We start from the raw sequence: 144,179 nt of genomic DNA, 5'->3' as shown, positions 1-144,179 counted from the left end.
ACTCCTCCTTGTGGAACGCCTGCATGTATTTGTCTAGTATACCTTTGTTTTCCTATGTACATTTGGATGATTCTATTCGGAAGAAGGGATGTCAGAAACTTCAATACTGGGTATCTCGGTAAAAGCCAGAAAAAGTGTGGTGTCTGGTTTGTGACAGAGTAGTGCTGTGTTCTGTTGTTCTGTCCCTGGCTGTTTATCCGCAGGACCCCTAAGGGAACCCCACGTTGCCCTCCACCACCACTGGGAGGTGAGCCAGGCTGCCCATTATACTCTGGCTGGCCTCCGCCAGGGTTGCCTGAGCTTCCTGACGGAGACAAAAAAAAAATAATAATAATAATAATAAAATTTTTAAAAAATATAATAAAAAAAATAATAATAAAAATAAAAATAAATAAATAAAGTAACAGATTAAAACAGATTAAAAGTAACAGATTAAAACAGATTAAAAGTAACAGATTAAAACAGATTAAAAGTAACAGATTAAACAAAATTAAACTCACAGGTCTATAATTACTTGTGTCAGCCTTTGATCCTCCTTTGTAAATTGGGGTTACATTTGTACATCTCCAGTCCATGGGTACTTCCCCTGAGTCCAAGGAAACTCTCACAATTATGGCTAAGGGTTTGCTTACTTCCTTTGCTGCCTCCTTTAATATAACTGGATAGATCCCATCCACCCCATGTGCCTTTCTTGTATTTATCTTCAACAATTTCTCCTCCACTTTACTCTGAATTATTACAAGATCATCTAGCTCACTGCCAGTGTTTACTTCATCTGTGGCATTCCCCTTCCTGAATAACTCCTCATGTGCGAATGTAGATGCAAAATATTCATTTAGTTTGTTAGCTACCTGAGCAGGATCATCAACAGTTGACCCATCGATATCAAGTGGACCAATCTGATTCCTCCCCTTCCTTCTAGAGTTTACATAAGTAAAGAACTCTTTGATGTTTTTCTTTGCATCCTTTGCCAAAGATTTCTCGTAATCTGCCTTCGTCTGCCTAACCTCCTTTGTAACTTGGTTGCATATCAATTTGTATCTATCATAGGCTTCTGTGTCATGTGTTAATTTGTATGTATCCCATGCATTTTTCTTCTCTGCCATATGTCTCGTTAATTCGTCTGACATCCATTTAGGCCTAAACCTTGAACAATATTTCTTATTTGGTATGTAAAGCCTAGTAGCTTCCAAGATAAGTTCTTGGAATGCTTCCAATTTTGAATTTGCTGTTGGTAACATCATCAGTTGGTCTCGCTGTATAGAATTTAAATACTGTCTCAGACCACCATAGCCACCTTTAAGAAAACAATAACCCTTCCCTTTACCCCTGATGAACTACCATCATGGGTCATCATCATCATCATAAGCCATTTTCAATCCACTGCAGGATGAAGGCCTCTCCAGCACCTTTCCAGTTCCTTCTGTTCCATCAGTGGTAACCCTTCCCTTTACCCCTGATGGTAGTTACCTATTTGAGTAAATCCCACTTCAGCACATTGTGATCACTGCCACCTAGTGGTTCATTTACCTGCAGATTCTTAATGCACGAAGAATCACTACTGATAATCAGATCAAGATTATTACCCTCTCTGGTTGCATCTCGAACATGCTGATGTAGAAAACAATCATCCAATAAATCCACAAAAGCCTTGCTAGTGTGTGAGTGACCAGCCCCCAAATTCCAGTCAATATCTGGGAAATTAAAATCCCCCATAATAAGACTCTCTGATTTACTGGCCCACTCTATTTCCCTGTACAGTTCCTTATTATACTCATCAGAGTCATTAGGCCTATAGCACACTCCTACTCTCAATTTTGATCTCCCAATGCATTTGTCACACCAAACTGACTCGACACTGCACTGTCCAGCGATGTCCACTGGCTTCACTTCCTTGGTTGTTATGTGTTTCTTAACTAATAGCATAACCCCTCCCCCCTTCCTATCCTGTCTATCCTTTCTGTAGACGTTGTACTCCCCAAATTGCAGTTCTGCATCCCTTATATCTGTGTGACACCACGTCTCTGATATCCCAACAATATCTGCCTTTGATGTTTTGAGCAATACCTCAAATACATCAAATTTATTTACCAAACTCCTAGCATTGGTGTACACGCAAGTATACATGCACCTGTTCCTATTCTTAGCTACCGTAACACAACCCATCTGTTTACTTGTACCCCAATGATTCCCAGCAGTCTCTGAAATATCCTGCATCTTATTTTCCAGGCTGCTGCTCACTCCAATAGAAGCAGTGCAAGAATCACTTTCACCTCTGCCAGTGGCTACTGTTAATCTATTAATCTATTAATCCTTGTATCCCCCCAAGCTAGCAGTTATTCTGAATTGGTTTGTATAATTGCGCGCTCTCTCTCTCTCTCTCTCTCTCTCTCTTACAATACAAAGGTTGGCAGGGTTGTTAATGACAGTAATGGCGGTGTGCTACTGCAACAGGATCTAGATAATTTTGGGCAGATGGGCTAAGAAGTGGCAACTGAAGTTTAACCTTGACAAATGCAAAGTACTGCATATGGGTAGAAGTAACCCCAGAGAAACGTACCAACTGTGTGGTACTACACTTAATGTGGTAGAAAATGAAAAAGACCTGGGAGGAATTGTGCAGGCAGATATGAAGTTCTCTGAGCAATGCAGACAGGCTGCCAGGGCAGGTCATGGGATTTTGTCAATGATATACAGGAATTTTGCTAGCAGGGAAAAGGAGGTGCTTGTCCCTCTGTATAAGGCAATGGTCAGGCCACGCCTTGAGTACTGCGTACAGGTCTGGAGGCCTCATTTTAGGAAGGATGTAGATTTACTTGAGCGTGTACAGAGAAGGGGAACAAGATTGGTGAGGGCAATGAAGGGATCCTCTTACCAAGAGAGGCTTAAGTTCTGCAAATTGCAGTGAATGGAGACTAAGCACCTGCGCGGTGATCTGATTGAGGTATATAAGGCCTTGAATGGGTTGAACACGCTGAATTCTGATGGGATCCTTCCACTTGTTCAGATTACGAATCTAAGGGGGCATAAATTCAAATTAAGAAAAGACAGATGTAGAATAGATGTGCGGAAATTTGCCTTTAGCCAGCGGGTGGTTAATTGCTGGAACAAACTTCCATCTGTCGTTGTGGAGTTGATAGGTTAAATAAATTTAAGGAGGAACTGGACAGGCATTTGGAGGGAATGGTGTGATTTTTTTTTTTTTTTTGGCTGATGCTGCATAAGCTCATACACTTGCTTTCTTGCATCAAATGCCACTGCTGCTACTACTACTACTACAAAGCAGTAGTAGTAGTAGTAGCAGCAAATTTCATATATATTACATATATATGAAATAAAGTTAAAGATAATTATGCGCATCATATGGTAAGATAACACAACATATATGGTGCATTAAATGAACTGTCGCGTTATATTAATTGATATTAATATACATCGTTTAGTTAGAACAAGGATGCTTATTAGCACTTTCCACGAATCTCCATTATTATAGCTTCTCTAATGTATAACCATTTAGGGATCTCACTCAATTGCTCATTCGACTTTCTTATACAATTTATTTTATAGCTGCGCTATAAACACAAAACCTTTTCTCTGGCTTAGTTACCATAATACAATTTTAACCATCTTATATGCTAGTTATTCTAATTATCTGTTTTATACGGGCACTAAACGCAAAACCTTTCCTGTCTTAGTCGCCATAATACATTTGGATCACCTTATATGCTAGTATTCACCTTAATCATCTCTTTGATTTAACCCGTCTAATATAGCTACTTTACATCCATTCATTCATATTTAATTTATCTCCGTCTATTTCTCTGTTCATTACTACGTTCTAATAGTTCTACGTTCAACTCATCTACATATATCTTAGGGTATATTAGTCATATGACCTTCCTCTTTAATTTTCTTATTATCTCCCTATAGTCCTTCTAATAATCTATAGTGTGCTTATTCTAACTTGGCACTTACTTCTATATTCTGGCGGGATCTTTTCGTAAGGGCCTTCTACTTCTTCCTCATTCAGGGCTGCTATCCAGAGCTATTTCTTACTGCGTCCATGATTGAGATTGGACATTCTGCAGGTCTAGGTTCAGGAACCCATCAAGTACGATGTTCCATAGTAGGGGGACCCAGGACAGAGCCCTGGGGACATCCTCTGTAGAAGTTACGCACCAAATCTACAGAGGATGTCCCCAGGGCTCTGTCCTTGGTCTCCTACTATGGAACATCGTACTTGATAAGTTCCTGAACGTAGACCTGCAGAATGTCCAATCTCAAGCATATGCAGACGACTTAGTCCTTACCCTTGCCGCTGATACTAGATCCCAACTGGAAGCTGCAGCAAATAGAGCACTTGGAACTTTACAGGACTGAGCCTGGCACAACCACCTGGAAATCTCACCAGTAAAGACAAACTCCATCCTGCTTAAAGGCTCTCTGAACGTAACGAGGCCACCGCAAATCAAAATCCAAGGGAGAACTATCCGTTTAACAACTGAGATGAGATACCTTGGAGTGATCTTGGATAGGAACCTATCTTTCACACCACACCTGAAATGTCTACATACCAAGATTCGAAAATATACTGCGCTAGTGGCAAAAATCGCACGTCGGGACTGGGGATTGAAGCGACGCGCGCTCACCCTCTTTTATAAGGCTATGTTCACCCCCATAATCACTTATGCATCTGGTATCTGGTTTCCAAAGGCCACCACAGCAGTTAACAAGAGGAAGCTTGACTCGATTCAGCGTGTCATCCTGCTCACCATCACCCGGGCCTGCTGCACCTATGCTTTGCAAATGTTGGCCGGCGTGCTACCTCTAGATCTAGAAATCATCAAATGTGGTTTGCTTTATATGCTTTCCAAAGGTAAAGCCATCTCTTGTCTGGATTTTACCACCGACCCCTCAAATAAGATCAAGGCCGAGAAGAAGCGCCTCACTGCATACTTGCAGCAGGTCTGGCAGTCTAGGTCGACACAGTCTACAAAAGGAGAAGTCACAAGAAAATTCATTCCTACAATAGCAAGAGTATACCCAAAATCTCCCACATGATTCTCCCCTGGCCTATACGTCACTTTTTTGTTAACTGGCCATGGATCTATCAGAGGAAAGCTCACTGCACTCGGGATCACCGAAAACCCACAATGCCTCTGTGGTTCCCTCGAAAGTTGGGACCACCTGATGTACGAGTGCGAAATATATGAAGATTTGAGATGCCTTCTCCTGACTAGTATACATTACCTTCCTAAAAACCAAGAACAGCACATCCTCGAAAGAGAAGAAGATTATGTCGCCTTTACGCGCTACGCACAAGATTTATTCGCACGACGGAAGACCCTACCATGGATATAGTCACTATTCCGATGATCGTCAAAACCAAGAGAAGACAACCACCTATATTTTGGAAATCAATGCAGAGGCCTACCAGCAAATGAGACTACACCACCACCAAATCTAAGAAGATCCAGTATAGGACAACCACAGCTACATTCCTATTTATATCCCTACTGACTTAGACACAGATCACCGGATGACATCACCACTGAAATTGACATCACGACGGGACCTGAATGAGAAGAACAAGAAGATTCTGCCAAATGGCGATCACGCTTGTGCTCTCTTGCACGGCAACTTTTCTCCCACTTCCATCCCTTACTTTCGCCTGATGGATGTATTCCATTGTACCTGGGGGATGCCTTCTTCTTCATCCCACATATTTCTACCTGTCCCCCCTTTCCTGACTCTAAAGCCCACCCGCTCTAACTCTTTCTTCTGTTTTTTTTTAAATTTTGTTCATGTCAGACGGCACCTGGGATTTCTCCCATCTCCGCGTGTGTTTCGCTGTATCGAGGACAGTGCACTGTCAAGCCAGAGTGAGTGTGTGGGCCGTGTCTGTGCAGTGTGATTTGTTGTGCCCATTGTTTATCCGGCTTATTGGCCGCTAGGCCCTTAGTGGGGCCCAACGTTGCCCATACCCTGCCACGTGGAGGCTAGCCGGGTGTATCAAGTATCACAACAAATTGCTCTGGCAGGTCCTGCCACCTAGTTTCCTGGGATTTCAGTGGCTAGGACCTATTAAAAAAAAAAAAAATTGCGTTTGACATTAATGCTTAATGGGATTGCTGTTAGGAAATCACTGGTTGGGGTTGAACGCTAAAGAGATGTGTTCAAGGCCAAATAGGTCGGGCAAAATTCTGATGTTATTAAATTTAGACATGTGAGGCTATACGCTAGATAAAAGCTAATAGTGTCAGTTGTCTTAGAGATTTACACGAAACCGGCAGAATTTAGACGTTGATTAGAATTTGGCGGCATCGGTCTATTTAGTGAGAGGGAGGGAGACTGAAGACTGGCGGGAAAACAGATAGAAGAATAGGGACGATAGGTACTACTGTATATGTATAAGGTAAGGTGTAAGGTATATTGATGTCAAGCGGCACCAGGGGTTTCCCCCATCTCCGCGTTGCTTTCATTGTGGGTGTACCAGTTTGCTGGGAATGCCAGAGATTTAAAAGTGTGTGGGTATTGTACACGTGTAATGTCGTGTACCGTTGTTCATCTGGTCATTTGGCCGCTGGGCCCCTGTTGGAGCCCAACGTTGCCCCACCTTCGCCCCGTGGAGGCAGACCAGGAACCCAGTAGACTTAGTTACTCTGGCAGGTTCTGCCGCTTAGTTTCCTGAGATTTCGGCGGCTAGGACCTTAAAAAAAAAAAATCATAATATGTATGTATATGCACATGTATATACTCATTTCACTTGTCTGCATACACCATATGTATATAAGATATAAGGTATAAGGTATGTTCGTGTCAGACGGCGCCTGGGATTTCTCCCATCTCCGCGTATGTTCGCTGTATCGAGGACAGTACACTGTCAAGCCAGAGACTTGAAAGTGTGCGGGTCATGTCTGTGCAGTGTGATCTGTTGTGCCCATTGTTTGTCCGGCTTATTGGCCACCTGGCCCCTGGTGGGCCCCGACGTTGTCCATACCTTTCCACGTGGAGGCTAGCCGGGTGTCCAGCATCATGACGAGTTGCTCCGGCAGGTCCTGCCACCTAGTTTCCTGGGACTTCAGTGGCTAGGACCTAAAAAACAAATAAATTAATAAAAAAAATAATAATAAATAAAATAATAATAATAAAAAAAAAATATATATATATATATATATATATATTTATATATATACGCGTTTGACGTTAATTCTTAAGGAGATTGCTGTTAGCAAATCGCTGGTTGGGGTTGAACGCTAGAAAGATGTGTTAAAAGGCCTAATAGGTCGGGCAGAATTTTTTTATTAAATTTAGACGTGCGGGCTATACGTTAGATGAAAGATAAAAGTGGGAGGAAGGGGAGGCTGAAGACTGGGGGGAAGGCAGAAGCATGGGGACGATAGAGAAGGCGACCCCAGGTGGTCAGTGAGGCAGGCCCATGCCTCACCAGGCGAAGAGATGGGTTGGCAGGGGAGGGAGGAAAGAGAGCATGTCTCCTCTCCCTCCTGCCGGGGATAGGGAATTTAAGATGAATAGGGTAAGGGTACCCCATTCAGCTCGCCATATAGCATTTGGCAGCGGAGCGGCTAGTGGTTCTAGTCAGTTTCCAGGAGCGATCGGACCGAAGCATGATCGGTCATGGGGTGGTTCCCGTCCGTTCTGCAGTCTTTTACCGTCAAAAGGTCCGGGTTTGCTTGTCGGCGTTTGTGGGGTCTTTCTTGTGACATTTCCCATCCATGTGGGGGGTTTGCGTCAATGTTGTTTATAGAGTCATTTCTCATTTATTCAACTTTAGGTCCACTTCAGGGTTTAGTGCCTTGATTATTGGAGGCCACTGGGTTCAGGCGCCTTCCACGGGATGATTTCCTTCGAGGTTTGTTCATTTCCTTATTGTGTCAGTGGTTGATTGCGATTTGCTGCGATAAGAGCTCTCCATCTTGTGAACAGGGCCAGTGCATAGCTGGAGAAAGCCTGATATTCTTCCCTGGTATCCAAGATGTGGTGCTCCTGGCCGTATGGTAGATACTGTATTTTGGTGATGAATGCACTGCGGAGGTCGTCATATAGCTGGCAATCATGCATGAGGTGCTGCCAGCTCTCCAGCCCCCAGCAGGTGCAGGTGGGATCTTCCTGTGTTCCGAGTAGGGATAGCTTTGCATTCAGAGCTCCATGTCCTGTCAATAGGTATGTGACTTGTAGGCCCGGGGAAAACCAGGGTGGGAAGTTCGGAAAAACCCGGCCAATGTTGGGCAGAAACTTTCTGGTGATTTCGCCTTTTTGCGAGGTGGCCCATCTATCCTGCCACATCTGCAGCAGGTGAGCATGCAGCTTTTTCTTTTCCATAGTCTTGCTATTGATGATGTCGGTGGTGAATCCCAAACATGTCTCTGGGATACCCTTGTCCAGGTGGTGCGTGAGGCCCCGTCGAATGATCTCTAAGTCCAGTGGAAGGACACCAGCAAGGACTTGCAGGGCATGCGTGCTCACTGTGCTGCAAGCTCGAGTAATGGCCAGAAGGATTGATCGGTGAATCGAGTCAATGATTCGTTTATTGACAACAGTTGTGGCTTTTTGATACCATGCGCCAGATGCATACGTGACTATTGGGGTGAAGATGGTTTTATAGAAAAGACGTAGCACCCGTCTGTCTAGGCCCCAGTCTCTGCGAGTGACTCTGGCAACCAATGCAGTGTATCGTCTGACTTTTGTACGCAAATATTTCAGGTGGTCCTGAAATATTTGCGTACAAAAGGGGTGGAAAGACAGAAGATAGAATTGGATCTAGAATCATGCCTAGGTACTTCAGCTGCTTTGAGAATTTAATTGTTTTCTGGTCAATCTTGATTTGTGGAGGCCACCTGAGGTTGAGGCACCCCTTGAGCAGAATGGAGTTTGTCTTTGCAGGGGATATTCTAAGTTGATTTTTCTTTGCCCATTCCTGAAGGGTGGACAGAGCCCGGTTTGCCAGTGTCTCCAGTTGTGTCCTTGAGTCCGCTGACACTGTCAGTAAGAGGTCATCAGCAAAGGCCTGCGATTTTACCTCGTCAAGGTCTATAGCTAGGAAGGAGTCCATTACTATGTTCCACAGTAGTGGTCCAAGGACCGAACCCTGTGGACAGCCGCGAAATGTATTCTTGGAGAGGGTCCCATAGGGAGCAACAATCCTGATGGATCTGTTTGTGAGGTAGCTCTTGATGACCCTGTAGAGGTTGCCTGGGATCCCAGCAACCCGAAGCCTTGCCAAGATGCTTGGCCACCAAAGTGCATCGAAGGCCCCAGCAAAGTCCACGGCAATCACAAGGAAATACTTCTTGGTGCATCTTGTTACTTGTTCTTGTAGGTGTATTAAGGCATCCACGGCTGAGCGACCCCGCCTGAAGCCAAACTGGTTGGGTGAGGCCAGGCCAGCCCTGTCATAATATTTCTCTATTCGTCTATAGAGAAGGCGTTCAAGTAGTTTACTTGCAACTGTGAGAAGTGCGATCGGTCTGTACGATTCTGGGAGGTGTGGTGGTTTGGTCGGATTTTTCAGGATTAGTTTGACGTTTGCTTTCTTCCACGAAGTCGGGAAGGTGCCACAGTGAAGACAGAGGTTGAAGAGGTTGAGCAACAGGTTCGGAGAACACTGTACTGTCTTTTTGATGATTTCGGGCTTCAAGAGGTCTGGTCCAGGGCATTTATTTCCCCTAATGAGGGTGGCAGCACTCTTGAGCTTCTCCATGGTGAAGTGAGGATCTGTCGTTGCTGTTTGATAGCTTTCATTTTCTAAGCAGAGTTGTATCTGCTCTGTTGTCTCTGGTTGTACAGCCGGGTGGAAGACTGTGTACAGGATATTGGAAATGGTCTGCTCCCAGGTTGTGGACATGCCTCCTTGGGTCAATGTGGTGGCGGCAATAACTTCCCCTCGGGGGAGTTTATTCATGGTCAGTTTGTAGACGATTCCCCAGGGGTTCTCGTTTCCCATAGTGGAGACCATGCGTTCCCAAGATTGCTGTTTACAGCTTCTGATTTGGGCTGTGTAAGTGTTCCTTGCTTCTTTGTAGCGTTGTCGGAGTACTTCAACCTCTGCCGTCGGCCAGGAGCGCCTTGCCCGCTGAAAGGCCTTTCTTCTGGTTTGTGTTTCTTTCCGGAGTCGTTGCAGTTCTAGGTTCCACCACGGCACAGCCCCAGGGGTTGGATTTTTCTTTTTAATAGCGATGTCGCTTGTGTGCGTTATGATCTCTGTTATCTTGCTTTGGAGGTGATCTGGGTCTTCGAGGCACTCAAGCTCACTCTGTCTCTGTTGTATGCTGGTTTTTAAGGTACTTTGGAAGAGTTCCCAGTTTGCTTTGGATATGGAGTATCTGTGAGTGGTTTGTCTAGCTGCCGGTACTCTAGTCAGTGATCTGTTGAGTTGGAATGTAATGGCTCGATGATCAGATGTTGTCCAGGCCTCTTGGACGAACCAGTCGGTAGTATTATTAGCGATGTTCCTGGAAGCCAAGGAGACATCTATGGTGGCTTCCCACAGTGTATTACTAAATGTGGGCAGATTGTTTGGTTGGTTTAACACTGTCAACGTTGAATTTGCAAGGAACTCTTCCAATATAGTTCCGTTTCTGGTGCCACGTCTATCTGGCGTGTGACTATGCCACATTGGTGACCGGCAGTTCACGTCTGCCCCTACTATAATTTTAGCGTTGGGAAGGGTGTCAGCAGCCAGTTGGAGGTATCTTGTGGCGAAAGTTATGTCTTCGCCCGGTCGACAGTAGAGGGCAATAACATAAAATGCCCCCAGAGCTGTGGTGAGGTGGGCACATGCAGCCCAGGTTGTGCAAAGCTGTGTGATTTTGGTCACCGTAATATCCGGATTTCTGACCGCGACTGCGGCCCAGGGGGTGTCGTCCTCGAATTGTACTATCTTGTAGGTCAAGGGGTATCCCCTGACTATCTTCATGTGTGAGTATGGCTCTTGTATTATCATGACATCTACATTCTCCTCTTCAGCCTTGATACGGATCTGATCCGCTACTGCTCTGGCACTCTGTGCGTTGATCTGCAGAAATTTTACCTCTGTAGTATTGTATCCTCTAAGGCGCTTCCCATAATCCAGCCTGGATTGGAACAAGCTCTTAATTTTCAGGTAGGTGGGGCACTTGTTATCCCTGATTGAGTGGGTGCAGTCCAGCTTCAGACTCTTGCAGTTGGTGCAGATTGAGTCAGTACTCTTGTTTGGGCAATCCTTGTAAGTGTGGCCTTTTGCCGAGCAGTGGCCGCATGTGGGGTCAGTCTGGGTGCAGGCAGGTGTGCGTTGTATGCCCATATTTACAGCACCTGAAGCATTTGGGTACAGCCACATGTTCACGGAAGCAGTGGCTGCCCCAATTTACATATACTCTGTTCTGGGTGTTTAATACTTTCCATGCTGCAGGCACAAGTTCAATTATCCAGTTTCGTTGAGTGCCATTCTTGGACTTGGTTGAATATTTTGGTGTCAGCAGTTCGTCCCTTCTGTGTTCTGGGAGAGCGGACATCAGGTTTCTTTGATAGATTTCCTCTGTTAGTTGATCCGGGGTCAGGTCTTTATCCAGGTCATAAATAACTATTGAGGGCCCTTTTCTTTTAGGGGTAGTCGCTGTGAGTCCCAGCTCAGTGATTTTGGTATTAGTGATAATTTTTTGTGCTTCCTCCCTTGTTTCTGTCTCTATCAGTACTCCGACATTTCTAGTTTTCCTGACCGACTTTATTCTGGTTGTCTTGAATTCTTCTTTTAGGCTGGTCATGATTTGCATCTTTAATTGTTCGCTTGTTTGATTTTCCTCAATGGTTATTGGTCGGAGCACCACCAGGTGTGGTTGTTTTGGAAAGGTCTTTTTTGTTGTATCAGGTACACTGCTTTTTATTGCTGATTCACCGGCTGACGTCCTCAGCGCTTGTGCATAAGATGGGGCACGCTGTTGCATTTTGTTTGCCCCACCATCTAGGTCTGCCTCCAGTTTCACAGCAGTTGTTTCATATTTTAGGTTTGTCTGGTAGAGAATTGTCTCCGACATTGTCCAGAGGGAAACAATCTGTCCCCTAACACCAGTGGTTATCCGGTTGTTAGAGTCTTTCATCAGATCCTCAAGGGCGGTACGCAGGATTTGAGTTTTTTCCAACAATGTGCCCTCTGGCCAGGAGGGGTCCAAGGGTGCAGAGGCCTCTGGTTGTTTTTTCTCCACAGTCAAATATGTATGTATGTATTTTTTTTTGTATTTATTTGTCTTGGGCGGCACCTGGAACGTTAGTTCATCTCCGCCTCGTTCCAGGTGCCGCCCAAGACAAATAAATACAAAAAAAAAAAAAAAAGGAAAAAAGTCAAATATGTATAGTATAGTGTATAGTGTATAGTGTTTTTAGGGTCTAACGGCACCAGGGGTTTCCCCCATCTCCGCGTAATATACATTGTGGTGTGATACAGAACACTGTAGAGGCCAGAGGTTTAAAAGTGTATGGATATTGTAGTGTGTAATGTTTTGTACCGTTGTTCATCTGGTCTTTTAGCCGTTGGGTCTCAAATGAGACCCACCGTTGCCCACACTATACCTCGTGGAGGCAGACCAGGTACACCAGTATTTTAGAAATTTACTATTTACTCTGGCAGGTCCTGCCACCTAATTTCCTGAGATTTCAGTGGCTAGGACCTAAAAAAAAAAAAAAAAAAAAAAAAAAAAAAAGTGGAGGGGGGAGGAGAAACGCTAGAAATTGGGTCAGACCGAAAGAGATATAAGTTATACGGGTTATAGTTCATTTATTATTATTATTATTATTTATTTATTATTTTTTTTTTTTTAAATTTTTGTGTGGGGCTTGTGTAGTTTTGGCAAGGGTCAAACGCTAGTCGCAAGATAGCTAGAGAGGGAAGGGAGACTGAAGACTGGGGGGTGAAAGACAGAAATATGGAGTCAATAGTGAAGATAACCCCAAAAGTCGGTGGGGCAGGCCCATGCCTCACCAGGTGAAGATAGGGGATGGCAGGGGGGAGGGTACAGAGTAACCATCCCCTGCCAAGGAAAGGGAAAGAAAGTGAACCGAGTGAGGGTACCCGGTTCAGATCGCCTAATGATGTTTCGGCAGCAAACTGCATAATGTCTTTGTCAGGTCTTCGTACGCCATTCCTGGGACATGTTGTTCCGTCCGTGTGAGTGGTCAAATCCAGATAATGACTCCAGTTTAAGCCAGTGGTCAGATCCAGGTTAAGTTAATGATTAGTTTTTCAGATTGTAGCTGTTAGGTTTTTGTTTGGTTGACACATCTAAGGATCTTTATTATGGATGATGAGTGGTTAGTTTGTGGGAAAATTCCTGCTAAGGTTGTGGGTATGTTCTTCTTCTAGTAAAAAGATCCTGCGCAAACTGCGTTAAGGCTTTATAGTTGTCCTCGCTCTCCAGGAGATATTGTTCTTGGTTTATTGGTGAGAAACGTATTCTAGTTATTAAGAGGCAGCGGAGGTCTTCATATAGTTGGCAGTGGTGCATGAGGTGCTCCCACGTCTCTGGCTGTCCACAGTGGCAGAGAGGGGTGTCACTCAATCCGAAACTGGAGAGTTTTGCTCTTATTGCGCCATGTCCCGTGAGCAGGTAAGATGTCAGCAGACCCGGTGAAAACCAGTTTGGGCTTTGGGGAAACACTAGTTGATTATCCGGTATGAATCTTCGGGTGACTTCCCCTTTTGTCGAAGTCGTCCAGCGGGTTTGCCAGGCCTGCTGTAGGTGGGTGAGAAGGCGTTTTTTCTCTAGTTTACGATCGTTCGCCGGATCAGTTGTGTAGTCTAGGCAGGTGATTGATTTGCCTTTGGATAGTTGATAAAGCAACCCACAGCGGACGATCTCCAGGTCCAGGGGGAGAGCACCCAAGAGGACCTGGAGGGCGTGGGTGCTTACAGTACAGCAGGCTCTCGAGATTGTTAGTAGGACTGAACGTTGAATGGTCTCTAGCTTCCTTTTGTTAACTGCTGTTACCGCCTTGTGGAACCAGACTCCTGATGCGTATGTTATTGCTGGTAAGAAGACTGCCTTATAGAAGAGGGCTAGGGTCCTCTTCTTAAGTCCCCAGTCGCGACGAGTGACTCTAGCTATTAGTGCGGAGTATTTTTTGATTTTGCTTCTGAGGTAAGTAAGATGGGGTGTGAATGACAGATTTTTATCCAGCAGAATACCAAGATATTTAAGTTCAGTGGAAAGCTTAATTGTTGTTTCCTGAATCTTTATCTGGGGAGGCCTTCTGATATTGAGAGAACCTTTAAGTAGGATGGAGCAGGTTTTTGTTGGGGATATCTTTAAGTGGTTTTGGGTGGCCCAGTCTTGTAGGATATTTATAGCACGGTTTGCAGAGATCTCTAGTTGAGTTCTTGAGTCTGCCGCCAGCATCAGGATCAGGTCATCCGCATAGGCCTGCGATCGCACATTACCAAGGTCGAGGTTTAGAAAGCTGTCGAGCACCACGTTCCAGAGAAGTGGGCCAAGTACTGAGCCTTGTGGGCATCCTCTATAGACTGGTCGTGTGACTGAACAGTACGGAGCACTGACGGTTACTGTTCTGTTTGCAAGATAGGTTTTTATACAATTGTACAAATTAGCTGGTAGTTTTGCTTTCCGGAGTCTGCCAAGGACGCTTGGCCACCAGAGGGAGTCAAACGCCCCGGCAAAATCCACTGAAATGACAAGGAAGTATTTATGGCTGGTAGTGGTAGCTGCTTTGACGATATTCTCTAAGGCGTCCACCGTGGAGTATCCCCTTCTAAAGCCGTATTGGTTGTCAGAGTGAAGGCCAGCCTTGGAGTAATGAATTTCTATTCTGTTGCTTAGAAGATGTTCTAGGAGTCAAATATGTATAATGGAATGTAAATTGTTAATGATTTGATAACATGTGGACATGAGTTTTTGTACAGGGCGGCTCCTAGAACGTCTGTTCAACTGCGCCTCTTATCTCTGTGAAGAACAGTATCACTACAAATGGGACAGATATGCGTGTGACGTAGGTTTGATATGATTTGATAAGAGTGTAGAGCGTGTTTAGTGTCAAACGGCACGAGGGGTTTCCCCCATCTCCGCATGCTATACATTGTGGGTGTGAAACAGAACACTGTCAATGCCAGAGGTTTAAAAGTATATGGATTTTGTATTTGTGTAGTGTCGTGTACCGTTGTTCATCTGGTTCTCGTCATTAGCCGCTGGGCCCCTAATGGAACCCAACGTTGCCCCACTCCGCCCCGTGGAAGCAGACCAGGTACACGAGTATTATTTACTCTGGCAGGTCCTGCCACCTAATTTCCTGAGATTTCAGTGGCAAGGACCTAAAAAAAAAAAAAAAGAAAAAAAATTCGCTATAGATAGGGGTCAGCCAAAACAAAGGGAGTACTAGTTGGGCGATTTGATGTTGTTAAGTTTTTTGGGTGTAGGGCTCAAGCAATTTGGAGTTGATTCGGACGCTAGTTGTAAGTTAGAGAAGGGGAGGGAGACTGAATACTGGGGGGGAAAATATAGAGATGCGGGGTCCATAGAGAAGATTACCCTAAGTCAGTGGAACAGGCCCATGCCCCACCAGAATGAAAAAGAGGGGTGGCGAGGGGGAGAGGACACCAGGGGTAATCTCCCCCTCCCGCCGGGCAGTGGAAACAAAGGACCACGCACGGGAGCCCTAATGGCAGCAGCTGAGCTGTGCTGGTGGGTTCCGTCACTCCTGGGACGGAAGAAGGAAGGAGGTTTTTTTTTTATTTTTTTTTATTTTTCTCCTGAGAGGACTGTCATTTCCAGGAAGTTTCTTACTTTGATCTTCAATGGCTGGTGTTTGGGTGCCGAACCCGTCTAGCAGTGAAGAAAGACTGCGCAAACTCTGTAAAGGCGGCATAGCGCTGCTCGTCCATTATAATCAGGTGCTCACAATTCCGGGGATTTCCTTGCATTTTAGTGTCAAACCTTAGCCGAAACTCGTTATATTGATAGCAATAATACATCACGTGATCCCACGTTTCTTCAGTTCCGCAGTGACACAGTGGATCATATTCTGTGCCTCGGGATGTTAGCTTCGCTTTAAAGGATCCGTGGCCTGTCAATAGAAATGTAGTATGGAGGCCTGGTGAGCACCAGGGAGGAGGCTTTGGACTGATGAGGTTCACAGATGGAATGAACTTTTTGGTTATTAATCCTTTGTTGGTGGGGTCCCATGTCTCTTGCCAGGTCCTGTACATAATTTCAGAGATTCTCTTCTTTTCCTGTTTGCGGTTGTTATCAAGGTTAAGAGTGATGACTGCTGTTTCGGTGGGAATACTCTTCTTCAACCGTTGATACAATCCTCTTCTTATTACCTCTAGGTGTAGTGGTATACATCCAGCTAGTACCTGTAGAGATGGGGCGCTTACTGTATGGCACGCCCTTGTTACAGCAAGAAGAAAAGAACGCTGTATGGAGTCTAGTTTACGGCGATTTCGGTCGAGGGAGGCCCTAGTACACCATACTGAGGCTCCATAGCAAACTATTTGGACAAATATGGCATTATAGATGAGGGCCAGAGCCCGGCGCTTAAGGCCCAAGTCTGCACGGCTTATACGGATGATCATGACCGAGTATTTTTTTTATTTTCTGTGACATATATTTCAAGTGAGGATGGAAATTTAGCTTCATATCTAAGACGATTCCTAAATACTTGATTTCTGGGTATAATCTTATGGAGGTGTTGTCAATTTTGATAACTGGTGGTCTTCGTAGTTGCAGCGTTCCCTTGAGCAATATAGATTTTGTTTTCTCTTCCGAGATCTTTAGTCGGTGAATGGCTGCCCAATTTCTACGGAATTTCAGGGAATCATTGTTAACCCTCAGGCTGATCCCAAAACTTAGAGAACCAGATGCTGCAATTTGTTAGTGAACATCTGGCAGAATAGATGGAATTCTACCGAAAAAGGAACTATCACTAAAAACTTCGTTCCCGACGTAACTGCACTAGTCTCATCAACCACCAGAAAATGGTTTTCACCCTCACTGTTTACCTCCTACATACTAACTGGTGATGGTTCGCTTAACGAAAAACTCTACCAATTCAGACTTTCCAATACAGTCTCCTGTCGATGTGGGCTACCGGAAGATTTTCCTCACGTACTTTTTTTTAATGCTCCATTTACGAGGTTTAAGAGCCAGTCTCCATTTAAGATTGGCTCTTAAGGCAACAGTACCAAACTTGTGTCCCGGAGGTGAGAAGATACTCATTTCTGTCAACAATTTCCAGGCCCTTCAAACCTTCTGCAATGGCTTCTTTTAATCACAGGAAGGCTTTCGACCTCAATGCTAATTCAAGAAATCAAACTGAAAACACATCATAAATCATAATACAACTGTGCGCTGCCTTGTCGTCCTGATGACGTCATATACAAAATTGTTGCGGTTTTCAAGAACGCGCAAAGATTTTAACAGATGATGCACTTTTCTGACTCATCCTTTATCAAGACTCTCTTCAACTAAATCCTTCCTCTGTTCAGTGATACTGTCATCGACCAGAGACTTCTGACACCACTCCAGATTAACAGAATTCAGAATTATATCACAACTTGTTCCTGCTGATCTTGTTTGAATGACATTACTACTTCTGTTTGACAGAACACCTTTTTCTCTTTGTGGACCACTTTGGGCAGCACTGCATAAAGACGTGGGCAAGAAATGGATAACGATTTTATTTATTTTTATTTTGTTTTTATTTATTTATTTATTTTTCTTCTTTTTTTCATTTTTAATTATTTATTTTATTTATTATTTTTTATTTATTTATTTTAGTTTCTTTAGTTTCACAAGTTAAATGTTTAGGAGTTATTTTGGATGATAAATTACTGTTCACGCCACACTTGGATTACCTAAGTTAAAAATTATACTGCTTCTATAGTAAGAATTACGAGGAAAGAATGGGGTTTGGGTAAAAGAGCTTTACATCTGTATTATAAAACTATCTTTATTCCTGTAGTGACTTTTGCTGCCTCTGTTTGGATACAATTAATGTAAAATTCCGGCTGAAGTTAATGTCTATACAACGAATTATGTTATTAATAATTTTAAGAGTGTGCAAGACAGTCTCAACCACCGCTTTACAAGTTACTGCTGGAGTATTACCACTTGATCTGGCTGCTGTTTATAGGGCGTTTCGCTACTTCCTACGTAAGGGTAGGCAAATAACATTCTTGAGGGTTACTAATGAACTCTCCACAGCAATTAGTAAGCAGAAGAAAAATATTATTTCAAAATTGGTTGGAATGTGGCAAGCCCGTTGGGATCGTAGCCCAACGGTAGAACAACTTATTTATTTATACCCAAAGTAGAGTTAAATTAAAATATTAAATTTCGTAAATGGTTTTACCCGAGCATGGAGACCTCCTGTATAATTACTGGGCATGGGTCTCTAAAAAGTAAACTATTCCAGTTAGGTTTAGAAGAGCAGCCTTATTGTATGTGTGGTAGGCTCGAAACATCGGATCATGTTATTTGATTGTTCTCTGTATGAGGAGTACAGAGGCGAGTTGATTAATTGTGTACCAAATCTTGATAGGGACTGTGAACCCATGTGGTTGTCAAATGCAGATATTTTTTTTTTAATAAAAGGAGACGAATACCTGTTATTGCAGATGTTACTTGATATATCTGTACACTTTTTTTTTTTTTTAATTTAATTATGATTTTGCTGGCTATCTGGTCAGAAAGCCAGCAAAATCATAATTAAATAATTAGTCATTCCACTTCTTGGTCCTTACTGGCCAGGAAGCGGGATGTTTGGCATCCCCTGTAAGGAGTATTCTTTTCCGGTGGGTGCTGTTTTTATTTATTTTTTTTTTTTCTCGACATTTATAGTTTTGCATGCTTCCAGGTTAGAAAACAGGAAGCGGGATGATTGATACCCCCAATAAGGAGTATTCTCCGGTGGGTGGGTTTTATTTATTTTTTTGTTTATCATTTTTATATTTATTTTATTTTATTTATTTATTATTTTTTTTTTTTTTGCCGGCTCCTTGGTGTGGGCAACCTAGAAGCGGGATTGCTGGCACCCATCAGTCTTACACAACCACTGGTGGGTGAGGGCGCCTCCCTAGCGAGGTGAGCAGGAGCAGCAGTGCGCAGCACACGCTACTTGATTAGACCGGGGTTCGAGTCCGTGACCACCAAATACGGAGGATGCGGAAAGGTCAGGGAATGACTACCGCATGTCCCCGGCAATATGGTCTTAGTTGCTAAGGCTCCCAACAAAACCAAATAACAACTGGCTGGCTGCTCGTGCCAGGGACAGGTACCAGGTGGTATTTGCCCATGTGGTGGCGGCCACCTAGTGGCAAAGTAGCCTGTATTTATATTACACACACGCATGCCTGCACACACTAACACAGTGGTTTTCGACATTTATTTAATAACGGCACCCCTAAGTAATTCATTTTATTTTGTGGTACCCCTACTCAGTTTCCTGCCTGTTAGATCCGATTCTCTGTGTGTGTATATATATATATATATATATTAAAATATGTTATATGAGAGTTATTACAATAATATAGCTATAAACAAAATTACAATTATTAATACAAATTATATATATAATAATTTTCTTCTTTATATAAAGGCACTAAATAAACATCAATTATAGATCACCACAAAATTAAAAAGATACCGTACGTACACTTTTTTGTAATGAAATAAATATATACATTTAATAAAAAAAAAAAAAAAAAGTTTAAGTAGCTTAAATCCAAATTACGTGGCACACCTGGATTGATGTTGCGGCACCCTAGGCGAAAACCACTGCTCTGACACATCGGGCTGCTTTTACGAGATCATTTGCCCACATTTTAAATAGGTGGAGATGGACGCATGTTTGGGTGCTACCTTGCAACAGGATTATACGTACATGACACGTATGTCTTTGATACATGATGATGTTCATAACGGAATTCAAGGCGATGCTATGCAGATTCGGGTTCGAGTTCCTCAAATATCTTCAGGGAGATCTTCAAGTGCCTTTTCGAACACGAAAAAGAGCCAATCACCGTTCGTGTGTGCATCGTGGCGTACATAAACGGCGCTTTTCCGTATTGGCCATCCAACTTCTGACAGTCCAGTGATCCCATCGCTTTCAAAGTCCTTCGGCTGTGCGTAACGTCACCTTATATGGGTATTCGCTTGTTCTGTTGTTTGCTTGCTAACGTTTAAACACATTTTTTTTATACCGCTTTCTGATTCCTTTGTCAGGGCAGTAACAGATAGATTATTAAATTAAATTAAATTATTAGATTTTCTAGCGCGCCAATCAGTTTTATTGGCGCACTAGAAAATGTGCTAATCGTTTACGTTCATATATGTCACAATTATGCGCACAAATTTTCAGGAAACTTCATCCATTACTTATAGGTTGGAAAATGTCAGTCAGTTTAAAATTTCACGGAAATTAAATAACTTTAAACATGCGTGGCATATTTTTTTAATGTGCGTTAGTTTTGCAGTCGGTGTGCTTTTTGAGGGATGAAATGCCGCATTTCCAGTAAAAAGAAAATACCATATGGCCCTCTCTCGAGCTTAATTTGGGGATGTTAATGAGAACTAATAAAATTTAGCCGCGAGTGGGCGTTGTAAGCCACGTATGTGGATCACTTGGTAGTTGCTAATCGTTTCTCTGTGAGAAAATAGGTCAATAACCAAAATAGTCGCCACGGCACCTCATACATCAGTGCGTGGCTATTCATGACCGCAGTTATATCGAAGCCCGTACTATTATCTACGAGCGCAGTGCGGCTCGTTGCTATTGATTCGAGACGATAACATCTGAACTCTTTCACCACATGTAGAGTTAGGTAAGATTTCGTATCAAGAGTTTGAAGGACGTCTGATAAGAATTCTCTCATTTCCAATGCGCGCGCAGACTATCGATCTACGTTTCCTTGCGAGTTCCAGTCGAGGATTCCTGTATCCGAAGCCCTGTTGACGAGAGAGAGAGAGAGAGAGAGAGAGAGAGAGAGAGAGAGAGAGAGAGAGAGAGAGAGAGAGAGAGAGATTCTGTGGTCTGTTTGCCTATTTATGGGATGAAAAACCACGAAACCAAAAGTTCATAGAGATTTGGTCACACGAGAAATATTCTTCAGCTGCATCCGCAACTGGACTCGAAAGAGTATCAATAAATTGCTATAAAATGTTCAAAATTATTCTGTTTGCCACATTTCCAGTAATTTCGTCGAGTCCGAATATTGTCGAGTGTTCCATCGCTTGCAAACCTTAAGGGCGAAGTGGCGCATGACCTTTGCCACACATTAAATGGACTTGTAAAACTGATATTACATTAATTTCCATTTAAGTTGGTGGAGTGTAACACCATGAATTGGGTGCTGTCAAACTGCGCTGAACTTTCTATTTTGAATATTTGATAAATACGTGTCCGGATGTGTTCACAAGAGTGTGTGTGTGTGTCTGATTTGATGAGGTGCCAAGTTTTGACCCGATCGAAGATTATTATTTCTTCCCGCTGTGTTACTTGTTTTAGGCGAATAACTGCGAGCAATCGTACCTTCGTTCTGTTCGTAGAAAGAAATGCAGCAACTCGTAAGCAATTGTAGTGTGGGTGGGGTTTTCGAAGGTTATCGAGAGGAGGAAATGACCCGAGGTTGGCCACCCGTGAAGACGACAGACTTTGGTATTTCTCTGCTGTCTACGTCCAAATGGTAGACGTCTAGAAATTTCTGAAACGTTGCCAAAGCGCCTTCAGTGCTTTGACTGCAAACACCAACGATTTGCTTCATTGGAGCCACTGAATCCAGAAAATAAAAGAAATAAATGGCAGAAGCGCGAGAAATTGGGACCCAGTCTGTCGCCGAGTGCCGAAGGGGAAGGAATCTGCTCCACACCTACGGATGGGAATGAGAAATCTTTCGCGATGTCAGTATGCGTTTCGGTCTGTGGACTTCCTAACGTCTACAGATATTTCGAAAGATTTCGGGCTCCCACTTATTTTTGTTTTATTGGCGAACCAATTTTTAATAAAGCGTGTGTTGTGGGAAGAATGAAACTTCCTGTTTTATCGTACTGCCATCTAGTGGCAAATTTCTAGTTTATTCTCACTTCACCACACAACGCTCGAAAATATAATTCACTTTTATAGATTCAACAGATCACATTTGGTAGTGTAAAGAGGCGAGCCTTCGATTTTAAATTTTACAGAAAAAAAAAAGATAATCCGGCGTTTAAGTGAGGTCAACACTATAGTTGCAAAAACTGCAGGTACGAGTTTGTTCTCACGGCACAGGTTTCAGGCTTTGTTGAGGAAACATAAATTAGCCACACGTTCTGAGAGAGAGAGAGAGAGAGAGAGAGAGAGAGAGAGAGTTGTGTATGCGTGTGAAAGTGAGAAGTATAAAAGCAAGTTGAATTTTGACTGTTCGTATCATCAACTGAGCTCTTGTCTTTGCGCGAAAATCTTAGAATGGAAAGAACTGCTCCAACATGAGTGATGACATCATCATTCTTCTCTTTCTTGGTGATTCCTTTCTACTTCTCTCTCTCTCTCTCTCTCAGGGTAACTCGGGAATTTATTTTTGGCTGGTGCAGCATAAGTCTCGGGCTTCCTCGCACCATATGGTTAATAATAATAATAATAATAATAATGACGAAGGTTGTTGATAAATATTCAGCATTTCCGGCTTGTGTGTCATAAGCACAGGCACGAGCTCATGTAGTTCCGCAGTTAATTAACTAATTAGACACGTAACCGGCGTAATTAGAGCACTTCTAAAGCCGCAGAGGTCATCGGTGTGACCCGAAACGGTGACTGAATTCTCAAACTCCGCTTCGCCCGAATTTTCTCAATAGTTTCGAAATAAATATACCCGCCTACTAATCGGGCAGTGCGCACCCGCACGCGACGGGAACATTGATCAAAAGCGGAAAAGGTCTCGGACTGCCGCGCACAAATAATTTTGTTTTTCCGCTTTATTACGTTCCACTGCGGGCCTGTGCGTTGTCAAACCTCATCTCTCTTAAAAGGTGAGGTTCTTTTGCGTTCTCCTTTCGGCAGTGGTCTCGCATTTCTCCGCGTGGGTGAAATGGGTTCAACAAATATCGGCCGAAACGTTCCGTTAATGAGTGAACTTTGGAAATGTATCGGATTATCCTTCTGTGGGTTGATTATCCTCTCTGATGTTATCGGGCTAGGAAGAGTGCCGCCAGAGGGACCTTCATTAGCAATCGCGATATTCTCGTTATCAGTTCGTGTCTGCCAAGGGCCGTCGATCATATTCAGTCCAGACACCTCGGTGACCCGGGTGAACATTGGATGTCAGCAAACACGCGCTGTTTTCCCACGAGGACGGTGGCGTTGTTGCTTCTCCCGAGGGGTTCCCAAATTGTACTCGCCTAGATCTCCTTGGAACTTTATTACGGCCTTTCCCAAATCGCCGTTAAGTTTAATTGCGAATATTCGTAGTTAAAAAGCAGCGCCACCTGATGGCTGTAGCTTGTATTTTCCAAGTTATCAATTGATCGCATAACTTATCACGTCTCGTGGAATTAAATTTCTCCGAATAGAACATGCTACTCTACCATCCTTGCTATCATAATATCCAGGCGTATTCATTTGTTACGTGCCTGAACCGCTTACAGGTGTAGTTCGTACGTGTTTTCTAGTATTAATGAAGGAATGAAAAGAAGAAGCATCAGCCTTTTTAAAAAAGTAACAACACGAAAGTGTTTCTAATTGTAACCATGGCCGCCCTCATAGATTTCTTTCACCGACTTCTTCTGAGTTAACTCGATAAACCTTCCCAATAAAGGGATTTATCCAATCTTTTTTTTTTTAAATGTACGTAAACTTTCCTTTCTCATAAAAAGAAAAGGACGGGAGTGTTACTGCTTAGATGCCCTGGTTTAAAAGAAAAAAAACAAAAAAAAAAAAAAATTCAAAATGACTGCATGCAAAATAATCCGGTAAGTCTCCGGTAGGCCTCACTGCTAAAGAGCCATCTAATTGTCCAATCTGCAGTTATTTCGAAAAGATATTTCCCAGTGTTGTTGGCTTGTTCAGATTGAATCAAGATCATTATATTCCTGTAAAGCAGGGTTTGGCAATTTTTCCAATTCATATGATTGACTTTAAAAATAAAACAAGGTCTCGACAGCAACGTATCACTTCTTTAGCATTACCATTAGCATTAGTAGAGGCATATGATGCAAGAAAGCAAGCTTATGCAGCATCAGCCAAAAAAAAAAAAAAAAAAAACCCACTTCCACTTCACCCCTCTGTTCGTTCAAAATACCTGTCCAGCTGAGCCTTAAACTTACTTAGGCTATCAACCTCCACGACAAGGGATGGAAGTCTGTTCCACCAACCAACCACCCGCTGGCTAAAGGCAAATTTCCACACGTCTATCCTACATCTGTCTTTCCTCAATTTGAATTTATGCCCTCTCAGGTGATTATTCTGAGCTAGAGGAAGAATCCCATCAGCATTGAGCATGCTCAAACCATTCAAGGCTTTATACACCTCTATCAGATCACCTCGCTGGTGCCTAGTCTCCAGACACTGTAATTTGCAAAACTTAAGCCTTTCTTCGTAAGAGCACCCCTTTGTTCCATTCACTAATCTTGTTGCCCTTCTCTGTACTCGTTCCAGCAGCTCTACATCCTTCTTGAAATGAGGCCTCCAGACCTGTATACAGTACTCTATGTGCGGTCTGACCATTGCCTTATACAAGGGAATAATTACCTCCTTATCCCTGCTAGAAAAATTCCTATATATCATTGACAATACACCATGAGCTACTCTTGCAGCCCGTCTGCACTGCTCAGAGAACTTCATATCTGGCTGCACAACCACCCCCAGGTCCCTTTCATTCTCTACCACTGTCAGTGTAGTACCACAGAGTTGATACGTTGCTCTGGGGTTGCTGTTTCCCATGTCTAGTACTTTACATTTGTCAACGTTAAACTCCATTTGACGCCTCTCATCCCATCTGCTCAACCTTTCCAGATCCTGTTGCAGCAGCATAGTGTCAGTAGTATCCTTGACAACCCTGCCTACCTTTGTATCGTCTGCAAAATTCGACATTAAGCTTGATATACCATCATCAATATCATTTATGAATACAGAAAACAATAATGGACCCAACACTGAGCCCTGAGGGACTTCACTAATAACATTAGTCCACGACGAGCAGTGTCCATTGATTACCACTCTCTGTCTTCTCCCCCTCAGCCACCCCTTTATCCACAGCAGCAATTTGCCTCCAATGTCACACTGCTCCAATTTGTGCAGCAGTCTTCCATGTGCAACAGTATCAAAAGCCTTTCTAAGATCCAAGTATATAATATCAAAGTTATTCCCTGCATCCAGTTTCTTTGTGACTGCATCATAGTATCCAATCAAATTGGTCAGGCAAGACTTCCCCTTAACAAAACCATGCTGTGTCCGAGCTATAACTGAAGTCTTGTCTAAATGATCCTGCAGTGCTTCTTTAACCAGTGCCTCCATTAATTTTCCTGGAACAGAAGTTAAGCTCACAGGTCTATAATTACTTGTGTCAGCCTTTGATCCTCCTTTGTGAATTGGGGTCACATTTGCACATTTCCAGTCTATGGGTACCTCCCCTGAGTCCAAGGAAGTTCTCATAATTATGGCTAAGGGTTTGCTTACTTCCTTTGCTGCCTCCTTTAATATAACTGGATAGATCCCATCCACCCCGGGTGCCTTTCTTGTGTTTATCTTCAACAGTTTCTCCTCCACTTTACTCCCAGTTATTTCAAGATTCTGTAGCTTACTGCTAGAGTTGAATACATCTCTGGCATTCCCCTCGCTGAATAACTCCTCATGTGAGAATGTCGATGCAATATATTCATTTAGTTTGTTAGCTACCTGAGCAGGATCATCAACACTTGACCCATCAATATCCAGTGGACGAATCTGATTCATCCCCTTCCTTCTAGAGTTTACGTAAGTAAAGAACTCTTTGCTGTTTTTCTTTGCATCCCTTGCCAAGGATTTCTCGTAATCTGCCTTCGCCTGCCTAACCTCCTTTGTAACTTGGTTGCATATCAACTTGTATCTATCATAGGCTTCTGTGTCATGTGTTAATTTGTAAGTATCCCATGCATTTTTCTTCTCTGCCACATGTCTCATTAGTTCATCTGACATCCATTTTGGCCTAAACCTTGAATAATATTTCTTAGTTGGTATGTAAAGCCTAGTAGCTTCCAAGATATGTTCTTTGAATGCTTCCCATTTTGAATTTGCTGTTGGTAACATCATCAGTTGGTCCCACTGTATAGAATTTAAATACTGTCTCAGTCCATTGTAGTCGCCTTTATGGAGGCAATAACCCTTCCCTTTACCCCTAATGGTAGTTACCTCTTTGAGTAAATCCCACTTGAGCACACTGTGATCACTGCCACCTAGTGGTTCCTTTATCTGCAGATGCTTAATGCATGAAGAATCAGTGCTGATAATCAAATCAAGAGTATTACTCCCTCTAGTTGCCTCCCGAACATGCTGATGTAGAAAACAATCATCCAATAAATCCACAAAAGCCCTGCTAGTGTGTGAGTGACCAGCCCCCAAACTCCAGTCAATATCTGGGAAATTAAAATCTTCCATTATAAGACTCTCTGATTTACTGGCCCACTCTATTTCCCTCTTTTTTTTTTTTTTTTTTTACAAGTTTGTTTCTGTCTTAAATAAAATGCGCTGGTTATATAATTATTGTGATTTTTTATTATAAAAACACATTAGGTAGGGTACATGAAAATAAAACTACACGTGGAAAATAATTAATACGATTTATGGAACTGGCGTTCTGCAGAAAATTACGTTTTTATTTCTATGCACCACGATCGACCAAAATATGCTTGCAATCGATAATTTACTGGCCCCTGCCCTTATGGAGAGAGAGTGCCTGTGGTCATCCACACGAAATTAATAATATTAAAGAGCAAAAAAACGTGGAAAGTTTCAAGTGATGCGAAAGAATTCACGACATAAACCTCGCCCATTTATCTTAAACTAGAAGAGAAATTGCGAGGAGCACACAGTCGGTATCTCTCAGGGTAATTCGCTCTAATTGAAGAAAAGGGATCTCGCGAAAAACTAACCAAGGCGTGATAGATATAACCGTTGACATATTCAGTGAAAAATGTCACGGGATATACTGGAGTTAAAAAGACTGTCAGAAGTCCGACGCTTAATTGTACACTAACGTTCGAGGGGCCACAGATGAATTTTAGGGATTTGAAAATCAATAAAAATACAATGGGACTGTTAAAAGGAGATTGAATATGAGCATGATATGCTAATTGTGCACAGGAAAGACAAACAGGACAATTTGTGAGAAAGGGTTTCGCTATTAATTGCGAAGCACATATTTTGAGATCATGTGATACATGAGAATAACAGATGTATTAAATGACTTATGGGTAGTTAGGAGCAGCTTGTTATTTTAAACAAGATAGTTAAGGTACGCAGTGTGTTTTTTTTTTTTTTTTCAAGAGTGTTAGATTTTTATTTTTTTAAAAGAATTGAATTTTTTTGTTTTTCTATAATTAATGGAAGCGAAAAGCAAAGTCTTTTACTTTGCTTTTCATTACAGTGTCTCGAGACTAGGCACTGTAATTTGCAAAACTTAAGCCTTTTTTCCTAAGAGCAACCCTTTGTTCCATTCACTAATCTTGTTGCCCTTCTCTGTACCCGTTCCAGCAGCTCTACATCCTTCTTGAAATGAGGCCTCCACACCTGTATACAGTACTCAAGGTGTGGCCTGACCATTCCCTTATACAAGGGAATAATCACCTCCTTATCCCTGCTAGAAAAATTCCTGTATATCATTGACAAGACACCATGAGCTACTCTTGCAGCCCGTCTGCAATGCTCAGAGAACTTCATATCTGACTGCACAATTACCCCCAGGTCCTTTTCATTCTCTACCACTGTGAGAGTAGTACCGCAGAGTTGATACTTTACTCTGGGGTTACTGTTTCCCATATGTAGTATTTTACATTTGTCAATGTTAAACTTCATTTGCCACCTCTTAGCCATTCTGCTCAACCTTTCCAGATCCTGTTGCAGAAGCATACTGTCAGTAGTGTCCTTGACAACCCTGCCAACCTTTGTATCGTCTGCAAACTTGGACATTAAGCTTGATATACCATCATCAATATCATTTATAAATACAGAAAACGACAATGGACCCAACACTGAACCCTGAGGGTCTCCACTAATAACATTAGTCCACGATGAGCAGTGTCCATTGATTACCACTATCTGTCTTTTCCCACTCAACCATCCATTTATCCATAGCAGCAATTTACCTCCAATGCCACACTGCTCCAATTTGTGCAGCAGTCTTCCATGTGCAACAGTATCAAAAGCCTTTCTAAGATCGAAATATATAATATCAAAGTTATTCCCTGCATCCAGTTCCTTTGTGACTGCATCGTAGTATCCAATCAAATTGGTCAGGCAAGACTTCCCCTTAACAAAACCATGCAGTCCGAGCTATAACTGAAATATTGTCTAGATGATCCTGCAGTGCTTCTTTAACCAGTGCCTCCATTAATTTTCCTGGAACAGAAGTTAAACTCACAGGTCTATAATTACTTGTGTCAGCCTTTGATCCTCCTTTGTGAATTGGGGTCACTTTTGCACATCTCCAGTCTACGGGTACCTCCCCAGAGTCCAAGGAAGCTCTCATAATTATGGCTAAGGGTTTGCTTACTTCCTTTGCTGCCTCCTTTAATATAACAGGATAGATCCCATCCACTCCGGGTGCCTTTCTTGTGTTTATCTTCAACAATTTCTCCTCCACTTTACTCTCAGATATTACAAGATTATTTAGCTTACTGCCAGAGTTGAACACACCTCTGGCATTCCCCTCGCTGAATAACTCCTCATGTGTGAATGTCGATGCAAAATATTCATTTAGTTTGTTGGCTACCTGAGCAGGATCATCAACAGTTGAACCATCAATATCCAGTGGACCAATCTGATTCATCCCTTTCCTTCTAGAGTTTACATAGGTAAAGAACTCTTTTCTGTTTTTCTTTGCATCCTTTTCCAAGGATTTCTCATAATCTGCCTTTGCCTGCCTAATCTCCTTTGTGACTTGGCTAGAGACCAGCTTATATCTATTACAGGCTTCCATGTCACCCATTAATTTATATGTATTCCATGCATTTTTCTTCTCTGCCGTATGTCTCATCAGTTCATCTGACATCTATTTAGGCCTAAACCTTGAACAATATTTCTTAGTTGGTATGTAAAGCCTAGTAGCTTCCAAAATAAATTCTTTGAATGCTTCCCATTTTGAATTTGCTGTTGGTAACATCATCATCAGTTGCTTCCACTAATGATAGTTTTTAAAGGGAAAAGCATGTTTAACTACTCTGGTTAGCTATTTCGACAGGGTCACTGAAAAGCTAGACTCAGGAAATAATTTCGATGTTGTTTATTTGGATTTCAGCAAAGCATTTCATTCAGTCCAACATGAGCGGTTACTTTATAAGCTGGAACAGGTTGGAATCACTGGGAAAATCCTTAGATGGATAAAAGGATGGCTTCAGGGCAGGAGGCAGAGGGTTGTGATAAATGATTATTCCTCAGATTGGATTGATGTAAGAAGTGAGGGTCCTCAAGGATCAGTATTAGGACCAATGTTGTTTTTGATTTTCATAAATGACATCGATGAAGGGATAAAGGCATGATGTCTAAATTTGCAGATGATGTAAAGATTGGTAGAGTAGTTAATGATTGCCGTCAAGCAGAGCTTCTTCAGAATGATCTAGATAGACTTCGACTTCAGAGATGGTCAGAAAAATGGCAGCTATGGTTTAATCCAACAAACTGTAAAGTATTGCAACTGATGAACAGTAACCCCAAAACAACTTATACAATTGGCGGAGTTGAACTAAAGCCGGTAATGGAGAAAAGGGACTTGTGTTACGATACGATCAGATATGAAGTTCTCCGAGCATTGTAGACTGGTTGCAAGGAGGGCCCATGGTGTCCTATTGCACAGTCGCTAGTAGAGATAAGGACGTCATTATTCCATAATAGCTAAAGGCTATTGTTAGACCACACTTTGAATACTGTGTTCAGGTATGGAGACCACACCTAAATAAAGAGACGTTCTTCTTGAAAGGGTCCAAAGAGTCCAAAGACGGGTAACTCACCTGGTGAGATCGGCAAAAGGGCGTCCATATGAAGAAAGACTTCGAATATGTGGGATGCACAGCTTGGAAACGAGGCACCTTAGAGGAGGCTTGTTTAAGACTCTGAGAGGCATAAGCAAAATGAATAAGGTCGAAATTTTCATTGTTATAAATGATTCTAGAAGTTGGGGCCATAATTTCAAGTTACGGGGGGGGGAGGGTGTTTAGGCTGAATTGCAGGAAGTTTTATTTTAGCCAGCGTGTTATAAATTTCTGGAATAAGTTACCTACATCGGTGGTAGACGCTGACAGTGGAAATTCAAAGGTCAGCTGGATTACCTAACGGAGGAGGGAAATGCATAGGTTGTCCATTTCCTTTTCTCTTATTAATTTTTATTCTTATTAATTTGTTTTTATTCTTATTATTTTATTTTATTTATTTATTATTATTATTTTCTTTTTCTTTTTCTTTTTTTTTTTTTTTTTGGCTGGTGCAGCATGAGCCATAGGCTTCGTCGCACCATGTGGCTAATACTAATAGTATGCTGCCAGTCTGTGGTTTAGACATACTGCACTTTAGACAAAACTGTACAAACTAAGTTATCCACTATTGAATTGTTTTCTCCTTGGTCTACTTAACGTTTGCCGACTGCATCAACTCTAGCTCTACGGACTCTTGCTTTCGGGCACTATACCACTGGTCCTGCATGTTGTGTTTAGAGGGGTCTTTGTTTTTACCTCCGCCGAGCATTTCTACGAAATTTCAGGGATTCCTTGTCAATCCTGAGGATGATCCCAAAACTAAACGAACCCGATGATGGAATTTGTTAGTGAACACTTGGCAGAATAGATGGAATTGTACTGAAAAAGGAGCTATTACCAAAAAATTCGTTCCCGACGTAACTGCACTACTTTCATCCTCCACCAGAAAATGGTTTTCACCCTCACTGTTTACCTCCTACATACTAACTGGTTATGGTTCGCTTAACGCAAAACTACCAATTCAGTCTTTTTAATGCAGTATCCTGTCGATGTGGGCTACTGGAAGACTCTTCTTACGTCCTTTTCGAATGCTCCATTTACGAGGACCCAAGATCGGCTCTTAAGGTAACAGTCCCAAACTTGTCTCCTGGATGTGAGGAGATACTCATATCTATCAATAATTTCCAGGCCCTTCAAACCTTCTGCAGTGTTGCTTTTAATCGCAGGAATAGTTTCAACCTCAATGTTAATTCAAGAAATCAAACTGAAAACAAATCATAAATCATAATACAACTATGTGTATTATGAGTATTATGAGAGAGTGACGTCACTTACAAAATTTTGCTGGTTTTCAATAATATTCGAAGATTTTGACAGATGTTGCATTTTCTGGCTTATCCTTTATCAAGACTCTCCACAACTTAATCATTCCTCTGCACAGTGATACCGTCTTCAACCAGTGACTTCTGATACCACTCCAGATTAACAGAACAGATTTATATCTGGAATTGTTCCTGCCTTGGTGATCATGTTTTTGGATGATATTATTACTGCTGTTTGACTGTACACTTTTTCTCTGGTGTACAGTCACCGTGGACAAAGACATGGATAAAGACATTTTTTTATTATTATTATTATTTATTATTATTATTATTTTACTTTATGCTATTTTCTTCTTTATTTCTTCGTCTTCTGCTGTCCTGTCTCCTGGGAGGGAGGGAAGGAGAGAGAGAGAGAGAGAGAGAGAGAGAGAGAGAGAGAGAGAGAGAGAGAGAGAGAGAGAGAGTGCGCCCACGCTATTGCCGGCTTGCTGACACGGAGTTCTTTTGAATGGTTCCAAACTCGCTTTAGACATTCATTGCGTGACTGTTGAGGTTGGCCATGGTACATGCGTATTTGTGGCTTACCTCCCCGTGGTGTGGACGGGCACTGGGCAGGCTTTCCATGTGATATCCTGCCTGGTGACAAAACGGCCAGAAACAAATAAACAAGATACACTGCAAAAACATATCACTATACACATTTTTGGCCTTTTACAGAGCTCTGTAATCATCACAGTGTACAAAGGCGAAGTTGAACATTCGTTCAGGTGCCGTCCTACATAGGATACTATACATGTCTACATGGTTGCAAGGAAAGCCCATGGTTGGTGTCCTATCGATGATTTATCGAACAATTGCTGGTAGAGATAGGGACGTGATAATCCCATTATATAAGGCTATTGTAAGGCGAAACTTGGAACACTGTGTTTAAGTATGGAGACCGCACCTAAAGAAAGACATAGAGCTTCTTGAAAGGGTGCAAAGACGGGTAACTCACCTGGTGAGATCGGCAAAAGGCGCCCGTATGAGGAAAGACTTCGAATATGTGGGTTGCAGAGCTTGGAAACTGTTTAAGGCTCTGAGAGGCATAAGCAAAATGAATAAGGTCGAAATTTTCATTATTATAAATGATTCTAGAAGTTGGGGCCATAATTTCAAGTTACGGGGGGAGATGTTTAGACTGGATTGCAGGAAGTTTTATTTTAGCCACTGATTTATAAATTACTGGAATAAGTTATCTAAATGGGTGGTAGAGGCTGACAGTTTGGGGAAATTCAAAGGTCAGATGAATAATTACATATGGGAGGAGGGAAACGCATAGGTTGTCCATTTCCTTTTCTCTTTTTAATTATTATTATTTTTTTTAAATTTTCTTCTTTTTATTATTCCTATTTTTTATTTTATTATTATTATTTTTTTGGCTGATGCAGCATAAGCCATAGGCTTCCTTTCAATATTGACCATTCTTTTATGCTTTTAGTCAGAAATAGAATTTTGGTGCTCAAAATTTTCATCGCTCTGTATCTTTCCAATGACCCTTTTTTGCTGATTATTCAGCTGACTAGTTTATTATTTATCCATCTGTTAATCCTCACTTATATGCATTCATTTTCTGTGACCATAGCGTTAGAGATGTACATAATTCTAATATATTCGCGCTCTGTGTGCTTTCTTCCCAGTTTACAGAGGCAATAGCACCTTAAACTGTCAAAATATTCTTTCTTGAAGTTAAAACCCTTTCCTTTGCCTTTTAACGACTGTTACTTTTCTCCTCGTCATACAACTTAAAACTTTGTGATCACTTCATGCCAATGGTTCTTGCACTAGGCGCACTATAGCCAGTTTAGCTTATGCACCATTAAACACCCATAGCACACACACACGGTTCTTGAACAGTGAGTCCAATAATATCATGTGGTTTGTAGATGATGATCAGGTCAAGAATATTCTTACCCTTAGTATTCTCTATAACATTTAGTTTATTTAAAATTTTCGCTCTTCGTGGTGAGTTTCTCTCCCACTTTTTCGACGAAGATTGGAATAGCGTTAGATTATCGGACACGTCATTTGAGTTCTATTCATTGGGATCATCTGGGACACATAATGAGTATCAATGATAGTACAGGAAGTAATTCTAGTAGCTACTTAAATAAAAATATGTTTATACTCCGGGACGACCAAACAGTCAGAGGAGTTTACAAGATAGACAGAATACAAGAAACAGCACCGTATTCAGCAGTGACGGGCTTAAACCCCGGTCACTCAAGGAACGTGTACTTATGCACCCGCGTGCCTGACCACTAGGCTACGGCGGCCTGTTTTATATTTTTGTAACCTATAATGTGACCATTCCAGCGGTAGACTAAAGTGGATGACCACTGAGCGTGAAGTCAGTAACACAGAAAGAAGGACGAATACATAACATTTCATGAAACACAGAACACAACAAATATAAATTAGTCTGTTATAAAGTTACTTACGGAATAATATGCTGAAACAGACCGAGAAAAGACTTTGCAAAAGGCTAAAAATGGTAGTAAAGAGTTCGTTGGATATAGTGGACATAGTGTTTTTTGTTATGCGGTTCCCGTGGTTTCCCACAAATCCGCGTTAAATACTCTGTTAACATAGCAAAGCCAGTCAGTGTGGGTTATGTGTTGTTTGTGTTGTTTGACTGGCCTCTTCGTTACTGGGAGGCGCGATCACCAGGAAGGAGCCTCCCAGCATTCGTCCACTGGCACGAGGAGCCGGACCAGGAAGTAAAGACATCTGACGGGCCGTCCACACTCTTGCAGGAGCGAGAGTGGGGAGAGCCAAGGAAAGAGCGGAGAAGAGACAGGAAAGTGGAAGACAGACAAGATAGCGAGGATGACAGAGCGTAGGCATCCTCCCAGGCGAAACGGAGCAGGAAGAGTGCTAGGTGCAGTTGTGGGAGTCCTGGAGAAAGACTGTGGGTAGGAAGAAGAGAATAGGTAAAGTTCAAATTAAAGAGTCCAGGATCGCCACAATGGAGAATCACGGAGCGGCGTCGACAGGGCTGGCCGCCATTTGCAGTTTCATGTCTGGAAGTTTCCGGTGCTGGGTATCAGTTGCTGTCTAGAGGAGGTTATCCAGGAGTAGTGTTCGGGAGTTGCAGGTGATGCCAGCGACGACGAAAGACCTCGTTGGCATAACTGGTCAGTGCACGGAAGGCATCATTAGATTCCAATAACTTGGTTTCTGGCCGAAGTGATGTAGTGTGGAGGTCTAGGAGTAGTTGGTTTCTTAGATCTAAGTATTAGTAAATTAATAAGAGGAGTTTACCTCAATATAGTACGTGGAACACTTCCGTATGATACCCTCCAGAAATTAAAACGGAAAAAAACGAAAAAATCGACAACTTACCGGTACATTAAAGTAAAATATAAATAATTAAATAATTAAAGTAAAATATAAGTAATTAAATAATCAATTTAACACAATTCAAAATCAATTCAAAACAATTAAAATTCAAATTAACGCAATTAATGTACCGGTAAGTTGTCGATTTTTTCGTTTTTTCCGTTTTAATTTCTGGAGGGTATCATACGGAAGTGTTCCACGTACTATATTGAGGTAAACTCCTCTTATTAATTTACTAATATTATTATCAACGTAGAACATATTGAGTATTACAGCTCTGATTCATACTATCTAACTTAGATCTAAGTATACGTTGCATGAGTGCATCACGTGATCCCAGTCTTCAGGTTCTCCGCAGGTACAGAGGTCATCCTCGACTAGGCCGAATTCTAGAAGGCGTCTCTTGAAGGACCCGTGGCCAGTTAATAGGAAGGAAGCATAGACGTTAGGGAAGAACCAAGTGGAACGTTGCTTGTTGATGTAGGTTACCACAGGAAGGAAAAGTTTAGTAGTTGCACCAGTTGTGGAGTTATTCCAGCGGGTTTGCCATAAGTTTATGAATTGTAGCCACACACGTTTATGTTCCTTTTTGATGTCGGTATCGGTACGGGTTTGAATAGTGAGGAATTCAGCTTCCTTATTCTTCTTGATGGCATGAAAAAGTCCGATAAAAGCGACGTGGAGGTCCAAAGGGAACGGCCTGTTAGTAGCTGTAGGGGGGCAGTTGATGTCGTTCTACATGCGCGGGTCATTTGTAGTAGCATAAGTCGTTGAATTTGCTGAATTTTACGTTGAGCATACACTAAAGTCATTCGGTGGTACCATACTGCAGCTCCATATGTGACAATTGGTATAAATACTGCTGAGTATAAAAGGCGTTGAGTTGGTCCTTTAAGACCTCAGTCCTTGCGGGTAAAGCATGCTAACATAGTGATGTAATTTTTTATCTTTTCTTTGATAGCTTGGATATGAGGAATGAAAGTTCTCCTGTCGTCCAAAATTACTCCTAGGTACTTCACCGATCGGTAGTTTTTCAGTGGGCGGCCATTAAAACGTATGGTAGGAGGTCTGGAGAAGTCCAGTTTGCCTTTTAATAGGAGGGTTTTGCTCTTCTCAGTGGAGACTGAGAGTTTATTTTCCGTGGCCCATACGGACAGAGCAGCGAGAACAACCGTAGCCTGGGTTTCTATGGTGGCGCGGGTGGGGCCCTCAATGATAATAACCATGTCGTCGGCATAAGAAAGCTGAGTAGTGTGTGGGTAGTCCCTCAGGAGCCAGTCGTCGAGTATCATGTTCCAGACAGCTGGCCCCAGGATGGAGCCCTGGGGATAGCCTCGGGTTAGATGTCTGGTGATGCAGTGATATTTTGTTTTGATGCTGACCTTGCGGTTAGAGAAGTAGCTTTTGAGGCAGTGGTAGAAATTCCAAGTGCAGTTAGAGATTCTGGCCCTCTGAAGAACGCCCGGCCACCACACTGTGTCAAAAGCTCCTTTGAAGTCAATGAAGATTGCCAGTACATAAGTTGCATCCGACTGTTCTGCAACTTTGAGGGTTTTAGATAGAGCATCAATTGTAGAGCACCCTTGTTTGAATCCAAATTGAAGCGAGGATGCCAAACCACTGGCTTCATATCGGGGTTGGAAGCGGGAGAGCAGCAGTCTCTCAAAATCCTTGCCGAGAATGGGAAGCAGCGCAATCGGGCGATATGCCTTGGAGGTACCTGTGGGATCCTTAGGTAAGATCCTCAGGTTAGCTTCCAACGTGATGGAAAGTTACCCTCATTCAGACAGGTGTTGAAGAGCTGAAGAAGTATCATTGGAGCTATGGCCCAGAGACGTTGCACAGTCTCGCCTTCAATAAAATCCAGACCAGGAGCTTTACCTTTTTTGATTTTTTTAATTGTTGCATAGACTTCTTCCTCTGTGAATGGTTCCTCCATATTGTCTGGCTGGAAGCTGGAATTTTGTACTGCTATCTTCCTGTGGATGTCAGTGTCAGAGTTGGTGTTGTCCTGATGTATTAGTTCATCCAGAATCCGGTTGATTGTATCTTCCCAGTGTGTAGTCTCAGACGAGTCATCAGAGCGGACAGAGTGTATGACATCCGTAGATCCCAGCTTATTCCTCACGAGTTTGTAGACTAAACCCCACGGATTCCGGTTCCCCTCAGTCTCGACAAGGGAACGCCAGGAGCTTTGCTTGGCATGGTAAATTTTGTTAGTATATTCACGGCGGACTGCTTTGAATCGGTCTCTATACTGTTCTGCAATGTGAGCAGGTTCAGTCCTTCTCTTGCGTTGGTATTCTTTCCGAGCGCGCTTCAGAGAATTGCGCAGGTTAGTGAGTTCCTGCGACCACCATGGAACAGATCTTGGTTTCCTGGAACATTTTTTCATGGAAGCCTCTGAAGCTTTGAGGAGCAGACTCTGCACAAAGTCTGTTTTCTGCGCACTGTTCATTGATTGGCAGAAGTTGCTAGCTGGGTCATGAAGAGCATCTTGAATTACATTGTCAAACTGGTCCCAGTTCGCTGTTTTAGTAGAGAATCTTACAATATCCTGGATAGGCACTTGACGAGGGAGGGCAGAATCGGTGACACTGTAAGTGATGAGGCGATGGTCGCTAGTAGTGGCTGTGTCATGCACCTGCCAATGGAGGAGTCTATTGCGAAGAGAAGAAGTAGTTAGTGTGATGTCCAGGTTAGACTCTCCAGTTCCCGAAGAGTAGGTGGTTGGTTGTCCTGGTCTGTTGATGATTTCAAGGCTGCGTGAGGCAGTGAATTCATCTAACATATCTCCTCTTGCATCGGTAGAGGTGTTGAACCATTGTGTTGACCGAGCATTCGAATCTGCGGCTATGATGACATCAGTGTTCTCCAGGAGGTCAAGAGCTTGTTCTAGTCGAGCTATGTGCGGGAGGATATCTGTACCAAATTGGAAGTATGCTGTTAGGACCGCAATACGGCCGAAGCTGCCTTCTATTGTAGCCCCCGCTAGGTGGGGAGTGCAGAGTGATTCTATCTGTGTTACTACTAAGTCTGGATTGCGGACGATGATAGCAGTGAGGCACAATTGGTTTGTCGTCTGGATTTTCCTGAAAGCCAGGGGGTAACCAGAGACCCTTCCACGGACGCAGTATGGTTCCTGAAGGAGAAGAATGTCTAGATTCAACTCGTCCATTAGGGGATGAAGCTGTGTTGCCACTGAGATGGATTTTTGGCCATTGATTTGAGCTATACGAAGTCTGGGAGAGGGGGGGTTGAGCATCCTATTTTCCATAGTTAGTCTTATTGCGTACTATATCTGCTGCTCTTCTATATACAAGGCACGCTCCATCCCGCACAGAGTGATCGTAGGGTTTGTTAATTGCTTTGCAATTTGAGCATTTAGGAGGTGAGGCTTTGTTGGGACAGTCCTTGTAGAGATGTATTGCCTCAGCACAATGCCCACATATTGGTTGTTTTTTAAGACACTTAGCAGAGGTGTGCCCATAACCAAGACATTTGTAGCATTTCAGGACTGGTACAAAATCTCTGAATCTGTGGGATGACCAGCCCAGAAAAATTCTATCCTGGCTGTGTAGGAATCTCCTTATCCTGGGGGACACTTCTATAACCCAATTAAGTTGACCGCGTGTCAACTTAATTGGGTTGACCGCGGTTGCCTGCAGGAACGCAGTGAAGCTCTACGATGTGCATTTACTTTTCCAGCCATTATGCAGAGCTATAAACAGCAGATGACAAATCAAGCATTAATAGGGGAAGGGTAGTCAGTTTACTGTTCTGCAGTAGAGTTGTAGGAAGAACAATAACGTTTAAGTCTATTGGGTTAACTGCAGGTGGTCGCGGGCGGGCAACTACTGCCGAAGGCAATATAGCGACCAAAAAGCTACCTTCACACCAGTGACCTTCAGCCGGTCAAGACAATGGCAGTAGTTTGCTTCGGCTTTAACAAAATTGTTCAAACACAAATTAAAATTAAAAGTTACTTATCTGCTATAAGTCCAGTGCCTCCATGACCCGTATGATTGGAAAGCATTTGGCGTCCACTATAAGATGATATCTATCATATTGGGTAATAATCTAGATTTTTTACTAAATTTTAGTTACTTTAGAGAGCACAATTTACCATCAACTTGTACTACCGGCCGAAGAGTTCGTTGGATATGTGAACCTCGGAAGGAGGGGCAGAATCAAATTGGCACACTGCCTGATATCTTTGGTAATACAGCTGATGATCCAAAACAGATCGCTGACGAGCTTAATAAAGTTCTGCACTAAGGCACGAGGAGTTGATGGATTTAGTCTGTGATGTCATAGGGAACAGCGTGGTTCACTAAATCCCTGTCTATTATAATGAGATGCATCCCTACATTGGAAATGTGAAAATGTTTCTGCAGCTTTTAAAAGCGATTCCGAGGACGAAGATTATATTTAGTACAGCGTTGTAAATTTAACTTATGCAGCTAAGTTTAGCGTTAGTTCGAAGCAAATGTTGTTGAAGGTAAGGAACAGATGATTCAGGTGGGGGGATGAATAGAAGAAATGAGAGAACAAAATATACCATTTGTCGTTCCTTTCCGAAAAGGGGAAAAAAAAAAAAACAAAACAAGGGCGAAGTACAATTAACGAGAATTTTGTCAGAAAGATATCAGGTTGTTTGTAGGTTTTAGGGCGTCACCAACTTACGCTGTAAGTCGCTGGTATTATGTTTGTAAATTGCGTGTATTCTGTGGTCGATTTGCTGTTTGTTGTACGAAAAATCTGAGTTTTCCGGAGGAAAAACCCGAGTTTCTGGAAGGAAAACCAGCTACCTTCGTCTGAGACCGATTAATTCAGCCACGTTGTGAAAAAAAATCCATAAAAATTCATCGCGTCATTGACGGGATTCAAACTCAGGTCTTTTCCACCCGGTGTGGGGAGGACGCTGATTATACCAACTGTGCTACCCAAGAGGGCAAAATTGTAGAAACAATGAAGTTTACAGATATGGGGCTGATAAATGACACAGAAAATGGTTTACAGAGTCTTTTGCGAAGAATATGGGATGAGAATGAATTCTGATAAGACTAAGGTTGTGTAAGGCACTGCTGTATCAAAATAGATGATAGGTAGATATTAATTATGGATAAATACAGATGTCTTGGCAGTTTGCTAATAAGTAATAGGAGAGTAGTCAGGAAACTGGAACGAGAACGAAACTAAATGTGTCAAGGAAGACGTTAGTTAAACGATTTTTAAGAATTGTATCTAAAGGCTTATTTTTTATACTTGTACTTAATATTAAGTATAAAATACTTAATATAAGTATTTTTATATTATACTTATATTACACTTAATATTAAGTATGAAAAAGGCACTGAAGAGCAGCGTGAATTGGTGATTTTATTGAGGTTTAATGATATGATTACTTAAATTACATTTCGCATAATATAATTTAATGATTAGGTTTGAGAAGATCCCCAACTACTTAACCTTCCGCTTATACACGTGCCAAGAAGATTTAGATAAACTCTTCTGCACATCACTCCTCCAACAACCGAAGAGCAAATCAGAAAAAGAAAGTTACAACAAACTCCCATTCCTGGACGCACTCCAAACGAGGGAAGAATCTAACATCAAAAAGTCAGTCTAGGGAAAAACCAACGGTTAAAGCATCGTATTAAAGTTCAAAACACTACCGTTCAACAAAAGTAAATATAATTAGATCTGTGTTGAGAACTGTCAGAATCTGGAAAATCTTGGCAGCAAACGCCAACGTATCAGAACCATAGCTTCAGAAAACGCATATCCCCCACTAATTTGATTGCGAATACTACGAAGTTCTTCAAAAGAGAGAAGACCAACAAACCTAATATACAGGAGGTGTAATGATTCCTTTTTTTTTCAGTCATAAACGAAAATATAACTGAAGTAACTGATCAGTATAACATATCCATATGTTATACAGGCTTTGCTCAATGAAAACTCCTACCCACAAAAATAGTTCAGGAGATTCCGGGGGTTCCATACACAATGCAACTTTCAAGTGCCAACAGGTGTATATTGGGGAATCTCACCGACGTCTTCATACTAGAGTAGAAGGACTTGCAAAGGACAGTTTCGAAGGGTCGAGAAATTTTACCCGAAACTTCTGGCCTTGCAATGCACGCCGGAGTGACACTTACACGAAACTTCTGTTCTGCTTATCGATATCAACTGTTGTACAAGAGCACTGAAATAATTTTTCTTTGTTGCATTCGCAACAAAGCCATAAACAGAAAGGAAAGTGTCAACTTCAGACCAGATTATCGGCATATCAGCAAGCTAGAAAACAACGACAGGAAGAAAGACCCCAATATTGAAAAAAGACAGACAAACAGATTCCTTTTCAACACAAAAATCCAGTCTTGGTCTCCTTCTAGCGTCATCCATTTTGCGTCAAGATACGCCATCAATCTACCAATATCTCCTCAAACAGAAACAGTGTTCCATTCAAGAAATTTCCAAGTTCCCATCATCCCTTCCCTGTAGATTATTATGATATACGAACACTTGTAACAGTGAAAGTAAATTGGCCTTAAATCTGTGATGCAGTAAGTTTAGTTGAACTAACAGTAACTGCTGGCTACAAGAGAATTCTTTATTTAATTTTAAAATGTTTAAATATGCAGACATTTTTAGAGAAAAGTTTTAACGAAATCCTTACTCATCGAGTATGTCCCAAGTACTGGACAAAGTACTGCAGAAAGCCTAAAATCCAACACAACAAAATCATTTTAGACAATATCTTCAGCGTAATTTCCTCTTCAAGTCTTGAAGAAATCTATTCTATCGGTAATTTCACGCCAAATAATCCCATGCCGCTACAACTGTGTCACTACGCCTTGTCGAAGCGACAAGAGTGGCCAAGTTATTCGCCATGGCCAAAGATAGCTTAAGCCGAAGGGCACACTGTTGACCTACAAGCTGAATTTGTTAGCATACACGTCATTGTTATGGAAATTCTAGTTGAAAGGATGTGGATTGTGAGATAGCGTGCAAAGTATAATCTATTCCGTGTGAAACAAGTCCTCCTGACAAAGGAGCAACTTGAAACAGCGGTCTCCATTCAACGTGTTTCGCATCAGAGATACAACCATCATCCGCATCAACCTAGAAAGGGAAAGCCTTCTTTAAAAAGCATTTACTCTAAAAGTACTGGCTGCTTGGGTACCCGTGGCTTCCTCTCTCTAGAGTTCACTTTTCACTAGACCAACAACAACATCACGTGCTTTAAGAGGACCAGCAGTACGTCCGATTTTCCATCGATCAAAAATAGATGATCGATTCCTTCCAGATCTAATCCTCCCAGCAATTCATCGAATAGATGTTAGCGGAGCCGACATATTGAAATGTGCTGAAGAACACTCTCCATGCTGACCGCACGAGTTTCTGTGGCTGATTAACATGACGTGCTAACTTGAATGTCTTTAGATATGGTTGATTAGACCGACTGAAAATTGAGAATTGGTCTGGGAATCAAATAGAATTGGTGGAATGGCACATATTATAATTGTAAAGTTAACTGCTCTCTGTAAATGTTTTATAATTGATTCGTGTAATTGTAATTTTAGCAATTGATGTTTATTAGTGTTTCATTTTAACATTTATAAGTTAAAAGTACTGCAGTACAAATTCCAACACAACTCTACAGTTAAAAATAAGGATTTTTGTTCAGCACTCAGATGGACGTACTAAAGAGCGAAACCTTCGCTGTACTCATGCTCTTCTCTTAATATCGCTGTATTAATAATGATTTTTTAACTCCAAGATTCTCAGATGCACATTGTAAAACGAAACAAATGATATAAAAGTATATGACTGTATTGCAGTCAGGAAGAGTGACACAGTGTTGTTTGGATAACGCTGTTTTTATGACTGTCTCGTTGGTTTTTTTTTTCACCTCTTTTCGGAACTTGACTTTCCATCGCTCCAATCAAGCAAAAGACTATAACTAGATGGACACATTTTACTCGAACAGTATACCGACGTTATTGTACAGGGGACATTCGAAAAGTTCCTGACCTAAGTATGAACGATTTATTTCAAGAGTCTTGTAACATCTTATCTTTCAACATAGTCCTCTTTGTAGTCGATTACTTTTATCACCGATACTGCAATAGTTGATTTTTGCCTATGTAAGTTTTTTCCTTGGTACTCCAAGAATGCATTCACTGCAGCAATGTCGTTACTGTTGGTGGGAAAATGGATGCCAGCCAAATATTTTTCAAATTGGGAAATAGATGAAAGTCCGATAGTGCTAGATATCTAGTCAATATCGGGATGGTCCAAGATTTCAAAGCCGCACTCATGCAATGTACCCATGGAATGGCAGACTTGTGATCACGCGCGTTATCCTGGTAGAACAAGACTCCTTTGCTGAGTTTATCTCGGTATTTTTCTTTGATGTTTCATGCAAACGTCTCATAAGGTCTGCATAATATGCTTTGGTGACTGCCTGGCTTTTCTGAAGGTAATCCACTACCAACGTTCCATCAGCATCCCAAAATAAACCAATGCTGTCATATGGCCAGCAGAAGGAATCGACTTGGCTTTCTTTGGAGGGGGAGAAGAGTTGTGTTTCCGCTGTTTGACCTGCTTTTTTCTGGCCGAAAGTGATGAACTCATGTTCGTTTGACAGCTGTTGTGTGTTTTTGATCTGCTGTCAATAACTTTGGGAAATCATTGACAGCAGATCAAATGTGCTGAGTCATTTTTCATAGCGACAACCTCTTATTTTATGTTACATACTTTCAGATGAGATGTCCAAGGTGCTGGTAATGTATCGAACTGTCACTCATCGATCGCTCATCACCAGATAATGCACACTGCCAATAACTTCCGAGTGATGGTCTTCTACAGGTTTTCTTCGTTGCAGGTCTTCTACAGTGCGGGTCATTTTCTAGGCTATCCTTCCTGTTCTGCTACCCACTTCATGGAACAGGGAGGGACATCCTCCCCAAATATTGAAATCATATCCTCATGAATTGCCGTTACTGTTCGTTCATTCCCCCCTCCAAATATTGGATGACTGTGAGGTGACTAATTTTGTCCATCTTTCCTCAATCACACGCTTTGTTGACCTCAAGACCTGCAATTAAAAAAAAAAAAAAAACGTTATTGAAACTGCATGAAACGTGGTGGATTACTATGCGAAGTGTTACATGTTAAGTTGAGAATTTAACAGTGTACCACTACCTTTTCATATTGAGGACATGAATTTTTCAAACACTACTTATACGCAATCCACTCTTTATTAGAAATATAATCTTTATTCAAAATCGTATTGCGGCATCATTTAACTGATGACATAGAAAGGATGCAGAAGAAGCCATTTTAGTAAATATCAGGTTTCATCACAATACTGTGAGTGTCATGTGAATTTTAAGGACTAGTATTAAGTTTAACCATAAGAAATACGAGGTGTTTATCTTTATATGTTATTTGTAAATAACTTTTTTAATGATTGACTCAGTACATTTGCTGGCTAGTTTCTATTTTAATGTTTTCAGGTTGAACAGTAGAAAGTATTCTATATTTACTATTCCAGTAGATAGAAATGGTTACATGTATATTATGCAGTGGATTGATTCTCTTATAATATTGCCAACGTTCAAGAAGCAGACTTTGGAGTGTTGGCTATGACTAGCACTAATTAAATTTTGGCTAATTTGGTTACGATATTTTAACCAGGCGTTGAAGCTTTCATTTAGATGTGAATTTGATGGTTACATTCAACACATTCGATAACTAGTAATTAGTTTCTGAAAAAGCAGCGATATTTAAAAATGTATCTCTAGATTGTCCACCACATGGCCCAATATCTTTATATGTGTTACCATATTACCATATGTGTTTCAAGATTCAGTTTGATTCCAAACTGAATCTTGAAACCTGGTGAACATTTTTCATATTTAATTCGCTAGATCAAGGGTACTTCTACGTGGGTAAGCTGAGATAAAGAAAATGTAAACGTTAAAGGGCAAAACCAGTCTTTCTGGTACCAATTCTCGGGATACTTTCGACAGAAAGCCAGCTTTTCAGACCTCATGTCAACACTTTATCACATTCATTTCATTGAAGATTTGAATGTTGTCAATCTTCACCGTTGCTGGCAGAATATGAATAAATAACCATTATGAAAGCTAATATAGAAAGGTTTGAAGTTAAATGTAATTGCAGGTAATAATTTTATATCAGTTTAAAATATTTCGTGTATGCAACAGTTGATGCGAGTACTTTCACTTTCTTTCGATTTTGTCGTGCAAACCAGAGCATCGTCTTTCTCAAACTGGGTATTCAGGTAAGCGAACAGAAGAGAGCATCTCTGACTACATTATCTAGCATTTAAATAAAACGAGAGTATTTCTCATAAACACTGGTAGTACGTACACCTTCGACCATCCCTTGAACTATCTCTTTATTTAATACTCCAAGCCCTCCTCTTTTAAGATCCAGTGGAGACCGTAGAATCGCCTACAGAATTACACACAAATTAGTCATCATCACTTCGAGATTTATACATTGTCCAGTAGATGGCGTTAAAGATTGCAAACACAGCTGGGAACGCGAAGCGGCAAACAACATCGATGCGTTTGGAAAGCGTGGAGTATTTGTGCAGGTATTTCATCAGCACTTTGACATTCGGAGACAGATTTTCCTTCGGTGGTCCCTGCAAAAGAGATTGGGATGCGTTAGCAATACACGCATGCACATACGCGCGTGCGTCTTGAATGAGAAGCGCAGCTCGCCGACAGATACTGTCATACGTTACCTTGTTTTCCTCCGCCTGCCCGAGATCCACCACTATCTGTTTGAAGTCCCTTTTTTCGGCGGTCTCCTTCCTGGACAGCTGGTACACCACGAATAGTTGAAGGAGGGCAGCGAACACAAAAGACTGACACGCGGCTGTCCACACATCGATGGCTTTGGCGTAGGACACTGCCGGAAGCGTTGCATTAATACCGGAAGTCTGCACGACCATTATTCCTAGCGCGGTCAGCAGGAGCACAACGCGGGGGCCAAACAGCTTCTGGTCTAGCCAAAAGGAAATCCAAGACACGATAACCAGAATGGCAAATGGGACGAACACCTGAGTCACGTAAAATCCCGCCTTTCTCTTCATCGAGATGGTAACTTCGAGTCTTCCGTATTCACCTAAAGGGGAAAAAAAGTCGCATCATTATAGTGCTGCCATCTATCGTGGTTTGGAATAACAAGTTTTCAGAATTATTTTCCATCGCCTGTGGCTCGTGCAATTTACTGCAACAGTAAACCAATTAGACCGCACTATTGATCGTAAAAGGAAACTGCATTTGCAGAGTAATTCCCTCTAGATATGTCGGAACTCAGAACGAACTGTAATCCCTAGAGGGCTTCGCAGTCGTTAAGAGTTAGCGACCTCGTCAGGAATTCAAGTTAGAAGCCAAATGATAATTAGCCAATTAAAACGAGAGATTCTTTGAGTTAATTGGCAGGGCTTACCTGTGGACACTTTCACTGACGAGGTGTCGGTATGGATCTCGTTCACCGTGAAGTCTGGAAGCACAATGTTGTCTGTCATACCCACGGGGCGATCTCCCTTCCATCTCAAGCGCAGTTGATCACTGGTGAGGGCATCTGCAACGGGATTGAAGGTGGCGTTTAATTCGAACTCTGATCGCGGTGATGAGCTGCGAACATTATTTATAGGAACTGTGCCAAACCTTGACAACAACTGCGAACAAACTTTAGTTCAAACACCGTAGTTAGTTATTTAACATCGCAATATTCCTTTTTGGTGTAGCGATAAACTTCAAGTCGCAGAGTTCTTCTAGCAAAGACCTCCGTACCTTGGTGATCTCCACACAAGGTTCGCTGTTAACGGAAATATCTATGAATTCTTAGTTTATCAGTGAATATTTATTTATACAGGAAAATTTAAAAATCGGCGAGCTTTTAAAGCTGTGTAATTTTAAATCTTTTTGTTCAATACCTAACTCGACGCAGTGCATTTTGCCTGAAGAATTTTAATTACGTGTTCACCATTCTTTACTTCGTCTCCGATACTTTTAGAGAAATGAATCGCATTAACGAAAAAAATGGCAAAATTTTGTCTTGTCATAAAAGAATGAAAATTAACGTGAGCTGCTGAAAAATGTAAGATATAAATCTATCTACAATATAAGAATTCTTGTTTTGTTTTGATTTTTTATTGTCCTAAACCTGAGAAAAATGCTGAAGTCTTTATCATGTTTCAATTCTTTCATAAGTAAATAGTTTTCGATTTTTAGAGAGTTTCCACTTAACGAGGTGTCCATCGGAAGGAGGTTTCTATATTTGAAAGTAATATAAGTGGCAACTGATCGATAAACGACAGTTGGCTACCTATTATTCGCTTTCCGTTGTCATTCATCATGGCGCCTCTCTCTCTCTCTCCAATATCGGTATGATTTCGCCGTTTATACAGCCTCCCAAGTCTTGGTACATGCTCAAAAGACTACCACACGATCATCCTACAATTCAGTATTTTATATTCGATTTTTTGCAGTTTTGTCATCAACACTAATGTACCAACCTGCACAAAACTGTAGAAATCATGATAACCAAACACTTAGACATTTTTGGTGGAGCACAGAAGAACTGATTTTTAGTATTAGTAATGGTCATATGGTCCAAGGAAGCCTCACGCTTATGCTGCACCAAAAAGCCAAAAGTAAAATAAAATAAATAATAATAAGAGAAAAGGAAATAGACAACCTATGCATTTCCCTCCTCTCGTAGGTGTGTGTGGCATTGCTGGTGGCTTCTAGGCATTTGCTCATCTCCACCTTGTTCATCTGTGATGGTGCAAGTTTTGTGCAGCCCTGGTTTAGTATTCCCTCCTAGTATTGATATTTTTATGATTTACATTATTTACATTGTTTACTTGATATCTACTTTATTTACAACAAGTGTACTAGGTATTCCAATAAATCACAATAGGCAATTTTTTTCATTAAAATGCAACTCATGCAACTTGTACACCAATTTGATTTCAAATTAATTAACCAAGCTGATTCATAAGTTCAGTTCTCTTGCGAAAAACTGACACTGAAAAGATCTGGAGGGCGGTAAAAATTTTGTTCATTTTCTAGAAGGTTATGAACATTATCCGCCGATAGGTTAGGGACCCTATTTACAAGACGTACTCTCTGTTCCGATTACAGTGGACACATTAACAGGACATGTTCCGAATCCTCGTTCTGACCACAAGTGCAAAACGGATCTGGCTCAAGACCCATCTCATGGCGCTTAGCCTTGAGAGAACCATGAGCCGTTAGTAAATATGTTGTAGTCATAGATGCTGTGAACCATGAACAAATTCCTGGAGATGTCACAAAAGCCACTTAAGTGAACTTTTTGGTTACCAATCCAGAAACAGATTCGTCCCATCTGGACTGCCAAATGACTGTTATCGAAGTCCAGATTCTTTTCTTTTCAGTTTTAATGTCATATGCTGGGTCTGATGTTATACCCAAAAAACGTTGTAGATATCCCTTTCTTTAACTTTTAGACGGTGCCTCTAAATAATATATATAAATCTATGGGCATTTCACCACCAAGAATTTAGAGTGGATTATTTGAAACCGTACGACGGATGCAGTGAACAGTTAGAAGGACAGATCTTTGAATTGATGTTAACTTCCTCTTCACAGCAACCTTAACAACATTCTGATGCCAAACGCTTGCAGCATACGAGACAATACGTAAGAATATCGTCTTGTAATACAGTCTCAATGTTTTCTTATTCAGAACCCATTCTTTCTTAGAAATTATTACATCAGCTGTAAAATAAAATAAAAAATAAATAAAAAATGTCTAACCCGATCGAAGGCTTTCTCATAATCCAAGAAGCAGATGAAATACCTCTTGGTTCATATCTCGACATCTTTCTATTAGAGTCCGAACTGCAAACATTGCTTCCCTGATACCCAGTCGTTGTCGGAAGCCAGATTGAGAATCACTAAGTGTTTCCTCACATCTTTTATAAATTCGGTGTATAAAAGATTGATTTTATGTACCAAATTTTATTTTTCAGATTACCTCCCTTAGATAACTATCTCGCTGACCTTTGAATTTCCCCAAACTATCAGCCACTACCACCAATGTAGGTAACTTATTCCAGTAATTTATAATTCGCTGGCTAAAATAAATCTTCCTGCAATCCAGTCTAAACAACTCCCCCCGTCACTTGAATTTATGCCCCTAATTCTAGAATCATTTATAACTGTGAAAATTTCGCCATCATTCATTTTTCTTATGCCTCTCAGAGTCTTAAACACCTCAGTCAAGTCGCCCAAAGGCGAATATGTGGGTTGCACAACTGAATTTCTAAGCTGTGCAACCCAAATATTCGAAGTCTTTCCTCATAAGGACGTCCTTTTGCCGATCTCACCATGCGAGTTATCCGTCTTTGAACCCTATCAAGGATCTCGATGTCTTTTTTTTTTAGGCGCGGTATCCACACTTGCACACAGTGTTCCAAGTGTGGTCTAACAATAGTCTTATTTAAAGATTCATTGCGCAAGGCATACTATGATGGGAGTTTAAATTAACTATATAATATCGGTGTAGATACACCATAGTTGACCCATAAATTAAACTACGTACTTATTGTGAAGCATCGTTTTTAATTGTATCTCATTGAAGGTAGCCACAATATGAGATACAATTAAAAACGATGCTTCACAATAAGTACGTTGTTTAATTTATGGATAAACTATGATGTAAAATATAGTATAAACAATAATCTTATACACTTCATACGCATGGGTCACTCTATAATTATAATTAAGTGCAAAATTTAAGGACCAGTCAGGTTTTCACCTGTAGCTTCTTATAGTTATAGCCTAGATATGGGAAAAGCATACGAAAGGAACCTCGTGAAGTACAGAAATGATGAAGGAAACAACACCGACGCAACAACGGAAACAAAACGGCACAGAGGGACTTTATTCAAAAATGGCAACATAGCACTGGCTGCCATGATACAGATGCATCACTGCCAAAGATGGAATAAAGGGAAGAGGTGGTCTTTAGTAGGAAATATGGCCACCCCTAATATCGATGCAGACTTTGCACCGCCTGTCCATACTTAGAACAGTGTTGATAAGTTCTTGCGGTAACATCGTCCATTCCTCTGTCAGCGCCATCTTCAGCTGGTGGTCTCTCCAGAGCGTCCCATATGTGTTCCACAGATCTAAATGATGGGATTTAGATCTGTGGAACGGGCAGGCCAATACATAGTAACAATGTCCTCACTTTCGAAAAGCATATCAACAGCTGCAGTGCGATGGGTTGTGGCGTTCTCATCCATAAACACGAACTTGGGGCCAATGGCACCTCAGAACAGACGCACATGGGGAAGGATTGCCTCAATACAGTAGCGTGCACCTGTTACAGTACCGCCTTCCAGTATCTGGAATTGTGTACGTCCATCCAAGATAACGCCTCCCCAGACGAGAACACCTCGACCGCCATATCGACCCCTTTCAGTGATATTTGCGGTGTTATACCGTGTGCCAACCTCTCGCCAGATTAGTTGACGTCTAGACTGACGTCTCATCAGTAAAGAGTACCTTAAGTAAAGATTTTGTGGTTGTAACGTTTAAAAATAGTGTTGGTCCTTATGTTTTGCATACCAGTATATAATGGGATTATGACGTCCCTCTACAAGCAAATGGGATTATCTCTACAAGCAAATGTTCGATAAAACATCAATAGGACACCATGGGCCTTCCTTGCAACCTGTCTACAATGCTCGGAAAACTTCTCTGACACTATCGTAATTCCCAAGTCCCTTTCTTCCACTACTGACTTTTAGTTCAACTCCACCAATTTTATGTTATTTTGGGGTTACTGTTCCCCATGTTTCCTCAAAACCATGCTGCGTATCCTTCACAATTCATTGTTTTCTAAATGATCCTGAATTCCGCCCTTGATCATTGCCTCCATGATTTTCCCTACTGCTGAAGTTGGAATGATCGGTCGGTAATTTCCCACTACGCTCTTAGAACCGCCCTTATGGATTGAAGATACATTGGCACTTTTCCAATCTTACGGAATCTCTCCTGAGTCCAGCTCTCACCATTAGCCTCAGTGGTTCAATGCACTCAATTGCCGCTTCCCTTAAGATTATAGGGTAAATGCCATCAGCCCCAAGAGCCTTACTGGCCTGTAAGCTCGAAATTTAAATATCATTAATTAGAAATCATCAGAAACCTGGCAGTATGTACGTGCACTGTCAAAATTATCCATCTGATCCTAATCCTGAAGTGCCTACCCATAATAGCTTGCCTTCAAACTCCTCAAGTTTCAAGGTTCTCCGCAGAAGAAACAAATATAGTAGCATAATAGGAACAGAAAATACGCAGTCTTGTATTAAAATTAGAAATCGTCTAATGTTTAAAAGTAATAATATATTTTTGTCAGCAGACTAGATCCCAATACTACCTTCCAGCAGATAGATCAGCTACAATTGGAGCTGGAAATTCCGGGTAGTGCTTTCAAGATAAAAACCAAACATCCAACTTACGCATCCTTCAGAATTGAGTTAAAGGATTATGACCTTCAAAAGTATCTAAATCCTGATATCTGGCCGAATGGTCAACTCGTCATGCCATTTTATGGAACTGTTCTAGGTTCCGTCAACAACTTCAGTGAGGAGTTAACGTCTAACTCTCAATCTGTTGAGCTGTTTGCGTAGCTAGAGAATACCAGTCCGGGTTCGCATCATAGCGCATCATTTATCCTTCCTCCTAATGCTTGCGAACATCCTTCTAACACCTATCTCAACATTTTTCTTCAGAATGTAGGAAGCGTAAAAAATAAACTGTCTACGCTTATAGCACTTTTGGTTGAAGAAACTCATGACATAATTTGTTTAGTTGAAACATGGATGCAGGAGCCTCTTCAGGAGGTTTTTCTACTGCCGAAAAATCTCAACTACACTCCATACATGACATCTAGGATTAATGGAAGAGGTGGAGGATCAGTAATTATTTTAAAACCCAACATTAAAGTTATTAACACCTACAACTCCTGTTCTTACAACTTTGAAGGAATTTATCTTCTGATCCAAGTTAAAGATTCACTACTTCAAATATATAATATTTATATTCCGCCTGGACCTACTGATGATATTATTAACGAAGTAATAACCTGGATAATCACTGTTCATAAGTCTCAGTCTAACATAATTATAATGGGCGACTTTAATCTCCCCCTGCCCAAATATAATTTACAAATGAAATTGCTGTCCGACTCATTAGTTCTAGGAGCTACTAGTATCAACGTCCCTGTTACAAGAGGTAATCAAGCGCTTGATCTAGTTTACTCCAATCTTCAACTTCAAGAAAAGCGTAGCAGCAACATTACATTTAGATCTGACCACAAAAGTATAGAACTGCAAGCAACAGTTTGATGTGGGAATCCTCGCACCCCTCTAGAAAGCACTAAAAGAATATCATCAATTAAATTCCTTCATAAAGAAAAGTTTTTGCAGCTCGTAAAATTCTATCCATGGGATTCTCTTAAAAATATAGCTATTCAGGACGCCACGTTTCTACTAATAAAATGGTTAAATAAATTAAAAACAGAGTCAGTATCCAAACTTGTAAGACTTTCTTTTCAATCCAAACCGTGGTTCAAATCTCATCTAAAACTATACTTTAAAAGGAAACAAAAATGCCACAGGCAGTGGAAGAAGTATGGCACTTCATCAACATACATAAAGTATAAAAAGAGCAGAGCATTGTTTTAGCTCAAAAAGATTCAGGCGTACAAAAATTACTTAACCTTCAGGCTCAAGGATAATAAAAGAGCACTTTCTTCAAAAACAAGAGCTACCTTGCAGCATGACTAGACTTTGGAATGGATAAAATTCAATATGGAAACATGCAATTTTGACATCTGCAATGAAGATATGCAAAACAAATTTAAAGAATTCAATTCTTATAAACACGCAAATAGCGTTCAACATGAAATGCTTCCTAGTGAGATCAGCTAATCAACCAACTTGTAAACAAGAATACAGTTCAGAAAATTATCAACAAATTACGAATTGATAGTAGTGAAGGCCCTGACGGCATCCTAGTTTTTTTTATTAAATTGTCCAGTGCATTCATCATTGATACTTTAGTTCATATTATTTCCAGTTGCATCTCCCAGCCATTCCTTCCAAGATTATGGAAGACTTTTAGAATTACCCTGATTCCGAAACAGGCTAGTAGTAATAAACATATAAGCTATCGTCCAATTGCTGTATCATCAATAATCGCTAAAATTATTGATAAGATCATGCTGCCATATCTCCGGGATGCGATCTTCGCTAATGCACCCGACAACATGCAATTTGGTCCTACAGGGCGCTCCACAACAACCAGCCTAGCTGACACCATTGTGCACATCCAAACTGCGTTTCAGGATAAAGCACAATGCGATGTCTTTTACTTAGACATCAAAGGTGCTTTCGACAACATTGATCACAAGAAAGCCATTGAAATACTGAAAAATCATTTCCTCATTGACACAATGGTTATATCCTATCTTCAGTACAGCCTAAATCACAGAAATCTCATCTTCTCCACTAATACTGATAATATTCTCGTCAGAACCGCAACAGGCATTGCTCAAGGAGGTGTTCTCTCCAGTGTTATATTTTCAGCATCTCTATAACCACTTCTACAAGAAAATCCAAATCTGCTGGCTTATGCCGATGATCTAAAGTTGTTTATTATTTCCAAATCCTGTGATGACGTTTCTAAGGTTAGCCACGATGCGAATTTACAGATGGGCGGAATCATCAAGTATCTGAGGAATCTCAATCTGACTATAAATACAAACAAATCTGCTCAAATAACTTATTCCTTTATGTCTTATGTCTTACTTCCCTGCTCCATATGTTTTCCCAGAACTCCTGAATCGTCTTCTTCTTGGGTGGTTCGTTCCCTTCTTTCTCGTCTTCTCCGAGATTCCTGTAGAAGCCTCTTTGGTCCTCATTGAAGAGTCGGTTGTTTATTTTCCTCTGGGAGCTTTCTTTTTATCGGCGTATTCTCTTGCTGAGTGCAAGGAGATTCTGCTTCAATGTGTCCGAGTACTCTCCTATTTATTTCAAGTTATTTCTCCCAGTTATTTCAAGATTCCTCAGATATTGATGGGTCAACTATTGATGATCCTGCTGAGGTAGCTAACAAACTAAATGAATATTTTGCATCGACATTCACACATGAGGAGTTATTCAGCGAGGGGAATGCCAGAGGTGTATTCAACTCTAGCAGTAAGTTACAGAATCTTGAAATAACTGGGAGTAAAGTGGAAGAGAAACTGTTGAAGATAAACACAAGAAAGGCACCCGGGGTGGATGGGATCTATCCAGTTATATTAAAGGAGGCAGCAAAGGAAGTAAGCAAACCCTTAGCCATAATTATGAGAGCTTCCTTGGACTCAGGGGAGGTACCCATAGACTGGAAATGTGCAAATGTGACCCCAATTCACAAAGGAGGATCAAAGGCTGACACAAGTAATTATAGACCTGTGAGCCTAACTTCTGTTCCAGGAAAATTAATGGAGGCACTGGTTAAAGAAGCACTGCAGGATCATTTAGACAAGACTTCAGTTATAGCTCAGACACAGCATGGTTTTGTTAAGGGGAAGTCTTGCCTGACCAACTTGATTGGATACTATGATGCAGTCACAAAAGAACTGGATGCAGGGAATAACTTTGATATTATATACTTGGATCTTAGAAAGGCTTTGATACTGTTGCACATGGAAGACTGCTACACAAATTGGAGCAGTGTGACATTGGAGGCAAATTGCTGCTATGGATAAAGGGGTGGTTGAGTGGGAGAAGACAGAGAGTGGTAATCAATGGACACTGCTCATCGTGGACTGATGTTATTAGTGGAGTCCCTCAGGGCTCAGTGTTGGGTCCATTATTGTTTTCGGTATTTATAAATGATATTGATGATGGTATATCGGGCTTAATGTCCAAGTTTGCAGACGATACAAAGGTTGGCAGGGTTGTCAAGGACACTACTGACACTATGCTGCTGCAACAGGATCTGGAAAGGTTGAGCAGATGGGCTGAGAGGTGGCAAATGAAGTTTAACATTGACAAATGTAAAGTACTACACATGGGAAACAGCAACCCCAGAGCAACGTATCAACTCTGTGGTACTACACTGACAGTGGTAGAGAATGAAAGGGACTTGGGGGTGGTTGTGCAGGCAGATATGAAGTTCTCTGAGCAGTGCAGACGGGCTGCAAGAGTAGCTCATGGAGTATTGTCAATGATATACAGGAATTTTTCCAGCAGGGATAAGGAGGTGATTATTCCATTGTATAAGGCGATGGTCAGGCCACACCTAGAGTACTGTATACAGGTCTTGAGGCCTCATTTCAAGAAGGATGTAGAGCTGCTGGAACGAGTACAGAGAAGGGCAACAAGATTAGTGAATGGAACAAAGGGGTGCTCTTACGAAGAAAGGCTTAAGTTTTGCAAATTACAGTGTCTGGAGACTAGGCACCAGCGAGGTGATCTGATAGAGGTGTATAAAGCCTTGAATGGTTTAAGCATGCTCAATGCTGATGGGATTCTTCCTCTAGCTCAGAAAAATCACCTGAGAGGGCATAAATTCAAACTGAGGAAAGACAGATGTAGGATAGACGTGCGGAAATTTGCCTTTAGCCAGCGGGTGGTTGGTTGGTGGAACAGACTTCCATCCCTTGTGGTGGAGGTTGATAGCCTAAATAAGTTTAAGGCTCAGCTGGACAGGTATTTTGAACGAACAGAGGGGTGAAGTGGAAGTGGTTTTTTTTTTTTTTTTTTTTTTTGGGCTGATGCTGCATAAGCTTGCTTTCTTGCATCAAATGCCTCTACTAATGCTAATGCTAATGCTATTCTCTGATTTTTTTTGTCTCATGTTTGCTGTGGACGCTTCGGGAAACCACAGGTGGCGCCTGACCCTAACACTATGTGGACGCTACTTGAGGATGCTCTTCACCTTTCCGTGGACACAAATCACGTAGACTTCAACGAGACGGTGCAGGAAACGTTTCCACCAAGACCATCAGGCGATTATTATTATTAGTTTATTAATCAAACACCCATGTACAGAAGTTATCTAGGAGGGTGGCTCATACGTACATCGAATATAACTTATTAGATAGGAACACATATAGTTACATAAAATAAAATATTAGAAAAAAATAAATAAGAATAATCACAGTCATTTTACACCTGAATTGAATGTCATTATCATTCTGCTGAACGGAACATCGCCAGTCCTCTAAGAGTCGTTTGAATACACTATAAAACGTTCTGGCGCCTCCGTAGCCAAGTGGGAAGGAGCAGCAGTGCGTAACACACGCTTCTTGATTAGACCGGGGTTCGAGCCCGTCACCACCAAATACGGAGGATGCGGACAGGTCAGGGAATGACCACCGCATATCCCGGAGCAATATGGACTTAGTTGCTAATGCTCCTAAAATCCAAATAACAAACAACAAACAAACATAAAACGTTCATTACAGTTTTTATGAGTTCATGTCCCTTTGAAGTCCTCTGCTATGAACAAAACTCATCTTTCTCGAAATACATTCCTCATTAATTCGTAGTTCAGTGTATAGATCTGCTGCAGTGAGCTTCCTGTAAGTTTTGTCATGGCAGTTCCTATCTGGGTCTATTTTGAAGACTCCAAAGAGTTCCAGAGTATTGGCAGGAAACAGCCGCCTTAGTTCGAGTGATGGAGAGCGCTACGGAGACTACGGGGTAGTGGAGCGGTGCTCTCGGGCGGGGCCTGGCCACAAGATTTTCAATTTGAGGGGCATCTAAGCTCCCAGTCAAAAGTTGTGCCAGCGTGCTGATGTTACGTAGGGTGACCACCTGAATCCACTGAGCTACGCTTAAGTTTGTATACAGTATGGATTTTGAAATTCTGAAGGGCTTCCCGGCAATCCTATTTAGTCACCGGAGCAGCCAGTATTACAAGCTGAGAAATTTCCTAATATAAGTATTTGGGACAGAGGACCAAATGATCGAAGCATATAAGGATACAGGAACGATACATGTTGGATATATTGGGTCACTAGTTGCTGGTTTCGAATCCCGGTTATCTTCTGTCTTACAGCTCATATGGCAGCAAGAGTTTTTGATCTGGTGTTCTGAAAATGCCTTTGGAAGTTGAGGTCCTCGTCTCACGTCACTCCAAATCGGTGTACGAGCTGACTTTCTTCACCTTTGCTCAATTAATAGATAATTCGATTTGATTTTTTATCTTCTTGTTATTGTCAGCTGTGCTTACTTGTCAGAGTTTACACATAAACCTAGGCGCATTTTGGCCATAGCAGCCCTTGCGTGAATAAACCCCACTCCAACAACAACAACCACCCATAAACCTATTTTATCTAAGTAAAAATGCAGTTCATGAAATTTGGCGTTGGCGTTTTTATTGACGTCAGACACAAGAGCTCTTTCCTTAGCGATAACGAAATACTTTATATCATCAGCATAATAAATAGAATTACGATTCTGCGCTAGAAAGGGTTCCAGGGTGGCAGCGAATAGCAAAGCTGATAAGATACCTCCTGAGGTATTCCCCAAGTGAAGGTGTATTCTGCACGGAATTCTTGATGTACAAATAGGTGCCTTGGCTTCAAAATGTTCTTGATAATCTTTAATAGCTTGCGTTCAATGCGGAAATACACTTTCAGTATATTTTCAACTGCAAGTAACGATACATTATCGAAAGTTGCTTTTATGTCAAGGAATATAATGTCAGTTTGGGCCTTTTCATTTAAAGCGTGTTGCATTCTGAAGAGGATGGCTTGTAGAATCCTTGCCGTGGCTAGCACCACGACAAGGACTCTACGTCTCAAATGGGCGAAAGAACATCGACACTGGACCTTGGATGATCGGAGACGGGTCTCCTGGTCCGATGAGCCCCGTTTCCAGTTATTTCGAGCGGACCTGAGGGTGCGTATCTGGCGGAAACTATGCACCCGTCATGTCAACACGAAATTGTTCAAGCAGATGGACGGTCGGTAACGATCTGGGGCGTGTTCAAGTAGCACACGTTGGGACCTCTGGCACGTCTAGATGCATCTCTGAACGGTCCAGATTATGTGTCCATCTTTGCAGACCATCTGCATCCGTTCATGGTCATCGTGGATCCACAGGGAAATGGACTCTTCCTGCAGGACAATGCACCTCCCCACAGAGCTGTGGTCACTAGAACATGGCTCGAAGAGCATTCCGAAAATTTTACCTCCATGGTAAAATTTGCCTCCCAGTTCACCGGACATGAACGCTGCGGAGCATCTTTGGGATGCTGTGGAAAGGGGTCCGTTCGAGCTTTGGATCCTCCAAGCAGGAATGACAGAATTATGTACAGAGGTACAGCAAGCATGGATGGAAATACCTGTGAAACGCTTTTGTGAACTAGTGGACTCAATGCCTCGCTATATGACTGCCCTTATCCGGGCGAAAGGTGGGCCTACCCGTTACTAGGTAGATAGGTTCCCCCTGATTTCTGGCCACTCAGTGTAACGTTGGTCTGTTCTCTCAGAGATAGAGAAAGTAAGGGAACTTAGTGAAACCATTTTGCAAACCCAGAAGGAGCCATGGAAATTTGAAGTCTACAGACATTCCATTTATACTGGACATTCTTTATCTTCTCTTTCACTTGCTTCACATTTCCATAGTCTTCTTTAATACGAACAGAATGAGCAACAGGTGTCATCAGTATATATCACCATTGTGAATAACACATTTTTCAAAATTCTGCTTTAATTGTCTCTGAAAAGATGCTGCTGTTCTGAATTGTGCAATGCCAATTTCTTCATAAAGACCGATCAACTCAAAACAGGAATTATGCAACAATTTAAAATGTCTAATGCCGAGCGAAATGCATGGTAATGAATAAGTGACATGTCTTTTTTGCATTTGCAAATATTACACCTGGGATCCAATAAGTTCCACTCTTTTAGACGAAATGTCAGGAGCGCTGCATTGGATTTGGTTATATCCACATAATTAAGTCGTCCAATTCTTGATGCTTTAGGGAAATTTGGCACTTTACTTGAACTGGCTTCTGATGTGTAATCCCATCTATCCTGTTCACGAGATCCGTAGCCGAGTGGTCAAAAGCGAAGGAACAAAAATGCTTTGAGTGACCGTGGTTAAAGCCCGCATGATTACTTAATACGGTGTAATGTCCTTGTATTTTCTTCCTATCTTGTGAACTCTGAGCTTACGTGGTTGTCCCGGTGTACAAACACAAAATTTATTTATTTATAATCCAATTCAGAACACTTTTTTCTGGAGAGTGGATTGGGAAAATTGCCAGGTTTTCATTGTGTGGCATCAGAGAAATAGAAGACGGTATGTTGAATACACTGCAGGTGTTTGATGCCCGGATTTTTTAAAGTGTTATATGTCCACCATTCAAATTTAACATCGTCATGATGATTTTTGGCTTTCTTCGTTTTGTTGGACGACAGGTTCATCTTCCAACAATATGTTGGAAGATGAATCTACTTGTCGTCCGTATGGATTAGCCTGCGTGCTTCTCCTACCTTAGTCCTACTGAGCACGTTTGTGAAGTCTTAGGAAAACGTATTACAGCTCGTCCGGACTGTTGGGAGACAATCAGCTGGAAACAGCACTTGCACATGAGTGCCGACTGATTCTGCAACAGTTCATGTCTCTTTATTGTATTGGTGCATCGCAGGTGCGAAACAAGTCTGGCAGTTGCTGGAGACCAGTCGTTGTCCATGCACATGTCGTCCAAATACAAAATGGTTACAAACTTACAGTACTCTGCACTTGATGTATCATGTTCCAGTACAGCAGCAGTTACTGTTCATTCTGAACTTGGTTTCGAAGTACTCTGATCAGAACTTGTTTCAATTACATAAGGGACATATGTCATCATCACACAAACTTCGTTTCTAGGTGCTAGGTTCCCTAATTATTTTTGGGGTGCCACTCCAGATGTGGAAGCAACCTTTTGGTAGGCCGATTTGGAAATTTATAGAGTGAGTAGTTGTTTAGAAGAAAAGCAATGCAGAGAGCAAAAAAGAAAACCCAGAAAAAAAGAAAAAGAAAGAGAGGGAGAGGTATCAGAAGTTAAGGTAATGTCTAATAGAGATGTGTTGTCTAGAAATCAGCATTCATCTAAGACAAAAGATCATTTGGCTCTTCTTTTCAAGAAATAAGACAGGACTGACTGAGTTTCAGAGAGATTAAAGTTTTCTTTGCCCCGCTGAAGAAGTACTTGGTAATTGGCATTTCACTTCATGGAGGATATTCGAGAAGTTAAAGCTGTTCACGTATGGCAAGGCTTCTCAAGCTGGAAGGTGGAATGCATCGTGCTATCACACGCAAAATTATGTATAGGAATTCCAGTCAGTGGAAGAGGGTTTTAATTACTATATATGAGGGAGAACGAAATGAACCTTGGAGAACACCTGCATTAGCAGAGAAGTTAGAAGACAGAGCCATCTACCATAGCCAGTAGGTAGCAGTCAGAGAAAACTGGATATCCAATTTCAAAAAACAGTCAGCAATCCATAAAGTGGAACACATTTAAAAGGTCTTTATGTCTTTACTTGCTTTAATTTACATTAAACTTTGCCATCGAATTTATCCTTTAATTTCATCTGATAAGCCAATATATGTATCATGAGTAGGTGTGTGCTGATGGAATTTTAAAAATACTTGTAAGTTATCAGGTGAAATTAAAGAATTTGAGCAGCGAAGGAATCCATATTTACGATGATTATTTCCTCGCAAATAAATGTGTTATCGATGGCATATTATTTCTGGAGAATCAGTAGTTGTAGGTCTCGAATAAAGCGAAGTAGTGTTTGGCCTGACAAACACGTTGAATAAGTTGGGCATTTCATCCAGCTTTCTTCGCTGCTCAATTCCTTTAATTTCACCTGATAACTTACAAATATTTTTAAAAGAGAAAATTTGCGCTTACACTAATAATCACGGACGAATAAATTCAAGCTTTGTACATACTTGTTTCCTTTGGGTCTGAAGTCATTAACGCAAGATTTGCTCTAGAAGTGTAATTCTGAAGTTTGTAAGAAAAAAAAAGAGCAATTTTTCAGTGTTTTTGCTGAGAGTTGTGTGAAAAATCGTGGTGAAACTAGCATGACTCGCAGTCCACACGTAGCCGACCCCTGCATTATGCGATATTGTGGAGCTATTAACGAATAAAAAAAAAAGGTTTATCTTAACTCCTACACTCTTAATTACACAAAATGATGAAAGATAACGATGGGCGAAGGGGGGGATATTTTGAAACTCTGTCTTACGTTGTGAACCCTGATGGCTTTAGAGACTAGCGCTGTCCTTTCCTCCTCATCATCAGCAGCAGCTCGTAACCACAAATAGCCTTAATCTGCGGTGTGCCGTGCGTGCCCATTTAGTGAAACTCCCCCGATTATTAATATGGCTAATAATCACTGGTCGGGTCACAATGCCATTAGTTACGCAGATGCCCCGAAAATCTTCGTTAATTTTGAGTTTCTACTACAAACGAGAATAAGAAGAAATATTCTTAATTAAATGAACCTAAGCGAACTTATTTTTGGTTCATTTTTTTTTTAACTTCGCTTTTTCTACTGTTTAGATAAATAATTTTTGGCTTAATAAAAGAAATATAAAAGTTAAGTGTGCTAGTCATTAGCAAAACATTTTAAATGGAAAGCTTTTGTATTAAAGAAACAATTGCTTTTGCTTTCCCATTATTGTTCTTTTCCAGTCCGTCACGTGTGTGTCGTTTCAATTTCAAATGTAAAATTTAAGGAATGTTGAAAGAACTTTGTTTCTCTGTAAACGTGCTTGGAAGTTTGCTCAGCAATTACCACTATAATTAGTACTCTGATGATCCAGCAATAGATTACCAAACAAAGTTAAATCCGGTGGGTTCGAAAACGATTGGCCTATGATGGAGGATTGGAAAGATAATTTTAAGATCGCGAATGAAGTTTCCAGGACATTGTCCTGTTAAGCATATTTTTGTCACTGGAAGCTTTAATTTCTTTTGAGAAATGGAAGTAAATTTTCCTGTATTTTCGAATGAATAGATTTTCCATTTGTCTTTTAAGTGTAACATGAAATTGATTTCACTCCATGAGCCTGCACCAAGAAACACATTGCACAGATAAGTGCTATAAGTGCCATAAGTGCTTTTAGGACTTTGTAATTAAATTTCAACATCTGGCACGACATCAAAATCAGAAAAAAGCCAAACGAAGAATTATTAAAATTTTGATGTTGTACTCCCACAGAACAAATTAACCTCTTTAAATTGGGAACAAAGGTCCCCGGGAACATTCTAAGTAAGGGTAAGTTCCAAAATTTTGGAATCGACAGGAACATTTATTTATTTTTGTGTGGGAGGCAGAATGATAATGCATTAGCACTTAAGGCCAAATTTCGTTGTGTGTTTAATGCCTATATTTCAAGTATGAAGAATCACGGTCCATAGAAATGAGTGTAGAGGTAAGAGTACGTGAACATGTGTCCAGGTTTATCAAATCCAAAGTCTGGTGTCAAGTCCAGGTTTTGTCTTGTTTAAGAAGAGTGTAGTCCGATTACAGTCTCATCCTGAAAAAGGTGTGAGAGTGCTAATTACTTGAAAAGGTATATAATTTCAAGTCAGTGGTTTCCTTTGTTCTTTTATAGTGGAGGCTCTGCGTTGTTGCTATCTTGGGTCTACAGACGTTTCTTTTTAGCGAATTTGCCTGGGAAAACGAGACAAGGCTCGATATTGCTGCTCATCACCTTCTGGAGGTGCTCATAACCTTGCGATATTTGCTGGATTCTGGTTAAGACCATCGGGCAGTCGTAGAAAATGTACTCCCAAGTTTCATTTTGCCTGCAGGGGCAGCAAGGATTCTGTACTATACCCATTGAAGCGAGTTTCATTGCTTAAACCATGGCCCTTAATAAGGAATGTAGCCAGACTCGAACTAAACCATAGAGGACGCTTGGGATGGAGCTGGGCAACATTTGGTAAAAGTTTTTTTTTGGAAATGGGGCCTTTGGTTGTCTCTGTTCATCTGTTTTTCCAAATGAAATTAATTTGGATTAGTTGGTTTGCTATTCTTTCTCGGTCTTGTTTGACATTTTTAGCGGGGTCAGTGGTCAGAATAAATGCAGGGAGTTCCTTAGAGGCAATAATGTAGACCCCGTCTAATGACCTCCAGATCCAAGGGGAGACTTGTATGTACCGCGCAATATGATTAAGTTTCTGATGAACCTACAAAAACCAACTACAACTTCCAGGAAAAAAATCACTGAGGATACACCATAATCCGCTGGGATCAGATTAGAAGTTTTATCCACTGAAGCAGTCTGAAATCCCTTTTACTCGAGTTGAGATGACAATTCTGAGGAGTTTCGAAATCTCTTTGGGAATGTTGAATTGGCTAGGAAATCATTATTATGTGTAAGATATAAAATCTTACAAGGAAATTGTATATAAAGATAACAGATCGTCGTTCCCAAACTGAGAAATTTAATAAGAAAGGATACATCAGGAATAGTTATATTGTAAAATAAAATATAACAAATCAAGTAAATTGAACAAAGTGAATCGTTAAAAATATGGGGGAGATTAAATTAAGGAGAGGGCTAATCGAAGGGAAGGGAGAGTCGTGATTCCCACGACTTTTCGCGCAGTAATTCCTACTACGCGAAAATTTCTACCAACAGATGGATAAACTCTCAGCTACAAGTACTGTAAACAAATCTAAAGGTCTAAAAGGGGTAGCAGGGTCGCTCGAGAACAACAATAGAAAGGTGAGCCGGATTAGTCGAAGCATCCCTTTGATCAGAGACTCCGGGAGACAAACAGGAAGTAAGTACACGACTAATACCGTGTCCAAAACAATAGGGCTAGCGTCTGGTTGTCTGCAATAACTTGTTCCCCAGAAATATAGGGTAAGTGCGAAGTAGTAACGGGTATCTGTGACTTGGCCGACTTCAAAAGGAGCAGATGGCCTGGGAAAGGAATATTGATATTAAAATGGAAGGTTGGATCTAGCGGGGACGGAGACAGCATGGGAAACCCACACTAGCGAATAGTCGGGATGTAATTTTAAATATTGAAGTACGAGTGGTTAAATTTCTGAGCGAAGGTGGGCCAACAAAAAAAAGGGCGGTACACAAATTCAGAGAAAAAAAAAGAGAGTGCGCGTAACCAAGAGTTCTGTCCTGTCCTGTCCTGTCAGCCAGTTGAGAAAGTTCTGACAAAGTTAAGATGGAGTAGTAAGTTGTGAAGGGTTAGATAAGTTTAAGTACAGTCAGTAAGTTAAGAAAGGTTAGATGAGTTTCATGATAGAAGAGAACAGTCGAGTAGTTGGTCATATGGTTGGTAATAGAAAGACAGTGAAAGTGGCCCGTATGCAAATGAGTGAAGTATAAGGAGAAATAAGCCTTGTCCGTAATCGGATGGTAGTGAATGTGGCCAGCGTGAAAATAAGTGTTATGTAAGGAGAGAAATAACCCTATTCCGTCATCTGAAGGCAGTGATAAAGGCCACTGCGCAGATAAGTGAGCTGAGAAGGTAAAGTTGTAGTCCTGAGCCTGCAAGAATAGCTGAACCGAAGGCTAAGTAGTAGATCGAAGACCAGCCCATAAAGAGACTTAGTGATGCCCTATCCAGACGTAGAATACAGCCCATTGAGAAACGAAAGGCCCCAACAAGAGATCCTGTTCAGTATTAGAAGTAAGTGTCTAATTAACAGGAGTATTCACTCGTAAATTATAGGACTCTAAAGAAGGGTTAGGAATCATAAGAGGGACATTATAACATATATAATAAGAGATATGTGCTTTTATATATATATATATATATATATATATATATATATATATATATATATGTGATACACTGAACTGTCATAAGCTGACAAGTCAGAAGTAAGGTTGCTAGCATATCTTGGGGATTGAGATAAATATTGATTTAAAAGATGAATGCTAATGTATTAGAAAAGATAAATAATCTAATTAGAAAGAGATTACCCTTAATGTTGTTAACAGAGAAATCTTATTGTAAAAAAAAGAAAAAAGAAAAGGAAGATTGGAATATGAGAGACAAGCCTGATCTATTAGAATAAAAAAATGATTTACTTAGAGAATGTTTTACTAAGCAATGTTTAAAAAGAGTGGCATAAGAAAGATGTTGTTAGCCTTGTGATATAATGGAAGAAGTTGTACAAGAATATAACTAAACTTAACCAATCATTTTATGCTTGTACGGTAATATAACAATACCAATTATAATATAGAATAGAATAGAATAGAACCTTTAATTGCAGCAATGATAGACATACAATTAGTCCCGTCACGGCATGGTGGTGCCAGGGGTTAACAAAACATGTACTGGATCATGTAACAAAACATGTAACAAAACAAAATATGTACTGGATCATTGAACTATTTCATTTATGTAAATATATGTAATAAATTCTTGTGTATATTTTAAATGAAGTCTTTATTTAGTCATTTTCAACATACAGCCAAACCCATTGGAGGAACATAATAATATTGAAACCGCTTAGAACCTGAAAGCTCCTGATAGATATACAAGTCAGATTGCAAAGTGGGGAATTGCAAAGTTACCTCTATTAGGTAAGAATAAATATAAGGGAGGATATAAATAACAAAAGGGGTTAAAATAAATATAATAAAATATAAAATAATTATAAAGAAAGAAAAGAAAAAACCTCCCCCCATATATGGTCGATTTGAATTGTCTTCCTGTTTTTTGATAACAGTTTTTTAAACAAACTGGATGAAGCCTATAACTAACTCTCACTAAGGCGCATAACTGTATCAGAAACTTGACAGCGGAGGAACCATATCAGGCAGCGCCCACAATGCCATTCCATGGTTGTATTAAAGAAAATATAATCAGAAGTAAAGGTCAGAGTTCAATTTCAAGGAAGGAAGGGATTATAATAATTCTTGAGCTCAATAACTAGAGAGGTTGCTGTGTGCTGTCACATTGAAATACACATACTATGCCAAATACTCAAGAAATTTATCTCCTATGCCACAGATAATTCGTATTATCAGTGATCAAGTTCAGTAGACTGGAAGAAATAAATTTTCATTTCCTTACCATAAAAAGGAGATCTGAGAGTTTGTTCAAATTACCGGGCTATTAGCCTAATTTCTGAGACTAGTCGATTTCTTAAAATCATACTAAACAGAATTTCAAGAAAACTTGAAGAAGAAATGGTAGAAGAGCAAGCAGGTGTCAGAAAGGGCAGAGGAACCAGAGATCAGATCTTAAGGCTACGTCTAATTGTTGAAAACTGCTAAGAATTAAAAGTTCCAGTCGTTTTGTGCTTTATTATGGATTATACAAAAGCATTTGATTGTGTTCAACATGGGAAACGATGACTAATGTGGGATTCCCAATCCACATAATTCAGCTGATTAAGTTACTATACCAGGAACAGGAAGAAACTGTAAAAACCAACATGGGAAACAGATTTATTCAAAATCGGTAAAGCTGTCAGGCAGGGTTGCATTTTGCCTCCTCCCCTTTTTAATCTTTATGCCGAAGGTATTATGCGTGAAACCTTATAAGATTTAGACACTGACATCAAAATTGGAAGACTGAAGATAAACAACTTTCGTTATGCAAGTGATACTGTTGTAATTTACAATTCCAAGGAGAGTGTGTGAGGCAAGTAAGAAAAAAGGACTGTTTCTGAATGTGAGTAAGACTAAAATTTTGCTGATTGGTGATAATTTCGGTTCCAGTAAAGTGAAGGTAAATGGGCAAGATGTCGAAGAAGTTTATGAATTTGATTACTTAGGGTCATGAATAAATAAAAATGGTGACTGCTCAAATGAGGATTGCTCAAATGAGGCAATTGCTAAAACGTTGATCACTGATCTGAAAAAATTATGGAGAAGTCAAGATCTGCCCCTAAAGATGAAACTGAGAATCATTGATTCGTTAACTTTTCCGGTTGCCACTTATGGATGTGAAGGATGGAACCTGAAAAGATTTAACAGGAAGAAAATTGAGGCATTTGAAACGTGATATTGCAGGAGAATGCTGTGTATTTCTTACCCTGATCGAGGAACAAATGAGTGGGTATTAAATAAAATTGGCAGGCCTAAAATTCTTCGTAGCATCAATCGAAGAAAACGCAAAGAAGTGTTAGCAGCTCGCTCCAATCCCAGAATCGAATAAGAAGTTCGTTTGCCCTCCACACCATCTGCCAAGCTCTCCTGTGCCACGACAAAATTCCTTTGACAGAGAAGTGTCATTCATGTATATTAGATATTTTATTGTAAATAAAATTTTTAAATAATAAAATTGTAAATAAGATATTTTTATTGTAAATATAACCGTATGATTTAATTTGTAAATATAGTTAATACTCCGTAATGTGAGGAAGTGTAATGGCATTTTTACATTTTTAATTTTACATTTGTAATTTTACAGTGTGCATTATCCGTTATCTATTCTGATGTGAGCATTATCTATAATCTATTAACTAATTATCTATTCTGATGTTAGCCCCTGGCCGTTGGCCTGACGGGACAATTGCAATTTCACTTACATCTGTATACGTACATTTTATTTTATTTTTTTTTTATGAAAACCCCAAACACGAAAGGTATCAAAACCTATAGTACTTAGTACCGTGCATGGGTTGAAGGAGAAGTATGGGGGGAGGGGGATGCCGGAAACTTTGCTCTAGATACTAAACATGGGTTTCACCACTTCAAGCCTCCAATAAGCAAGTTGTATTCAATTAGTTGCAATAAAGTTTTTCTCTCTGTCTCTCTCTCTCTCTCTAATTTAATTCGACTGACGGGGCAAGACTGACGAAATTAGAAAAGAAACAACGGGATGTTTTCATATGTAAATAAAAGAAGTGGCAGGTGAGTTTAATATGTGTTTTGCAATGCAATGATCTTTATAGTTGAAATATTGAGGCGTCAGAATGCTGTGAATTAAGTCATATGGCAATCTCGGAGAAGAATGGGTGCAAAAAACTGCTGAAGCTGAGCACAGGTTTTAATAGGTATTTGGGGAGGGCCGAGGAGCATTGTGAGATTGTACGTGCCACGATGAAGGAAATAACAGCTCAGTTCAATCGGGAAACACAATGGCAGGCATCCGTGAATACCGTACGTTGGACAACAGACGATGATCTCACCATGCAATATTGTGGCAGTCATCGGTACATCACGTGATTCTACCCCAGCCATGCAATCGCCTGCAAACAGTTGGGAAGGTTGATGGTTTCTCAGTTTGATGTTCGTTGGTCCCTTGATTCCCAAAATCAGTACCTTAACGTACATATTACCTACATACTAATCCGCAGATATGACTTCTTCTAGCAGATAACCCGTTGAGCAACATTATTGCATCATAATTATTACTGATTGGAAACACATAAGGCACCAATCCCTTCGAGTACACTCTCTACATAAATTGTTGTTTTTATTCAGGGTGTAGTGCTTCAGATCTAACTGTCATCTCTACACGTCGTATTTGTCTTTCTTAGTATTTTTTAAGCTTTTTTCCGTCTCTCTTGAAAGCAGCGTAAAGAAAAGCAACGCAAAGCTTAAAGCTCATAAATGTAATACCAAAACCAAATTAACTGTCAACTTACAACTTTCCATAGTGATGGGACACGTTTGACTGTCGAAGGGATAGTTCCAGAGATCCATCGTGCACGACAGCTTCACAGACACCCTGTCATTAAAAAAAAAAAAAAAAAAAATGGAATATATTACTACCACAGATGTAAATGCAAATGGAAACAGTTATTTTGGCAAACAAATATGAAATCATGTTTTAATTCGCCATTCGTCATATCTACCATAATAGCAGTAGTTCCAACATTATACTGCTCTAATAAATCACTGTTTACCCAATACAATGTTGGGATCCCAAATTATATCGAATAAACATTTGTATTGGGTAAACATTCCAACATTTGAGTCAGCAGGATAGATACAAACAGTGATACTTGTTAAGTTATCACCACTGTTTCTACTGTTACTAAATTATCACTGTATGAATCTGCTGAATAGATAATTAGATAGTATGAATCAGAGCTGTAATACTCAATATGTTCTACGTTGATAATAATATTAGTAAATTAATAAGAGGAGTTTACCTCAATATAGTACGTGGAACACTTCCGTGGAACACTTCCACGGAAGTGTTCCACGTACTATATTGAGGTAAACTCCTCTTATTAATTTACTAATGCTGAATAGATAAGTATTCATGCGATTATTAACACGGGTGCAAATTATAAATAAATATACGCACTGACCAAAAAATTAGAAACCTCTTGCAATTGGCGCAAACAGAAACACACGGTATGCAAATGTACGATACCACTTTGTATGATCACAAGTTCCTTGGTATCAAACAAATATTGTACACTTTCCTGGGCTTCTTAGCTGATCCGGTCATGGGGAACACAGGTGATTTTCTCAGGTGAAAATCAGAAGCCTTTTAGATTCAGAAAAACGTTATTGTTGGAGCACGTTTAGCAGAAGCCACAACTGAGAAAACAAAGGAAATCAGTGGTGTGTCAAAAGGAACTATCTCAAAAGCATACAATGAGTGAAAGACAAAAGAGAATGCAGTTCTAAAAGGAAGAAATGCAATAGAAAGTAGTTACTCCAAGGACGAGACTGCAGGAATTTAAAGCGAATTTGTGCTTCACAACAGAAGGTCCAGTGTACAGAAAATGACTGAAAATTTCAATTTCATCGAACACCCATTTGCAACAGAGCTATGCGTTGGGAATTGAAGGATCTGGGATGATTTGATAGCCATGTACCTGTACTTCTTACTGTGAAAAATCGAATGATTCGACTTGAGTGGTGCCACCAAGACTGAACTGTGGAATGATGCAAAAAGATCATGTGGTCTGACGAGTCTCGATTTACACTTTTTTTTTTTCATCAATAGGAAGGTGAAAGTGTGGCTTGAGCCTCATGAAGCTATGTATGTAGACTGTCTCATGGCCACCACTCAAGCGGCTGGAGGTGGTATGGGTTCGCACATACCACCTCCAGCCACTTAGAGGTATATGCGAACATAAAGGTTCGAGGAACATTCCCAAGATTTCGAACAGCTACCCTGCTTTCCTAATTCTCCAGATCTGAATAAAACTGAGAATTCTCAGACTTGTTATAAAGGGCAGTTCTGGCGCACTATGGCCACAGATGCCAATGCGTCTAATAAATCCCCAAACAAACAAACAAACAAGGGGAGTTGGGCTTCGCAGTTCTCTAAGGATACAGCAGCAGCAGCTAACAATCCTGATGTAAGAATGGTCAAATCTCGAGCTGTATGGAGTCCTTCAGTAGCATTCATGCCAAAATGTGTAATTCAGACAAAAGGTGGTCCTACTATTCAATATTATTGAGATATTGAGCAAAAGGTTCTTAATAATATTTTGGCACCATTTATACAAATAAATGTAATCTTTATTGTGGTACATAACAAAATAACAAAAATACCTTCAAACTATGGAAGACCTGAGATATACTCGTATAATTCAAGTGACGCAGCCATAAATAAAACTTTCGTGCATAGGAAAAAGAAATAATAGGACAATAATAAATAACACGAATGATAATTTGGTTAATAGGACAATGGCCCTGGTAGAAATGTCTTAACCTGCTCGGCATCATTACTGAAACCGCTTTGGAAAGAGTTTCCTTCACATGATCGACCGATTTGCTTACACCTGCTGCTCGAGCAGCTTCTTGAAATGTCTCGTACACTACTCCGTTCACAGTTCTCACGTCTTCGAAACACTTTAGACGTTTCGCTTCGCGTAACAATAATTTCAGATGAAACCTCTCGACATCTCGTGCCGAGACTATTCAACCGAGCGACAACTTTACACACAGTCTTACGCCATTTATTTCGCCTTTTGTCCCACGTAATATGTAGGGGTATGACGGAGTAAGTCAAATCTTCTACACCCTGTCTTGTAATTATACTAATATACTAGCATTATAACGCACTGATCGAAATCTAATCAGGAAATGACCTATGTAATTATTTACCTACGCATCTGTGTAATTCTGACGTATTCGTGTAACTCTACACAAGTGTTATTAGCATCCCTTGTTCTCTGGCATCACGAGCTGTTTCCGACCACAGGATGGGTCTGTGGACTCGTGCTGTTTTCGCCATATTCTGTTCCTCCAAGCAGTGTGCTACAGCGCAATTGGGATTCGTAGGACCATTGGCTGGATGTTATTTGGTTATTGGACCAGTCTCGACGCCAATTTTTTGGCAGATGTGCAACTGGAGGATCCCCCCCCGAAACCCTTAAGAGCCCTCCTTTCTCAGGATAGGGGATAGATTCCCGCCCATGCAGATGCTCCACAACGTCCAGGAGATGGATGTGGACTGCAAAAAAGTACATAGAGGAGAAATCTTACAGAAGACGTATCATCAGGGAACAGTTTTCGTCTTGAGCCGAGTGACTGCCATCGTCTTTTCATCGCTTTTCATGTTCTTTCATTTCCCATGTTAATATTAATTTTAAATGTAAAATATCTAATTATACGTTTTATGCCCTAATATATGTTTCATGTAATTTTTCCTGTATTAGTTATTTCATGTTAAATCCCTAGCATTGTCGCTGTTATGAGTATTATTGCATCAGGCAATCATGTAACCATTCACTGCCTGCAATAAAGATATTAATATTAATAAAATCTCCAGCCCCAATATGAGCATCTCGAAAAATGCAACAAGTTTGCAGTTTCCGAAATGCTCATACTATTACCGAATAGCCTGCCACCTTCAAAAGTCACTTAAATATTTCTTCTTGCCCATCCTCTCACTGATTTTCACGCATTCAGCATCCTGACGTACTGCCCACCTGCTTTATCTCGCATGGTACGATATAAAGCCGGTGGGCAGTGACTGAAAAAAACTCCACTTCATAAAAAGGGCTGGTGCACCAAATAAAGTGGCCACTTAGTTTATAAAAATACAATCCCTAGAAGAGACATCAGAGAAAAAGATGCGAACAAGATATATTCACCAAGCATTTAAATATCGAAACAAAACTTTGCAAATAGCCCTGTTTTCAAGTTGCTGATTTCCTTCATTGATTCTATTAGGAAACAACTTGTAAGTTTTAAATTATGCGATTTTCGTTGTGGACATTGAACATACAATAAAAAAAAATAATAAAAACTTTTACTTATCGTTTGCACTGCGCATACAGTATGTCTCTTTGTATTTGCATTTGTTTTGGCTACTTAGAAGAGAAATCCACTCACCTGACGCTATACAGAATATCTCCATTAGGCAGGATTCTGAGAAATCTGTTTGGGACCATTACAGTGTGCAGTTTTCCATCCCTTTCGTTCGTAAAGAACAGGTCGGGAGTCCAGATCCGAGTCGGGTCGAGCAAGGAGAGGCTCTTGATTTGTCCGTTCAAGTTGTCGTAAACCAAACGTTCATCGTTCCAGGATTGACGAAAGAAAAACTGTACATTGAACTCCTGTGAGGAAGAGCATTCAAAACAGTTAGAACAGAGAAATAATGAATGAAACAACCTTCTGGTTCAATTTCAAAAGAACTGAGGTTGAATTTTGTCGCAACCAGTATTGAATCCAAACTTCTTCATCAAGGAAGTTTTATACTACGAGAAGAATTATTTTTTTCTCTAAACATCTGTTCCATCCCTGATTCAACACTGATTACCAAAACTTCAGTTATTTTTACATTGCTTCAGCTTAGGAGACTTACCATCTTTTTGGCATTCACCGAATGGATGTCCAGAATAAACATGTTCACCTGCAAATGGGTGGCACCAACTGCGGAAGAAAAGAGAAAATAGTTTAGAATCCATCCACCGCCCAACGATACAACTAAAGCGCGCTATAAAAAGACTTACAAAGAGATTTAACTCAAACACGCCCATACATGCAGTGAAAGTGCTCCAATTCTTCGCGATCATGGCTTCTGGGCTTGAGATTCATTACAAGCGTGTCCGTCCTTCCACACCTACTAATCAATGTCTTCCATGCTTTCCTTCGTATTCGCACCGATTTTGTTTCTGGATCGGTCAATATGATTAGCGCCTTTTAATTAATTTCTAGTTAGTGTAGGGAGAGAGAGAGAGAGGTGGGAGGTCTTGCCACAAGTTGTTTTATGATTCTTATGTTCCACTGCGTTCAAGACACGGACGGGTGTCATTCAGTGATGGAGGAACGGAGGAACTGAATAAGTGGAAACACGTGGGGATAGAATATAGGGGTGGGGGAGCAGACACGTGAAACTACTAAAACTTAAGACTTACGTTGTGATTTCTTTTTAAGCTTTAATTGCTTCAGGACAAGAAAGCCATAGAATAAGAGTGGGAAGATTTTCCTCTAGTTTTTGAAGTTAATTTCGTCATGCTTTACTTTCTGTTTTTCTTAGGAGCAAATCAATCTTCGAAAAATGGAAAAAATGTGGTCAAATTTTTCAAATAAAGAGAGTCCATCGCTTTGGCTGTATTTGAACCTCGTCACAGGCATTTCACTCTTTAGCTTCGAAAACGTTCCAAGCAACAGTTTCTATTCTAGACAAAATTTTTTTGCATCTTAAAAAATGAGGGCGAGTTTGACACACTTTGAAATCTTATTCGTACATACCTGGTCTGATTTTCTTGTCGTACCTCTCTGGTCTCAGTAAGTTTTCAATTATCGTGTTTTCAAGAGTTGCTTCGACATCTTTGGCACTGTGGACAAGACAAAAAAAAAAAAAAAACGGAATATAGAAAAGCAGAAAAAAAGACTAAAATGAAAACAAATATGTTTAAACGAAACACACGTTATAGCAGCAGGAATACGGTATATAAAAACACTTTTGCTTATTCCACAAAAGGAACCATCCCAGAACAGTTGTTGTTGTTTGGTTTTTAGGAGCATTAGCAACTAAGGCCATATTGCTCCGGAATATGCGGTGGTCATTCCTTGACCTTTCCGCATCCTCCATATTTGGTGGTGACGGGCTCGAACCCCGGTTTAATCAAGAAGCGTGTGGTACGCACTGCTGCTCCTTCCCACCTGGCTACGGAGACGCCCCAGAACAGTTAAGTGGCAGGAGGGTGCTAATTACAAAGCAGGGCACGAGATACTACGGACACGCAGTCTCGTCCCAAAATGTTATATACACATTTTATATTTACACATTAATAATTCTGTGTATGCATTATGCAAATCATATATTTACAAATTAATTCCATATGAAAATTATTAATTATATATTTACACAATTGTTAATGAAGGCATATTTTTCCAGTCAGTAGCTTTACCAGATATTATCTTCCTTAAAAGAAGCTTGACTAATGATACGTGAAACACTGTTTTATTTAGTCGCAACTCTTTGGTATGTTGTCACAGTCCGCTTCTATTTGGAGTACGTTCTGCATGGTCTTAGGCATAACATGACATCTCATGTCTGTTCTTAATTTGCAGAACTATTTTTAGATGGAAAGGCGTTTGATCTTACAGGTGATTCATATTTTGGTGAGGCTATAAGAATTCTGGAAGGTCTCTTTCCGGTATGTTGCGTCCTCGCAGAGTTTTTCAGCGTCTACCGCAGAAAGTTAAATATTTTACTGTATTTGACGGGAAGAATCTTCGCAGGATATCAAGATTGTTGAGGATTGGACGCAGTGGGAGTTTTACTCCTCCGCAATATCTAGCTGCGGTATGCGGTTTGGACAGAACATTATTCAGGGCCGGCGCGTCCAATCGGCCCAGCATTTGTGCAAGAGTGTGTATATTTCTGTTGATTGACTGTGCATCCGGGTGTGATGGTAAGGTTTGAGTAGAGAATGGCACTCAGATAGTAAAAGGGTGACCAGCAACTCTTGATCCCAAGGACGCCTTAATAATGCGAATCAGGAGCTGAGGACAAAATTTGAGAGGCATATATTAGACTCGCAAGGACCACACTTTAAAATGTACTTGGTCGCTAGATCAGGGTTTCTAATTCCTACAAACTCTTGTCTAGTAGCATACATTTTTGTTTTCATGTGAGCGAAGTGTTGAGCAAAGGTGAGTCTGTCATCCCACTTATGACTAGGTTCAGTTGAGTGTGTTCTTTTGTCACACTAGACCCGTTCACAAAGATCGAGATGCCATTTTTCTTCTTCTTGTTAGTGACGGTAATTTGGATCGACTTCGGTGCATTAATAGGGAGCCCAATGTCATCTAAATAGCTCTCAAATTCTCGGAGTTTGCTATTCGCCATCTGTCTAATACCTTCTGCTGATTCGTGGCCTTTGAACGTTATGAACAAATTCACACATTAGCATTAGCAATAGTAGGGGCATACGATGCAAAAAAGCAAGCTTATGCAGCATCGCCAAAAATAAAAATAAAAAACCCTCCCATTTCACCCCTCCATTCGTTCCAAATGCCTGTCCAGCTGAGCCTTAAATTTATTTAGGCTATTAACTTTCACAGCAAAAGATGGAAGTCTGTTCCACCAATCAACTACCCTCTGGCTAAAGGCAAATTTCCGCTTCTACAACTGTCTTTCCTCAATTGGAATCTATGCCCCCTCAGGTTCTTAATCTGAGCAAGAGGAAGAATCCCATCAGCATTCAGCTTGCTCAACCTATTCAAGGCCTTATACACCTTAATCAGATCACCTCACAGGTCCTACTCTCCAGGCGCTGCAATTTGCAGAATTTAAGCCTTCCTTGGTAAGAGCACTCCTTTGTTTCCCTCACCAATCTTGTTGCCCTTCTTTATACTCGTTCTAGCAATTCTACATCCTTCCTAAAATGAGGTCTCCAGACCCATGTACAGTACTCCAGGTGTAACCTGACCATTGCCCTGTACAACGGGATAAACACCTCCCTGTCCCTGCTAGCAAAATTCCTATATATCATTGACAAGACTCCATGACTTGCCCGCCTGCACTACTCAGCGAACTTCATATTTGACTGCACAATTACCCCCAGGTCTTTTTCACTTTACACTTCCCTGAGTGTAGTATTACACAGTTGGCACGTTTATTTTCGGTTGTTGCTACTCTAAGATGCAATCTTGCAAATATAGAGATTTAGAGGTTATGGGAAAATTTGTAATTTGGGAATAATTTAATCTTTGATATGGAAAGGAATTTTGACATTTAAGAGAAGCATATATGGGATGAATACTTGATTTAGAGATAAGCGATTATAGATGTGTAAATGGAATAGCACTCAAATGGAAGAGAAAGTAACATAAATGTGTATGCATGAGAGAAAAAGGGGTGAAATGACAGTAAACAAAGGCATCTACTTGTACCAGGGAAGGAGTGGTCATTAGTGAACGAGTGGAAAAGGGTTACTGGAAAAAGAACAGTGGGTCGGTCAAATGCAGGTGATTAAGAAACGTCTGATCTATGCGGCATCTGGACATAAGTCGCGATGGGCTAGCGTTTGGGTCGAAAAAGACCAGGTCACTGTGGCGGCTTTTTGGTAAGTTGTCAATATTTTCGAAAATGGGAAAAGACGAAAATGGCTATCCTGGGAGACGGCAGACATGAAAGGATTGTACCACCCTGAGAACTACACAAGAAAATGGCTTGTTTTGCACACGGGACAAATAGTTATGGTAAGTTTTTTAACCAATAGAAAAGGGGGAACGATTAGGTGAATTCCTGGGATTGGTAGAGAGTCCTGGGGAAGGAGGGTCAAACGATGGAGAAAAAGTTTGGGTCGTGAGTGTGAGGAGAGGGCAGAAAAAAGACAGAGGTGGCCAGAAGAAGAGAGAAGTGGCAAGAGTAAGAGGGAGTGTGGCTAAAGGGGTGATCGTGGAGACGCAGAGTGAGAAAGTAAGTCGGGCAGTGCAGAAATGTAGGGAATGTAAAAAGGGCCCTAGAAAGTAAGGGGAAAAATAGTTAAGAATAGAAAAGTAACGGGAAGGCTAAGGATGATAAGCAAAAGGGTTATGAAAGACAGTTAAGTGAACCAGGAAAGGTAACAATCCCTTGGAGAAAGGTGCATCTGAATGATCCGTAGTAAAGGAGGAGTTGTGTATTCAAAGAAGGAGAAATTATGCCAGACCTAAGCAGTCAAGAGTTCCGGAAAATTATCTGAAGCAGATTCAGGAGAAAGCAGATGAAGGAAAGCCTTAGAAGATAGCCTGGAGAGCCTAAGATGGAAGCCTGAAACCTCCCTGGAAAAGAAAAGAAAAAGATAGAAGTAGGTGAACAATATATTAAGTACACTAAGTAGGCAAGAAGGACTGTTAGTGAAATAGCATAGTAATTAATGAAAAGAGGATAGCACTAGAGAGTAAAGTGAAAGATACATCATCTCTGAAGTAGATATACTAACAGAGTTTATTATAGTAACGAATTGGACTGGTGTACTGAGGTCCGTGGTTTTTTAATATAATAATAACTTAATAACTTATACGTGTATGTTATTAAGAGTTTATTATGTTAAAAAGGGTTATTATGTTAAACAAGGTTATTATAAAATGCAAGGGAAACGAAGGAATGAGTAATAGATGAAATTGATGTACAAATAGTTATGTGTTAGAAGGGTAGTAAAGTTTATAAAGAGGGATTCTGAATATGTTTTAACGATAGATACTTGAGTTATATGAGCAACTCTGAATATAGTGTTTTGATTGATGAAGATTTGTTGGTTTATCTGAACGATTAATAACAAGTAGGCACTTTAGGATTCTGAAGATTGGTTAACAAGTATATTGTAACAGTGTGGTGAGATCACAGAGCTAAATGATGAATGTAGCATATTTTAATTGTTAATATATGAAGCAGAATTGTATCCAGGAGTAAATGGAATAAGTACAGTGAATGTACTAAGTGTTAGGAGTTAGTTACGGCAGGAAGAATGAATCAGGCGTTTTCATATAATGGTTAACTCAGATTAGCTAGTGAATGGAAACTGTAATTAGAATAACATATGCAAGGTATCTCTGAGTCGACCTTGTATATTAGGACCGTATGCTTTTTAATTCAATTGTATATTATTGTATATGTAATAACTTTCGTGTTTTGTTTTCACTTTGAGTCCTGTTATTCTAAGTAACATACGCCTTGCTCGCCTAGTTAAGAATTTGCTCTCACACAATTTGGCGAGAGAATCCTGGAAACTGATTAAGGGGAAACAAAAGAAAGTACCCTCAAGGTCTTGAGAATCTTCTGTGATATATACAGAGTATAGCAGTCAGGTGGCAAAAGGTGGGGCCTTGATAGGTGTGAGGGCATCTAAGAAAAATCTAAATAAATATAAATAAGGATAGTAATCTTCTGTGAAATAGGAAATAAAATAAAATAAGAAATAACATTAAAATAACCCCCCACACACTACCCATATGCGTATTGCATATGCATTTGCCAATGTTAAACTTCAGTTGCCACTTCTCAGCCCATTTTCCCTACTTATCTAGATCCAGTTGGAGTAGCATACTGTCTTTATTGTCGTTAACAACCCTGCCAACCTCTGTATCATCTGTAACTTGGATATTAATCTTGATATACCTTCATTAATATCATTGATGAATACACAAAACAACAATGGGCCCAGCACCGAACCACTAAAGCATTTGTCCACGAAGAGCAGACAGTGTCCATTGATTACCACGCTCTGTTGTCTCCCGCTTAACCATCCCTTTATCCATTGTACCAACTTTCCCTTAATGCCATACCTCTCCAATTTGTACCAGCAGTCTTCATGTACAACAGTATCAAAAGCTTTCCTGAAATCGAAGTATATGATATCAAAATTATTTTTGTCATACGGTTCCTTTGTGACCAAATCATAGTATCCAATTAAATATGCCAGACAAGACTTCTCTTTAACAAACCCATGCTGTGCCTTAACTATTACTGTAGCCTTGCCTAGATGATCCTCCAATGCTTCTTTAACCAGTGACTCCATTATGTTCCGGGAACACAAGCTAAACTAACAGGTCTATAAGTTACCTGTGTCACCTTTTTGACTTCCTTTGTGAATTGGTGATACATTTGCGCATCTCCAGTGCATGGGGACCTCCCCTGAGTCCAAGGAAATTCTCATAATTATGGCTAAGGGTTTGTTTACGTCCTTTGTTGTCTCCTTTAATATAACTGGATAGATCCAGTCCACCCCAGGTGCCTTCCTTATGTTTAACTTCAACAAATTCTCCTCCACTTTGCTCTCAGTTATTTCAGAATCATTTAACTACCTGTTAGAGTTTGATAAACGTCTGAAGATCTGCTCCTTGAATAACTCCTCACGTGTGAATGTAGATGAAAAATACTCATTTAGTTCGGCAGCTTTCTGAGAATGATCATCTACAGTCAAACCACTGACATCAAGTGGTCCGATCTGATTTATCTCCTTACTTCTAGAGTTTATATAAGTAAAGAAGTCCTTGCTGTTTTTCTTTGCATCCGTTGCCAAAGATTTTTCATAATCTGCCTTTGCCTTCTTAACCTCCCTTGTGACTTGATTACAGACAAGCTTATATCTGCCATAGGCTTCTGAGTCGCTTGATAATTTATATGCATCCCATACATTTTTATTCTCTGCCACGAGCCTCATTAATTCATCTGATTTCCATTTAGGCCTGAACATTGAACATCATTTCTTAGTTGGAATTAAAATCCCCCATTATAAGACATTCTGATTTACTGGCCGACTCCATTTCTCTGCACAATTTCTCATTATACTCATCAGATTCATTTGGCCTATAACACACACCTACTCTCATTTTTCCTTTCCCAGTGCTTATTTCACAGCAAACAGACTCAACATTGCATTGTTCACCAGCATCAATTGGATCTTAGATTTTATTTTTTTCTTAACAAAAGCATAACTCCTCCTCCCTTCCTGTCCTGTCTATCCTTTCTGTACACATTGTACTCCCCAAATTCCAGTTCTGCACTGCTTATATCTGTGTGACACCACGTGTCTGATATCCCAACAATATCTGCCTTGGATGTCTTGACCAGCACTTCAAATTCATCAAATTTATTAACTATACTCCTAGCATTGGTGTACATGCAAATATACCTGCACCTATTTCTATTCTTAGTTACTTTAACACGGCCCAAGTATTTACTTGTTTGATTATGACTCCCAGCAGTCCTGTAAATCCCTAGCAACTTGCTTTCCAGGATGCTGCTGATTCCAATAGAAGCAGTAGAAGAATCACTTACGCCTCTGCCTGCGGCTACTGTTAATATATTGTTCTGTGAATCCTCCCAAGCCAGCAGTTTCCCGTCCCACCTAACACTGCCTCGATAGCAACCGCAAATATTCTAGCTCCCTTTATATTTAAGTGTACCCCATTCCTGTAGAAGCAATCTCTCCTGTCAAGAAGCTCAGATCAGGCTGAAAAAATTCTACCCCTTGAGTCTTGCACAATCTCTCCAGGGCCGAATTGATCTTCTCATCATATACTCCCTCCTATCGTGTCTGGGCAGAATTGCAGACACTTTCACATTCAGACATAACTTGCGACTTTTTTGTAACACTGACCTGTACTTGTTGAGTAAATCTGCAGATCTCTTACTCTTAATGTCATTAGTTTCAACGTTTACAACAATATTACCTTTTGTGCCCTTAAAAGATGATATCTGCTCCACACTGTCAGCATACGTAATAAATTTGAGTTTCGAGCACGAAACGGCTCCAGGGTGGCCGCAGAGAGGGTAGCCAAAGGAACTCCACCCGGTAGCACCCCTCGCGAGATAGCAGAGCAAGATTGTAGCTTTTAATACGTAAAAGTAAATTGTCTTTCTTCTAGCAGGCCGCTTATTATATTTAACAAATCTCCTCCTATACTAAATAATTCCTTAAAATCCCAAATGAGCGCTGGAATTGAGATGTTTCGTAGGCCGCAGAAATATCCAAAAAAATAATATCCATTTATTTTTTTCATTTACTGCTTTCTGCATGAGAAAAAGGGTTCCAGTAAGTTTGTTGTTGTTGTCGATCTCCCTAAAATAAGTGCAATTTTGCGAGGATCTATGGCTGAAGCAGTATTGGTTGATGGTAGGAAGCAATGCTACCTTTTGTAGGGTATAACTAACGGAAATTGTTTTGTAATCCTTAGTTAATTTTGGATTTTAATCATTGGAATTGGGGTTACAGTGGAGTTTTTCTAAGCTTGCAGGAACACTCCAGATTTGATGATTTCCTGATAGATGTGCAGTAATATATCTATTATAAATGGGCAAATTATTTTAAGGATGGACTAACCAACAGTGGTCTTATTGGGCAGATCGTTGATTGCCTTCATTATGCTCTCTTTGGTGATTTGAATTTCACACAAAGGATGTCATGTTGGATCCTCTGGGGTCGAATTATTTCCCATGCTTAAATCTTTCAGGAGGTCCAAAAAAATTCAGCTGTCTCCATCTGACTTGGTCCAGGGGGTTTCCTAAAGTGCTATTAGCCCATTCCTTGAAAATGTATTCAGTCATATGCTCTGTGCTATTTCTATTGGCAGTAATTTTTCTTCCGAAGAATGGTCGTGGATGAACGTGGCCCTCGACCTCTGTCTCGCATTTTTCAGCCAACCAGAGAGCGACAGTAGCACAAATCACGCCGTCTTTAACGAGGGAGGTACCAGAAACGTCTCCACCAAGACCATCAGGCAATCATTAGCCGCAATAGGTTATGGGAGTCACCAGAATTCCATTGCTCACACCAAGACACGGGCTCTACGCCTCAACTGGGCGAAAGAACATCGGTACTGGACCTTGGATGATTGGAGACTAGTCTGATGAGTCCCATTTCCAGTTATTTCTAGCGGACGTGAGGGTGCGTATCTGGCGGAAACCGCACGAAGCTATGCAGTCGTCATGTCAACAAGGAACTGTTCAGACAGGTGAATGGTCAGTAATGATCTGGGACGTGTTTAATTGGCATACATTGGGACCTCTGGTACCTCTGGTACCTCTAGACGCATATCTCCACGGTCCAGATTATGTATCCATCCTTGCAGACCATCCGCATCCCATCACGGTCATCGTGCACCCACAGGGCAATGGCCTCTTCCAGCAGGACAGTGAACCTCCACACAGAGCTATGGTGACTAGAACATGGTTCGAAGAGCATTCCGCAGATTTTACCACAATGGAATGGCCTCTCCGTTCACCGGACTTAACCCTGTGGAGCATCTTTGAGATAGTGTAGAAAGGTCCGTTCTAGGTTTGGATCCTCCACCCAGGACTTTTTTTTTTATTTACATACATTTTTATTACCTATATACATAGATACAAATATTTTCTATTTACAACCTTCGCATTCTGCGTAAGAAACAATTTTAATTATACAGCTTCACTTGCAAGCAATAAAACGCAATAAAAGATATACTATGTATGTATGTATGAGGATGTAGTACTTGTTTTGGATGGCACCTAGACGTTTAGTCGAACTCCACCTTGCAAAATCTGTGTTGAGAGAGAGAGAGAGAGAGAGAGAGAGAGATAACTGTGTCTACACTCTACAGCGATCAACACTCGGTCAATCAGCGCCCATTTCTAAGCATGAGTAGTTGTGCCTGCTTCTATTCTTTAGTGCTGCTGCACGAATTTGTCGTCCAGTGGAAGGAGTGCAATACCAAAAGACAGGAGACCTCAGGCTGCCCAACCCGAGGGGAAAAAATAATAAAATAAAATAAAAAATAAATAAAAAATTCTATAAAAAAATTCTATGTATAGTTAATATCATTATATACATTCTATATTATTACAAATTTAAGAACACAACATTTAGTTTCTAAGTTAACAGCTGTTTGACCTAGTAAGGTAGAAATATAAGTTCGTGAATACATCAGTCTACTGTTGTCCACTTCTACTAGAATTAGTAAACAAGGTGCGTCTTCTTTTGAACACCTTGTCAGAAAAGGATTGGAATGTTGCAAAGTTCTTGGCATCTTGAATCAAAATATCGAGGTTGTCAGTCCTAATAGACTGAGTGCTGTTAAATAGTTCTTGTCTGAAGTCGTCATACGCCGTGCAATAAAGCAGAACATGCCTCCAATCTTCTACTGCCCCACAAAAACACAAAGGGTCAGGTTCAAGTCCAAATTTACACAATTTATCCCGCAGTGAACCATGTCCAGTTATTAAATATGACGTTGTCATTGGAGGATAAAACCATCCCATAACTTTCTTATTGACAGCAAATGTTGCATCTTCAATGAACTCCCTGGTAGTGAATCCTGTTTCATTGTATTTCCACCTGTATTTCCACTTCTCAGTGAATTTTGTCCAAAGATTAATTTTCTCTTGCCGAATGTCCGTGGCTGGATTACTTACAATGTCGAGGATTTGAGTTGCCCAACCATTCTTTAAGTTAGAAATCATGCCTCGGTATGCCACATAAAGGTCAATCGGGATACAACCTGAGATCACTTGTAAAGCATTGGTTGATGTCGTTCTGGTAGCGGCGGCAGATCTTTTTCTAGGTAGCGGCGGCAGATGACCATAACTCTACAACATATAAAAGTGAAGAGAGAGAATACTGTAATATTTATATAATTTCTGGTAGTTGTGACAGCCAAAATATACAAAATAGAAGTATATTTTGGCATTTTATCGCTGAGTAGTTTATCTATGTGATGACTGAAGCTCAGCTTTAGATCACACACATCTCAAGATGCCTGTAAGATTGTTAATGATTAGCATAGTGGTTATAATCATTGTCCTCCCACACCATGTAAAAACGGCCTTTGTTCGAATCTATTTGATGACGCGTAAAATTTGTATGGTGTCTTGGGCGATAGTTGCAAGGGCTTATTTCCTTCCCGTGCATTCGAGTTTTTCGTCCAGCAAACCAACCGAAGAATATACGCAGAAGTAGGGTTTCATTTTTATCTTTAGAGATTTCCAGCTTATTCTCTTCAGCCCAATCTACATTGGGCATTTATGACAGTGTTGTCTCAAAACTGTAATGAGTAGGACCCTCCAGAGCGATAACCAACTCATCTACATGTGAGAGCTGTGTGATATGGAGGAAGTCCCACAAGAGCCGTTCATCCAGAATCATGTTCCAAACAGCTGGTCCCAATACAAAGTCCTGGGGGCAGTCTGTACTACGTAAAGTGCAAAGTGTGTTTAGGGTCAAACGGCACCAGGGGTTTCCCCCATCTCCGCGTTGTTTTCATTGTGGGTGGACCAGTTCGCTGGGAAATGCCACAGATTTAAAAGTGTATGGATATTGTATATGTGTAGTGTCATGTACCGTTGTTCCTCTGGTCGTTTAGCCGCTGGACTCCTACTGAGGTCCAACGTTGCCCCACTTTCGCCCCGTGAAGGCAGACCAGGAAACACCAGTAGACTAATATTTACTCTGGCAGGTCCTGCCGCTTAATTTCCTGAGATTTCGGCGGCTAGGACCTAAAAAAAGAGAGAGAGAGAGAGAGAGAGAGAGAGAGAGAGAGAGAGAGAGAGAGAGAGAGAGAGAGAGAGAGAGAAATATATATTTGGTAAATTCGATGAGGAATAAAGCTAAATTTTTGAAAGCCCGAGTGTATGGGCGAAAACCGTAATCTGGAGATGATTACATCAATTCCTACGTGTAGGGCATTCGCTTGCGTATGTGCAGGTAGAGTGGGTGGGGGGAGACTGTAACTGGGGGAAAAGACAAGTATGGAGTCGAGAGAGGAGGCGACCCCAAGTCACAGTGGGGTATGCCCATGCCCCACCAAAAGGGAAAGTGAGAACGGCGAGGATGGGAGGAGACAGTAAGACTGTATTCTTCCCCCCGCCGGGGATAGGGATATTAAAGATAAAGGAGGCTAGGGCGCCCTCTTCAAGTCGCCAAATACTATAAGTGTGTTCCTGCAGGATAATGCGCCCTGCCACTATCATTATTGTTCGCGAGTGGTGTGCCGAACGCAAGTGACTTCCACCTTGGTCGCCGAATTTGCCAGAGAGAACTGGATCGCACATCTCTGGGATTACGTGGATTGACAGATCCAGCTTTTGGATCGCCACGGACTGTCGCGGATTTATGGGACTCAATTCCGGCGACATGCCATCTTCCTCTGTAACGTTCAGTGGCTTTTTGGAGTCAATATCTCGTTTTGTGGCGGCGGTACTGGCGGAAAGAGGAGGATTGCCCACTGTGAGGTAGGTTGTCCTTCCTGAGGTTTTCAGTGGACAGCGTATTTCTTTCAATATTCGTAATCCATCATTTTATAATTCGTTTTCGTTTATTAATTACATTTTGCATTCTTAAACTCCTTCTCCAGAGATGTATTTTACAAACTGCATTTTTATCTGTTAAAGTGTATTTAATTCTGGGATCATATTTGATACATCGATTACGCGTCCTGTACTTATTACTCATATATTACGCTTTCCTCACCCCTTCCCTGAGTGTAACTGTAAGTTTTGCCTGTAATGTGTGTCCAAGAAATAAATAAATGAACTCGCTTTGGCGCTTTATATATATCTTACATAACCCGATCACTCTCTTTTGAGGGATGATTTGACAAATTCATAAAGGCGCCTTTCATCTTCTGTAATACACAACAAACTGAATTGGCTCACCATTCACTAAAGTAGCCGATGCGTCAAAATATATAAATAAATAAAAATTTAAAGAAAACTAAAATAAAATCTCCAAACCAAACAATTGGCCCCTTCTTTCATCTTGGAAACTGTCCTCAATTAATTAATCTTGCCATTGACAGGTTTCGAATCCATCTTTCCAAACATGGCGAATAAATGCTTGTGTGACGAAATGCGAACGTTCATCCATGCGACAATGCGTTAATTTGTTCTCCCCCACCCCATCTCTTTCCCTAACCCTTTATTTGGCCGTGTTCTAACGCACCGACCTATATTATGCAAATAGTAGATGTAGCCCGCTAGCGCTTTCTGAGTCTAATGTGTGGCCAGCTGTCGTCCTGATTACAACTGAGAGACGAGTCGTGCGTGGAAATAATTGGCGACTGTCCGTGCCTGAACGCAGCAACCCGGTCACCGTCACAGCAGGATCGGCGAACCCGATTTCCAAAACACCCAATAAAATGGAACACGAAGGAGCGAAAATGAGAATCTCTCGACGTGCCGTGTTTTAACACGGGCACGTGCTTGGAAAAAAGGTTTTTATTTTTAATTCGTTTATTAAGAAACTTGATTTCGAATATAATCCAAGAGGGTAAGAGGATTTACTCCAAAATTCTTACGTTATTAAAGCTTTCGTTTTTAAATCTTTGGTCTGTGGGGGACACAGTTCATCAGTTGGGGTGTTTTAATTTCCGTCTTCTGTACTTAAATTTTTAATGCCGGAGTCGCTCTCCACAGGGGGTTCCCACGCTGTACGTTTCGTCTTCGCAGCATCGATCGGTATGTGCAGAGCAACGTCCGATCTTCAGGCTTTTATTTTTTATTTCACTCTTTTAACTGCGCTCGCCCACTCCAGTACAGGGGTAGATGGACACCAGTAATAATGTTAGAATAAATGTACGCAGCCGGATGGAGTATCGACATTAACATAACGATGCGTGACAGTAATTTGATGACAAGTTAATTAAATGCCAAACACGTACCAAATTGTAATTGCAGGTAGAATGCATCGTTAACAAAATTTGCAGGAGCCGCAACGTTAGGTTCTCAAGCTGAGCCCGTCAGCTGGTATATTGCTGAAAAATAGCAGTACTTATAGCGAGCTAACTGGGGCACATTTGCTCTTTATTGGTTCACGAAATTGGTAATACCACATTGGACGAGAACACCTCTTGTATGCTTCTGAGCTGTTCGTGGTTAGAACGTATCACGCTCACCTCAGTTATATGCGCAGTTCTTCTGCTGGGAGGTAGCTCTCGTGGGTAACACAGCTGGGAGGATCACCGAGTGGAAAGACCTTAGTTCGAGTTCCGTCTATGACGGTAGGAATTTTTATGGACATTTTCACAACTTTGCTGAGTTAGTCGGTTTCAGGCGAGGGTAGTATGGTTTTTCGTCCGGAAAACAGAAAATCGATCTCAGAATACACGCAATGTCGCTGATGCTCCTCAAACCCTACAACAACAACAACAACAACTGCTTTACCCGTTTCTATTCGAAAATCAGTAGGAAAAATCCCACACACAGGCACGCACACGACTGTAAGAAAAGAGCGAACGAAAGGAAGTTCTTACGAAAACCTGATGAGTACGTATTAGGACAACTGTAACCAAGATCCGAAATGTGGCATGCTGGAAAGAAATTTTATTTTAACAATAAAATTCAAATTCTCTTCGAATGGAACGGAAACGTATCTGGTACTTTATTAATTACTTTGATTATTATCATATTTCTGCAGGATTTGAGCTTCTCAGAAATATTTCTAATACTCCTATTTATTGATTGCAGCCTTTGCTCGTTGCCTAAGTAATGTTGTTTTTAGATGTGGTACTTCACTTCCTACGTTTTCTTTTCATCGGAAAATTTGTTCTGTGATTTTTCTTAAACCGAAGATTTTGTATAAGACATTGGAACGACATATTCATCTGAATCGAGCTTTCATATCTGCTTAAAAATAAACATCGAAATAAACTAAACATGAAGGTGATCTTCGATGCGCACTCGCTACAGCAATTCCGAGGAAAGACAAATATTTGGAGCGAGGGGATGGGTGAAATAAGGTTTTTTTTTGACTGATGCTATATAACAGGGGTGGGCACGCATGAGAGCCGCATTCCGGTTTTTCATATATTATAAAGAGCCACACCATAGTTACATAGTATTAAATACACAAATTTAATTTAATTTAATTAATATGATTACATATTCTACACAAGCCTTAAGTGCTATGTAAAGTATACATATATAAGAAAATATAATTAAGAGAAAGAAAATACAAAATAATTATTTCAAAATTTTAATAATAAAAATGCATTAATAAAAAGTATAACATTTAACGAAGACCTTTGGTCAAATCTTTGAAATTTGGTGTAAAATTTGTTAAAGCCGTTCGCAGCAATTCAGCGAGATGATGATTGGTCAACTGTGAACGATATTTCGACTTCACGAACTTCATTGTGGAGTACTAAGATTCACAGCAATATGTTGTACCAAAAATTGAAATTAGACGGCAAGCAGCTTTCTTTAAATGTGGATATTTTGATTCTGGCACGAGTTTCCAAAATTCAATTACATTAGTAGATTTGTGCTGCATTTGCAATGCCTGATCCTCTTTCATCTCTAATAACTCCAATTGCAATGCCTGATCCTCTTTCATCTCTAATAACTCCAATTGCAATGCCTGATCCTCTTTCATAACTCCAATTGCCCAGCCGCGTTTTCAACAAATATTATTTCAGAAATTGGAAATCCATCTTCAATAATATCACAAATAAATGGGTTCACAAAATATGCAAATGTAGATTTCAAACTTTTCAAATCTTCAAACCTATGTTCGAAATCTGCTTGCAATTCTTCCAATTTTTCTTTGTATTCGTCTAACTTTTCTTCTTTGATATTAATTATATTTGCTTTTACTCGTGGAAAATGATTAAATATTTTGTTCTTAAGATCGTACACAAAAAGTCGAAGTTTAGCTTCAAAACTAAATACAGTTTGTGACAAATCAATAATATTTTTTTCCTTTCCTTGTAAAGCCAAATTAAGTGTTTGCAAATGTTCTATAATGTCTGTAAGGAACATTAAGTCAGAAAGCCAAGTTTCATTTTCTAATTCTGGGTATTTTTTACCTTTTTCTTTTGTAAATGTTATGATAGGATTTAGGAGTTCCACAAAACGGCCCAAAACATTGTAAGTTGACAGCCATCTTACAACACACCATAGGGATAAATCACTGGGCAATTCATCTGTTTCGTCATTCCCTCGCAACTCTTCTAAAAAGTTCTTAAATTGACGATGTGTTTTGGCATTTGTTCTAATTAAATTCAAAATCTGCAAAACAATCTTCCACACATTTTCCTATTTGAAGTACTTCGCTATGAGATGCTCGCGGTGAATTATGCAGTGAAGAGGTAAGAAACGTGGAATTTTAGGATCGCTGTTTAAAAGACCAATGAGACCTTGGTTTTTCCCTACCATTGCAGGCGCTCCGTTAGTCGCAACACTTACAAGTTTATCACGAGGCAATTCAAACCGAGGCAATTCATCGCGGTATCGATGTTAGAAATGCGCTTCATCAAGCGCATTTCTAACATCGATACCGCGAGTTGTTTCGATAAGAGCTACTAGGTCTAACATTTCTTCCTTCACATTTACGTCTGCAGATACATAGCGGACAAAAACAGCCAATTGTGGAACATCCTGAATGTCTGTAGACTCGTCGAGAGCTAAACTAAATGCTGTACAATTTTTCAAATCACACATCAAACTATTTTCAACATTTTTACTAATTGCACCAATACGACGCTCAGTTGTACGGCGTGACATAGGAATCTGTGCGATCAATTTATGCAGTTTTGTATTATCTGGATCCAAAACTTTAACCACTTCTTCCAAGTTTCTTTTAATAAATTCTCCTTCTCCATATGGACGTTTGGCACGAGCAATATTCCAAGCTATCAAAAAACTAGCTTCGTTTGCTCTGTCATCTTCGCGACTAAAAGAAGACAAGAGTCCTTGTTGCTTATGAAGACCAGATTGCAAGGACTTAAGTTTCTCTGTTCGCAATTTTGAATTTAATGGATATTGAGTTGAAAAGTGGGGATAACTTACTTCGTAATGTCGACGTAAATTGCTTACTTTGTAGTTTGCAATTGTAACTTTACAAATAAGACACAACGACTTTCCATAATTTTAAATAAAAGCAAAATTTTCTACCCACTCTTCTTGAAAGATTCTATTTTCTTGTTCGTATGTTCGTTTTTTGATATTTTCTGAGGTCATGTTATCAAAAAAATTTAAATAACTTTAATTCCAAAGTCTGAAATTGAAACAAAATAATTAAATTAATTTACGGCGCGGAAAAATTACACTCGTAACTTTTTACGCACAAGTCCACTGATGGCGCCAGCAGTGTAAATGCGCACGGATTTATTTATAATCCAAATAAAAATAGCAAGATATCTAGACAAAAAAAAATAAACACAACATAAAATCCGTATAACAAAATATTAGTTACTTAGTTATATTTTTATAATTTAACAAGATTCACTGAAAAAAATTTCTGAAATAATAAAAAAAACGGATTTAAATTTTCAATGGGAGCCGCACTTAACTCAACGAAGAGCCGCATTTGCCCACCGTTGCTATATAAGCTTGCTTTCTTGCGTCATGTATCCTTTCTAATGCCAATTCAGATGCGCCCTTTGGGGGTAGATTTTGCCCAACGCTTTGTTTGAAGGACAATGCACGATGCCTGGAAACAACTTCTGAATCGACGAGACTAAGAAGCACTAGCTTATCTACTATGCTTCCTAATATTGAGTTCCTGCGATTATAATCGGAGGAACAGTAGAAATAATTATTCCCCAGAAAGAGAGAAGCTCTCCTGGGTCGTCATTTTGAAAACACATGTCATCTTACATATAATGCAATCTCGCAGATGTAGATGAAATCGTGTCTCGCAGATGTAAATGAAAACCACTCTACAGATTAAACTAGAACCCAGCGCTATTTAACTGTCTTTTATACATTTTTTCCCTTGTATATCAGTTACCTCTTTAATATGAGCCTTATGTAAAACTAAATTTAATTACGTTGAAATTTTATAAAAAAGGGAAAAACTTTTAATATGGAATCATTACTTGATTTTTAAAGTGATTTCTCATTATGTACGTACTTTCCTTTTTACTCATATACATACTTCCCTCAAAAAAAGTATGCAGACCCACATCGGTTTCACATTGACCAAACTGCCATCTACTTGAATCGACGGTAGAGAGTTTGTTAATAGATGTAACTGAAGGGAACTTGATTTTGGACTGAAGGAGTATGGAGAGATGGAGATGGAGATGGAATGAGTTTTGAATGTCACTTTATGTCAGAGAATATATGATACTTTCTTGTTGATACCTCGTCGCCACTGTTTTTTTCTCATCCTTCCCACTGGCTAAACAAAATTAGTTGAGGCGAAGATATTAAGTCGGTGGTAGTACTATTCGTATTTAATTAAAGATAAAACAATAAATTTACTAATCATACAGGAGTTATTTAATCATCTTTTTGATGAATTCTTTCACATAATATTACGAATTAAGAGAATACTTACCATACTGCGTGGAAGAAGGCTACCAGTACTACCACAGACAGATGTAAGCATATGCGAAGAGGCGGCATGTTCAATTTTGGCCGATGGAAGTAAGTTGTCTGCATATATATCTTGTTGTTAGAAAGCATAGAAAAAAAAAAAAAAAAAGCTTGAATTAGCCATAATATACTACACATTAATTATATTGGGCAAAAAATCCTTAAAGAACTTTACGTCAAAGATTTTTTTAATGTTTTGTTGATATAAAATGTTAATTAATAAATAATAAATAAATAAACAAATATTCATTTATTACAAATACAGCAAGCCCATCACAGCACATGGCTAGGGGCAGGTAATAATACAAAGGAAATGACATAAAATAATCGAGTAGATGTCCATAGCAGATTTCATACACACATTAACAATGACTAGGAATTATAGTTATGAGTTAGAAAAGAATTTGCAGAACAGGACATTTGGCTTTCAGTTGCAATTACTAGGTTGGATTATTTTTCTTCATTTTATCGGAGATCTGACTCCTGTAGGCTTCAGAGTTGATTAACCTGTTGCAATCAATGTTGTGATGATTTATGAGGTGAAGGGATGCATTGGGAAACATTCTGTCCATTTGAGCCTGGGGAGGTTGGATTTGAATCGCTGGTTTCTTGAATTTTCCCTGTTGGGGGCAGCTATTATATTGGCTAAGTTTGGTGCGTCGCATGCAGAAGATTAACTTTGCAAGAAACATGACTCCAGACTCGTTGATCATCTGTTGCAGAGGCTTTGTTTTTAGGTTTTCATAAAGCTGTTGCCTGGATATTGTATGGGGGAAACGAAGCTTACTATTGAGCCATCTAAGAACCCAATATTCTAGGGCAAGGAATTTCTTGACAGTTACTTGAGGAGCACCAGACCAGATTTCGGAAGCATAGAACAGAATGGGAAAGATGCATCTATGAACATGCTTAATGACTGTTTTTCTGTCTTCAATCGCTGCTGTTTCTTGTTTGATTAACCATTTTGCTTTTTGAATTTTTTGAGCAACATATAAATAGTGGGCATTAAAGGAGAGATTTTTATCAAAAACAACTCCATGGTCTTTGTGAGCGTAAACATTTGGGATTGGAACATCTGCAATTTTTATTTCTATGTGGTCGGGTTGTTTCTGAAGGGAATAAGTAATTTGAGCAGATTTTCTCGCATTTATATTCAGATTGAGATCTTCCAGGTACTCGATGATTTCACAAATCTGTGAATTCGCATCATTGATAACTTTGCGAATATCATCACTGGCTTTGGAGATTATAAATAACTTTAAATCATCGGCATATGCCAGTAGATTTGGATTTTCTTGTAGAAGTGGTTGAAGAGATGCTGAAAATATAGTACTGGAGAGAACGGCTCCTTGGGGAATGCCTGTTGAGGTTGTGACGAGAATATTCTCAGTACTAGTCTCAATAATCATTGTGTCAACGAGAAAATGATTTTTTAGTATTTGAAAAGCGTTTTTGAGGTCTATGTTGTCGAAAGCACCTTTGATGTCAAAATAAAATACATCGCATTGTGCCTTATCTTGAAACGCAGTTTGGATGCGTACAATGTTGTCAGCTAGGCTTGTTGTTGTGGAGCGCCCTGTAGGACCAAAATGCATATTTACAGGTACATTAACGAAGATTGCATGTTGAAGATATGGGAGCATGATTTTTTCAATAATTTTAGTAATTATTGACGAAACAGCAATTGGCCGATGGCCGGGATGGTTATTTCTGCAACCTTTTTTAGGAATCAGCTTAATCTTGAAAGTGTTCCACTGTTTTGGAAGGAATGGCTGAGAGATGCAGCTGGAAATTATATGCACCAACGAATCAATGATGTATACGCTGGACAATCTAATAATAAAACCAGGGATGCCGTCAGGACCTTCACTACTATCAGGGCGTATTTGGTTAACTGCACGCTGAACTGTATTCTTGTTCACAAGTTGGTTAATTAGTAGGGCTTAACCCGGAGACACATCATGTTGCACTTTGTCTGCTTGTTCATAAGAATTGAGTGCTACAAATCTGCTTTGTATACCTTCAGTGCAAATGTCAGATCTGCTTGTTTCCGTATTGCATCTTATCCATTCAAAAACTAGTTCATGCTGTAAGGTAGCTGTTGTTTTTGTAGAAAGTGCTCTTTTGTTGTGCTTTAGCGTGGACATAGCATAATTTTTGTATGACTGAATATTTTTCAGTTGAAACAATGCTCTGCTCTCTTTATATTTTATGTGTGTTGATGAAGTGCCGTATTTCTTCCTAAGGTCCTTGATTCCGATTTTAATAGTTTATATTGAATATTCATATTTGCATTTATTTCTATTTTTAACAAATGTATTATTTAATATTTATGCGAACATAGTCTTGCAGTCATCGAAAAAACGGAGGGGAGAGGGATATAAATCTGAAAACTTTTAACCAGATAAAGCCTTCCCTTATACGAAGTGACTGGAAAAAGAAGGAAGATTAGAAAACATCAGCGAGATGTTAAGTGTCCTTTTCCTAAATAAATTTTATAATGGACTGGAAGGGAATTTTCAGGAATAAAAACAATCCGGTAAAATCAGTGAGATGATATGTATCTTTATTGCTAAAGCTCTCACAAACTGAAATGGATGTAGAAAAGAATTAACATAATGGAATGGAAGCGGAGACTGTGCCACGTATATAGAGAAAGGATGGCAAAAATATACCTCAGAAATATTTAAAGGGATAGGTTCAAACGCCGACACCCCACCTCTAGGAAAAGCTGCAGTGCATTTCAGCAGGAAAGGATAATCCCTGGACTCGTGTGTTCTCGATTTTCTGGTCTTTCCATCAGCGTAAAAGCAGGAATCGCGATTCGTCAGACCAGATAACGTTTGTCGAATCCTTCGCTGGGTTTACCAAAATTACACTGCAGTTTTTTTTTTTTTTGCTGACAGAAGGGTTCAGTCGTCTGCTGCAATCTCCCATCGGTGACAAGGTGCGACGCGGTGTACGTTTTGAAATGACTCCTTTCTTACCACTCTTGTATTGGGTTGGTATTTGAGTAAGTATGCAATTTTTCTTTATCCTGCAGAAGTGTTGTTGGCCTCTGGCATCAACCATCTATTTCCGACCACAGGGTCGCCGTTGGTTGGATGTTATTTGGTCGTGGACCAATTTCGACACAACTGTGCACTGTCGTACATAAAAAAAAAATCCAGAAAGGTTGCAGTTTCTGAGATATTCATACCGTCGTGTCTGGCTCCGAACCATATCACATTCGAAGTTGCTCAAACTTCTCTTTTTGCCTATTCTTCCATCGAATTAAAGCATCCTTACGCACCTACCCATCCCATTTATACGTGGTACTAATATACGATGCTGTTACTATTACTGAGCGGCCACTAATAACTTAGTTTACTGTAGATATTTCGTTAATTTTATTTATTAATTGCGTGTTATGCAATATTTGATATTTATTATTGCTCTTTTTGATCGCTTCTGTGAACCATTCGAGGAACTATCGGTAAATTCATCCTTGTTAAATGAAAATTGAGCAGCATTAATTTTATGTTATTTCCTGTCATCTATAATTTGCTTTTACAAAATTACACTTGATTAATGAGGGGGCCCTTTTGTATTTTCGTTGCGGTGAACTGAAAGACTAATGGTTTTCTGGTCAGAGGGTTACTGTTTTTTTTTTTTTTATCACCAGAAATATTAAATTCTCTTTGGAGTAAATAAGGTGTAAGCTGTTATTATCTCTTGTTGGATCGTTTTTAAGAGTTTTTGATTAAACTTGGCCATCGTGTTATTTAAGTTTTGCTTTGGTAACTTCCTTCTTCCTAGCACACTTTCAATATTTTCATCCAATTTTTCTTTATTTGCGACTGCTACTGTTGATGGTCCTTAAATATACATTTTACTTCAACAGGATAACTAAACAATGACTCTCTATTGGCCAATGACTTTAGACCAGTGGTACGCAACCCTTAGTCGTTCATCATTTTATATATTATGATTAATTTACGCGATCCCAGCTCTTCGTGTTGCAGAGCATATATGTTTCGCATCTGTTTTATAATATTTACACTACTCCGAGACAGATTCGCCCGATTCTAAGTGGGTCTCGGCTTCAGCGTACGGTATTTTGACCACTGTTGCTCAACTTGAGGTAGGTGGTATCGCGAAATAAATACCATTATTAGTGTTTATTTCAGCTCAAACATTAAAACGTCAAAACGTAGCACTGCAGTACATGCACAACCTCAAATTCGATAATTTTTAAACTGTAGGAGCGACCTTAGCTATACGGGAAAATAGAAGTTTGCATTAGATTGTATGTCATCCTTCTCAGCACTCAAAATATTCAACAAATCGGCCTCGATATCCAGGGCTTACATACCCTGAAAAGATAGGCAGGAAAGAGAAGCATTCTATGAAATGTTTTTCTGATGGTTGTTGATCCAACCCTTATCTAACTCGGCTGTCTCCAGAGTGAGTTTATTGAATACCTTTGCGATTTTCTCTCACTCTCTGTTTCAATTGTCGACATTGCTATGAGGTGATTAATGGTGGTCTACCTGGCTTGGGACGAATGGACACGTCCTCTCTTCCATTTGCCATACTATATTTCCAACAGTTGGTTTTGGGTGTCTCACTCTATGTTGTCTGACAAATGGAAGGCAGAAAGTTACATGACCATTCTTCCCAAGCCCGGTAGACTACCATTAATTAAGAGCCCTGCGAGAACGTTGCTATTTGGCACGGATAGTGGGAAGAAACTTTCTATCATGCCCCTTAAGAAAGGTAGGCTCTTTTCTCTTCTCGTTCTGTTCCACATACATGCTATGGCTGTGCATACTTTTTATATCGGACTTTTAACTGCTGCTGCTGCCAAATACTCATACGACCTCTGGAATATTAAGCATTTCTTCCCAGCAGTGAGGTGTCCCAATATGAATATTGAAAAATAGTGGAAGCCTTGTACTATATATAAATTCCTTATATGTTTAATAATTGAAAATAAATAAAGATAAAATATTTTAACGAGTTAAACTTTCTTGGTACACCTGAAATACTTTAAGCTTTCACCGATTAAGGAACCGGTGAATATAATTCGGGCTAAAGGTGCGAAAAATATATTCCAGTTCGGTGGAATGTATTTTTTCTGTCAAAGTAGGGAGACAAAATTAAATGCGCTGATTTTTGAGCGAAATTTAGTAGTAAAAGCCTCTTAACAGGTTCTCCATCAGTAAAAAGTGTTTTAGAAAAGTAGTCCAATGTATTGAATCCGTTTATCGGAACGTACGACCTAAGAAACTTGAACCAAAATTGTTTGCATGTCATAAATAATAAATTTGCTATAGAATGGGTTTACTGGGTGCCCATCATTTGAATTCCAGAGGTAAATAGTTATCTTGAAAACCTACTATCCTCTCCGCTTGCCTTGCCATAGAAGTGCGGATCAACCTGGTGCTTTATCGACCCACCAGAGCACTTGTAACGTTCCTTCTGACAGCCAGCCGTGCATTTACTAGATATCAAGGTTCACGTGCACGGCATGCTGGAATGAAAATATAAATAATAAGAATAATAATATAAATAAATAAATAAAACGGTTCCACGTGAAGAGAAAATGTCTGCGTTCGAATGACAATTTTTTCCTTTAAATTATGAATATTGAAATAAATATTTTGCGTGCCTGTTTGGCATAATTGTGTGGAAGCTGCCTGACACCTCAGACTTTTTATTTGTCAATAAATGATTTCCGAATGCTGTAACTCTCCGAATTTATGATGATGCGAAGCGCATCACAAATATCCTGCTGTTGTTGCAATTGCTGGGTTTGGCTCGAAGTCACGCCGCACTCTTATAAATAGATTCAGAAAAGCGAAAGTTCGAAGTGGTTTTACTTGGCTGGTTTCAACAGCTCGTTCTCAAATATTGTTTGCAGTAGACGAATTGTAACGAAGGCAGGGTTTGTGGGGAAACTGGGGGAAAGTCACTTCTCCGTTATTGCTGGGTTCAATGGATCAACTTGAAGGAACACCTCTGAAATTTTAATTGAAAGTTTGAAGGCCCAAAAGTGTTCCATAAGCATTTTTTATCGTTGTATTGAAATGATCGCAAGAAGATTGCAGAAACTCAGAGAACGATTGCATGCATGATTAAAACTTTTAGATCCGTATATAGGTTGTACGATGTTGCTTCGTCGTAGATTTGATGCAGAAGAAGAAGGGGGAAAATGGGATGGTACTAATTATTGAATAAGGCCTTATGTAGCCGGTTGAGCAGGAGCGAGAATGCTATAGTACACGCTCTTTGAGAGAACTGTGGTTCAAGCCCATGACTGCTAAATAAGATTGATGATTGTATTCATGATTTACTGTAAACCTCTCTGATCTGGTGGTCTTGTCGGAGTATAAATGTGAACATTTTTAAGAATAATCTGATATCGAATCTAGATTCGCCTCGGTTTTGTATTCTTGCCTTTTATTGCTTTGTCTGAATGCTGGGAGAATAGGATGAAAAGCCTGAGTATCGGGATGATGGGAGGAACATAGTTGCTGTGCCCAGACAAATTCTCTGATGAAATAAAGACAGACGGAGAGGTGAAAACGTATTTTTCATGACATAATTAAATATGAGATCCTGGCGTTTCAAATTTACATTCTTTTAAGCAAAACGCCTTGCAATTTGTCTTTAGAAACCGGGAACAATGTATAGCTAATTGAATCCTGTTGTCGACAGCTCTCCTCGTAGCTAGAAAGATCAACTGAAAAGTGATTACCATAATTGGTCGCCAATGTCACACCCAATTTTGGAATTCTTCAAAGAACTCGAACTTCCTGTTTGAAATCGATTTCGGTCAGCTGCTCAGCCACTGAAAGAAGGTTCAAACGAAGTTGACGTCAGGGTTTGTTTTATAATTGAAAGAGTGTTTCATGCCTTTTGTTTCCGCCTTTTGAATGATCGGGGATCAAATACCTTTTTATTTCCTAATTAGCGGCACACAAAGCCAAGTAATTAACGAGGTTAATTAGTGATTACATAATGAGACATAAGAAGCGAAGAACTCGACTCGGATCGTGTCACAGGAATTACTGACTTAAACCAACTTATCTGATTCTTTGCGCCGCCTGCCTGGTGTCGTTGTGAGAAAGAATCGTGTAAAGTAAATAAAATTCAGCAACTCGCAGAAACTTCTCCATAGTGTCTTCGACATCCAATTTCTTAATTGCACTTTTTTCTGTTCTTCACGGCTTCAGCAACTAATCTTCCACTGGTCTCCGAAGAATAAATCAATATGCTGCTGGCGTTCTGTGTCCTACCAATGTTCTTTCTCTCATCAAAAGGTTGTCGCACAAAATCCCGACCCGTCTTTGCGTGCTTCACCAACTGCTGCTTTTAGACAAAGAGAACAAGGACCGTCTGTATGCACTAACTCAAGCAGAGTGTACCCCATTTCGAAATAGCAGTTTATACTTTCGCTTTTTCTTTTTTCTTTTACCATTGCTTAAACAGCTAAAACTTTTCTAATAGCCACTACTTGCTGTTAAGCTTCCGTAACTAGCATGTTTTGATCGTAATGCTTCCACACAGTGGCAGACACCTGTGTTTGAATTCAATCTGGATGAGAAGGAACTTTGTGGACTTTTTCGCAAAGTAGGCAAATTTTTTTTTCTCTCCAACGAGTGCCCTTGTGGATAGCATAGATGGTGTAATCACCGTCCTCCACACATCCACATCGGGTGGAAAAGACCTGAATTCGAATCCCATCAATGAAGCGAGTAGTTTTTATGGGCCTTTTTCAAAACGCGGCTAAGTTAGTGGGTCTCAGGCGAAAGAGCATGGATTTCCTCCAGAAACTCGGTTTTTCGTCCCGTAAACAGCATCGACCACAGAACACACGCAGTTTGTAAGTATTATATGTGTGGCCTAAGTTGCTGATGCCCGCACAACAATCAACCAATCTCCGACGAGGAGGGTATCTTCGTTTTTCGTCCTGTCATAGAACACACGCATTTAAATACTATTATATACCGTCTCATATCTGGCTTGCTTTGTGTCATCTCAGAAAACAGCCGATCAACTAATTGTATACATGATATTTCCTAAAAATTACAGAAATTGAAGTCCGGTGTCAACCAGTTTCTTGTGGTTTCTCAACTTTATTCACGTAAGTTCAGAGGGTTATTAGTTTCAGCAAACTTCGGTGTTTAAAGTGACATAAAAAAACAGCAAAACACTTGGGTTCCTCAGATAACATGCTGCCAGTTTGTGCGCGTTGTTGATTGATGGCGCTGACAGGCGCGTGACCTTGTGCACTGATTTTATTAATGTTCTCTGGAAGGAAGGCTTGCTAAATTACTCTTTTCCTCCATGCCTAATGTACTGAACTTTAAACCCAGTATTTTATTTTTATGTTGAAGAACACGTGAAATGGACTTATTTAATCTCATACCGTGGCAGTCCGACTAAGTTTCATCAAAATTGTAACATTTTTGGAATTATTTGTGGTTCTGTTTTTTTTTTTTTTTCTTTAAATGCTTGTGGACAAACTTTATCTATTGGCAGATCTTTTTGCAGTCTAAATCCCTCAATATTTTAAATTAATTACCACCGTAGCACTGCATGTAGGTTACCGAGTCGATGTGGCTTACCCAAATCCCCAAAGAACATTGATAGCCGATGGTTTCGTTTAAAATCACGTGATTATGAGTCGAGTACATTTGTGGATCAAACTTTATTTAGAAAAGTACTGTTTACTATTATTTCTTAACAAAAATAAGTCAAAAGAATTCGCATTAAAACAGTGGTTAATATAATTTAAACTGTACAGAAGGAATTAAGTTATCTTGATGTTTATCTATAAGGTAATTCAGTTTAAATTACTACGATTTCTTACACCAAATTGTAGATAATGCATCGCTCAGCTTTTCGGCATCAATATCTCACTATTTATCCGAATAAATATTTTAACAAATTTGGACAGAAGTGTTAAAACGAAACTCTATAAGCAGGGGCATCTACGTCACTACAACGTCAAAAAGAAAAGAAAAACGACTAAGTTTGGCAATCCTGGAGCCCAGAAGCGAATTACTCAAGCTGTACAACAATTTTTTTTTGGAAACTTTTCAGCGCGAGGGATGCATTAACCGCAAATGTGATCAGAAAAAGAAATTCATTTGTTACCTTCACGTTTAGATTTTTCGAAGAAAGTTCAGTGACTTATACGTTCTTTACAAATTGATTAACGCTAAGATTGACTGCTCAACTTTGCTGGATGCTGTCAACTTAACGCGTCTCTCTCTACTCTTGAGACTTCTCGACCAATCATCCACCAAACCACTTAAGGGCGATACAGTCCGTTAACTCTCAGGATATGGCAGGCGAAATCTGTGGGGTTGGATTCCTCCAAGTGAATTGTCGGATCTCGAGCACCACATGAAACATGTAAGGTTTTTAATGTTTACGATGTAAATCCGTTTTGTGTTTTTACCCCTTGTCACAGGCACTTTCTTGCCTAATGCTTATTTCCAGCAATATCTCTTCTGTTTCTCGATCTGGCGTGTTTTTATTCTCCTAAGGAAACCAAGAAATCTTAGGAAAAATATTCATGGCATTGAGGCAGAAATAATGAAATCCTGGCGTAAAAGATAATTTTAAAGGCGAATAAATTTATTTTGTCGAATAAACTGAGAGAGAATAAACTTAAACGTGTTAATGAATTATGTAAGGAGACGCGACTTTTCAAATAGTTGAAATAAAATTAAATGAATTGATTAAAAATTGTTATAAACCACAGTTCTAGAGAGTCACATTATACAGAAGATAAGCCGCCAGAAATCGGATTCGATTTGATTAGTTTTACTCTAAAAGTTGAATACATTACACTTCCTTCTTGTAGTTTATGTATTCAACAAAGTTTAGTTCAGTTTCGAGGTTGCTGACTTGAGCCAACATTTGAAAAGGAAGGTAACGGTTAGGTGTAGTCTAGTTTCTGGGGTCTTGTCTGGAAGAGGTCGAAGAAGACTGGGCGAAAAATGTTATAAATTAATCGCAACGAGTCTCAGAAGTTAGTTATCACTGACAAAATGATAGTGATGACTAACCTCTCAGAATCAAAGACTTGAAAGTCTTATTTGCTAATCTTGTTCTATTTTCAGCCAGCATGTTATGTTTAAAACTGGCCCGCAATATATCAACAAAAAAGTAAACAATATTGCAGCCAAACTAGATTAAATATCTAGCTAAACTGGTTACATCCTGATATTTTATTCACTGAAACGCTCTGGGAGTTTCATGGAGGAGTACATTCTGAAACGTTCCTGAACGTGTTCCTGTCCTTCTACAGTCTACGTGAAAAAAAAGGGAACCAGTTATTATTATTATTAGTTGATTTCTTGGATCTTGGATCCACTCTCGGGTATCGCAGTGGATCCGCTTAAAGTGTTGACTCCATGAAGAGCTAGGCCAGTTCTAAGGTAGTTGCTTCTGAAACACGAGAATCCTAGATTCACGCGAACTGTGGTCTGACAGAAAATGGCCGTTGGATACGATATGAGAAAATTCTTTTGGGCATCTCAACTCAATAATTCGTGTGGATGAAAGGAACCTTGCAGTGCGTAATAATTACGGGTTAGGATTCAGAAGGGTGACTGGTTCTTCCCGTATCAAAGCATCAAAAGATGATGGAAAATGGATAATTTCCCAGACATTCCTAATTAGATGGCTGAGTTCATTATTTTGCCTTGCAATGCGTTCTCAGATACACATACAAGTGTAATTAATCGACGGCTTTAATGAGCTTCAAGAATGATCATTTGGTATATAGTACAAGGGTGTGGTCTCAATAAATGCTCTACATTCAAATAATAATAACAACTCCCCCAACGAACTGAATCATACGGAGATTGAGAAAATTAGTAGTAGTAATCGTGTGACGTTGCACCTGCTGTCTATGTGGGGAGGTAGCTTATTAATTAATTAAAATCCTCGAGTAATTAATATTAAGATTTAATTAACATCGTGCGGAATTATCAGTAGTAATAAGACAGAAGTTGCAGACGCTGCACTCACTATGAAGGTTCTCTCCATCATCTAAAATTCTACTCCGTAGTTACGAAGCTACATTTCGCAACTTCACGACTAAGTAAAGCAGATGGACAGAAGGAGGAAGCGATGTGCCGCCATATGTGTGACACTGGAACAGGAAGATCGCGTTCATATGTCTGGGGATTCAACAGCGAACCCATCTTGAGTAAATTAATGTAGCAGACGATTTCCTCTTTTATTTTGTTTTGAGTGCAGGCTTTTACGCTTCCGTAGAGACTGCAAGAAGCAGCACTTCGCAATGTTTGTTGAACCCATGAAAGGAAATGAATTAATTATCACACAGACACACAGTGACCTAGTTTATGGGATCGTGCTAAAACTGGGTCACGCGCGCACTCCCTGAGCCTCAGTTATGAAAGTTTTCTTCCTACAAGAAAGGATGACCCACTAAGGGCATAAACGTTTTGGATTCATCCCTTTATCCCGTTTGGTACTAGTATTAGTATTGACTAAAGGGTTCAAGGAAGTCCGTGACTGTGAATCCTGAGGCTTTTACTGCTTTCTCCAAGCTGTCAGTTTGAACCATCCATGGGGGAAACGTTCCAGTAATTAACAAGGTTGGTTATGTGTAAGATTTTAGGCGTATCAAAAACCTATATTGCACCATATACAATGTCTGTAAATTGCGTGTGGTCGATTTGATGTTTGCTGGACGAAAAATCCGGAGTTACCGGAAGAAAAGCCATGCTATCCTTGCCTGAAACTGACTAACTTAGCCACATTTTGGAAAAAATTCCTCGTCATTGACGGGATGTAGACTTCTGCGGACGTGTGCTGTGTCTTATGCAGGGCTGCCTCTGAACGTTAGTTCAACTTCGCTTTGTTACTCTGTTATGATATACAAAACTGTAAAATGGCCAGAAATTAGTGTAGTGCTATGTTTGTGTAGTGTGTGTTATTTACACTGAAACGACAGAATTAAGATGATACCTGGTTCCTGGGCAACGCGGGCCTATCACCCCCCCCTCTCGCTAGTGGACGAACTTACCGTTTGGCAGGTATATAGGTACACTGCCTTCACATACACGGTAATTCGATGTCAGCATGGATAAACGTCGTGAGTTAACCTACTTTGAAAGAGAGATTATAGTAGATGCCCGACGCATGGGTCATTCTATCGCGGAGGTAATACAGAAGTTGCATTATCCCCGTTCGACAGTATCAAGAGTGTATCAGAAATACGCCATTTCTAGTATAACATCTGATCGCGGACAGCGCTGTTGGAGGAGAAAGGTGGTGGATGAACGTGGCCGTCGACGTCTGTCTCGCATTGTTTCAGCCAACCGGAGAGCGACAGTGGCACAAATCACCGCTGACTTCAACGAGGATGGTGCCAGAAAGACCATCCTCCACCAAGACCATCAGGCGATCATTAGTCGTAGTAGGTTATGGGAACCGCAGACCCACCAGAGTCACATTGCTAACACAACGACACTGAATTCTACGCCTCAACTGAGCGTAAGAATATCGGCACTGGACTTTGGATGATTGGAGACAGGTCTCCTGGTCCGATGAATCCCATTTCCAGTTATTTCGAGCGAACGGGACGGTGCCTATTAGGCGGAAACCGCACGAAGCTATGCAGCCGTCATGTGAACAAGGAACTGTTGAGGCAGATGAATGGTCGGTAATGGTCTGAGGCGTATTAAATTGGCACACGTTGGGACCTCTGGTACATTTAGACGCATTTCTGAACGGTCCAGATTACGTGTCCGTCCTTGCAGACCATCCGCATCCGCTCACGGTCATCCTGCATCCACAGGGCAATAGACTCTTCCAGCAGGACAATGCGCCTTTCCACAGAGCATTGGTGACTCGAACAGAGTTCGAAGAACATTCTGAAGATTTACCACCATGGAAATGCCTCACCATTCACCGGATATGAACTCTGTGGAGCCTCTTTGGGATGCTGTGGAACGGTCAGTTGAAGCTTTGCATCCTCCACCCAGGAATGCGACGGAATTATGGACAGCGATGAAGCTAAAACGGATGGAGATACCTATGGAACGCTTTCGTGAACTAGTGGACTCAATCCTCGCCGTGTCACTGCCCTTATCCTGGCTAAAGGTGGCCTGCCCGTTACTTGGTAGGTATCCCATTATTTCTATCCACTCAGTGCAGTTGTCTCTAGCCACTTTGTTACTGGGAAGCAGCGATCACCAGGAAGGCTACGTCCCAGTGCCCGAACATGCCATGAGGAGGCGGACCGTAACTGTGTGGATGTACCGTCCTTTGTGGACTAAATTCCGCACACACAGGCTGTAGTGAAAATCCAGTGGGTGCCTGCATAAAAAAAAGGCGATGGGATGAAAGAAAAAATGAAATCTCCGATCCATGAAAGGAGAAGCAAGTATACATGCTCAGGTTAGTGCCAGCCAGTAGATTCAAATCAATCAGAGAGTCTAATCAAGTGCGTCCTTTCGTAATTACGCCCAGGTAAGGCCACATTGAAATCAGTTCCAGGAAAAGAATATCCAGGAAGCGGTCTGTCCGGGTATCCTGTCAGATTGGTTATTTATTATTATTTTTTTTTTTTAGTGGCATTAGCAACTAAGGCCATATTGCTCGGTGGATATGCGGTGGTAATTCCCTGACCTTTCCGCATCCTCCGTATTAGGTGGTCACGGGCTTCTACCCACCTGGCCACGGAGGCGCCATCCTGTCAGATAGCTATTTTATAATTATACCTAGTGTGCCCGTGGCGAATATTTCGCCAAAACTGTTTCAGAGAAGTAATTACAAAAACTTCTTCCTCGGCTCCCTTCGCTGCTAGTTAAGGTGTCAGTGGGAAAGACTCGGTAATAAAATAGTTGGCAGGTAAAAAAAAACACGCAGTTTGATAATTTTTTACACGTATGACTATATCGTCCTTTAAAAATTAACAATTATTGCATAAATAAAATTCCACATATTGTAGTGTACTCGTCACAGATATTTCGGCGAAACAATAACGAAACTGTTAAAAAAATAACGGAAATCGATCTGAAATTTTTTTTCCTCAATTTTACTCCTAAATAAAACCTCTTGCAAGAGGAATCAGCTCTAAAGCTTGCCTCGTTTAGTTATTCAAGTTCAAAGAGGGCTCCAGACAGAGGGACACAAGCAAATTATTACCTAAAATAGCCGTGATAGCTATGACGAATTCGTAAGTAATAATTTTAGTAGAATCCAAGGGTCCAAATGAAGTATCAGTTTGAAATAAGCCTCGAATTCGTCTCTATCTCCAGCAGCTTTAATTTTTCTTCATTTTTTTTCTGACACCCACTTACACGATTTTGCACGTTTTTTGTATGGGATGCATTCGTTGTGCTGTTTCAGTGACGATGTTTCTTATTTCCTCCCTCTGGTTGCCTTTCCATGTAGTTAAACGAGACGAATCTGTTTGTTTGTTTTTTTTTTATCTCGATCGCCTACAATGGTGAAATTTTATTATATTATATTTCATTTTACTTATGCCTCTCAGAGCCTTAAACACCTCAACCAGGTCTCCTCTAAGGTTTGCCGTCCTTTTGCCGATCTCACCAGCGAGTTATCCGTGTTTGGATCCTTTCAAGAAGCACAATGTCTTTCTTTAGGTGCGGTTTCCATACTTGAACACAGTATTCCAAGTATGGTCTAACAATAGCCTTATATAATGGGATTATTACGTCTTTATTTCTACTAGCAATTGTTCAATAAACTATCGATAGAACACCATGGGCCTTCCTTGCAACCAGTCTACAGTGCTTAAAGAACTTCATGTCTGACTGTATCGTAACTCCCAAGTCCATTTCTTCCACTACCGGCTTTAGTTCAACTCCACCAAGTGTATAAGTTGTTTCAGGGTTACTGTTCCTCAATTGCAATATTTTACACTTTGCTGGATTAAAGCATAGCTGCCATTTTTCTGACCATCTCTGAAGTCAATCTAAGTCACTCTGCTTGGCGATGATCATTAACTACTATACTAATCTTTACATCATCTGGAAATTTAGATATCGCGCCCTCTTCATCGATGTCATTTATGAATTTCAAAAACAATAGTGGTCCTAATATTGTTCCTTGTGGAACCCCCACTTCTTACATCAACCCAATCTGAGGAATAACCGTTTATCACAACCCTCTCCCTCCTGCCCTGAAGCCATCCTTCTATCCATCTAACGATTTTCCCTGTAATTCCAACCTGTTCCAGCTTAGAAGTAATTAACAACTCGCTGGCTAAAAGAAAACTTCTTACAGTCCAATATAAAACTGTTTCCGTGTAAATCTTCTCCCTCGTTTAAATTCATCCATAAACACCCCCTAGTTCTTGAAATTTATAATAGTGATAATTTCACCTTCGTTCATTTACTTTCACCTCTCAGAGCCTTATACACTTGACACAATTCTCCTCTAAGGTGTTTAGTTTTCAAGCTGTGCAGCCCACATATTCGAAGTCTTTCATCATGGACGTCCTTTTGTCGATCTCACAAGATCGGCAAAGGGGTCCAAAAAACTCGCCTGTCTTTGGACCTTGAAATGTTCAAAGACAGGCAAGTTTCCCGTCTTTGGTCCCATTCAAGAATCTCGACGTCATTTTTAGACGCAGCCTCCATATTTGGACACATTATTACAATTATTCTCGTGCAGTCTTAAAATTGCTTTTTACAGTAAGATTATGACGTCTATAAGCAAATGTTGGATCAATCATCGTTAGGACACCACGTGGGCCTTCTTTGCCTCCTATCCGCTCTAAAGTTATTTCTTTGCTTAAGTTAGCCTTTAGCCAGCGGATCCTTGATCGTTTGTACAAACTTCCATCTGGTGTCATGAAGTCGGGTTTGAATTAATTCAAGGAAAAAGGAGACAAAATGTTAGATACGTTATGTTAGCGTTGGTTTATATTTATTTATTTATTTTGGCTCGTAAGCTTGCTTTCTTGCATCACTTGCCACTACTAAAACGTAATACAAGAATTTGGGGTTGGTAATCACGATTCTGGCTCCAGGCATGAACTTCACATGAGGAAAGCATTCACAAACGTATCCTCCTGCAGTTAGAGGACACTGTGCACAATTTGTTTCCGTTGGCTAAGTTGATCTCTGCTTCATGAAGCTCAAATATCTGTATCTGAATACTACTGCTGTGCTTCGGCAGTGATTAATACCAACCGCATTTGGCCACAGTTGATAAAAACTAGAAGATATACAATCCAGTGAGGTGTGCAATGCTTATTTATCCTTGTTTCGCCCTATCCCTTTCAAACACAATCCAAAAGAAAGAAGTGCGTTTTTTTTTCTTTTTTTTTTCATTACATTTTTCTCTGATCGTTCCCTGGAGATTTCATCAGAATCTTAAGATTAATGAAAACTGTTACTTGAATTCTTATAGAAAGGTGTAAACCCTACTTGCATAAGAGAGTGCCTTTCTGTTGTAGGAGTTTCCAATCTAATATTCAGTGTTTAATAGGGAAGTTCGTACAGAACTTCTTAATTGCGATTCGTATAGCTAACTCTGGTGTTTTGCGTTGCTTTCTGTTCAGGATGGAAGATCGCTCGACTGGTGAAGAATTCATGCTACGGTGTCACAGAATATAAATTGCCGACAGTTGACAAAAGGGGAACCCAACCAACACCTCCCTGCCGTATTAATGTGACACAGGAGCGGAAGTACATGTGCACGGACAGAGGAAATTCTTTTCACTGATGACTTTGATTTCCTGTCGTTAGTTCGTATTCCGCGGCTTGACGTCTCCTTGGGGGGAGGGAAGAGGATTTGTGGTGTTCTAAAGAAGCGACTGGTAATCACAGTATGCTTTAAGAATATTTAAGATATAGTTTCCTTATTACAAATGATCCAAATCTCTTTGTGTAGGAAAAACAAAATTCATTTATCTTAAATGGCATCCTGCAATGCAACGGTTTGTAAATGTAATCTTGGCTGAATTTATAATTGTGAATATACATGTTGTCCTAGTGATAGCGATAGATTAGTCTGTAAAACTTACACGTTACCGTGGTCCTATACTACTTTTTTTACATTACATTGTAATTGTATTAAGCCCTCCTTGTTTCAGGCGGGGTAGGGGCAAAACCTCGTGTTTAATAAACAGATAATAATTTTAACAACGTGGCAGAGATAAATGGTAAACAATAGATGATTGGCGATAACTCCTGCACTTTAATCACTGTTTATCGGGACCACTGTATGTCTCGAAAATTAGCAGCATACACTATGCAGCCCGAAAGTTAAATTACAGATTAGAATATTAAAATAGTTTGCAAAAGGATTGGTAGAAGTCAGTGAAATTTGGTATAGAAGTACCAGAGCAGATAGAATGAAACGGCTTTCAATTTAAAAAGCCCTCTCAAAGCCTTAATAACCTCAATAAAGTCCCCTCTAAGGTGCCTGGTTGCCAAACTCTGTAGCTCACATAATCGAAGTCTTTCCTTGTGCGGTCGCCCTTTTGCTGACTGCACTATGCAAGTTTCCTGTTTTTGGGCCCGTCGATAGGCTCACTATCTTTTTCCAGACGAGGTCTCCGTACTTGGACGCTTTTCTCCATTTTGATGCCCTCTTGGCTAGCTCGGTTAGTAGAATCACCGTCCACTAGATAGAAAAGACCCGAGTCCCGTCAATGACGCCAGGAATTGTTATCGGTCTTTTTCACAATGACTAAGTTAGTCCGTGTCAGACGAGAGTAGCATGTTTTTTTGACTCCTGTGAACTCGGGTTTTTCGTCCATCAAACAGCAAATCGACCACAGAACACACTCAGTTTAGAGATATGATATATTATTATTATTATCATCTGTTTATTTCCACAAGGAAACCACCCCGGGACGGCAAAGTGCCAGGAGGGTGCTAAGTACATATCAGGTACGAGATACTACGTGCAGTGGGTTACATATACTGAACACGTAGTCTCGTCCCGAAATACATTTTATACACATTTTATGTTTAATACTGTATAATACAGTATTTACACATTAATCATTCTGTACAAACATTCTACAAATCAGATATTTACAATTCAGTAATAATTCCATTCCATCTATAACTTACATATTTACATAACTGTTACAGAAGGTATATTTTTCCAGTCAACAAATTATTATTGTTCTTAAAGCAGAAAGTTTCACTTTTATTCACAATTCTTTGATACTTTGCAGCCGATTAATTTTTCGGTAAGTCTATACGAATTCTGGAAGATCTCTTTCCGGTAAGAATTCTGGAAGATCTCTTTCCGGTATGCTGCATCCTCACACAGTTTTTCAGCTTCTTTGTGCATCTAGGGAGTTAAATATTTTCGCTGCATTTGATGGGAAGAATCTTTGCAGGCTACTAAGATTGTTCAGGATTGGACGCAGTGGATTATTTACTTCTCCGCAACGTCTAGCAGTGGCACGCGGTTTAACTAGAATATTATCCAGGACTGGAGCATCCACTCTGCCTGTGAGCATTTGTGCGAGAGTGTGTATGTTCTTGTTAATTGTCCGCTGCATCCAGGGTGTGATGTTAAGGTTTGAGTAGAGAATGGCCCTTGAGATAGTAAAAGGGTGGCCAGCAACTCTGTTAAGCCATCGCAAGAACCAATATTCGATCCCAAGGACGGACTTATAATGTGAATCTGGAGCTGAAGACCAGATTTGCAAGGCATACATTGCAATTGGCAGGACACACATTAAAATGTACTTGGTCGCTAGCTGAGGATCCCTAATTCCTACCAGTTCCTGTCTAGTAACCCATAAAGCGGCGAATATTTTTGTCTTCATAGGCGAAGTGTTGAGCAAAGGTGAGTCTGTCACCCCACTTAAGACCCAGATCCAGGTGAGAGTGCACTTTTTCCACACTAGACCCGTTCACAGAGATCGAGATGTCATTTTTATTCTGCTTGTAAGTTATGGTCATTTGGGCAGACTTCTGCGCATTAATACGGAGCCCGATGCAATCCAGGTAGCTCTCAAATTCTGGGATTGTGCTATTTGCCATCTGGCAAATACCTTCTGCTGATTTCTGGTCTTTGAAAGTGATGAAGAATTTTACATCGTCAGCATATGTTATAAAATTGTAGTACCGTGCAAGAAACGGCTCCAGGGCGGCCGCGAAGAGGGTAGCCGAAAGAACTCTCCCCTGTGGCACTCCTCGCGAGATGGTAAAGCAAGATTGTAGCTTTTGGTGCTTAACAGTAAGTTTTCTGTCTTCTAGCAGGCTGCTTATTATACAAAATTTGTTGTAGTTAACAAATTTCCTCTTACATTAAAATAATTCCTTAAAATCACAATGAGCGCTGGAATTGAGACGTTCTCGTAGGCTGCGGAGATATCCAAAAAAATAATATCAATTTGTTTTTTCTCATTTAGTGCTTTCTGCACGCGAAAAAGGGTTTCCAGTAAGTTTGTTATTGTTGATCTCCCCGAAATGACTGAGTGCAAATGTGGTGGTCTATGGCTGAAGCAGTGTTGATTGATGGTGGGAAGCAGCGCTTTTTCGAATACCTTCTGTAGGGTGCAACTAACAGAAATTGGTCTGTAATCCTTAGCCAAGTTTGAGTGTTTAATCTTTGGTATTCGGGTTACAATGTAATTTTTCCAAGCTTGCGGGAAAGCTCCTGACCTGGTGATTTCCTGATAGATGTGCAGTAATAGATCTATTATAAATGGGCTACTTATTTTAAGGATGAACATTGGAAATTTGTCTGGTCCAACAGTGGCTTTATTGGGCAGATCGTTGATTGCTTTCATTACGCTCTCTTTGGTGATTTGTATTTCACTCAATGGAAGTCTTGTTAGTTCCTCTCTTGCCGAATAGTTTCGCTTGTTTAAATCTTTCAGGAGTTCCAAAATTTTGTTACCATTATCAGTGTTCTCAATTTGATTCAGTCCATACAGGTTACCAAAAGTGTTATATGGTGCAATATGGTCTAAGGTGTAGAATAGATGTGCGGATGTTTGCCTTTAGCTAACAGGTAGTTGATTTCTGGAACAGACTTCCATCTGTTATTGTGGAAGTTGATAGCTTAAATAAATTTAAGGTTGAACTAGACAAACAGTTGGAGTAACCGGATGGTTGAAATGGGAAGGGTTTTTTTTTTTTTTGTCTGATGCAGTATAAGCTTGTTTTCTTGCATCATATGCCTCAACTAATGCTAAGTCGCCAATGCCCCTTTAATCCTAAAACAGCTTCATGTTTGAATATGCCAAATGATTGATTCTAATTAGAAAAATTCCAAAGCTAATGCAAACAAGACAGAGCTTAACAGTCATCCCTGTCTCACTCCACAATAGAACTTATTGGTGGGTAGGCAGGCACCCAAAGTGAAAGAGCCGGTACTCACTTGTGACTTAAATATACGATGAGAAATGCAAAGTGAGTAAAATTTCAAAAGATAGAGAGTTCAACGAACAGCCATCTACCAGCAGTCAGAGAGTTTAACATAGGTTACTCATATTAACTAGCAAAACCAAGCTGGAAGAATGATAAAATGCAGGATAAAATCTAAGAAAAACAACAAATAAGGCTTCTTGCCAACTGCGTTGGCAGGAGCAGAAGTGGATACCCACCAATTAAGGAAACAAGTAGCAACATCCTGTCCACCTCTGCAAAGAATTTTCTCTGTTCCTATATATAAAATTAACTTTGATAATAGAGAGCTATTAAGTGCTCGTTAATTTCTATATTCTATTATATTATGAAACAACAGGGATTACCTTTATTTTAGATATAGGAAGCTTCTTTTCCAACCACCTCTCCTGGTCCAACGCGCTAATAATTCTTTGGGAAGGCGATATCAAGTTTACAAAACATGTGGGACATCTTCCCCACTGTCAGAACCATAGTGTTTAGACCCCTCGGTCTCAACCTTGAGCGCTCAAGAGCGCTCTGTCTTCAAACACCATACCTCTGGCAGAAAGGAAACAAATACGTGGATTGACATAAAATTAAATTTTGAAGGTCTAAACCGCTTAATAAATATGGACCGATTATTTTCTTAATTCAGAGTTAAATGTAGGGGTCTAAAAAAGTTTAATGGATATGGGGGGAGAAGGGGATTATTCTCTACAGAGAGTAATTCTCAACAGAGAGTAGAGAATAATCCCCCAAATATATCCATTAAACTTTTTTAGACCCCTAAATTTAACTCTAATGTCAAGCTACTGGACTGAAGAAAATAATCGGTCCATATTTATTAAGCGGTTTAGACCTTCAAAATTTAATTGTATGTCAATCCACGTAATGGTTTCCTTGCTGCCAGAGGTATGGTGTTTGAAGACAGAAGGCTTGAGTTCTCAAGGTTGAGACCGAGGGGTCTGAACACTACGGTTCTGACAGTGGGGAAGATGTCCCATATGTTTTGTAAAATTGATATCGCCTACCCAAAGAATTATTAGCGAGTTGGACTAGGAGAGGTGGTTGGAAAAGAAGCTTCCTATATCTAAAATAAAGGTAATCCCTGTTGTTCCATAATAATAATAATAAAAAGTAACGTACTGTTCCATGTAAAGAAGAGGGTACAGTCAACCAAGTCATCCCTTATTCAACCTTAATTCTTCTAATTGCAAAGGTATATTCCTTCTCACGAAAACTGAATTCACAAAATTTTGAAAGGCAATAAAATTTTCCCTTGTTTTAATAAGTAATAGTTCAATCCCATCCACCAGACGAGTTACATTATCAACATTATTCAGTAAATCCAAACCCAAATCAGCATCTTCCAAACAATTAAACACAACCTGTTCCCATGTTTCCAGATCACCACACGTACAGTGGCATCTTTCTAGGATTCCAAGCCTATTCCGTTTAGCAAAAATGATTCGTGATTTGTTAGTAAGAATGCACGACGTAGATTTGATACTAACCAGATTGGTTTAATATAATTCACACCATTAACATAAGGGAAAAATTTGAATATTATTCTACCTTTTTCCGAACAATTCCATCTGTTTTGCAATTTTTGTAAAAGGAGCTCCCAAATCCTCTTCTTTTCGTTTCTCAATCATTTAAAGTGTTAATTTCGATGCCCAGCAACTCGGATTTTATACCTCTTCTCAAATAAAAGGATAGGCCTCTAAACACTAACTGCAAATCAAGTGTCATTTTGCCAGCTAACAATTACAAAGCTTTTGTGGAAACCGTTCTGTATCACCATTTTGAGTAACATAATCGGATGTACAGAATAGAGCTTTCTGGTATTGCTTACTTTGATTGCATGGCCAACCCAGATTGATGCACCATACGTAACAATCGGCAGAAAAATGCAATCAAACATCAAATGGAGTGCTTTCCCCATTCCACCCGCGTTATTCTTGACATCATTGCAATAAATTTCTTTGCTTTCTCTGATATATCGTTAATATGTGGGATAAAGTTCAAGCCACTAGCAATATATATTCCCAAGTATTTAATCATTAACACCTGCTGTAAGGAAATGCCATTCAACCTTACGAGCGGCTGTCTACTAAGAGCCAATTTACCCTTCACCATCATGATTTTAGTTTTGGATGTAGAGATTGTCAACCTTTGTAAATTACACTATTTGCATAATTCTTTCAATATGCAATCAGACCTCATTTCAAGCTCCTTTCTGGTGTTTCCGTGCACAAGTATTACCATATCATCTGCATAAGCTATTGTGTGTGAGTGGTCAAATTCTCTCTTCAACCAATTTTCCAAAACCAATTTCCACATTAAAGGACTAAAGACAGATCCCTGCTGACAGCCTCGAGTCACACGACGCTTAATTGATCCAAAATTCGACTTAATTGTTCCTGTGCGATCCCTAAAGTAATCTGTAATTATAGAGAAGTTATTAAAAGGACATCTCGCCATGCACAACATCATCAGTACACTGTCCCAACTAATAGAATCAAAGGCACCTGCAAAGTCTACAAAAATTCCCAAGGTATATTTATAATTCGATTCCCGACCATTGCGAACTAAAGAGTGAAGCGCATCCTCAGTACCTACACCAGGAGTGAAACCATATTGTTTGTTAGAAACGCCAATATTACTTCTTTGGTAAATAGCAATATGCATGGCTAAAAGCTTCGCATAAACTTTACCTAGACCAGGAATCAATGCAATAGGTCTATATGAAGCAGGTGAACTGGTTGGTTTGGTTGGAGATGTTAGGATAATCGTGAGCAGTGCATCCTTCCAAGGAGATGGAAATACACCATCTCTTAGACAGTTATAAAAACTTGTAGCAATTCGTTCGAATAACGATTAGAGAACTTTTTGATTACCTCTCCCTCCAGTAGGTCCATACCTGGACATTTGTTATTTTTAATGGACTTAACAACAATGAGAAATTCATCATGGGTAAAGGATAATTCTTCAATTTCATTACCATACGACTCATTCAACACCTGCATATGACGATGTTCTAGATTAACACATGGGTTATCAGCCATGTGTTAATCTAGAACATCTAGAATATCATTACCTATAAGATGATATAAGATCGCACTCATGCAATCTTCCCAACTACACGTCTCAGTGGTGCCCTTGCCAATAGAATAAATGACATCAGCAGCTGCTCTGAATTTGCCCGTACAAATTTTGTAAACCAATCCCCAAGGGTCATTATTTCCTGCTGTTTTCGGCAACGTTTTCCAGCAGTCATATTTCTGTTTAGCCATGGCATGGACATACTTCTTACGAAGACTTTGATAGTCTTCCTTAATCGAATAACTTCCAAGGCACTTTCCCTACGTTTCTCTTCTGAAATTGCATCCTAGCCTTATTAACCTGTTTTTTTCAATAGAGTAAACTGAGGTGTATATCACTTAACTGGTCTATGTTTTATCTGTTTCCGTTTCATAGCAGGTACATTCATTTCATTCATTCATTATTTATTTAAACATACAATTTTATACATTCTAAGATATAAGAAATATCAAAGATATTAAATACGTTCAGATATACACAAGAACCGACATACATATTGGAGGTAAACAAGATCACATTTGCATTATGGTATTTCGATACATAAAAATTTATATAGATAGAAATTAGATGTTTAGTAGATTTTTTAATATATATTTACATTATTAATTTGGTTAATTGGCATCACATATTACAGTTTTACCCCCCCCCCCCAATACTGCGCAATAAAACTGTCTCAAAATGCAGAACAAATGTGTAAATAAAACTATGTATGTACGTACGTATAAATTTCTTGTTTTGGGTGGCTCCTAAGACGTAAGTCATGCTCCACCTTTCAAATCTGTGGTGAAAACGATATTTTGTCAAAAGGCCTGATTATGTTGTGCGTGTTTGTGTATTTTTTTTTTTTTTTTTTTTTTTTTTATGAGAACCCCAAACACGAAATGTATCAAAACCTATAGTACTTAGTACCGTGCATGGGTTGAAGGAGAAGTATGGGGAGAGGGGAATGCCGGAAACTTTGCTCTAGAGACTAAACATGGGTTTCCCCACTTCAAGCCTCCAATAAGCAAAGTGGTGGTATTTCACCGGTTGATGAAAGTCATCTACCACCTGAAAAATTGTGTAAGTATTTGTTTAGGTTTTGTTGTTTCAGGCCTGTATGCAACCAGTGAGCGGCTGGCACCTGAGCAGTCGCTTCCTGGCGCTAGTCCCTAATCCGTAGAGCCGGGCCTGATTTTACTATCAAGTGCAACTGCACAAGTGGATGCATCCATTGGAGGAAGTGCAATACCAATGGATGCAACAGTCGGCCTCCCCGTGGCGAGGTATGGTAACGTCGGGTCCCATTAGGGGCCCGGCGGCTAACAGGCTGGATGAACAAGGGCACAACATGCTACATACCACATGACCCATATACTTTTAAATCCCTGGCTTGTCCGATACAGTGTACATATGCGGAGATGGGAGAAATCCCAGGAGCCGTTAGACCCAAATATACCTATATACCTATACCTATACCAATGGATGCAATTACTTCTCAGGTTGCCCAGCCTGCAGAATAAAAAAATTTAAAAATAAAATCATAAAATAAAATAATAATAATAAAATAAAATAAATAAATTAATAAAAAAACAAAAACAAAAAAAAATCTAGTGCTAGAACATCTCTACACAATAAACACATCTATCAATAGCAAGCCCTATACATTATTAGATTCAACGGCAATATCATCCCCAGAATCCAGGGGAGGCCAAGACATCCCAGTCTCTGTCTGAAATAACTTAAGATATACGTATTTTAACTGGAACTATCATAGCGGCTACACACGCATCATAGATAAGTTTTTGCAAAAACCCCAGAGTCCCACCTCACCTGTCATGTTAGATAACTTAGAGATCGCAATCATGGCCCGCTGAAGACTTCTCTCAAAGTTATCCCAGTTTGAACGCTTAACAGAAAAGCGCCGTAATCGATTCGAGCCAACACTGTTTTCCCTTATTGATTTCATAAAATATCGAACGGTGATCACTCAATACTCACTCAGATTTGACTTTCCATTCACAGACAAATCTAGCGCCAATTGAGTTTGTAAGAGTTACGTCTATGTTTGATTCACCGTTTAAATTCACTATAAAGTTTCAGATTTAGTCGGTTATCCGCATCTTGCCTATAATTCTGAGTGTATTCATGCATACATTCCTTAAATTTCTTATTCCGTATTCCAAGTTCCAAAACCATGGCTTCATGAAGATCCCATCTAGACAGTATCCCTCTGATTGAACTCCGATTGATACCACTCTCCTTGGCAAAGAGGAAACCTTCCAAATCTTTGCATAATTTATGCAGGATTAAAATTCATGTTTTCATTCATAATTTCTTTTGAACACAATAATAAGATACTCGCTTCAGTGTCGTTCCCTATCTTAATTTTAGCTGAAGAATTTTCATTTTTCTCAGCCAATAATTTTAGACGCATTGATCTTGACTTTCCTCTTATTATTTCGTCTTAAAACGGAAGACCTACTGTACGATGAACACAGTGATCCAACTGAACTTTCTTCCCCACCGTAACATATCCGCCTTTGACGACGTATTTTGAGGGAATATTCAGGAGATCTCCGTGGTGTCAAAAGTGCAATGTCCTTATCATACCTATTATCCTCACTATCCATTTCTGGGAACTTGATAGCGTTACCCGAAAGAACCTCCTTCCATTCCAACATCTTCTCACCTACACCTCCAGGGATAGAGGCCTCAGAAGATTCTTTGCTTTGACTCAGTGACAATTTACCTCGAGATATATATATATTCTGAAATTCTAGCTTACGTGAAGAATTCCAATTCTTCCTTAATTTAAGTTTGAAATTTGCAGACTTAGTGGTCTCTGTACCAACAGTGAGATTAGACTCCTTAGCACCATTTTCAAGATTCGTAGAACCTGCAACCTCTTTTAATTCAACGCCACAATTTTTTTCACATGTGAGATCAACCCTGTTTGTATCTGACTCCATTCTTTAACAATAGCTGTATAGGCTTTTACTATTTAAATCTAAAATTCTTTAAAATTATATATCTTTCCCGCTAAGAAGATATTTTGTTCCAAACAGGCAAAACTAATCAGCTAGATATACCCTTCCACCTATTTGAACTCCACTTCAACCATACCTTGCAGATTTTAAAAAGTAGCTCTTCAAATTTTGAAGAACCAGCGCTTTGCTAAAGCATAGGCAGCTGGAACTGACAGTAAGAACAGAATATGTTCTAACTGCCAAAGCAAACTTATCGTAAATAGCTTGAATATTATCTTTCCTTGATTAGAAATCGTCAAACCTGGTAAATCTTATCAGATTATATCCGTGTATCACAGGAGTATTTAAAGTAAGCACTTTAAAAGCATCTTTATAAACACTTTTAACGAGAGCACATATAATAGCAACTATCACAACTAATGTTGAACTCGTACAAGCGAGCTTGTACAACCAAGATTTTTTTTCCATAATAATGGAGCTATTTTTTCGACTTTTTATATAATCTGAGATTTATATTCTTATTTCAGCCAATAAATCATTCACAACTTGTCTATTTGCAAAGTGATAATATGCAAAGACAATTGCATATTATGCTGGTTAAAGAGCCCGCAATACAACAGAAGGAAACATCCTCTTAAGAGGAACCGTTCCTTCAACTGAGATTGCTTAACTGAACACCGGCTGAAGAGGTTTTAAAAGTTCCTCAAGCCCGTCATGGGATTCGAACCCAGGCTAGTCCGAACAGATGAAGAGTGCTTGCTTTTATTCACAAACGCTCTTAAGAACGTGTGTGTTGAATCGAGAAAGATTTGGAAGACCGCCAGTTCGGAAATCAAAGTATCTATAATAATTATTTACGCACATATGTACCCGAATGCGCACGCGCACACACACACACACACACACACACACACACACACACACATGCAATAGTACAAGTTGACCAAAATATTAAAAGGATCGCATGATTTGCATACATAAGAACAAAAATAAATATTAATGCGCAATACAATGGAGGTATCAAAAGGGTAAAATATCAAAATTCAAGGCAAACCAAGAGGTGTATTTCAGTCGTTTAAAACGTGAGTGGAATGTGAAATAAACCCCCGAATTCAGAACTGATGGATCGCACGCTCTTCATCCATTGACCCGTTCAATCCTCTGTCTGTGAGTGGAACGGGGTCAATTTCTATCAGGAGTAAAATCGTTGGTTCATTGAAGATGACACGCAGTTAATTAAGTAAGAGACGGAAAAGCATATGTGAAAGAGCGATTAGAATAAAAAGATGACAAGCGGACACATTTAAAACGAAGCCAACACCGAACTGAAGGGGAGTTTGCGTTAAATGTCTGAACAGTTGTGCAATACAGGAGATCGCTGCACTTCCCAAACTTCGATAGAAAAGCAAGCAATTAACCAATCGAGGAAATCATTGAGCAAGGTAAAGAGCAAATACTTACAGTTCTGGGGGGGAGAGTGGGGGTGAGCTCCAGCACGTTTTGTAACCTTTTGGAGGTGGTGTCCTGATGCCGCACCTTCCTTAATCGCTTTGTGTGTTATTGTACGCGGGGAAAGAATACAAGTCGTCTATATATATGCACGTGCCGCGTATCTGGATGCATCCTTGTCAGCTGACCGGATCTGGTGACGTCATCGCCGCTTGATCAGGATGTTTCTCGGTGCTGGCACGATGGGAAAGGGTGTAGTGGTGTTGCCCGTGCCAATAGTGCAGTCACCACGGAGGGTCTGTAACTGATAGATGGATGGTCTTATTCGTGACAGGTTTACTGGAAGAAGAGGGAGCACGGCTAGAGCGGGTTACTCTCTCTCTCTCTCTGAGTGAGTGGAGCAGGGGATAGCCGTCCTTCTTTCTCATTCACAGTGCGGAAAAGGACCGAATTAAGACTCAATATTTGTGCCTTCTTTTGGAAACTCGGATTTTCATCCCGTAATTTACTATATCTTTTATTGCACTGCCGTTAGCTGACTGATCTCATGTCTTGGAATTAAAGCCAGTATGTCCAGCAGCGGATCGCCGTTGGACAATTTTGTAGGGCAAAAATCTACAAAACCACAATGGATTCAAAATCAGAACTTGGTTCGACAGATATTGAGGATATTTTACGAGTGGTCCCTTAAACAGAGAGAGAGAGAGACAGAGGTTTCCTTTGGTTTGAATTGAGCTTGTATCATGCTATGTAAGCTGCGTATTTTCTCTCGTGGGACTTCTTGTTTTGTGTGATTGAAACATCCGAACTTCCAAGAGAAAAAGCAATGATATTCCTATCCAACTCGACCAAATGAGCAAAGGTTTACACACCATTACAGATGGTCCGTAAATATCAGTGCGTTGTTCATTCTTCATCCATAAACTACTCCCCTTTGTCCATAGAAACAGTTCTATTGAAGTTTTCCTATGAGCAAAAATGGCGTTTATAAAGCTTTACGTTTGTTTCTGAACAATTTGTTTGGTAGTGACGCAGAGCAGGAACAGCTTTGTAGTATTTGGAAAAATCTTTATTTTCTTAACGGATTCACATTCGATTAGGTTGCATTACGTGATGTCTTAATGACCTGTGTCCTCTGGTTAATTTTATGTTATTATTATTCAGATACGATATCTCTGTTTATCACCATTGTTAAGCTAGGCTCTTGTTATGGTGATGGAGGTCAGTATTTGTATTTGCTTTCATTTATTGCCTCAAAAGATTAGATTTTCTAACTATATCTTTCATCGTAGTTCGGTTCCTTAACTCAGCGAAAGACTGAACCTACCAGAATGTAACTTGTTGTCGAGAAAGAGACTCCGATGGTATTTGTGGTATTAAATATCCTTCTCGTTGCTGAAATTTCCAAAAACATATCTTTTAGAATACAAAATTAATGGAAATGCTAAATAGAAAGATAAACCGATCCTATTTCCTTTCTACTCGAATTTCTATCTTGGAAAAGTATTCCAATTTCTTTAAATCAACTTTAAGGTCGATTCCTGGATATTCAGGACGGGTCATTGGTAGTTGGTGTATGTCTTCCGAAAGGTCCTCTCGTTTCAAAACTAATTTTCGCACGAATGTTCCAGATTTTCAGAATGTTCAAGACTCGTATTCGAAGTGACCCTATTGGACATATTGTGACGGCAATCGATAAACAGCACGTGCAAATGGCGCATCCCCCCCTCGGCCGGGGAAGCTCTCCGAAATTTCCAGTTAATGCTGCAACTAACGGTATAAATCCCGAGCATCGCGCAAATGACATTTTAAACGCGCAGCTACGCCAGCGAGAGATCACTGAACGCCCTAACGTGTCGTTTCAATTAAGGTCCTGCATGGAACGCGATTACAGAACGCTTCCTCAATTGCGATCGCCAACGTCACAGGAAAGCTCTAATGCCAGGTGGGTCCAGACATCCTGACGTGGCTGAGGGTCAGTGTGTGGAAGGAGACTTTCAAATGCCTCATTTCTCCTCTGGAATGCTTTCCCCCTGCGAAGAGATCCTTCTAACACGCAGCAGGGCCCTTGTGTAATTGCTTCACTGGAAATATCCACGCACCTATTTGGAAACGACTCCAGTCTATAAGGATTATGCACATGAATTCTTGTTCCTGGATCGAAGCCGCTGCATTACACGATTTATCTGCGAATTACTTACATGTAAAGAGAATCTGACGGTGTTTGCTAGTAGCACTGTGCAGTGTTATCAGCAAACAGGGATATTCATGTGTTGTTGTGGCGAACCCCAGGGTTCCTCCCATTAACCGTTATTGTACTTCTTGTGTCGAAGCTTACGCCAAAACCGGCCATTTGTATGCAGTGTGTTGGGCGTGTAAGCGTTATGATGTGATCTGTTGTTATGTTTTCGGCTGGTGCCTGGCTCTTAGCAGGTCAGAAGCAGTAACATCTGGTCACTACGTCCCCTCCCCCATTTCCGCCACGTGGAGGCGGCTAGGATCTACTATCTTCTGCTGGGCAAACCCAGGGCATAAGACCTGAGAGTGCCCGATAAAGAATGAAGCGGAAAAGGAGGAATACAGAGGGAGAAGTTTGACAGCTGGGGAGGTAAAAGGATGGAATAGAGGTGGATCAACAGAGGGACCCTCCAATAATTTGAAGTGAGAAGAAGTAAAGCAAGAATAAAGTAGGAAGAAGTGGACTAACTCTCTAACCATGGGAACGTATCCCATGGAAAATTCCATCCTAGGAACTAGGATCAGCAAAACGTCTTAAGTTACAGTTTGCCTAACCCCTTGTAGGCAGAACGTCTTCACTTGTAGAAGAAATAATTGATATTCTAATAAAAACGAGTGAATGCTAATTCCACGAATTCTGAAAAGCTCTACAGAATGACCCTATGTGCAATATTATTATTATTATTATTATTATTATTATTATTATTATTATTATCCGTTTATTTCCATAAGGAAACCACCCCGAGACGGCAAAGTGCCAGGAGGGTGCTAAGTACATATCAGGGTACGAGATACTACGTGCAGTGGGTTACATATACTGAACACGTAGTCTCGTCCCGAAATATTATATACACATTTTATGTTTAATATATACAGTATTTACACATTGATGATTCTGTACATACATTATACAACTCATATTTATAATACACTGATAATTCCATCTATAACTTACATATTTACATAACTGTTACAGAAGGTATATTTTTACAGTCAACAAATTATTATTGTTCTTAAAGCAGAAAGTTTCTCTTTTACTCTAAATTCTTTGGTACTTTGCAGCCGATTCATATTTTGGTAAGTCTATACGAATCCTGGAAGATCTCTTTCCGGTATGTTGCATCCTCACACAGTTTTTCGGCATCTATGTGTAGTGAGTTAAATATTTTCGCTGCATTTGATGGGTACAATATCCTCTTCTTCAGGAACACAGCAGAATATACACTATGTACAGATTCGTCCAATGTAATGCCAGGGTAATTCCATAACCTGGCCCAATAAATAAAAGGTTTCAGGGTTAACTCAAAAGTAATATACATGTCCGAGAGGTCCAAATCCTAGATGAGATCACATTAGGCATGAAGTTTTAAAATAATTCTTGTCTAAAAACGAGCTATAAGAGAACCCAAAAAGTCTAAGATTATCATCCAAGACAGTTAATAAGAGAGTTACCAGGATATGTCTCTAATATGAAATGTCACAGTGAAATTCACATACAAAGATAAGTTTTAATTCCAAAAACTCTAAAACACTAAAGGCCAAATAGTATCTCGATGAGTAGAGCAAAATTCCTTATGCACTAGATTTGTGTGTTTAGTTGTCAAAGTATGATAAATTTTTGTACGGCCGTTCTCAGAATTTAATGAGCTCTTGGATGAACATGTTGTTTCTGCAATGAAGTTAAAAGGTAACTTTTTAATTATATTTTATAATTTTAATGCTGGCAGCAACAACTTTTAACGTACGTGATGTATTCTTATAAGCTTATACAAAGCAATAACTAAGACCTTGAACGGAGTCGTTTGGTACCTACTCCAAGGTAGTTTTGGAAAAGTTAACTCCCACAGAGACTTGATCCATAATCATAATTATAAGTAGACAATTGTTTCCCTGCCTCAACAAATTTGACTGCCACGTATAACAACGTTAAAACTATAGAAACTCGGAGACCAGGCCTTTTGTGATTGTCACGCAGAAATCGGCTTAGAAGAGCAACGAAAACTGAACTCGGCGTGTTTTGAGTTTTCTCGGGGAAAAAGCAATCTTTTTTCATAACCGAGGATGAGCAGAACAGAGACATGCCTGATTTGCAAGAATCAGGTAAAAAATATGCTTTTCTGTATAAGCTGCAAAATGGAATATTGTCTGAAATGTGCCTCAGTGGCGCATAGGACATTTAAGAAAATGAAGCAAAACAAAAAAATGAATGGATTTGTGCTGGCTGTACTGCAACAGAGATAAACCGAACCGGGAAAATATCTGATAAAAAAAACGAAAAGAAGCGCTCTCTAAGATTATTGATGAATTATCAGATGATGAAGTCTCTCTTGAGAATTCAGAGATAAAAACCCTTGGATCCAAATTCACTCTACAAGACACCAATTGTACAGACACTCTACAGTTAATTAATCAAATTTGTTCAGAGCGAAACTCGTCAATAAATCGAAGCAACACAAATCATCATGACTTGAAATCCCATATAGATGAGTTACAAATCAGACTAGATACGGTCATTACCAACCAGGACCTTTTAAAACAGCAAATCCGCACGATATTAACAACCCAACAAGAACTCATAATGAGTTCTGAAAAAGAAGAACAACGGAACAAAAAACTCAGTGAACAAGTTACCACGATCTATAATATGATGCGCACATCGAGGAACAACCATGCTTCATTTTGCAATATGCATGGAATGGAACTTAAATCAAAAGGGGTAGATGCAGTCAAGAGCAGACCATCTGAACATAACAACATGAATGAAAATTCTGATATGAATAACATGGTCAGTATACTACTTTTGTCGCGAGATGTTCCATCTGATGTAATTTCAAAGAATCGTAATACCGCTAAATCGATCCCCCCTGCGGATACCCTCAATAACTGTCATAACGAAGCACCCAAGTTAATCAGTTGCAAAACGCCGGGGTGTATCAGGGGTGAGATAAGTTTTTCGTCGCAATGCTTGTTGCAACCGTCGTGCACCAATGACAAATTAACTGTTTCTCAGGCCCGGAGCAATAATAATGCAATAATCCAAACCGATATCTCTTTGCCAGGAACAGTGTCAACGGCCGCACTGTCCATACAGGACAACCCAAGGCCAGAAATCCAGAACGAGTCAATAAGCAAGTCTGTAGCAGATGAGTTGCAAAGAAATTTCATACCTGTGTTAATAGATAAACTGATGTCTGCTCTTAATGATCTGTATACCAATATGCAAATCAAAACCGGATGTTTCAAAATTCATAAGTTTTCCAAACAAAATGAACCAGCTAACAGAATCAATACTCAAATCACCGCCCAATCCGCAGAGAAAGATATTTTGACCTCACACAATCCCGCCGAATTGGAATGTTGCCCAAATACTCAGGAAGACAATCACCTTTCAGAGGAACCTCAATTCCCTAATGTAGCAAGCAGCGAAGTCCCGGTCATGAATTCGTGTCAAGCAACTGAACAGAGGTGCGATCCACAAGTGGAAGCCCACCAAATTAGCATCCTACCTCCAAAATTGACCTCAGTTTTACCTTTTGTGCTGCTGTCTGAAAGCAGCCATTGCTCACATGTCATGAACAAACAATCTTGGGCAAAAATCGCTGCTACCCGTTCTATTTCATCTCAATGAACAGCTAATCAAAACCCTCATTTCCCCAGGGCACCCTTTCAAATTAAGAGCCACCCTCCCAATATCAAGGAAAAGTGTCAGATTAGGATTGGTACCTCCACGTCCTCTATTCTGAAATGATGAGCATGCCTTCCACCTCCCAGCACAGAAGTCTTTTTATTTCCCGACTGGGGCCACTGACAACTGCTGAGGAAATTGAGGCTGCAATGAGTAAAGAACTGCATATCAAAGTATCTGCAAATTTACTCAAGAAAACGCAAAATTACTCGTCCTTTAGAGTAGTTTGCGAAAGTCGGGCGTTCAGATCTGTTGCATCCACATCTGTATGGCCAGTTGGCACCTTAATCAGGTCTTTTTATGAACCGAAAGATCCAAAACCATCCACTTCCACTTCATCTTATGAGCAAAACCGAAACCACTCGGTTTTCAAAATCGAAAACCACTGCACCACATGTCCAGTCCAATCACTTTCTTGCCCAGCTACTGCTTATAAACATACCGATATGACACCACATAACCCTGCTTTTCAATCACTTTCAATTAACAGGATAAATTCCACAAAATCTAATCTGTTTAGGTGTTCAAAACAATCTACAAATAGATCAGCACTTATAAAAATTCCCTTTCAACTCACCCTGAGAATTTTCTAAAAAAATGTCCGGAGTCTCCGAAATAAGCTTGAAACCCTCGAACAACTCTTGTTGTCCAACAGCATGGATGTAATCTGTCTATCAGAAACATGGCTTCAACCTGATCAGGAGTCAATAGCCTATGCTCCGGCCGCTGGATTTTCATCGTTCTTCACGTCAAGATCTCAATCTAGAGGTGGCGGTGTTGCCATCTTCGTCAAGGATTCCAACCTGAAATTTGTGCACGTCACATCTAGCAACTCCTTATTTTATGAAGCAATACTCGTGACTGTGAAGCTTAATGCCTGTTTAATCGATTTAACGGCAATCTACATACCCCCAGCTCCAGATACTGCAACAGTTGACTATGCTACCGGCTGGATAATGAGTAAGTTACACCCTTCTGCTACGCGCATACTCTGCGGCGATTTTAATCTTCCACCCCACCTGAGCCCTCTCTTTCAACGACTAATGAACAATCTCTCTCCATTAAAGTCGACGATTATCAATGAGGATTGGTGCCTCTCGTTGGCGATTGGTGCCAACGAGAGGCACCAATCGCCTTGACTTGATTCTGTGTTCTGGAATTTGCAGAGTCGACATTCCACCAGAAACGTCCTTCAATTCAGATCACGACCCAAGTGCATTACTTCTTGTTCTGCCTATGCCCAACTTCAATTACCATAATACTGTTGAAAAGAAAATCATATTCTCTCCGAATTTTCTGGATCCAAAAAAGTGCCTCGAGGCAGCGCAGTCTATTCCATGGCATGTGCTTGATGGATGTGACCCAATCCTCGCAGTTGATCTAATCACTAGATGGATAAATACAGTCACCCTCTCTGCGTCAGCTAAAACCTTACACATTTCTCCAAGAACTAGAGCTTGGTGGACCAAAGATCTAGCGTGCAGTTTCCACAACAAACAGTATCTTCACAGGCAGTGGAAAATCTCTGGCACAACCCAAGATCGAATCCTATACTCCAGAGCAAGAGCTATGTTCAACAGACTCAAGGCATCAGCATTAAAGAGATACACTGATGCTACCTTGTCTAAAGGAAAAGCGCCATACTCATCAAGACACAGTCGCATTAATTCAAATCTTGATCTAGATAACTGGATGGACTACATTTCAAGATTCAATACCAATTCCGCCTCTGCTGAAATTCCTCTCCACAACTCCCAATTTGCTCCTACTGATGAACTTTCCATAATTTCCATCACAAGACAGCAACTGATATATGCTATTAACTCCCTGCGACCATCTAGTACCGCAGGCCGTGATAAGATACCTCATTTCATAATTAAATGCCTTAGCCCCTATATCCTAGATGCATTACTCTCAATCTACAACTCTATTCTTTCCACACAAGTTTTCCCTGCTCAGTGGAATGAATACTCTGTGAGGCCACTGCCTAAGGTCAAAGCACGAACAAGCCTAAAAGATTTCAGACCAATCTCAACTTCTTCCACCCTCCTCAAACTTCTAGAAAAGGTACTCCTTCCGGAATTAAACAAACAGCTGATGCCACAGAAGCCGAAACAGTTCCATTTCGCAGTCGAAAATAGATCCACCATAAGAAACCTCATGGCCGCACAGACATCAATTCTTCAAGCCTTCGAAACTAAATCTGAATTAGCTATAGTGTACGCCGACATTGAAGCTGCTTTTGACAGCCTAGACGTCACAGCCCTTCTCAGACTCCTGCAATTCTTCTTCAGGATTAATGGAGACCTACTAGCTTTCCTCACCGCCTTGTTGAAAAATAGAAGTGTCCACCTCGCTTTGAAGAAAACCCACTTTACAAGAAAAATTAATGCAGGAGTCCCTCAAGGTGGTGTCCTGTCTGGCCTTCTCTTCTCAGCGATTCTGATTCCTTTCATGAGTCATCGTGATGATGCTCTAATATATGCCGACGATATAAAGTTTCTTACCTTAATCCCACCGTCTGCAAACCCAATGGAAATTACGTTTCCATCACAGAGAACTTGACCACTCTTTAAACTTACTTGAAGATGTTTGGATTAAACCTTAACCCGTCAAGATCTGCAATAATGACTTACTCATGGAAACAGCAACCAACAATAATTCAACCTTCAGTTTTAGGTACTCTAATTCCAGTGGTTACCTGCCATAAAGATCTCGGTATCTATTTTGATCCGAAGCTGAAATTTAATGATCACACAGAATACCTCCGGAAGTGTTTTAACACCCTACGCTGGAAAGCGAAACAACACTTACTTCATTCCAACGATGCCGCAACCACTACCAGATATCTTCAAGCCACTGTTTATCCGGCTATTTTATACGCTGCTGAAATTTGGGCATCTGCGTCGCCTTCAAAAACCGGTGTTCTCGTGTGAATACTGGACCCTGAAATGGGCCACAAATAAACATCGCCGACCCCCTCAACTGAGAACAACTGACATGGCTGAGCAGCTAAATGTACCCGGGATCCCGAGGTTAATTGACAGCAGGCGTTTAATGACTTCAGTAAAAATGTACACAGGAGTAATAAACGCCTCAGACATCTGGGATTTCTGTTAGTGGCACAATCCTACGCCATCCTTGAGGTCAGAGCCCACACTAATCCACAAATACAACGGGTTAAAACTGTGTAGTCGGTTCCTACCTGCCCAGGCACTCCCCAAAATTCAGGCACTGCTCCGTCTTGGAGTCGACCTTCAGAAATTAGCTACCGACTACAAATACCGTCACGTGCTCCTCGAGTGGATTCCATCTGTGGAACTGGGATAATTTCCTATATATGACGTTTAGTCCTCATTTTTCATTATTACAATTTACATGTTTGTAACTCATAATTTACATGTTTGTAACTCTTAATTTCCATGTAACGGTAATTTTTTTCCTTTTTGCCAATTAATTTCATTTATAATTTCATTTATAATGTAAAACTCCTGGCCATGTCGCCGTGTTGAGTATTGTTGTCTCTAGTACATGTCCTGTACTTATTAGCAATAAAGAATTTATTTATTTATTTATTTATTTATACCTATTCTGATGAAAACAATTCCACATCATGTACAAGTCTATTATAAGATGCAGGAAAGTGTAGCACTTAATGATACTAATCAGTTGCAGCTATAGAATCCAATCAGAAATGAGAGATATTTCTTTCCTAATCCAATAAAGGATCCAACAAGTCACAGGCACAGCAAAACAAGGATTTAATTTCGTTTCTTCTTTTAAATGCACGAGAAGCAAATAAATTCAAAGCATTAAAAGCTGTATGAGATTCAACCAGAATTTTATTGTTGCTGGCGTCCAAGTTAGGAACTACACTAAGTAGGTCACGTCGAAGATCGTTATAATAATGACACTGATGAAGAATATGGTTAACAGTTTCTTCCTGGCCACACAAACAAGATGTTGTTGGTGAAAGTCCCAGTTTGTGAAGTTTAGTATTTATACTTCCGTGGCCAGTTAATATAAACATACCATATAAGCCCGGCGAAAAGCACTTTAACTCCTCCTTTTTAATTTCCCTTGCTACAGGCAGAAAGTCCCTTGTGACTGCACCAATATCAGATGAAGACCGCTCCTGCTGCCATTTTGAAACAAAAATTCGCCTTAATCTTGTCTTCTCAGTCTTAATGGGAGCACTTAGATCTAATTGGATGTTATCATAGGTCAACGGTATTTTCTTCAAAAGGTGATACTTAAGGTAGCGGTACTGAACTTCAAAATGGACAGGTAGTTTCCCAAGCGAAACCTGAAGAGCCATGGTGGAGGTAGTTCGACAAGCCCTTGACATAGTCAGGAGGGCAGCCCTCTGTGCTTGTAACAGTTGTTTTTCTACAGCAACTTTATTGGCTCTAAAGCCCCATGCACTAGCTTCATACGAAATTATCGAAAAAAAAAAAAAAACACACAATTATAGTTATGAGGGGGGGTGCGATCTATGCGATATTTTTTTTTTGCTTCACGCTACTTTGGAACCTGTACAGGCTGTAGCTTTAAATTTAATTTAGAAACAGGGATCCTCACCTCCCTTCCAAGGTGCACAAGCTATCTGCTGCTTAGTAAATAAATTTCACTTTTCTCTTTTCTTTTTTTTTTTTTTTTTTTAATCAGAAGATCCAAGTACTGAGGTCTGTTTTCCTTTTGTTAGCTTCCCTTCTGCGTGGACAATTCTGTTACTAGTTATGAAACTGTGGAGCGACTTCTCAAGGATGAAAACATAATTGAATAACAGAACAAGATTTATTCACAGTATTATACAACATTTTTACACACATTAATATGCTCAAGGTATCTGCTTCCCCTTTTACAACATTCTGCAATTCTTCCTCACATATATCATCGTCTCTAACAATTTCTTTTATATGCGAGATACCAATTAAACTAACCTATACAACCTTATATTGTAATATATGTATATATGAATATCCGTGACATAATTGGGATAATTCTATTAATCTTTCTTTCTCATATTACATTTTCTGGAGGATAAACTCACAAGTACAATTTATTCTATTAACATCAGTTAAACAGTTATTGGCAACAAATTTCTCACCTGATACATCTCTTATGTTTACTGACACTTCTAATTACAGATAAGTAACTGTCTCTCACTTTCTCTCTGCTATCTCGCTATCATCTATTGTCTCCGGTTCTATCTTTAACAATATAAGATTCTTGTAGTGACCACTCCCCTCGACTGTTCTGTTCATTACTTTCTCTTTATAAGTATTACTACACAGATTTCGTTAGCAAATTTTCTAGGCTCACTTACTTACTCCCTTTCCTTTTCTTCTTCTTATACGCTTTTTTTCGTTCCGGCCCTTTTCAGCGTCGTCCTTCTGGGCTTGGTTTCTGCTGGCCCACTAGTAGCACTCCTTTATGCGGTTCTCTCCGGCTGTTCTTTCCGGACATGGGGATCCTTCTCCATGGTTGCTTCTCTGGCCATCTGTTAGAATCTCGATCTCCCACTCCTTTCAGAGCTTACTCCTCACTTTCTCTGTTATTACTTCCCACTAACTGTCATTACCCGAGACTCCATCGGCAAGCCCTCCTCACTCCCAAAAACATTCTCTACACGTCCCTCTCCCGAGATACTCTCCGAACTAACCCTTTTTTTTTCACCAATCAATTGCTATTTCCCCTTTTTCGACTACATTCTCATTCGCTCATTCACGTCCCTTTGTCTCGACCCACGACAGGTAGACTGATCCCCATTCCTGTGTAGCGGAGACTTCCGGCTTCCAGAATTTTCCTGAACTTTCCACGGAGCATCCGGATGCTTAGAAGTTTCTAGAACTTTCCATCGGACCATCCAGAACCACTTACTCCTTTATTCTCGCCTATTATAAAATGACCGCTCCTCCGCTCTGTTTACGGTAAACAAGCACCGCTTCCAACCGGTTCTCTTATTGTAGCCTCATGTCGGACAGCCCCCCTGCTGCTTCGCTAATCCGTACTATTGAAAAGTACACAGCACAAGCAAATCTGCTGAGAGCTTGTCTGTTTTTAACTTAGATATTTATCAAAAATTGGTAATTATAAATTCCTAAAAATATATGTAAGAATAGTTCTTACAGTTAAGTGGTAAGGTCAGACCACTAAGACCCCAATATTGTCTTGTGATCTGTTTAAATCGGTTCAAGAATAATTTAGCCATTTCTTTAACATACTGAACATGTGGTAGAAAACAGAGAGCATCATCAATATAAACGCCTAAGTGTTTGGTCTTCGATAAGTACTTAATGGCATGTCCCCTATATTTAATAACTGGAGGTCTTCCAAGGTCAGGCTTTCCCTTAAGCAACATCTGAGACGTATTTGTAATAGAAACTTGCAATTTATGTGTTGAAGACCAATTGGAGAGTTCCAACAGCACAGCATTTGCTGATTCTTCGAGGCTTTTCCTAGAATTACCCTGGATTAATATTGTAAGATCGTTAGCGTATGTGATCATATGAATAGCTGGAAAACTCTTAACCAACCGGAATCAAAAACCAAATTTCAGCACAAGGGACTGAGAATTGACCCCTGTGGACATCCTCTTGTAATTCTGCGAGAGAACTCCTCCAGTCCAGATTTGACAGAAATGGTACGATCACAAAAATAACTCTTTAAAAACTTATATATATCTATGGACACTTCGGCCTCTGGGAACCTCACCAGGGCACTGTGCCACCATATTATCAGCAAACAGTGGCAAACAAAACAGATTTCAAAAGTAAAGTGAAAATGCCTTGAAGAAGGTTGCACATGGTAATGGATTTCTAATTTGATAGCGCCCTTTTTTAAATAAGGGTTCCTCCTATAACTTGTGTGCTGCACGAGGAATGGCTCTTTACTGCTGTCGAAGTTATTGCGAAATGGTGACGAGTGTATAAAAAACTTTAACGGACTACTTTTGTCCGAAGCAAATTGGAAATATGCTAGCAGGACTCCCATCCTGGGTGTAAGAGCGATTCCACCTGTTCTGAAAAGGTTCCACCTTTTGGATGGTTTTTCCCGAGGCGCGTTTTATCCAGCAGATGGATGTTGACCTCAAAACACACCTTAACTTCTAGAAAGAGATTCGAGTTTTGCTGGATCCCATGCTAGCTTTACTTACCTTTTCTCTTTCTGAGGCATGGCATGCCTCTATTTCATATTTTTCCATATTCCCAAGTTGGAACACAAGTGGATACTCCCCACCATACAGACCGATTCGACCCTGCAATAGGTTATGCTGCATGCCTACCAGTGCGAACTCGATTTTTTTCCAATGCGTCAAAAGCATTGCTTGTTGGTAACGTACTTACTTTAGCGCAAAAACAATTAACAACAAGAACAACAAACGCATGCGCACTATTTAAGATATAAAGTCATGCAACATAATCGATATACACTACCTGGCCACTATATTAAAACCACGAAGGTTTGAGCTATATGCACCGATCTGTGCAAAAATAATCACTGCTATACAAATCGAAAAGCCCACATACGTCACGTGAACAGGAAAGAGCCGTAGAAATGAGTGACCGCTTGTGGCCAAAAATAGCACCGTGGCAGTATGGAACGGACAGGATCCGGTAGATTTCCAAAGCGGTTTTATTGCCGGTACCCATTTAACTGGTGTGCTGCAGAGAGGACTGACGGCTCGCTTGTCAAGATTCAAAGAATAGTGTCATTGGAGTCTCGGACATCAACTGTACAATACGGCTACGTTGGTGCCAGGACGCAAATTATTAGTGACCTGAATGGCCATCAGGCCCAATCCAAACTTGTCTGTGTTTATACGTGCCATGATTTCGCATAACACCAGCTGAGCTTTACCATAATGCTATCTACTTTACCTTATGGTACAACCGAAGAAAACCGAAGACCATAGACCATCACTATTTAAAATGCAATAAACACTGCTGTTATGAACAGAGAGTTATATGCATACTTTTGTGTTTCACACTGTCATTATTTGCATTATTACTGCGCACGATTCTTGCTAGGCCCTGCATATTGACGCATTTCTGAATTAGATAATTCATTAACCACATTAAATTCGTATAAACTATGTAAAATAATCAAAATATATTTAGTCCTATAACAATTTCCTAAGCTCTTCATGCCATTTTATTTTTAAACAGTCTCACATCCAGGTGTTTATTAGTGGCATAACAAACATATTCATAGGCCACTAACAGACAGGATAAATGGGATAATTGTATTTTGCACTCTATTTCTTCATTCACCATTTACTTTTCTCTATTTATATCCAAGTCATTGAAGTATCCTACGGTCTTTGCCCAAAACGTGTGATTCAAACAGCAAGATTTTCCTGGGATATCCTCAGCGAAAGCTATTTATTGATTTCACTGGTTCCTGCATGTTACTTATGCACGGTACGTAAATTTTTTATTATGATATTTATTTATAAGACACCCCGGTGGTATTCTCCAACTTGTCGCGGTGGAGGGGAGGGGCTTGCGTGTCCCGATTACCCGGAGAGCTAAGTCGGCGGTAGCTTAGCTACTGGTAGGGCCTCCCAAGCCGGACAGGTCAAAGGGTAGGGGCCGGACTAAGAGAGATACCCTGGTCCCCCAGGTTGGGGGTTCTTGCAACGGGCTAGCTCCTCGTTCAGTGTAAAAAATACACAAATGCTAAACGACCTACAAGTGGAAATGAAAACGGACTGCTCTTTCGGTAACGACTCGGCAAACGGAAAAGGACAATGATTTTGGGTTGCTGGAATATTCAAGGTCTTTCAACCAAAAGAAACTTTCTTCAGGATGAACTGCCAAAATTCAATTTAGACGTCGTTGTGTTATCGGAGACAAAGAAAAAAGGGATGTGAAGAGGAAATAATGGGAGAATACTACCATTTTTAGAGTGGAGTCGATAAGAGTGAAAGAACAAGAGCAGGAGTTTCTATTGCTGTTAAAAAGAAATTGAGACATAACATCAAAAACTGGCAATTTATTAATGAAAGAATGATCTCATTGGAACTGAAAATGTATGGAAGAGAAATATGTATTTTGGGAATATATGCCCCGACTAATGACACCGCCGATGCCTTAAAGGATGAATTTTGGGAGGATCTGAGAGAACTAATAGAAAAAAATCCCTAAGAACAAAGATATATTTTTAATGGGAGATTTCAATGCAAGAGTAGGAACTGAATAAAATAGCAAAGTTATTGGAAGATTTGGAGAGAAAGAGAGGAACGACAACAGAGATAGACTATTCAATCTTTGTGAACAGTTCGACTTGAGAATAAACAACACATTTTTCCAACACAAGGATATCCATAAATATACGTGGTCACTGGAGACAAGACAAATTAGATCAGTTATAGATTAAATTATTTAAAAACATTCACGGACATATGTATTGAAAGATGTCAGAGTTTATAGAGTAGCTGAATGTGGATCTGACTATTCTCTTGTTAAAACAACACTGAGGTGGAACTGGATTAAGTACCAAATAAGCATGGACAATCAACAATGCAGGGAAGGAGAATTGCTTCAAGGGCATCAATTTAACGTTCAACTACTTCAGGACGACAGCATTAGAAACAACTTCACCGGGAGACTGGATGCTGTAATTAACATAGAGATAAAAGGTAACACTGACTGAAGAAATGGACGAATATTTAAAAAATATTGTAAAAAAAATAGCTCAGGAAATCCAAGGTAAAAATAAAAGCCAAGGACCAAAAAAGACCTGGATTGCAGAGAAAGTAAGAGCTTCTGTAGGGGAAAAGAAACTTACATATCAGAAATGGCTGGGTGATAGGAATGGTGCATATAGGAACATTTATGTTGTAAAGAAGAAAATAGCCAATCGGTTGGTAGTAGAAGCGTAAAATGAAGAATGGGAAAGAAAATGCGCGAATATTAATTGAAAATTGGGCTTCAAGCGATCAGCGGAATCGTGGAAGGTCCTTAAAGACTTTTTTGAGAAAACAGAATAAACACAATGCTGGTTTGCAATTAATACCTTTGAAAGACTGGATGAAGTATTATGAAGGACTTTTAAAAGAAGACCGGGAAGAGTTCAAAACGGTGGAGGATTTTGGTGCAGAAGACTCGGGCTTAAAAGTTTCTGTTAGGGAAGTGAAACTCTTGCTAAAGGAAAGAAGGAATGGCAAATCACCTGGACCTGGAGGAGTTTAAAGTCTGAAATATTGAGGAAGAGGAGTAGCTGTTCTGATGCAAAAACTGTTAAATGGTATACTGAGAAGAGAAGAAATGCCGAAAGAAGTGACAACAAGATATATTACATCAATTTATAAGAAGGACGATCGGAAAAGCTGTTCAAATTACAGAGGAATATGCGTACTGAACCCGCTGTTAAAGATTCTTGGAAAACGGATCAGGAACCATTTAGAAGCCTGAATCGAGGTGTCAGAAGAACAAAGTGGTTTTTTAGCCGGGAGGGCCTGTATAGACCACATCTCAACAGTACGACAGATCCTTTAAAAATACCAATCGAAAGGAAAAGAAATCTTTATGATTTTCATTGACCTTGAAAAGGCATATGAGAGTGTTCCAAGAAAACTCTTATGGGAAGCACTGAAAGAGGCAAATATTGATGGAGAACTGATTAACATTATTAAGACAATTTACAGGAATAATATATGCATGATTAAAGTGGGATCAGCTTTGTCACCTGAATTCCAAACTTCAAAAGGCTTATTACAAGGTTGCTGCACGTCACCAACACTTTTCAAAATTTATATCGACATCTGCCTAAGATCTTGGGAAAAAAAATTAATAAAATGGGATTGCCGATTAATAAGAACACCTATATTCACAATTTACTTTTTGCAGACGATCAGGTGATGACAGTACAAGACCTAGAAGATGCAGACTATGCATGTTGTCAATTGTGTGACGAATTTAAACAATGGAGTCTAAAAATCAATTTTAGCAAGACTGCAATGTTGTCTTCGGGATCAGGACACGTTCTAAATATTGCAGGTTTTAAAATCAAACAAGTTGATAAATTCAAATATTTAGGATCAATCTTACAAAGTGATGGATCATCCCAAGCAGAGAACAATAAGAGAATTGCAGACGGCAGAAAGGCTATCGGCATGTTAAATTCTGTTTTATGGAGCAGAAATATTCTAAATGAAACAAAGAAACCGATGTTTCAAACGATTGTACAAAGTCTTCTATTGTATGGAGCGGAAACCTGGAAGTTGAATAGGCGAGAGGAAAACAAATTGCTCTCCACAGAAATGGTTTTTGGAGACGCTCAGCAAGAACTTCTAGAAGAGACAGAAAACGGAATGAAGACATAAGAGAGAAAATGGAAGTGAAAAAGAATATTATTGACACTATCAAAGAAAAGCGTTTAACATGGTATTGACATGTAAAACGGATGGAAGAAACCAGATATCCAAAGGCTATCCTGGAATGGATACCTCCTGAAAGAAGGAGAAGAGAAAGACGTAGGAGGACATGGATGGATGGAGTACGGGAGTGCATAGCAGCCCGAGGCTTAATCGACCAAGACACCTTGAACCGCACTGTATGGCGGGAAAAAATCCTACCAAAAAATAACTTGTAGGCTGAGGAAACCCATTGTAAATGGAAACACTCCTCTTGAAGAAGAAGATTTATAATGCAGGGATATTTCAGTAATAGTAAACTTATTACAGACCCCTGGATTATATCGAACGTTTTGGTTTGATCTAATTTGAACGTTCTGGTTTGATAAATACTTGGTCTGGAAGACCAAGTATTTATCATTTCTCTTTCGACAGTATCCTCCTTCCCACGTGTTACAGTCCAAGTAAACCAGATTAAATTCTTAGGAGTGCATCTGGATTCTAAACCTCTCTTCTCGGTCCATTGCGCAAAGGTTCGGTCCACTGTTCTAATAGCATTTTGACTTAAGAAGTGCCATCTCAATCTCATTCATAATCCGAACACTATACGGAAATATTTTTCCAACCTCGCTTCCTCATTGCTTCACTGTTCTCGTATTTTATCTCAAAATCCACCTTAAGCTATCATGTTGGCAGAATAATTTCTCCGTAGATGGTTAAATGCCAAAATTGAACATCGTATGGTGTTACGTCGACATGAACCGTACCAACAAATTGGAACAGTGTCTGCCACTGTACGCTGGCTGTACAAAGCGATTCAGCGTTTTTTTACCCTGATCATCCAGGGTGACTTCCTTAACATCTGGGACTTTCTTCAGTGCTCTTGTGGGTAGAACAGTTCGTATAATCACCGTTATTTCCGCATCGGGAGGGAAAAGACCTAAGTTTGAATCCCGCCAATGACGCGAGGTATTTTTGTGGGCTTTTTTCACAACGTGGCTGAGTTATTCGGTTTCAGGCGAGGGTAGTATGGTTTTTTTCTTCTGGAAACTCGACTATTGAACATCGAAATTTCAGACTTATAATGTGCGGGTAAAAAGAAACGAGAAATATTTGTTAAAATCATTTAATAATTTAAATACAACAATTTCAATGTTTATCCCCTTCAAAGTACTCTCCAGCCGCGCTTATGCAGCGCTCGATTCCCAATTTCCAGGATCTAAAACAGCAGCAGAAGTCCTCGGAGATACAGCCTTTAATTGCTGCTGTGTGCCCGTCTGCATTTCTATAAGTCCTCAAATCGTTTTTCTTTGAGGTGGATTTTAATTTTCGGGAGCAGAAAAAGTCGCATAGTACTAGATCTGGTGCATATGGAGGGGTGATCCAATGAAGTTGGACATTTATAGTGCATTCTATAATAGTTTAAATTAAATTTGTTTTTTGATAAACTTTTATTGAATTGCAACCTTGATGGCATTTGAATTGGATAATAGTATAAGAATTGTATAAAACGTTATAATTGCGAGGTGATCTAATTGAAATATAACTGCGAGGTGATCTAATTGAGGTATATGAGGCCTTGAATGGTTTGGTCAAGCTCAATGCTGATGGAATTCTTCCTCTTGCCCAGATTAATCACCTGAGGTGACATAAATTCAAATTGAGGAAAGACAGTTGTAGAATAGATGTGCGAAAATTGAAAGGAGAGCGCAAGACACAATGTTCACCATATGTGTTGTGTAAAACATTGAACTCTGAGTGGCTCTTGCATCGTTTGTTAAAAATGAGTCACAAGCTGTTGTTGTGCAGTTTATAGGATTTTAGGAGCATCAGCTTTAGTCGCCGATGCTCCTAAATCCAATAAAATCAATCAACGTACTACACTGGTTTGCAAAATTTAAGGACCAGTCAGGTTTTCACCTGTAGCTTCTCATAGGAGAGGATTGGCCTGAATATGGAAGGGCATACCAAACGAACCTCGTGAGGTACAGAAATGATGAAGGAAACAACACCGACACAACAATAGAAACAAAACGGTACAGAGGGACTTTATTAAAAAATGGCAACATAGCACTGGCTGCCATGATACACATGCATCACTGCCAAAGATGAAAAAAAAAAAAAAAAAAAAAAGGAAGAGGTGGTCCTCGGCAGAGATATGGCCACCCCTAATGTCGATACAGGCATTGCACCGCTTGTCCATACTTAGAACAATGTTGTTCATAAGTTCTTGCGATAACATCGTCCATTCCTCTGTCAGCGCCATCTTCAGCTGGTGAACATTTTCTGGTGGGTGTGGACGTGCCGCTAGGCATCTTCCCAGAGCGTCCCATATGTGTTCGATGGGATTTAGATCGGTGAAGAACGGGCAGGCCAATCCATACGAACAATGTCCTCACTTTCCAAAAGCATGTCACAGCTGCAGTGCAATGGGGTGTGGCGTTGTCATCCATAAACACGAACTCGGGGCCAATGGTACCTCGGAACAGACGCACATGGGGAAGAATTACCTCAATAGCATGCACCGGTTACAGTAACGCCTTTCAGTATCTAGAGTTGTTCAGATCCATCCAAGATAACGCCTCCCCAGACGAGAACAACTCGCCGGCCATATCGATCACTTTCAGTGATGCTTGCGGGGTGGTACCGTGTGCCAACCACTCGCCAGATTAGCTGACGTCCAGAATCGCCGCTGACACTGAATCTACTCTCATCAGTAAACAGTACCTTAAGTAAAGATTTTGTGGTTTAACCTTTAGAAATAGTGTTGGTCCTTAAGTTTTGCACACCAGTGTAACAAAGGCCTGATAAACCATAGATTGAACATATGTGCCTTACTAGAGCATGTTCACGCTACATGAAAAATTTCATCAGATTGAACACGTAACTCTTTTTTGTCTTGAACAACTTTTAGGTTCTCTCTCTCTCTCTCTTTACAGCTCATATGTGACTCCAGGATGGCTGTTGGACTGATGCATAACCCTACATATAAAAGCATTTAACTTTAGTTTCTATTTTTTGGACCATATATGCAATCGATCGAAGCCTGGCTTGGATTGTTAACCACTCTTCCCGCCTTACAATCATCCACAAACTTTGACAACTTCACTTGGACACCCTGGTTAATATCGTTTATGAAATTTAGAAATAAAAAAGAGGGAATCGACACCACCAAGGCCCGAAAAATCCAACCTATCCACAATGAAGATTGGCCATTTATTGACATTCCGTCTCATTTTTTTAGCCATTCTACGATCCAGCATAGGATCTTACCAGTAAATACAGCTTCTTACAGTTTATATAACAGCCTTTCATAATGGACTGTATGAACAGCTTTACTAAACCAAAGCTGTTCATACAGTACATGATATATGCTGTCAAAATTGTTTCTTGGTATCCATGGACTCCACAATATCTACATAGAAATGAAACTCACTGGCCCAGTTAGTCACATATCAATTTGTATATATGCATTATTGTTTTTCATTATTATTTTTGTTTTTAAAGATATTGGGATTACGCGAAGATTTGGATCTGCAAGAAGGTTTCGAGGCCTACAAAAATAAGTTTGAAATTCCGTACAGGATTTTCAAGATCGTAATTTAATTAACAGTATTCTTTAAACCGGAGATATATAATAGGTACTCTTTGATTTCCGTATTATTATGGACATCGCATTCAGATATACACACACGGTAGTAAAAAAAAAAAAAAAAAACACCAAAGACTAATTAATTCTTCTAATCCCATCCGGATGACCTGTGTGTTAAGTGGCAAAGCAACTAAGGCTATGAGGCGTCAGTATAATGCGTCTGTAAATTGCGTGTGTTCTGTGGTCGATTTATCTGTTTCTTGGACGAAAAACCCGAGCTAAAACTAGGCAATCTTCCCCCCTCCATGAGACCGACTAACTCATCCACGCTGTGAAAAAGGCCCATAAAAAATTCATTAGAAATTGAGATGGAGTCTGTTCTTATCACTAAAGAAGCACTAATACAGAGTATTAACTCCCTCAGGCCAACTAACACAGCTGGAGTTGATGGAGTCCCCCACTTCATGGTAGTCTCTCAGCTCTTACCTAATTGAACCACTCCAAGCAATTTATAGCTCTGTCCTTGCTTGCCGAGTTTTCCCTGAGAACTGGAATAAGTACGCTGTAATTCCAATGCCGAAAATTACAAAGCCTAACCTTGTGGAGCACTATAGGCCAATATCCACTGCATCTACCTTGTTAAAAGTACTGGAGAAACTCTATTGCCAAAGTCGTCGAATCAGATACTGGCTGGGCAGCCTCAACAAATTCATTATTCAATGACTGCAAGATCAACAATAACTAACCTCCTCACAGTTCAGGCCACGATACTAAATGCTTTCCAAGCCAGAAAGGAAATTGCAATAATTTATGCCGATATAAAAGCAGCCTTCGATAGTCTGGATGTAAATGCCTTACTTCATCTGCTCCAACACGCCTTCCAAATAAAAGGAAATTTGCTGAAGTTCCTACAGGTTCTACTTACTTACTTGTCGGTCCATTTCTTACCGCACAGATAGTCAGATCCTCCAACGTCAACTCCATGCAGGAGTTGCACAGGGTGGAGTTTTATCTGGACTCCTTTTTACCGCCATGATGATCCCGTTCTGCAGCGGTAGGGATGATGTATGCACTTATGCAGACGATATTAAAATCCTAACACCCATTCAACCGTCCATGAACAATAGGGCTTTGTGTGAGCAGTTTAATTATAAGCTTCTGAACTTATTCGTGTACCTAGACAAATTTGGCTTGGCCCTAAATCCGCAGAAGACTGTAATCATGTTGTACTCGCTCAAAAAATCGCCTACGCTCGTACACCCGAAACTTAATGGCAAACCTATCCCAGTTGTTGAGACGCATAGAGATCTGGGAGTAACTTTTGATACTAAACTTACGTTCAAGTCTCATATTGACCCGATTGTAAAGAAAATGAATTACTTACGCTGGGCAACAAAACAGCACCTCTTGCACGTGAAACAGACAACAACAACCGCACGATATTTAAGAACCACAGTGTATTCGGCCATTTTGTATGGCGCTGAATTGTGGGCGTCAGCCACCCGTACCCACATTAGGAGAATATATGCGAGTGAATTCTGGCTGCTGAAGTGGGCAAACCATAAGCACCATCTCACTCAACAGTTAAGGACCACGCAGCTCTCTGAACAGCTTAAACTGCAGCATTTTCCAGACATCATTGCATGGAAACGATTAATAACTACAATCAAAATGATGACTGGCACGATATCATCACCATGCTTCTGGCAGCTTTGTGAGTGGCACATCCCGCCATCTGCATTAAGAGGCACCAAATCTGCATTAAGAATGAAGACCAACAGACTGAAGATGGGTTTATACCCGCCAGTGCGTTAGAATCAATTCAGTGCCTAACACATATCGGAATTGACCTACTAAGGACCCTCACAGAAGATGCGAAATATAGGAAACAAACCGCAGTGTGGCTCGCTGAGGCTACTGTTGCTGTGTAGTAGTTGTGTGAATTTCTGTCAAGAACTGTGTGTACGCAATTGAATAATAAGTAAATAAGTAAGAATATCTTGCACAAATTGATCAGTGGATGTGAGATGTGATGTTAAGAAATACAAAAGATAAAAGTTTATCTTTTGTATTACAATTGCCAGGACTCTAGATAGAAATGCAGTGAAGAGTAATGTAGTTTAAATGTCATCTTTTCGTGTATATTTAACCTTTCTTGTATATTTAACCTTTCTTGTATATTTTAGACATTCTTTTATTCACATTTTATGGTAATCCCCTGGCATTTTCTGCCGTGAAGGGAATTTGTCACTTACCAATGTACACCTAGATTTTAAATTTGGTAGGACAAATAAAGATTTATTTATTTATTTACTGGATTATAATTCATGCCTTCTGGGAGATAACCACTGTGCTAGCCGCTCGTCTACCATCCTGGTGATGGGGTTGGGGCGAGTATCGAGTTCAATATCCTCCCACTCGTTGTCTGTGCGAAACATTTTCCCAAAATGTTCCTTCTGACGGCATTGCGTGTCTCTGCCTATCGAAATCCCCATCTCTCTCTTTCCCTCCCTCTCCTTCACTTCACTTCTCGTACTTCGTAGGTGTCACACGCGCACATGTGAAAACCTGAAGCGTGCGCAAATCTTCACACAGCTAATAAATGTGGATTGGACCAGCGGTCGCCATCTGTGGGTTTACCGTTCCTCAGCAACGCGTAGTCAGCAGTTCAGTTCTTTTCAAATACCAACTTCCGATTATTTCGGGAACACGTGTCATAAGTCTGTGGTTGTCATGGTGATACAGGAAAGGTCGTTTGTTCGTTGGGGTTCTGCGAAGCCCTCGGTAATACATAAAGTTTTCTGTTGCTCCCTCACTTCTACGACGCTCTAGTAGATTTCTTTCCATGTTCAAGTTGATACGAAATTTCCCTTTGCGTGTATCACTGCTTTGCAACACTGATTCATGCACGTGCTCTCTCTCTCTCTCTCTCCAGTTAAGTTACAGTTTGCCGTTTTTGGGAATTTATGGTTCCATGAAACTGAGCAGAGTGTAGAATTTAGAGCGGAAGAATTTGCAAAGCAATTGTGAAAATGATAAGGTATTAATTACCCTTTGTTTGGACCGCCTTCAGTTCTTTAGGAAACGAATCATAGAAGCGACATCTGAATCAACCACTCTTCAAACAGTCAACTGTTCCTGAATTAAAGCCCAACTTCTAACGACATGTGGTTCGGGAAAGTTTGATATTATCGAGGTACGAGTGAAACCCTGAACTTCAGATAGAATTGAACATTTACAGGTACGTTATGAAAGCAAAAGACAGTGGGTCCTCGTGGTTCACCTCGCTCAAATGGAAGACAAAATGAATAATTACTTCCACTTCGACAGAACAACAACTTATAAAGAATAGTCAAATCAATTCCAATAAGACAATGGCGAGCAAATAGGACAGTGTTCGAGTTTAAGGTCGGGTGCATCTATTAAGTTTTGACTAAACATAGTAAGGAGATGCAGGCAAACACGAACAGAACATGTTTATAATTGTAATGGATGTGTAGATAACCGTGGACTAAACAAGAGCTAAAAAATTCTTATATACCAATTGTCCCAATTTTCAACAGTTGGTATGTTTGAGATGCATATGATGTTGCTCTGATTACCTCGATACAAAAAACTGACATTAAAAGATGAGCCAACCTGCACAACACAATTGTTTGTGGGGTTTATTCCTCTGTTCGAAACTTGAGATTAAGCTATTGGCAGTCCGCATCGAAAATCTCAACCATATAAATTGTAAGAAAACGGGGAAAATCTGATTGGATTAAAAAAAAAAAAGGGTTTTAAATAAATTTAAAGGAACTTTAGAATTGGGAAAGAAATTGTAAAAGAGCTTCAAATAGTTTTCGAAAGCGAGTTTAATATCGGAAGCGTAATTTGGAGTTCACAATCGCTGCTCTTAAAATAAGTGGTGGAAATAAAACTAACGTACGAGACATTGGATCCCTAAATTCATACAGAGAACTAAACTCCCTCTAAGAAGAAATGGGTGAAATGTAATTATGTGACAAGTACAGGTTATGGTACCACTTCCCATGATACCCCTCCTTCCCTGGCCTGACTAAGTTAAGAGTGAAAACGCGGAGTCTAAAATCTTACTGTATAACCAAGTTTCTCACACGATGTTCTCTTTTTCAGAGCGATGAAGGTCATATTAGATTAATGGGAGTGCTTGAAACTTCGATTTGGCGTCTATTGAGTTCATTATTTTTGCAAGCGATGCAGCATGCTGTCTCTAAAAGCTCGAAGAGATCTCCATTGAGCTTTGTTTATTTTTAAAATAATCGATTTCCCGTAAAAGCAA

The 144,179-nt window shown here is 40.1% G+C and overlaps 1 protein-coding gene across 1 annotated transcript; it reads right to left on the bottom strand.

The window, feature by feature from the left end:
• Positions 1-45,254: 45,254 nt before the first annotated feature.
• LOC150075723 (glutamate-gated chloride channel-like) lies at positions 45,255-119,106 on the bottom strand. The gene is made up of 9 exons (XM_090388008.1): positions 119,012-119,106; positions 91,067-91,176; positions 73,569-73,654; positions 72,679-72,746; positions 72,207-72,430; positions 68,546-68,628; positions 46,337-46,471; positions 45,627-46,009; positions 45,255-45,524 (listed from the first exon to the last, which is right to left on the bottom strand). The coding sequence occupies exons 2-9, from the start codon at positions 91,168-91,170 to the stop codon at positions 45,348-45,350; spliced, it is 1,260 nt and encodes a 419-aa protein (XP_090244134.1). The 5' UTR covers positions 91,171-91,176; positions 119,012-119,106; the 3' UTR covers positions 45,255-45,347.
• Positions 119,107-144,179: the final 25,073 nt, after the last annotated feature.

Source organism: Mastigoproctus giganteus, chromosome 13 (genome assembly GCF_048544385.1).
Source record: "Mastigoproctus giganteus isolate SK-2022 chromosome 13, ASM4854438v1, whole genome shotgun sequence".
In the NCBI taxonomy this organism is placed as follows: domain Eukaryota; kingdom Metazoa; phylum Arthropoda; class Arachnida; order Uropygi; family Thelyphonidae; genus Mastigoproctus; species Mastigoproctus giganteus.
This window is presented reverse-complemented; position numbering and strand designations above follow the sequence as displayed.

What these genes read in the sequence shown, in the direction of transcription:
- LOC150075723 (XM_090388008.1), bottom strand. Translation starts at nt 91,170, where the DNA reads ATGCAGACAACTTACTTCCATCGGCCAAAATTGAACATGCCGCCTCTT. An exon ending in GCCTTCTTCCACGCAGTATG is followed by an intron (nt 73,655 to 91,066) that starts GTAAGTATTCTC and finishes TCTTGTCCACAG; the next exon opens with TGCCAAAGATGTCGAAGCAA. An exon ending in CGACAAGAAAATCAGACCAG is followed by an intron (nt 72,747 to 73,568) that starts GTATGTACGAAT and finishes TTTCTTCCGCAG; the next exon opens with TTGGTGCCACCCATTTGCAG.